The 144,179-nt window shown below is 40.9% G+C and overlaps 6 protein-coding genes and 1 long non-coding RNA gene across 21 annotated transcripts; 3 read left to right on the forward strand and 4 right to left on the reverse strand.

The window, feature by feature from the left end:
* Positions 1-3,011: 3,011 nt before the first annotated feature.
* Positions 3,012-33,329, reverse strand: si:dkey-191g9.5 (rap1 GTPase-GDP dissociation stimulator 1). Of its 3 annotated transcripts, none has more exons than XM_034609461.1 (15): positions 33,198-33,305; positions 33,040-33,161; positions 30,304-30,408; positions 19,949-20,071; positions 19,176-19,301; positions 18,747-18,875; positions 18,107-18,232; positions 17,328-17,471; positions 16,922-17,053; positions 16,419-16,553; positions 10,851-10,976; positions 8,806-8,945; positions 8,540-8,666; positions 5,050-5,178; positions 3,012-4,769 (listed from the first exon to the last, which is right to left on the reverse strand). In XM_034609461.1, the coding sequence occupies exons 2-15, from the start codon at positions 33,050-33,052 to the stop codon at positions 4,642-4,644; spliced, it is 1,683 nt and encodes a 560-aa protein (XP_034465352.1). In that variant the 5' UTR covers positions 33,053-33,161; positions 33,198-33,305; the 3' UTR covers positions 3,012-4,641. The 3 variants fall into 3 exon arrangements, with proteins under 3 accessions (XP_034465352.1, XP_034465349.1, XP_034465351.1); XM_034609458.1 differs by having other exon boundaries at positions 18,107-18,253; XM_034609460.1 differs by having other exon boundaries at positions 18,107-18,253; positions 33,040-33,329.
* Positions 33,330-41,863: 8,534 nt separating this feature from the next.
* ctu2 (cytosolic thiouridylase subunit 2 homolog (S. pombe)) lies at positions 41,864-57,814 on the reverse strand. Its single transcript, XM_034609506.1, is given in 17 exon segments — positions 41,864-42,244; positions 42,659-42,717; positions 43,472-43,538; positions 44,029-44,134; positions 44,462-44,554; positions 46,612-46,709; positions 46,940-47,031; positions 49,302-49,436; positions 49,672-49,725; positions 49,727-49,811; positions 50,266-50,507; positions 50,755-50,864; positions 51,072-51,132; positions 52,154-52,213; positions 54,110-54,188; positions 56,611-56,685; positions 57,593-57,814. Coding segments are annotated over 17 exon segments (1,533 nt in total). The 5' UTR covers positions 57,649-57,814; the 3' UTR covers positions 41,864-42,183.
* A 5,978-nt stretch (positions 57,815-63,792) lies between these two features.
* On the forward strand, positions 63,793-73,582 carry LOC117775919 (E3 ubiquitin-protein ligase RNF166). Its single transcript, XM_034609499.1, has 7 exons — positions 63,793-64,317; positions 66,495-66,651; positions 67,818-67,930; positions 68,233-68,347; positions 69,438-69,545; positions 72,046-72,302; positions 72,606-73,582. Exons 1-6 carry the CDS (start codon positions 64,130-64,132, stop codon positions 72,109-72,111), a joined length of 747 nt encoding a protein of 248 aa, XP_034465390.1. The 5' UTR covers positions 63,793-64,129; the 3' UTR covers positions 72,112-72,302; positions 72,606-73,582.
* Positions 73,583-73,595: 13 nt separating this feature from the next.
* Positions 73,596-78,286, forward strand: LOC117775930. The gene is made up of 3 exons (XR_004616357.1): positions 73,596-73,818; positions 77,775-77,781; positions 78,274-78,286. It is a non-coding gene; the product is annotated as an uncharacterized LOC117775930 (long non-coding RNA).
* A 2,618-nt stretch (positions 78,287-80,904) lies between these two features.
* On the reverse strand, positions 80,905-89,040 carry LOC117775903 (steroid 17-alpha-hydroxylase/17,20 lyase). Of its 5 annotated transcripts, none has more exons than XM_034609474.1 (9): positions 88,918-89,040; positions 87,139-87,357; positions 86,905-87,043; positions 85,867-86,102; positions 85,317-85,403; positions 84,352-84,570; positions 83,436-83,605; positions 82,114-82,217; positions 80,905-81,322 (listed from the first exon to the last, which is right to left on the reverse strand). In XM_034609474.1, the coding sequence occupies exons 2-9, from the start codon at positions 87,313-87,315 to the stop codon at positions 81,042-81,044; spliced, it is 1,413 nt and encodes a 470-aa protein (XP_034465365.1). In that variant the 5' UTR covers positions 87,316-87,357; positions 88,918-89,040; the 3' UTR covers positions 80,905-81,041. The 5 variants fall into 5 exon arrangements, with proteins under 5 accessions (XP_034465365.1, XP_034465367.1, XP_034465366.1 ...); XM_034609476.1 differs by having other exon boundaries at positions 87,139-87,272; positions 88,918-89,004; XM_034609475.1 differs by lacking the exon at positions 88,918-89,040 and adding an exon at positions 87,838-88,090.
* borcs7 (BLOC-1 related complex subunit 7) lies at positions 88,923-90,331 on the forward strand. Of its 2 annotated transcripts, XM_034609504.1 has the most exons (5): positions 88,923-89,078; positions 89,539-89,601; positions 89,735-89,778; positions 89,883-89,903; positions 90,032-90,331. In XM_034609504.1, the coding sequence occupies exons 1-5, from the start codon at positions 88,947-88,949 to the stop codon at positions 90,081-90,083; spliced, it is 312 nt and encodes a 103-aa protein (XP_034465395.1). In that variant the 5' UTR covers positions 88,923-88,946; the 3' UTR covers positions 90,084-90,331. The 2 variants fall into 2 exon arrangements, with proteins under 2 accessions (XP_034465395.1, XP_034465396.1); XM_034609505.1 differs by lacking the exon at positions 89,883-89,903.
* Positions 90,332-96,806: 6,475 nt separating this feature from the next.
* On the reverse strand, positions 96,807-124,407 carry nt5c2a (5'-nucleotidase, cytosolic IIa). Of its 8 annotated transcripts, none has more exons than XM_034609463.1 (18): positions 124,350-124,407; positions 122,531-122,647; positions 114,149-114,222; positions 112,983-113,100; positions 112,750-112,845; positions 111,784-111,875; positions 110,847-110,904; positions 110,575-110,668; positions 110,413-110,466; positions 110,184-110,267; positions 109,933-109,974; positions 108,253-108,360; positions 107,857-107,923; positions 107,057-107,227; positions 106,835-106,886; positions 98,565-98,625; positions 97,123-97,299; positions 96,807-97,017 (listed from the first exon to the last, which is right to left on the reverse strand). In XM_034609463.1, the coding sequence occupies exons 2-18, from the start codon at positions 122,632-122,634 to the stop codon at positions 96,808-96,810; spliced, it is 1,662 nt and encodes a 553-aa protein (XP_034465354.1). In that variant the 5' UTR covers positions 122,635-122,647; positions 124,350-124,407; the 3' UTR covers position 96,807. The 8 variants fall into 8 exon arrangements, with proteins under 8 accessions (XP_034465354.1, XP_034465356.1, XP_034465355.1 ...); XM_034609465.1 differs by lacking the exon at positions 124,350-124,407 and adding an exon at positions 116,591-116,628 and having other exon boundaries at positions 122,531-122,648; XM_034609464.1 differs by lacking the exon at positions 124,350-124,407 and having other exon boundaries at positions 112,983-113,055; positions 122,531-122,669.
* Between the last annotated feature and the right edge of the window lie 19,772 nt (positions 124,408-144,179).

The following is a 144,179-nucleotide window of genomic DNA, read 5'->3' on the forward strand; positions in this document are numbered from 1 at the left end:
TTTGGACAAGAAAGGCAGTTTAGAAATGGGCCTAAAGTTAGAAAGAAAAGAAGGATCGAGATTTTCTTTCTTTAACAAGAGCTGCACAACAGCATGTTTAAAGGCAGCTGGGACACAACCAAAGAGGAGACAGGTATTTATCAATGACAGAATACATTGTCCAACAGTGTCAAAGACTTCCTTAAGAAGACGAGCATGAATGCTATCTGAGGGGCAATTTGTGGGCCGCAGATGGTGGACCACCTCGGATAGGGTGGAGATTGATATTGGCTCAAACTGATCCAAGACAGCTGGGTGCATCTAAGGATAGGGGGGGGGGGGTCAGTGCTCATAGTTAAAGAAGATCTAAGAATAGACATTTTTTCAACAAAGAATTTAAGAAAAGAATCACAGAGGACAGATGTAGGTAGAATAGGAGTAGAATTACGGGGGTTTGTGAGAGTATTACAAATATTTAAAAGAACCATTAATAAAGTCTCTTTTTTTCTAATTATTTAAATTTTTATATTTCTAATCTAATCTTAACCGGTCAGTTGTATGTTTTATACATTTTATTGCCACACATGAAGAAACTTTCAACAAACTTTACCCACACTTGCTGGAATAAAATTAGGGTATGAAAATCATTCTGGTTATTGTCTTTATTGAGAAAACAAAGTAGGCCTATGAATCATGATCAGTTGGTATAATATGCTGCACAGTATGCTCGTCTGTTTTACTTGTGAGGAGTCAATCCTCCCATTCAGATTCCTAAACCTTCAAAATTCCCCCTGAAAATACTGACGACATGACATTATTGTCCTCATAAAGTAATGGCAGTGTTTGATTTTTAAACACGCTTTCGCTGTTTCAAATAAAATGTTCACCAAAATAATAAAATCTGAATATTGATAAACACCTCTGCATAGCACTGGAGATTTTTTTTTATTCTGTTTAAACTAACAACTGAATTCACACACCATGCTTTAAGAACCATGAGTAAGAAATCGGTGTTACTTTGGATGAATGTTCTCATTGTGTGACTCAATGGTCGTCCTCCTTTAAAGGTTTTTAAATCTAATCAGAATCAGTTCGAGTCAGAGGGAAACTTATTTAAATCTGTAAATGGAGATTTTAGAATGGAAGAAAACACACCATTTTGGGGAAGGCATTGCTTAACTTTATTCTGCTTTCTCAAGAACAAAGCTCTGAAACTGACAAAATGCCCTTCCTGAAAAAAAATACAAATTTGTTCACAAATATATGACATCTCCTTATGTATACAGAATACATCTCAATAAAGATATTACACAAAACATTACAGTAAACCTCTTGCCTTATATGTTAATTGACAGAATTTTCACTTCGTACTTTATAGAACACATGCTTAGCCATTCCTTATGAGTAAACGAACAACACACACTGAAATTATTGGGGCACTGTTGTACAGATACTGTACTATAATTATTCTATACTCTATATATAATTACATTTGGGTGTGGTTTCTTCACATTGTGCTTCTGTAGGATTCCCTTAACAAATGTAAAACTTGCTTTTCCCCATTATAGTTGCTGTGGGCCATAACATATAACACTAATGCAGCCTAACACTGTTTGGTTGTATCACATTATCTCTGTGTTCAGCTTCTCAATTATTGCGTCTGTGGCATGTTTTTTCCCCTGTTGACTGTGCAGCTGACACTTCATACTTGTTGATTTTGACCTTGAGCTGCATTGACGTTTATGAGAGCAGCCAGTGGCTCAAGGCCACCTGTTTGGAGATTGAAGATATAAGTTAAATAAAAGATTAAGGCCAAATCAGACAGAAAAGTAGTGTTTGGTTGTTCTTTTTGTGCTCTGTTGCATCTGTAACCAGAACCAAACATATATCATAATTTTGGCTCCTTTTCATCATTCAGCTTCAAAGAAATTGAAACACCACAGCTACACCTTATTTTTATGGTCTATGGGCTACAAACAGCTCGGCATGGCTATGCTAATTATGCTAATTAGCTGCTAGCCACTTTGCAGACCCTCTGAGAGTGTGCTGCGATCAGGGCTGCAAGAGTGAGTACATTATTAAATCATGAAGATTTAAAAACAGACCTGTCACGGATGAGACATGACAGATCCATTTTACCTGTCTGCACAGCAGCTAGCTATATTTTTTTGTTGGATCTCTTGTACATAGAGTAACTTTATTCAGTGTGTAGTTGGGTAGGGGGTCTAGTTATGGTATCTTTTGAGGAATGACGCATTTTCTTTGGACTGAGATAGTGGTTCTACTGTGACATGTAGTAGCAGTGAATATTATATAGCCTCTAACCTGATCAAAGAAATGTACAAATCAAAATAAAACCCATGGAAATATATACCAATTTGAGTGTATCCATTCATTGTAATGTATTCAAACATAATATATTCCTACATTCTGGTGTGATAAAACCTTTAATTGGTATTCTTGTCATGCACAAATACTGCATGTAAATATTATTCCCATAATCAACATAATTACATCCAGCATACTGGATTTTCCTATCTGACTTCTCACTTAATAATACTCAAGGCCTGAGAGGGCAGATAACTTAGGACTTTTCATGTCATGATGTTTACAGAAACATGATTCAAGCATTCATATAGACATCCTCAACCTATGTACAGTACAAGTTGTACTGGATGAGCTCAGGACCCTTTGAGATAGAAAACATCCATTTAAATTGACATATTTGACTGACGCTTTTATCTAAAGAGAATTAAAACTTGGAGACAACACTAAAGCTTCGCTATAGAAGAAGAGTTTGAAATAAGTAATAAATCTGTTCAATAAGACAAAGTGTTGGATATCCAATTTACCAAAAAGGTTCAAGGACTACAGCAGAACATACTATGTAGATTTATTGCTTGTTAATGAGTTTTGTTTGACTCTATTCCTCAGGATGTCAGAAGTGATTTACCTTCTGGACTGTGTGTTTTAAAGTGCTTCGATGATATTCGGTGAGTTGATAATGTGTATATTAGATTCTGGTATTGCAAGTCTTTGGTAATCTTGATCAGCCTGGCCTGTCAAAATTGCCTCTTGTTAAAGCAAGCCCACGGCACTGTGCGAGCACTTTTATACAAACAAGTTTATCCAGTGATTTTATTGGTAAGTCGAGTCAATGAAATAAAAATTACAAAGTCTAAATATGTTAAGTCAAACAATATTGTTGGACTTGTTCATTCCAGTATTGCAACTTTAAAGTTCCTTATGTGATGAAAAACCAAAGACCCGCCATCACAATATTTCAACTCCATTCACTGCAATAGGCCATGAGATGTAGATGAAAGCTTTGAATGAACAGTATAAATGCGGAAAACCCCCCCACATTTTTAGTAAGTAAATTACTGAATCCTGTAAGAGATATTTTTTGTGATATACTTCAGCCAAGTGGCAACCCACCATGACACAGCCATTGGTTTGTGAACTACTGTTTTGAAGCCATGAGTTTGGCATTTTCCCCAACAAATCTTTGTTTTTTGAAACTATATGTAACCATATTTAGAGGAACAGGGGGTGGAGCCTGATTGAGAGCTGAAGACACTGCACCAATCTACAACCTGCACCCATTGGACTGCACTTTCTGTCTGACCTTGTACTCGCTGTATACACGCTTTATCATCTATTTCATTCTAAATAGAACAGTTTAAAAAATGAATATCATGTTGTATTGGAGAGGACTTGAAACAAGAAATTAAGATCATAAACCTCTTAGGTTTACTGACGTTAAATATCAAGTGGGAAGTGACTTATTTTAGCAACCAGTGGAGTCGCCCTCTGCTGGTAATGCAAGAGAATACACATTTCAGGTACTTCCCATTGGGATCACTCTGCAAACCCCGAGTCTTCATCCACAGTATAGTCTATGAGCTATACCTTTACTATACCACAATTCAAAATTTGATAAATGCTTTGAAGTTTTAAACCATTGCAAACTTCTATGAATGCCATAGTTATTATTATATTATTATTATTATAAGTATTATTGACCTATAGCAGCAAAGCCCAAGCAGGTGATGTCAGTCCATCCAGTCCCATCCCTCCACCACATTGGTTCAAATCAAGGTATCATGACAACTGCAGGCCAAATTACTAGAATTTTTTTTGTTTGCTTTTTTGACCTTCCTGTTGAGAACCATCATCATTTCCCGTTTATCATCATCTTTTAGTTATATGACAAGAAAAACTTTCTACTAATAGCCTGCAAAATGTGAATCTCTGTAGATTACATGACCTTTTGTCTGCTGCCACCACCAATGCAACATTGACTGTACATTGGTATACAGGAAATGGTAATGATGAGGAACAGGTTACTGTGAAATTCACAGAGTACATTTATGCTCCTGATTGAATTAACAACTTTGGTATTAATGACCTCATTGAGCCTGCGTTTGTTTAGAGTTTAAGAACTGGAAATGTATCTGTATGTTGTTTATTCCTCCTGTGAACAGGGCAGCCTCAGAGGGCTACTAGTGAGGACACGTGATTACCAGAAAGCCAAAGCCATAGCCAAATTAATAGTTAGCAAAACTTCTGCAAAAAGCTCAGTTGAATTACAGTATGTCATTGAATAACAGGATAAATCCATACAACAGATGAGATCCTTTGTTGCTGTAATGTGCTGGTTTAGCTGGTGTCACTGAGAATGGCCACTAGGGAACTGGCTTGTGAGGCAAGTTTACTGCTGCTATGATTTGTCAGTTTAGATAGGCTTTCCTTCATATTCACAGAGTTCAACTCCTCCTTCATCACACCTAGAGCAGACAAAGATTGAAAGAAGAAGAAAGACAAGCGTGAGATGGGTTGACCGGACAGAGGAAAAATATGCAGTTAAACTCTGTTTAAGCCCATAATACTATCTGAACCATTGTGTTAGTAATAATCTAAGAGTTGAGAAAATGTTCAGATGTTCCAGTTGTTTTAGGCTGTGATCTTATTCCAGTGGCTTTCTCATTTACAGTTTTTCTAAAACATCTTGACAGTTGCAGTGCAAAAGGATTTATGTGAATGTGTGTTATAAAATCAAACACATACTGGAGTTAGCCAGGCTGCAGATGAGACCTAAAGCACTGAACTTGACTTCGACCGCCCCTTCAGGATCCTCCAACATCTTCTTAAGCAGGGGCAACAGCTCTGCCTCCCATAATGGATCCTTCATAGACTCTGCAGTAATCAAATAAACCCATACACACACACACACACACACACACACACACACAACTGAGTTATTATAACCTCCACCGGGGGGGGGGGTTGGGGTTTCAACCATTTTGTTGGTTGGTTGCTTTGATTGTCAGCAGGAAACATAAAAACTACTGAATTGATTTTCCAAAAAAATAGAAGGATGGGACATGGGCCAAGAAAAAATCTATACAATTTTGGCCCAGATCTAGACAAAGGGGTGGATCCAGGCATTTTTCCTCACTTTCTTTAACACAGTCTTAGCATCTTTTTTTTGTTGTTGACATTTTCACAGATTTCCCAGGATATATTGATGAAAAATCAGGCATGTTTAGGGGACCAATATCTTTGAATGTGTGCAATTTGGTGTGGCTTGATTGGATGTAAGGGGACTGTTGGGCTTTAGGGGAGATATGTTTTGGAGGCTGTCTTTGGAAGCATTAAACAAAAAGGTGGGTCTGTTAGCCTCCCATCAATAACTTGAATTGGTTTGTGAGGGATCTGGAAAGCATCCCCCTCACTGAGATGGAAAACATACTCACATACACATTGACTGTAAAGTCTGACAACACTGACTAAGACAATAAATATTTTTTTGTTATATTGTGCTTTTATTTTGTAACCCCTACTCACCACTCTCTCTTTGAGGTCTACTTCAGACAGGGTTTTTTTCATGGGGCACACACATGAGCAGATGCTAATTACCTTGTTAGGTTAATCAAGGTAAAGAGGTGGGAGTAGTTGGGACTTTTTTGCATTTCTTCAGTTAATTACGCATTTTCTTTCATGTGTATCTGTCAGTGGTCATTTACAATGTGTATAAAGAACAGGGAGTAATGTTAGACTAAATATATGTTTTAAAGTCATATGGGACTGTCACTATGTGGGGCAGGGCTGAGGCAATGATAGAAAAAGCCAGGGGAGAGGTCGGTGAGAGAGAGAGAAGGAGGCAGTCAGGTTGAACGTCTGCTCTTCTCTGCTCTACTGCTAAGTAAGTCTCCTGCACGTATGTGAGCTCTTTGTTGTCCAGCAGTCTATTGTCCTTGTGGAGAGACATGTGGGTGTTTATTGTATGCTTTTATTCATATTAGTTCAATTCAGAGCTCTGGAATCAAAGATCCTGGCTTGTCTGATGCTCCTCATTTTTACCACCATTCTTAACACCTCAAGGCCGCTTGCTTCATCCTGTTGTAGAGTTTAACCACCATCAAAACCCTACATGGTTGAAAAATAACAATAATAAGGAATAATAATGCAACACACCTTAACAGTTCCAAAACCTGCATTCTCCAAAATGACCACCAACACCTCTTTTAACACAGTTTCACTTAAAGGGGACATAGCATGCAAATTCCACTTTGTTAGTGCTTCTACAGGTTAATGTGGGTATCTGGCATGTCTACCAACCCAAAAACTCTGGGAAAAAAACACTTGCGCGTTTTGTTATAGTTCCTCTAAGTCAGAAACATCATGCTTGAGCGACTCGATTGCGCTTCCTGGGTTTTGTGTCGTAACAAGGAACTGGAAGTCTCCCTACATGGTCTTGGCCCCCCTCCCGTCCCCCCACACTCGCTACGCCGGGTTTACACCGGAGGCAGCGAGGCTGCGAGGCAGCGCAGCGCCATTCCCAAGCGCGCAGCCGGGCTGTTCACACGGGACGAGCATTTCTCCGCTGGTCAGCCCGCGATTCACTCACATGTGGCATTTGTCTGGATCGTTGGGACTGGGAGGCTGCAGCAGCTGCTCGGGCGCGACTGCTCGCTCTCCCGTGCGTGAGCTGGAATTTGTGTCAGCGCCACACAGCCAGCAGTGTGGAAGACTTCCGCAGTGTTCAGCACTACTGTAACCCCCGAACCCCGACATTCAACGGGTACAACAACAAGCGGAGAAAGCAGAATCGCGGGCTGACCTTATATATACAGTCTATGGGGCTGACCAGCGGAGAAATGCTCGTCCCGTGTGAACAGCCAGGCGGCTGCGTGCTTGAGAACGGCGCTGCGCTGCCTCGCAGCGGTCTTCCACACTGCCAGCTGTGTGGAAGACTTCCGCAGTGTTCAGCTCTACTGTACGCCGGGGTACAGTAGTTACGCCGGGGTACACCGGATGCGGAAGCGCCGCTGCGAGGCAGCGCAGCACTGGTCAGCCCCATAGACTGTATATATAAGGTCAGCCCGCGATTCTGCTTTCTCCGCTTGTTGTTGTTGTACCCGTTGAATGTCGGGGTTCGGGGGTAAATGATGGTCTTCATAGCCCCCCCCCCCCCCCACCCCTCTCTTTCTCTCTCTGTCTGTCTGCTTGTGTGCTTGTAGTGGATGGGCAGAGGGGGACATTTAATTATGTGATTGGGAAAATTAAAACTCCAGGACAACAGAAGGGGAATACAAAGTATGGGATGCATATTTGATAATTTATATCATATAAAATATGTAATTTATATCGTTTAAAATCAAGGGGGGAGAGGGGGGGGGGGGAGCTGGCTCATTAGCATTTAAAGGAACAGGCACTCAAAACAGGTCACTCTGTGGAGGGCTGTTTTAGACAGGGTAAAAAGGGTGCTGTTTTATATGATCCTTGTGGTATTTTGACCAAAGTATGTTACAGACATTTCATTAAGACCCCAAGGAACCATATCAACTTGTGGTAAAATGGGCATGCTATGTCCCCTTTAACATTAAAAACCTCATGATGGACGATTTATTGCAGGCCTGCAATAGCTTTAGCTAGATGCTGCAATAATTTTAGTTTCTATGCTCCTACCTGATACCTGAGGTCTACAAACCTGTCAGTTTATTTCAATATCCTAAAAGGTTCAGTGTATATAATTTAGTTCCATCTAGTGGTGAAGTTGCATGTTCCAGCTGAATACCCCTCACCTCCCCCTCCCCTTCCAAACATGAAAGAGACCCTGTGGTAGCCTTCAGTTGTCATAAACACTCAAAAGGTGTTTAGTTTGTCCAGTTTGTATGACTGGAAAAAACATGGCGGCCTCCGTAGCGAGGACTCGCTCCCGATGACATATTTAAATATAAAGGGACCATTCAAGGGTAAAGCATTCGTACAATTTAGATGAATACACAATGGTGAAAGCATCATTTCTGCCAATAGATAATAAAATAAATAAGAATAAATTGCGTATGTTACTTATTTTAAATATTAAATTTTGATTATTATTTTTTAAAAGTTTTTATTATTTCTGCATTTGTTTTTTGTTTTAAATACATTTGTATGCCTTAATATTATTTTAAAAATAAATGGCCTTATGTCTTAATGGTGCTTTGCCTTTCATATAAATACAGGGACATTGCAGCCATGTTTATGTGCATAGTTACTGAAATTGCTTTACCAAGGTCAATGGCAGATGCTATTGCCAGGGCAACCAGGGCCTCATTCTGCATGATGACATGCTCACTCGTTGCCATGGACGTAAGGTGCCGAACCCCATCTGCTTTGGCTACAGCAAGAACAACTTCCTGTCAGAGAGAGGAAATCAGCCAATTACAGAAAGTGAGTGTGTGTTGTATTTGTGCAAATACATATTCTGCCATCACATTTTCAAATCATGTTTTAATGAGTACAACATTGTGCTAACTTTCCGATTGCACGACTCACAGGACTGCGGCTGTGTCTGATGAGGGCAGCCAACAGGCGGCTGGCTTCTCCTCGGACTCCTGCATGATCTTTGGCTTCACACCATTCCATGACCCGAGCCAGCAGTACAGCATCTCTCCCCAGCACCAAGGCTGCCTCATCTGACACATGCAGCACAGCAGAGTAATGGAAAATACTTTTCAGAGAACCACAACAAAATGAGGAAATATCACCAAGATGCCTCTGAGTTGTTCAGGGCAAAAAAATTACAAAAATTAAGATCTAAAGTCAAATAAACAGCCCCCTGATGTTCCAATGCTATGTACATTACACTAAGAATATGAGAGAGGTGCATGAAGTTCACTTTATCCTTAATAAAACCTCCATTTCAGAAAGGAAACCAAGAACAAGGGTTTCTTTTTATTCAAAGTTACTGCTTTTAATCTGAAAAAACAGCCACATGACTGGCAGTCTGTATTGTTCAGATAGAAATGGCCAAAGGGGGTCAGCAGGTCATTAACTTTAGTTGCTCTGCCTCCCCTTTCTCAGAGAGAGAGAGGTGCCTCCCCTTCTGAAGATATCACAGATAAAGACCATAAAACCAACATTTCACTCTAAACTGAATACCAGCTCATTTCATTAAATGTCGGAAGCAATTTGAGAATAATATTCAAACTTTATGTTATTTGTTTCATATTGTTTTCTAATTGATTTCAGGATATTTGATAAGCTTCCTGTAGAATTGAAACACTTGATGAATGAAAGCTCGATTGAGAATTTAAAGGTTTTAGATATTCATCCCACATGCAACTATACATTTACCATATAAATACACTACAGCTATGTTATTATATTTCATTTATCATATAGCTGCATGCATTTATTAATGATAGTTAGTAATCTTTGCCTATGTTATCATAGTTTATTACACTGAGGTGGAATTCAATTTTAATCAAATTCACAGTCTGCCTTATGCTTTATGTTGATTGGTCATGTTGGAGATAGAATATGCAACCTTTGCCTTTAAACATTAGGTTACACAATCAAACAATACCAAATCATTATTTCATTACTATTTCACTTTCACTTTTTACTTAACTTTTTACTCTTCTTTCTCCTATATTTAATATAACGTATTTTCTTCAAAGTTTATCCTCTGTCAAGTTTTTGGGTTGAATTACTTTCTATTATGTGCATTTAAGTTACTTCCTTGCGCAATATTACATTTTCTTTAAGCCAAATCAATAGGCAGCTGACTACAGAATACTGCATTAATTGCTCTTTTTGTGTATCTTTTGAAATGACATCATTACCACTGTTTAAATATGCCTGCAGAAGAGGCCTCACAGCTGAGACCACTGGCAGAACTCCCTGCTGAACAAATGATATAATCTGTTGGTAAACCATCTGTTCCCAACATGATGTTCGCAGCCACGGTCTGAGTTCCAACTAAGAGGGTCCATAGCACTGCCGCACTTTATAAAATATGTTTCCGTTTTAACATATTATCTTCCACCATCACCCAAATTACCACCTTTCAATTCCATTGCTATAAATCCAGATGGTTCATTTATTCCATTTTGCATATTCTCTGAATTAACATCCTTGTAAATGTTCCCTTCCTCTAAGACATTAGTCAATAAGTCTCATATTTTTATATTTGTTGCTGCATTGTGTGTTCTTTAGGAGTAGAGGAATGAGATACATTGAATTGAGAATTAATGACTTAATGATTTCAGACTGATTATTAATTAAATTCCATAGATTTGTTGGTTCCCCTTTTCCATAATGAGTGCAAACAGTACACAGCGATGTGTCATCTCATAATGACACTTGTTTTTGTTTTTATAATTATCTCAGTATTTGTATGTCGTGATATTATAACCTGCTTTTTATTTTATTATGTTTATTTAATTGTGGAAATGTGCCTTTCAGACAGTGCTCAAGTTGACATTTTGGCCAAAGTGTTAAAACTAAGGGGGGCAGGGTCAAGGTCTGTCTTAGATTCTACTATGATGTACTGAATGCCATGAGTTTCATACGTACTTTTAAACAGTTAAACTCACCTTGTCCATCCACCATCATGCGTAGTGTACCCAGCAGTTTGAACTGAACAGGTGGCATGTCTGAGCGTAGCAGGGTCTTTATCCTCTCAGTCACCCCATCCTCAAGCATTCGCACTTTGTTAGTGGCTGAAAGACACAGATGATATACTGACCCACTTATTTCCAGTGTTGAGTGTGTTTGCATGTATGGCTTGTATAGTTTATAAGGCCAAAACACAATTTAGGTCATTTTAAATATAATTTCACTGTGAGAATTAATTAACACTATTTTAACCTCTTCATTACTCGGTTAATTTCTCAGACCCAAGCTCAAATATGATGCAACTGAAATTAATAGTGTATACCTTTGCAACCACAGAGTTCAAGTGAATAATGTTGGTATTAATCACAGGGATCCTCAGCCAAATGTTATTCACCTTATATATGCTCCATTAGGAACCATTATCAGCACAAACTCTTTAAATTCTCAATGTTATGCAGACGACATCCAGTTATAGCTTTCAATAAAACCTGAACAATGTAATCAATTAACTAAACTCCAAGCATGTCTTAAGGACATAAAAACCTGGATAAACCGCAATTTTCTCTTATTAAACTCAGATAAAACAGAGGTTCTAATACTTGGCCCTAAACACCTTAGAGATACATTATCTAATGATATAGCTGCGCTAGACGACATTGCCCTTGCTTCCAATGAAACAGTCAGGAACTTGGGAGTGATCTTTGATCCTCGATTTGTCCTTTGATTCTCATTTAAAACAAATTTCTAGGACCGCCTTCTTTCACTAACGTAACATCTCAAAAATCAGACATGTCCTTTCTCAAAAAGATGCAGAAAAACTAATCCACGCCTTTGTAACATCCAGACTTGATTATTATAATTCCTTATTATCAGGCTCCAGCAGTAAGTCGTTAAAGACTCTGCAGCTTGTCCAAAATGCTGCAGCACGTGTCCTGACAAGAACCAGGAAAAGAGAGCACATTTCTCCTGTATTAGCTTCGCTACACTGGCTTCCGGTTAAATCTAGAATATAATTTAAAATTCTCCTCCTCACCTTCAAGGGCCTTAATAATATGGCACCATTATACCTCAAAGAGCTGATAGTACCTTATCAACCCACTAGAGCACTGCGCTCCCAGAATTCAGGCTTACTTGTCGTCCCTAAAGTCTTTAAAAGTAGAGGAGGAGCCAGAGCTTTCAGCTATCAAGCTCCTCTCCTGTGGAATCATCTCCCACTTTCAGTTCGGGAGGCAGACACCATCTGTACGTTTAAGAGTAGGCTTAAGACCTTCCTTTTTGATAAAGCTTATAGTATAGGGTTAGGGGTTAGGGTTAGACTATGATTACAAGTCTGCTTGATATACAATATGCCTACTCACAGGGACGTGCACAGACATGTTGGGGGGCAGAGCCTCAAGTGAGAAAAAGGGCACTTCTCATAATTGTTTATAAAAAAAAAATGCGTTAATAATATTACCCTTAATACCCTCACACAATTGTTAAATACTCAAGAGTAGTAGAATGAATAGTGTAATGGAAAATTTTACCATTATACCACACTAAATATTATCTCTGCTTATGCATACTATTTCTGCTTGTGAAACTGTTAAGATGACATTAGAGCCACAAATCTGACGAGGTTTGTCTCCCACCACCAAGAGCTCGAAGACCTGTGTCTGGGTCTTGGCTAGGAGGCCTTCAGCATGTGTTTGTGTCTTATCTCCTGGGATGTTACTATTCACTCAGTTCACATACAGTAGGTCTCACACACAGATTTCTCACAACACATTGACACACACACACACACACACACACACACACACACACACACACACACACACACACACACAGTTCTATTGCATCTGCATAAAAAGCATACGCCTGCAACGGTAACTTTGTCATTCACTCTGCAGAATGCTCATCGCACACTGTATGACTGTCTGACCTTCCTTGCAAGGAATAAAGTATACTTAAAAGTAGTGGTGCACCGATGTATCGGCCGTATATCGGTAGCGGCCGATATTCGCCTCGTTTACTGCCATCGGCGTATCGGTAATAAACTTGACTTTCACTGATAACATTGGCCGATGTTCATTGGTATGTTTTCTGCAGCCTGCCAATCTGGCATCCAGATTATGGTACACTGACGCCGGGTTTAAACCGGGCGCTGAAGCGCCGCGCCGCGCAGCGCCAAGGAAAGCCAGGCGCCTCCCATCCCCCCCCCCCTGTTAAACCTTTGTGCGGTTCACATGGGCTGCGATGCGCCGCGCTGCGCCAGCGCCCTTCACCGATGGTTTCGGCGTGCGAGCGAGCGTATCGCGCCAGGAAACAGACTGAAAAATGATTTTAAACGATATAAATGACATATTTTATATGATATAAATGATCAAATATGCATCCCATACTTTGTATTCCCCTTCTGTTGTCCTGGAGTTTTAATTTTCCCAATTTTCCCAATCACATAATTAAATGTCCCCCTCTGCCCATCCACTACAGCCACACAAGCAGTCATATAGATAAAAAGAGAGAGGGGGGGGGGGGGGGGGGGGGGGGTGCGCTAAAGGCTTGCTTGGAGAATACGTCATTTACCCCCGACACCCGACATTGAACGGGTTACATACAACAACAAGCGGAGAATCGCGGGCTGACCGGCGCGGAGTCAGCCCGCTAGGGTAGCACTGCATCTTGACTTGAATTTATATGGCATTCCCTAAGGGTTTATGCTAGTGTTTTGTAAGGCTGCATTGCAAGCATCTGTTTACAGTTGAGATGATGTCTTGAGTAGGCCTGGTGATACTGTTAAATGTTTGGCTGAATAGGTGTCTATGTCCATCCATGGCATCTAAAGTTACACTTGTCACTTTTTCTGTTTTTCATATTATTCAAGTAATAAACAAATATCGGTATCGGTATCGGCTAGATTGTTGTTTTAAATATCGGTATCGGTATCGGCCAAGAATTTCCATATCGTTGCATCCCTACTTAAAAGACTGTGATTCTCTAGCCTCTTTATTTCAGAAGTCTCACCAGGTCAAATTTCCATCACAATAGTTATTAGATAAGGAGCCTACAATCAAAATTATGTTTTGTCGTGTAATCGTCAATTTTGAGAATTTGGTCTATTTTGCTTCCATCTCTTCTTTAACTCTAATGGAAAGAAAACTTCCAAAAATATACATTAAGATGGTGTTTGTTTTACTTCCCTCTGTCTCTTTGCTAGCAAGACACAAGTTAACGATATTTGCTTTTGTCTTCAGGCTAATTAGCTGTAAACTGGAGGTACTGGTAACTTAGTCCTTTGATTATCACACAAGCAAAGAAAAAAAACCACAACTTGAACAGGAGCTGGGAGTTGGGAGGTGCTGCCTGTCTGACATGAATGTGATGACTGTGTGCTCACTTGTGCACCTTCACTAGCCTCACGATTCGATTATGATTCAGCAGTCAACGATTCGAATGTACAACAATGCATCTCGATGCATTTCAATATATCACATCCACAATTTCCTATATTACTGCACATGGCTGCTGTTAATATCAGTTAATAAAATCAGTCGGACAAATAGAAACTCCCTTATTATTTAGAAAGTGCTTTAAAAAGTATTATAGACTGTTACTGTTATTACAAGTTTGTTGTAATTTACTAAATATGGTTTTCAATTCAAAAATCAGACTACAACAGTAAGTCTATGAGAGTGGTCAGTGCTCTCCACACGGATTTGACATTTATTCAGTTTAGACTTGTGTGCTGCACCTCAAGCTTAAAAAGACAAACTCTGATTACAGCCTTGATACTGTATCAAGCTGGCCCCACCTGGCCCCGCCTGGCCCCGCCTGGCCCCGCCTGGCCCCCCTTAGCAGCTCCACTGCACTGAGGAGCATTACTCAGCTGGTCACAAGAGACTCTGCTCCTCTGACGTTTTCTAATCATCAAACTTAGACCTGATCTTTATAAAAAACCTGCTGAATTCATATTTATGTTCCTGGATAAACGGGACAACGCTTCTTTTGCAACAAAGAAGTTAAAACACGCTAATGGGACATAGCTAAAAACAACATGAATCGATTATGTTCTGTCTCTGCATTGATGCAGAGTCGTCGACGTCGCAATGCATCTAAGAAATTATCAAGAAATGTCCAAAGCTCTAGTGCTCACCACTGTGCAGGAGACGTGGAGGGACGGAGGGTAGAGACTATTCTGATCTCCCGACCTGATATTTTGATCATTTATTCAATCAATATATTTGTTTGACAGGGAAGCTGTACACAAACAGAAGTATAAAATTCATTTATAAAAAATTATCAGAAAAAGTGCACTTTCTCTAAAGGAAGAAAAAGGGCAGGGGCTCAAGCCCCCTTTCATGTCTATGTGTGCAAGTGCAAGCCTACTCACATATTCTACCATTACTGGCAATAACTCCTCCATTAAAATTTTCATTGCTGCTCCCTTCATTTCTATCAAACATTTTTTTATGTATAAATACTTGAAGGGATAGTTCACCAAAAAATTTAAATTCAGGTAAATAGCGTTGCATTCCAAATCCAATACAATTGAAGTAACTGGGGATCAATTCTTCAAACGTAAAAAAAACCCATAAAATGTCTCCATACTGCTCCTGTGGTGTCATCCAAGTGTCTGTAAGCCCTACATTCAAATTTGACTCGAAATGGCGTCATTTACTAATTTATTTATAAGGTGTTTTGTGGACTCACCACTCCATCGGCATAGTGGTGAGTAGATAATGAGTGAATTTTCATTGTTGGTGACCTATACATTCACAACATTAACACACATTTCCATCATGTTAAAAACTGTTTCTTCTAATAAATGTTGTAAATATTGTAATTTTGTTGATGTTCTCAGTTACACTTGACATCTATTGCACTTCTGTCCGTCCTGGGAGAGGGATCCCTCACATGTGGCTCTCTCTGAGGTTTCTACGTTCTTTTCCCTGTTAAAAGGGTTTTTTTGGTAGTTTTTCCTTGATCTTGTTGAGGGTTAAGGACAGAGGATGACGCACTTTGTTAAGCCCTATGAGACAAATTGTGATTTGTGAATGTGGGCTATGCAAATAAAATGTGATTGAGTAATTGATTGATCTATAAAAAGGGTAAGAGTAATGAGATTTCTTCAGAGGTGAAAGCATCAGCATACACTTTACTGGGTCAGAGTAAATGCCTACCCAATTTCACAATCTTAGAGTGACTATCTCCTATGTAATCATGCAGTTATTAGTAATTGGGTTTGGTGTATTTGAAAATGTTTGTTATGTGCATGTGCATGTGCAACATATCTATGTTGCTTTACGCTTAACATGCTCTTATATTATAAGTAGGTAAGAAGATACTGTGCTGCACCTAGTACCAGGGGGACTCAGGTGTAGCCTCAAGCAAGTTGAAGTGATTTTGAAGATGACAGCATGTGTATGTTGTGTTCATATTGACTTTGTCCTTTAAAAGATAGGTCACAGTGTTTAAGTAAGTACGTTAGTAGTAGTAGTAGTAGTAGTAGATAGTATAATTTAGTTCCTGGAACCAAATCTCTACTGTTTTACTTTAATCCGTACCAGGAATAGCCAGGTTCCTGAGCGCACTCAGTCCAGCATGCTGAACAGACACATCTCCCTCGTCAACATGTTGCTCCAACAAGGTCAGGATGTGAGGAACCACCCCAAGGTCCAGCATCTTCACACAGTTACTGTCTGACAGAAACACAACAGGCAAAAAGACAATCAGTTCTTTGCTTTAGTTGTCAGTCCAAGGCATGTGTGTTCATGTTAAACAGAAAAAATTCTCAGAGCAATTCCTGGAGGGGACACCAAAGGGGTCCATCAGCATCAACTTTGACACAATCCAGTAACCCCCTCTACTGTCTCCCCCAACCATCTACCGCTCCCGCCCTCCCTCACATCCATCCCTCAAACCCTACCCTCCTCTCACTTTCCCTCCCTCCCATCCCCTCCTCAACCTTTATACAGTTTTGCTTCTGACTGTATTTAGGGGCCATTTTTACTGGGTCCCGCCACACACATAGACTGTAGAGGCGACACCTTGCTGAGAAATATCTTACCGTTCCTGGCGAAGTTGGCGATGGCCAAGGCCCCAGACAGCTGCAGCTGAGTGTTGGAGCTCTGGAGCCAGGACAGAACATCCTGATATACCAGACCTGATCCCTCACCAAAGCACTTCTGCATAGACTCATCTAATCCACACACACACACAAGACAAAAAGAATAAGACTGTAGTCTTAGTCTAAACTCTAAATTGAATGTGCATTCAGACAGATTATAGAGATGCAGTTATAAAGGACAAGACAGGATAGCCAGTGTTATTTACAGTAAATTACATGTGCAGAATTTTTAGATTCCCTATATCACACATGCCATAGCTCATTCTGCAGATTTAGGTGGGGTCGGGTGCAGGACAATTTCTTTGGCTGTCTCTTTCATTCTTTTTCTGCTGTGTACATCACTCACCTCCTAAAAGCAGAGACACTATGAGGTTGGAGGCGATCTTGATGCTGCAGAGGTCATGGGGGTCAGAACCTCCTTGCAGGCACTGAATCATCTCTGATAGAGCCTCTGGTACTCCTGACTCTGCAAACTGCAGCTTAAGTGTATCTGTTGGTATATTACAACCAGGTAAGTTTTACTCCTGTCAATAAATGTTGTCTTCAAATAAATATACGACAAACTGAAAAAAAGAAGAACAAGAAAATCAGAAAACAAATGTTTTTACTTCTCTCAGACTGTTTGTAGAACATGATGGTACGTTATTATTACATTTTCCCAATTGGGGCAGCACATTTGTGCCGTGGTTAGCACGTGGTTAGCAAATCCAGGTCAGTCAGGTGCGTTTCTGTCTGGAATTTCCATGTGCTCCCTGTGTCTGCGTGGGTTTTCTCTGAGTACTCTGGCTTCCCCTTACAGTCCAAAAACATGCAGAATGGGATGAGGTTGATTGGAGACTCTATACTGATCATAGGAATGACAGTGAATTATTGTTTTTTCATTATGTTGGCCCAGCAATACACTGGTGACCTGTCCTGGGTGTGCCCTGCCTCTTGCTCAATGTCAGCTGGGGTTGGCTCCCACAACCCCCACCGCAACCCTTGCAGGATAAGTATATATAATGAATGGATGGATTGATGGGTTCCCAAATTGGTCCGTCATGAAATATCAAGTCATGCTTGATGAAACTAGATTTTCATCAGTAAGTCCCCCCTTTCCTTGCCTCCTCCCTTAAACACTCTTACCACTCTCGCCCAGTGCACCCAGTATTTCCAGGATGACATGTCGGCGTTCGGCATCAGGTGCCCGTTTCAACTGAAATGTTAGTACATCTGCCACGTCCAGCTCTGACAGGGCCTCCCTCGCGGAGTCTGCAACACAAGGGTCTGTAACTATAGACAATATTGGAGGTAACTAATGATCCTGACTACCATCTGACATCTACTGTTAGTTTAACACATAACATAATTTTGACACTTTTGAAAAAACAAAAATAAAACATTGTTGCAGTGTATGCTGTAACTTGAGCTCATAGACATTTTCCATTATGAATTGAGTTTGGGAAGTATTGAAGAATGAATTTGTCCATTTGTCTCCCCACTGATTTCTCTTGGCACTGTACACAAAGACAGGCATGGTGGGGCTGCTACAATAGTGAGTGATAGACAGTATGTGCCAGTACTTACTGTATCTTTGTACGTGTGAGCAATTTAGAGTCTGTGCTTAATGAGCCATGAAGGAAACTTGTGAGAGCAAATGTAGAACACTTAAACATAAGACAGATGACCAAGATGTTCAAGGGCATTGCGGTAGCTGTGAATGTGGCTCAAATTAGATCTAATTAATAATCAATGACTATAATAAATACAACTGCCAAATAATCACCCATGTCAGCCAGGTTACAAAGGGCCAGCAGGCAAACGTTAACCAGTGGGTCGTTGTCTGAATACTCCTTCATTATGGACACCAGTCTGGGTATTACGCCACTCTGGACTAACATGTCCTGTTGGTATGCTGGTGGGAGGATAGAGAGGGACAATGGAAGTGATCAAAGTGAGAGAAAAATCAGCTTTGAATTATTGTTCATGCTTTTGTTTCATTGCTTTGCTTGTTTACAGTAATTGTCATCAATGGTAATTGAATACAAATTAACACATTTAATTGAGTTGTAATAAAAATGATTTTGTATTTGAAAAACATAAACCATTAACATTTCACCTATTTACACCTGAAGACTGACTTCTCTGTGAGCATCAATAGAACAGACTCTGCCTCATCAGCACACTTCTCATCATCAGCAATTTGCCAACTCACAGTTGTCAAAGCAGATGCGTCCAATGGCTCTGCCAGTGTTCAGCAGCATCTCCTGGTTGTTGCTGTTCAGATGAGGAAGCAGTACCTTCACCAGGCCTGCCTCAATGCACGACTCCCTGACTGCAGCTACAACACACAAAAAGACAAGATTTTACCTCTTCAATTTCCTCTTCTATTTCTTTGATAGTAAATTAACTCTTTTACCACATGCAACTGTAATGTGCCATGGTACTACAGAACTTCACAATATCAGTCTGTGGAAATGTAATCAAAAATATTCTTCGTGTTGGTAAAGACAAAGTGATTCTGTGAATGTAGTTGCCATGATGGAGATCAGAACCTGCAACACAAATGATTTAGCTATCAAAATGATCTGGCAGGACAGATATTAATGCTGAAGAGGCAGTTTTGGCCCTCAGGCTGCCAGTTGGAGATTGTCCGAGGACATAAAAGAAGACATGTTCAATTGGTCCACAGACTTCCTGTTAAGATATGATGCCCGCCCATGACTGCATGGTGTAGTTTGCCTGGATTTTCTAATTTTATTGATATTGAACTTATTGGCGAGTCAAAATTGCACCAAATTAGACACTGCACCAAAATAATACACATGACAAGTGTGACACCGCTCAGATGAACAGTTCTCGAGATATGCATTCCACATACAGACAGACAGAGGTAAGAGGTTTCTGGAATTAGTAGATACATTTATGAATAACATGATCTGTGAATAAAATATTACAACTGATAAGTGTAGCAGTATCCTACTGTACCTTCACGGGCCATCTCTGCCACCACCAGAGCCACCTGGCAGCACAGGCTGCTTTTACTTTGTAAAGCCTGAGCCAATGTGGGTAGAATCCCACTATTCACAATCGCAACAGCAGAATCTTTCTCTGTGGACACACAAATCAATTTTTTAAGAAAAAAACTGTTTCAGGATATTCATCAGCATATAATAGACTACTGCCACCATGGTTTGGCATGTTTGGTATGTATGAGTGTGTATGGCAGGTTTGGCATGGGCATGGTTTCCCTCTGCAGGTTCCTGGCACGCCTGCAGCTGATTTCGACTAATCACCTGATGCAGTATAAGATCCCTGGTCTTTTTTCCCCTCATCGCTAGATTATATAGTTGGACTACGCCTTAGTATTGACCCAGTATTGGCTCTGATGAACTCTGTCTCAGCACTTTGCCACCTTGCTTACACTCTGCCTTTTTGCCTGCCTCAGGTTACTACCTGTCTGCCAGTTAGTTTGCCTGCCTGTCTGCCCTGCCTGAAATCCTGTCTGCCTGTTACCTGTTATTGAATTTTCGGAGACACGTTCTCCTCTCCTCTCTCTGGGGCGTAGTGCAGCTATCTGTCGTGTTTGGGGAAGTGCGAGAGCTTGGCGAAGGTCAAAGGCTTCACTCCATAGACACCACAGATATGAGACTGCGTAAGCAGGCGATACTGTCTCCAGAACTAGAAAATACATTTGATTGTTTAGGAACTAGCAGACCCATAGATTAAATGATCTGTAGGGGGTTTAAAGTGTGACTGCAGGAAAGCAGACTTCAGAATATGAGAGGACATCATGCACAGTTGTTGTATTGATGGATTCAGATTTTCTCCTTGCCAAGCTTCAATAAATATTTCAGCATAAGACATCAAAGGCTCCTGAACACTTTCGTCACTTATGAGTTGACCATTTACCAGCAGATTTTCCACAACATTACCTGCCTGGTAAATTGTTTGCTCTGCCGGTCTGTTTATCGGGGTATCTGCCCTGACTGAAGACCAGCTTCCCGTTCTCTAGCAGTAACCGGCTGATCCTTCAGTGAGCCAACCGGGTGGGCTTCATCAACAGAAATGCTACCATCCTCTATGCAGCACGCCACGCCAAACACAACCACTGTACCTTAACCATCAACAGTAAACCTGGCAATAACGATTAATTTAAAACTTTTATTATACATTCAATTATTGTCGTACTGTGACAGTACTGGAACTAGCTCCCACTCACGGATCGGGAGGCAGACACCATCTCTACATTTAAGGTTAGACTTAAAACATTCCTTTTTGATAAAGCCTATAGTTAGGGCTGGATCAGGTGAGTCCTGAACCATCCCTTATTAATGCTGCTATAGGTCTAGATTGCTGGGGGAATTCCCATCATGCACTGAGCACTTCTCCCCTTGAACGGGTTATATTTGCACATTTGGCCTTATCCAATTTTCTATTGATAGCGAAGCATTTTAACACTTTTTGTCATGTTTTTTTGTGGTCTTGTTTTCTGTCAGTGTGTTATAATTTTGAAAAAATCAGAAATCAGAAATCAGAAAATTAAATCAGAGCTGAAACCTGATGCTGTTCCTGGTCTCTCTCTCCCCTATCCTCCCCCTCCCCTCTATCTCTCTCTGCTCTCTTCCCCATTTTTCCCTGCTCACCCCAACCGGTCGAGGCAGATGGCTGCTCGCATTGAATCTGGTTCTGCTAGAGGTTTCTTCCAGTTAATGAGGGAGTTTTTTTATCTCCACAGTCGGCCAAATGCTTGCTCATTGTTGGAACTGTTGGGTTTCTCTATCATTTTTTAGGTCTATGTAAAGTGCCATGAGATAATGCAAATTATGATTTGGCTCTGTACAAATAAAACATTTAATTTAATAAGGTGCATATGACATGCATTTCCCTATCAGAGGGTTTATATGAAGCTCTGGTTAGACCTTAATGTGCCCATAGCCCTAAATACATAGTTGCCTCATTGGCACATTTGGTCCATTGCTGTGATACGTCAATTGAACCAGGCAAGACTAACCTGAAAACACATACTCCTAAACAGTGGAGCTGTGTTTTTTCTGGACTAAAAGCACTATATTGTTGCGAGATGTTTTTTTCAGGGTTTATGATCTACATGGAGTGCAAAAAAGTTTTGTAGGCATTAATTTGTGCAGTAGAACATACAAGGGATATTTTCCATCTTGTCCTATGTTCTAAAACAAGACAGTGTTTAGATTAAAAGGCAGAGAGGCAATGATGTCTGATCTACTGAGCGGGCCAAATGGCTTTCATAGTACTGCCATACTAGTCAGATTTACCTTCAGCCTATTTTTGTTGTGGCAACAGAGGAGATTCTCATAAGACTTGACAAAGACGACTTCACTGAAAAGATGTCAGAGGGCAGTAAGTTACTGCGCCACCTACTTACTAGTCTGGTAATCGTTACATCAACAAATAGGGTTAGCCTACAAAATAAGAGTTCTGGTGCTTTGCATGAAAGGTGGCCTGGAAAGGAGTCAAATCACGGCCTGAATTATTGTCGCATTCAACCGCTGGGCGTTAGTATGTGTGAAATGCCACTCAATGCATTATTATGAACCGGTTTTGCTAACAATGGCTGGCTGGCTAACATAAACACTGTTCCTGTGCAACTGGAATGCTATCAACTCGGATTATTCGGGTGTGATGTCATTCTGACTGCCGAACTCCGAGATGTAATGGAATGGAGCATAAGATCCTGCAAAACTTCAAGTTCCAGACTGACGACTGCTGGCTAACTAACCAGATATAGTGATAACTGACAAGGAGCAGAAGAGGGCAGTAGTGATAGATGTGGCAATCCCAGTTGACAGTAACATCAGGAAGAAGGACCTCAAGAAGATTGACAACCACGAGGGCTGAAAGAGAGACTGGAACAGATATGGAGGGTGAAGTTCAAATCCTATGGTACTAGGAAGGTTAGGTAGGGGCTGTGACCCCTGAACTGGGAGCCTGGCTCCAGCAGACCATGAAGGTTTCCTGACCCATGATGATGGCTGACTAATCAGCTGATTTAGATTACCTAGAGCAGTTCTCTTGGATGTATATGCCAAACTGTGTTAAGTAGAATTAGAGAGGTCGAACCTAGAGAACCGCACCATCCCAGTACATACACAGGTACCCTTGACTCCAGCGTTTTTGGTAACCGGCTGTGTTGCCAGGTATGTGTTTGATATGATTAACATTATGTTTACCATCTGCCTAAAGCATCTTTTGGGAATAATATACTTCTGTCAAACACTGTAGGCCGGAAATATTGCAATGCGTGCCATTTTGGATGAGATCATGAAATAATTAAATTGTTGCCCTGACTGCATTAACTGCAGCAGCAGCACATTACCACTGAACATTTTCTTTAATTACTGATACCACTGCTGTGGTCACCAAATAATATGTATTTCTTCACCTCCACCTCACTCACAAGCAGCTTGATTTTGGTGACAAAAGAGTTGGTCTGCTCGCTTGATCTCATGATTCACCATAGAAACCCATTCATCAGCAGGGTCTTTCCACATTCGTGAGATTCTTTGTATTGACCAATTATGGTTAAATGTGGTTGTGTAGGGGTGGGATATGAGGTAGATCCACGTATGCACGTACCAGTTGTACTTTGATGTATAAAGGGAACATTGCATGTTTTTATAAATCAGTTTATTTTCTGGACATGCCATTTTCTGCTTTTGTGTGCATGTACACTTTTAGTATGTATCCTAGGCACTGTTTTATACATAGGGTCCCAGGGCTGTCAAATTTTTGGTGAGAATGACTCACCATGTATCCAGCTAAATCCCTACTATATGTGTTTATCACACTGTTTGTTGGAACATCACCAGCTCGGCAGCACCACCGGCGCCTGTGGGCAATGGAAAACAAAATGATCAGCAACCTTCTGGTGGAGGTACCGCTGGTCTCTCTTTATCACCGCAACCAGCTCCACACCCATTATCTTATATTACTGCTGCCGCAAACGATAATGAGAATGTCCTGACAGTTCTTCCCTCAAGGCCTGGTAGAAGTAGTGATGTAAAGTGCACCATAGCTAAACTATTGGTCACTGTTATCTGGGACAAAGTTGGAGCCACAGAAACCTAAGGTCTCTCCTGCCAGCGTCAGACAAAGCTAGCAATGTGACGCAATATCACAAAATCAATATATCTTGATAAGTGAAAAAAAAAAAATTGCCGTCATTTATTCAATTTTTGCATATGATAGAGCTATAGCTTTTACCTCGCAAAGTGCTTTATACATGAGACACACGATGAGTACACATAGAGTGCTCCAACACAGCTATGATGTCAGTTAGAAGTAAAAATATTTTTCTTGGCTTTGGAAAAATTTTAGAGAAGATTAAAACTGCATGGCTTGAAAATATACAATACAAAAAGTCATGATAGGCTATGTTTAGATTTTAGGGTTTCCTTTCAACAATTTTACAGGTATTTGTTTTACAATGAGGGCCTATGATGAAAATCCTTTTTGGGCCACAGGAGATTTGTTGCTGCAATACCACTACAGGTAAACATTTGCAGTCTAATTATATTCTCTAGGTCTAATTTTGCAGCAATGCCCAAACTTCACATTTGATCTCTTCCTTAACCCTCGTGTTGTTCCTGGGTCGGATTGACCCAGAGTGTGTGTGTGTCTGTGTGTGTGTGTGTGTGTGCGTGCGTGCGTGCGTGAGTGCGTGCGTGTGATCATACGCAAGCCCTGGCCTTTCAGGGTTAGGGTTAGGGTTAGGGTGACCCAAGGATTGTCATTATCCAATTCTCCTGGGGTAATTGAGACCAATGGTTTGTCATTCTCGATTCTCCTGGGGGGGTATATTAGACCCACATAGAATTCTCCGTGTGCCACTCTCCCGGACCATGGTACGATGTCGCGTCAGGAGCGTTTCACCAGAGAACAGGTTTTCCAACAGCTATTCTCCCAGCAACCATCCTCTGAACCCGAAGAGGACGCGAAAGAGCCAGACCGAGAAGCGGACGGACAAGGAGATGGAGAAGCAGACCGAGAAGCAGACAGAAAAGCAGACCGAGAAGAAGACAGAGAGGACGGCGACGATGGCGACTACGAAGACGGCGACGGCGACGAAGACTACGACCCAGTGGGTGATGCTTCTGCAGATTCGTCATCCTTGGACGAAGAAGAAGAAGAAGGACAAGACCACGGCGACACCACCACCACCACCGGACTCATGGAAAGAGAGACCTTCCTGTCAAGAAACGGGGAAATAACATGGTCCTCGAGGGCGTACGGCCTCCTCCTCCTCCTTCTCTTCCTCCTCCTCTGCTGTGGCTCAAAGCGGGGTCCCCCGGGGCCCCACGATCCACGCGACGTCCCGCACCGGTGACCTAGCCTCGACGTTCCGCCTGTTCATCACGCCGATGGTAGAGAACATCATCCTGGAGATGACGAATCGGGAGGGTCGTCGAAAATACGGCGACGAATGGAAAGGGATGGACGAGACCGACCTGCGCGCCTACGTAGGGCTGCTGATCTTAGCGGGCGTGTACAGGTCCCGGGGCAAGGCCGCCGCCAGCCTGTGGGACGCCGAGAGCGGCCGGGCGATATTCCGTGCCACGATGCCCCTAAAACTCTTCGACACGTACTCCAGACGAGACGCACGAGACGAGCCACGGACAAATTGGCGGCCGTGCGAGAGGTCTGGGACGCGTGGGTGTCGCGGCTACCGCACCTCTACAACCCAGGGCCCGAAGTGACCATGGACGAGCAACTGGTTCCATTCAGAGGTTAGTCTTTTTTTTCGTTTTAAAAAAAAAATATTATTATGTTGTAGTGGACACGTGATAGGACAGAATTCACCAAAGGCTGTGACATTGGTTTACACTAATTGATTGCACTATGTGGTTTGCACGCTGTGGGGTTACCAAGGTAACAAGGGCACTGGGAGTGGTTAAAAGCAGATGTTGGGTGACACCCGGAAGTGCTCTGTATTGTGGAAATGTTTATGAAATAAAACGCACGCCGAGAGGTGCATAAAAACGAGAGATCTCCGGACTACTTCATCCCATCGACTCCTACATTGGTGACCTTGACATTCTCTGGACGTATCCAGAGACGGACATGGCGACGCACGCAGTATCGCTTAAACTCCCGGAGTTTTTGGGCATGGTGAACTTTTACCACCGCTTTCTTCCGCAGGTAGCACAGCTAATGCGACCCCTTTATGAGGCCCTGAAGGGTAAAGCGGCCAGGCACGCAGTGATTTGGACTGAGGATAGGAATAAAGCATTTGATGATGCCAAGGCAGCTTTGGCTAATGTGACGATGCTGGCACACCCCGCACCCAATGTTCCGATATCCATCACTAGTGATGCTTCTGACTATGCAGTTGGAGCGGTGCATGAGCAGTGGGTCAATGGGGCCTGGCAGCCGCTCGCCTTTTTCAGCAGACAGCTGCGCCCCAATGAGCGGATTTACAGTACCTTCGATAGGGAGCTGCTAGGCCTCTATCTCGCCATCCGACACTTTCGTTTCCTGTTAGAGGGCCGAAGTTTCACAGCGTACGTGGACCACAAGCCGTTGACTTTCGCCATGGTTAAAGTGGCAGAGCCGTGGTCTGCTCGCCAGCAGCGCCAGCTTTCCTTCATATCGGAGTTCACCACAGATATACAACATGTGGCAGGCAAGCACAACCCGGTGGCTGACTGCCTCTCCCGAGCGGTTGCTGGAGCCGTCCAATTTGGTGTGGACGATGAGGGCATGGCAGCAGATCAAATTTCTGATCCAGACGTTCAGGCGCTGAGGACGGCTGAGACAGGACTGAGGTTGTGTTATGTTATGTTATGTTATGTTATGTTATGTTATGTTATGTTATGTTATGTTATGTTATGTTATTATGTAGATAGCGGCTGCTAGTCCTCGTCCTCATCTCATCTCCTCTCATCTCTTCTCCTCCTGTTTTTCTCCCTAGGCCGGTGTCCATTCTGTCAGTACATGCCCAGCAAGCCGGCAAAATACGGGATCAAGTCGTGGGTGGCCTGCGATGCGAAATCAAGCTACGCTTTGAAGATGCAAGTGTACACCGGAAAGCCGAGCGGCGGACGCCCAGAACAGAACCAGGGGTTGCGGGTAGTGCTCGATGTAACGGAGGGAATGCACGGTCGTAACGTCACGTGCGACAATTACTTCACCTCCTACGAACTCGCGTGGCAGCTCCTGGAGAGGAAGCTCACCGTGGTCAGCACGGTTTGGAAGAACAAGCCTTAGCTCCCGACCGGGCTGCTCGCGGTCAAGGGAAGAGGTGTTCTCATCCAAGTTCGCATTCACGCCCACCGCCACTCTTGTGTCCTACATCCCAAAGACAAACAGGAACGTGGTGCTCCTGAGCACACGGCACGCCGAGGCCGACATCAGCGACCGCGAGGACGGGGAACCAGTCATCGTCCTGGACTAAAACCGCAACAAAGGTGGCGTGGACAACCTAGACAAGGTGATCGGAATGTACAGCTGCAGGAGGATGACTGCGCGCTGGCCCCTGGTCGTCTTTCACAACATTCTCGACGTCTCTTCCTACAACGCCTTTGTGATATGGAGAGAGATCAACCCAGACTGGATGCCGGGCAAGCTGAATAAGCGGAGGGTGTTCCTATAGCAGCTGGGAAAGGCTCTCGTGACTCCGTTCATCGCACGAAGGGAGCGCATCCCCCGCACGGAAGCGTCCACCGCGGTTGTGAAGGCTGTAAAAGCCGCCGCCGCACAGAGAGCTCTTGACTACGATGCTCGACCCGAGCGTCGGGCCTCCTCCATAGCCCTAGCAGCAGCCCCGCTCGGGGCGTGTAAGAGGAAGAGGTGTCAGATATGCCTCAGGAAAAAGGACTGTAAAACTCACACCGTGTGCCGCGGGTGTAACAAATACATCTGCAAGGGCTGCTCACTTGTCTATTGCCCTACGTGTGCGTCCTAATATGGGGTGGGCTATGTGAGGGGGCCAACAGCCGGGGGAAGCAGGGACAACACAAGGGTTATGGCATTTATATGCCAATCTTCAGTCATAATTATAAGGCCACCTACTGGAATTAGGAAATGACATGATGAATGTATTTGAACATACTCCTCCTATTTGGTTAAGTCGGTCAGAAGAGCCAGAAGATATTGATGATGCTTTTCATGAAGACTTTCTTTTGATAAAATGCCACTGCCCTGGTGGTGGGAAAATATTGATGCTTCTCGATGGCACAGGAGGCAATTGTTACTCAAAAATACATTGTCTGATCTGTCCCAAAACTCATGTTTGAAGGGGTCCCAGACTGAAAGAATCTGCACACCAATATTCTGGAATAAGCATGGCACTATGTACTGGCAACAGGTGACATGTTTTAGGGATTGTGGGCTTTTTGCGGTGATCTACAAAAAAATATTTTTTTGCGTGCATTACTGGTTTCCGCCATGGAGCATTACGGAGAGCAGAGTTACCGCAAGCGCAAAGCGAAATTTAATGCCATGGAATTGGAGGTGTTAGTGGAAGAGGCAAACAAACACTACATCAAAGGAATATTAATATAACTCAAAGAAACCCGATATGGGAGAGTATCTGCGAGAAAGTAAATGCTGTGGTTAAAACAAAAAGAACAACCGATGAAATAAGAGAAGATAGCAGGACATAAAAAGAAGAACAAAAGAAAAAATTGCTCATAATAAAACCTTGGCAAATAAAACAGGTGAGGGGGGGGGGGGTGGAAGAGATGCCTCTGACCAATATTGAGCAACAGGTGCAGTTCACTTTCTGTGGCACGAGTGCTTAGGCAATGTCTGAATGTCTGAATGTCGGGGCTTGCGGACACTTGGTTGACACCACACGAGCAATATGGAGGCATGTTATGTTTTTTCTGTTTTATTACATCTGAAGCTTTGGTCACCAGTTACTTGTATTGGATTCTGCTCTAACACTGTTTAACCCTGGGACTCCTAAAGTGTTGTGTGGACTCAAACACTTTACCCAACCCTCCATCGGCCAGAGGTGGGAAGTAACGAAATACTTTGTTACTGTATTTATATCTGTAATTTACTTGAGTGTTTATTTTCCTGACGACTTTTTACTTTACTCAATACATTTGAACGCACATTTCTGTTTGCATTTGAACGCAAATTCCAAATTTACGGCTCACCTCTCTCTCGCTCACTCGCGTGCCCCCTGCCTCGGGAGATGCGCAGGCCCGGCGGCGTGTTTGCCATCAGGGGGGGGCAGCGCGAGACCCTAAGCGTCTGGAGGTTGGTCGGGCTGCCTTGGTCGACCAATCCCTCTGCAGGTTCACCTTCAGAAACTTTGTTACGAGTTTAACTTCCTCTAGATAGTCAAGTTTGATCGTCTTCTTCTCGGGACTCCGCCAGGGCCGTGACCAACTCTGGCAGGGCCGATCCGAGGACCTCACTAAACCATCCAATGGGTAGTAGCGATGTGTGTACAAAGGGCAGGGACTTAATCAAGGCGAGCACATTCCCCATCCATTTATTCCCTTTAGAATTATCCAGGTGCTCATGCAGGAGCTAGTTTCAGTTCTGTCTTTATTATTCTGTCTGAAATTTGGCCTCCAGCAAATCACTGTGTCCAGTGATTTTTTCTTCTCTGTACTAGCACTGTCCAGGTTGTTAACAAAAGAGGAAAACTATCCTATTTTGTGTGCCTACAACTTGTTTCCTTTTGCTGAGTTATCATAAGAGGCATTGTGTATCATTCCTGCTACTGATTAGAAAGTGAAAGGTCCATGTTTATTGATATTTACAGAATTTTTTAGTGGTTATACTCTGGTCTCTTAGTGTTCTTAGGCAGACACAAGAGGCACTTGTTTATTCTGTTGTGTTGGTTCTTTGTTGTCCCTAGAAGTTCAGATGCACTAGTCCAATACTATTTGAACCTCAGCATCTGGGGTTCAAAATTTGTAAAATTATACAGTATATGTATATTTTTGTTATAATTTTTCAGTCAGTTGAAATAAATCCTGAAGAGAACAATTTTGGGTTGTTTTGTGTCTGTATAGGCCTACTATAAAAAGCACTTTGCATTTTTTATTTTGTACTTGTACTTTTACTTTTGATACTTAAGTACATTTCAACACCAGATACTTTTGATACATTTAATATGAGCTACTTTAAGACTTTGACTCAAGTCATTTTCTTACGGGTGACTTTAACTTTTACCGGAGTCACTTTCAGGTAAGATATCTGTACTTTTACTCAAGTATGGCTTTCAAGTACTTTATACACTACTGCCATCGACATAGTGGTGAGTAGATAATGAGTGAATTTTCATTTCTGGATGAACTATCCCTTTAAGTAAGTGTGTGCTGTGTGCGTGTGGCATGACTTACTCTTTTCCAGCAAAGAAGATAGTACTGTGTCCAAATGAGGCTTGAGCTCCTCTTCAATTAGCTCTGTACTCACACTGATAGCCTGTAGTGCTTCACTTAGAGAATCTGAAACAAACACAAACATACAACACCACAAAATATTGACAGTAAAGGTTAGCAACATGTCAGCTTCAAAGGACTTCCTTATCCCCTCAAATACATACATATAAACTCTAAATCTTGGAAAAATTATAAATACCAAAAAGTAAATCACAATAGATGTATGTACACTAGGTAGAGTAAATGGCCAGAGTTTCTGCAAGTAATATCTAAAAGCATAATGTTGTAATTGGCCGTGCGACACATCTGTGTATGATGGGGCATGGCTAGTCACACACAGAGCTGTGAATCAGCCAGTGAATGTCATAGAAGAATCAAACAGGTGATTTAGCAACTGCACCTTGTGCTCTGCATAAACTAATGCTCAGTTTCTCAAACTCTGGCTGCTGAGGTGGTTCCCGATACTGGCAGTATTTATTGCCAGTTCATCTTCAGACCCTGTTTTCACTCTGACTTGTCTATCTCTACACTCGGTCACATTGTCCAATAATCTTACTCACACGATCAAAATGCTAAATGTCCTCTTTTTGGGGTAGTCACTTTGCTCCCAAATAAAAGGGTTGGAGCCTTCAGATGGAAGCATAAGTCATATAGACGTCGATCTTCCAAGCTACCAAAGACCACTGAGACTCACATTCCCACTGGCGATAAGCCTCTTTTCCCACTTCTAGCCTGAACCAAATTACCAGGTTCCCAGCAGTTAAGGTAGCTAGAAGGCAGCCCAAGCCTCAGCTACCAATCTATCCGAACTACTGCTGCCAAGCTATCCAGAGCCTCAGTTTCCCAGGCATACTAAGCCCCAGCTGCTCAGCCCAGCGAATGACACCCTGCCAGACCCTGAGTAGGTCATCCCCACCAAAGTTCCTTCTCATTGGGGGTCCTGGAAGACGACCACTCTGTTCCTACATCAAGGGTCCCAGTCAACGTTAGTGCAACCCTGCATGAGGGTTCTCAAGCCAATGTCCACTCGGCTCCTGTGTTTGGGGTCCTTGCAGAAGTCATATCCCATGTGTCAACCAACACTAAGCCTGCTCTGTGTGTGATGGCGGCACCAACAGCCACACACTGAACCTCAGCAACATGGTGGGAACTTTTCTTTAATCTGTTTAATTTGTTTAGTTTAAGTTTCTTTTTGCAAACACTTAAACATCTGCTCCCGATCTCCAGACTGATTTCCAGTCCACATTGACTTCAGCTGCTGGTCTCCAGTCAGTGGTCGCCTGCTACTCCCTGCTACTACCTCTGCATACATCCTGCCTTCATCCCTGCCTTTTCCAACACCCTTCAGAATGGCTGGGTGGTGCCTTGGTAAAGGGTGCACGTGATGGTTGACGGTGCTCTTGCTCTCCTCAGCTTCTAGGGGAAGTAGAGGTGCATAATGGCTCTCTTGGCCAGTGATGCCATGTTGCTTGATGTTCAATCCCAGGAAATGCTTCACACGCATTCCACAGCAAAGCCATTGATGTCCATTGTCTCTTGAATCCTATCGTCTTTCCAAGTTAACATTTTTGTCAGTGTCTTCAACGTGTGTGGCTCCTCTTTTTCATCCTTAAATACTGTATTTGTATTCTTTTTGTGTTTTTCAGTTTTGCATTTGTCATGTATTAGTGGGAAAAACCTGGCGAATATCGAGAGCAACCAAGCCTACTTTATTTTACATAAAATGCACGTTGTTTTGACAATACCCTTTTTGCCATTGGCAGAAAAAAGAAAATGAGCATAATTTTGCTGGTAAATGCAATCTGGGGTTTTGTAGAATTGTTCAGGGTTGACATTCTGGTTTCCTGGTAAGGTTAAATCCCAGTATCATCAATCTCAGTAACTTTAACATTACCTAATGCATATTCAACTTTCTTCCAATACTAGCAAAGAATAAAACTCAGGACCAAGCTAAAAGAACTGCTTAAACAAACAGATTTACAAAACAATGCATACATACAAACAAACGCACAGTGAGGTGAGACCTGCAGGTTGTAATCACCCCAGCTAATCCCCTGTAAGTCGAATGAAAATAGCCTGAGTGGAAAGGGCTATCAGGCTAATACACAGCCTGTGAGGTCAGGATCTAACACCCATGTCTTGTGTGTGTGTGTCTGCTTGTCTTTCTATGGTTTTGAGGGTCAAATTATGTGTGTGTGTGTGTGTGTGTCTGTGTGTGTAAAATGTATGATGCTTCAAGCAAGATGCATTCCTCACATCAGCAGTTACTCAGCAGCAGCAGTGGCTTCTGATGAGGCTGGGTGTGTCTTCAGCGTGTAATGCATGACGACCACTGGCTACTGAGTTGCTGTCCCTCCACTCTCATGCTAAATAGTGCATGCTTACTGGCCACTGAGACACACAGCTTGGTGTTGCAGGGTTTGTCTGGACAGAGCATGACACTTAAGCATGGTGCAATTCCATGCCTTATACCCTAAAAGATTAAGCTATTTACACATTTTCCAATGTCTATCTATCTATCTATCTATCTATCTATCTATCTATCTATCTATCTATCTATCTCATACACACATTGAAACATTCACATTCCATGGTGTGATGCCTGATATTACACAACCACAGCTCGTATTGTATAGCATCATGCAAAAATAAAACACACACACAGAGCAGAAGGATGTTAAATATGAAGCTACTCACCAGTGTCTGTCATGGCTGCTGGTCGACAGTCTCTCTGTTAGCTCGCTCACTGCCTCTGCCTGCTGGCACTGCTTCTCTCTGTGTGTGTGTGTGTGTGTGTGTGTGTGTGTGTGTGTGTGTGTGTGTGTGTGTGTGTGTGTGTGTGTGTGTGTGTGTGTACAGAGGAGCTCCCCTCCCTTCTTAAGGTCAGGTGTACCCCAACTATGTCTCTCACTCCGTCTCTCTTCTCCTCACTCGTTCCCTCAATCCCATTATCCAGCGTCTTTTTCTCTCCCTGCCCCCATTGCGTGTCTCTCTCTCTCTCTCTCTCTCTCTCTCTCTCTCTCTCTCTCTCTCTCTCTCTCTCGCCTAGAGTGTATACCCTAGCCTATACTTTCAAATTAAGCAAAAAGAAACACATTTGAAATGTTTTTTAAATAAAAATTATTGATTGCGATGCAAATATAAAATATGTCACTTCATCATTATTATATCTTAAAACACCATAAGTTTTAGAGACAGATTTAATGGAACATTATTTAGCTATAGAAAAGATAGTGTCTGAAGAGGACTACAATCCATTCAAAGGTATCTCTGATTCCAAGCAACAGGATCCAGATTTGACACTACTCAACTATTATAACTGTGATTTCTCTATTATTTACTGTCTGCTGTATTAGTATGGGTGCCTAGTGGTAGGCACCCCTAGGTAATGCATTGCAGGGCGAAGATATCTATTTGCTCATCAAAGTCTTGTGATTCTCACTGTGTTTTCATCTCAGATAGGAGTTATAGATTTAGAATTAGAGCATTTAGTTCATGACGTTCTCCCGAGGTCCAATCTGTCCCTCACTCTCTGTCACAGGTGCAGTCGTTAGTGAAATACACACGCAGAGGGGGGGGGGGCAGAGGGGGAAAGGGGGACAGTGGGGTCTTTATATTAACTACTGCAGAGGTGTTGATCAGTACTATGTGTAGTGTGGTGGGTAGAGCAGAGGGACAGTGACTCAGAGGTCGTGAGGGTGGAACTTCAGTGTTGTTATTTTCTTTGTCTGATGATTTGAACAACAATGTGATTGACTCAGTGGTTGAGATGCTGACTCAGTGATCCACTGGTCGTGAGTTCAAAACCAACTGAAGCCAAAAATATATTTTTTTTCTTACATGTCCAGTTGCACTCAACTTCAATATTGACTCATCGTTATAGCGCCACCTACTGGTCAGTGTGAAAATGAAGTGTGAGCAATCGACCCCAAAATTGTCACATGATCAGAGTCAAGGCCTGATCAAGTCAAGGCTATCACTATCACTGCATACACACTAATAGTGATAGCGCCACCTAGTGGTCAGTGTGAAAATGAAGTTTGAGCAATCGGTCCCAAATTGCACACACTTCGTCAGATTCCTGACCTGAACAGATATATTAGTGTGTATGCAGTGATAGTGATAGCGCCACCTACTGATCAAGTCTGTCTCTCTCTCTTAAACCAGCCAGTCTGTCCTCTCTCTTAAACCAGCCAGCCAGTATCTCTCTCTCTCGCTCTCTCTCTCGCTCTCTCTCTCTCTCTCTCTCTCAAACTGGTACATTTTCTCTCTCTCTCTTAAAGCAGCCAGTCTGTGTCTCTCTCTCTCTCTTCCCCCCAAAAAAACAAAGAGTCTCTGTTGCGCCAGCAGCAAGCAAGGCACCCATTTGAAATTTCTCGGCAGGAGGAATTTTCTAGTTCTTCTTACAACCCCAGTTAAATCTGATGTGTGGTGTGTTTCTGTTAGAGCCGTGAAGATGATACAACTTTTGGCTAGTGTTATTTTATCACGATAATCATAACCAGCTTGTTGTCGTTGTAGTTACTAAGTGTGAATCTCTATAAACATGTGAATCTGCAGAATCTTTAGATCAGGGTCCTTCTGGTTATATGTGAAGTGTCAGGGATGTGAGGGAAGAAGAATGAGAAGAGAAGAGAGGAAAAGAATGAAGGAAATGAGACATGAAAAGTTGCTGAGTCAGCAGGAGAAGAGGAGGATGAAAAAGTGGACAATAAAAGGAGTGAAGAGCAGAGGAGGAGAAACAAGTAGAGGTTTGGAGGAATTTAATATTATAAACACCTTAAGAAGTCTTAATACATCTTTTAATTTATATTCTCCTCTTTCAGTGGAGGTGATTTCCAGGAATAAACGAGAGGAGTTGTGGAGAAAGCAGGAGAAGAAGAAGAGGAACAAGAGGATGATAAAGAAATGAAGAGGAGGAGAGGAGAGCAGAGGTATGTAAAAGATGTCATTCCAAAGCCCAGAGGGAGAAGCAGGGCTGAACAAAATAGAAGATGTTGCACACGTTTGTATCATGGCAGCAAGAAAACCGCCAAAGCTCGGGAGCTAGAAACGCAGGAGTCGGAGAAACTGACAATAACATGATCTCCTAAAAGAGAGAGAGGAGGACGAGAAGAAACTAGTAAAAGATAAAATGATATAAACTAATGACGTGATCAGAGAGGAGGGTTGTATTTGCTCAATGCACTTTCTTTCCAGAAAAGTTCAAGGTTTGAAACTGAAATGTTCCAGCACAAAAACCCCTTCGTTTCTACTCAGCATGATTGTGAGTCAATTAAAGAAACTTTGTCACCGTGCACTCTGAGTTTTACTCTGTTTAAGGTTGGTGTGATTCCATTTATACGGTGACGCATAAAAGCAAAGTTAGAAGAAGAAGGTGAGAACTTTTGTCTCATTAAAGCAACAAAGGAAAAACAGCTGCAGGGTTTTTTTTACACATACGATCAGATAAAAGGTGCAACGAGCTGCCGAAGCGTTTATCTGATCCGAGATCAGTTCAACCACTCAGTGTGTCTGTGCGTGACACAGTATTATATTTGTTATTATATGTCATTTTTTACATATACATGTTCAGTTTTCATCATTGAGATTGATGTACACTAACCAGCATCTGGAATAAAAGAGCAAACTGGGATAAGATTATTTTTTATTTTGTATTTTCCAAAAATATGTATGTAATACAGGTGTGAGGAGGGAGGGGAGGGTAAGGAGGGGAGGGGGGGGGGGGGGGGGGGGAGTCAGGATGAGGGGACGGTTGAGGAAGAGGAGGACCTCGTTTAAAAGAGATGCTCCTCAGCTTCTCCTCACAGTCCAGTCTAACCCACACTGCAGCTTTCTCAGCAGGCAGGAGGGACTGAGTTTTTTCATCAGAGCGTATTAGTCCAGGTGACTGAAAGATACAAATATACATATACCAGGTAAATACACAGTCCCATCCTAACTTCAGATATATTCAAAGGGACAGAGCTGAATGGACTTTAGTCATTTACACACGTCTGCTTTTAAAGTATGTAAAACTAGAGTAAAGTAAGAAAAGACAGTCGTGTTTTGAAGGTGTTAAAACTAAAAACTGTTTAACCTGAAGTCTCTCCTGCTTAGAACAGAACTTACTGTGTCTCCAGAGCAGTTGATCGTCTCCATGTTGGATGAACGCAGGTGATCCATTGTCGTCTACTAATGGTGGTAGAGTCTGATTCTGCTGAGAAAGGTTGCTCCTTTATATGTGACTACATTGGCTTTGATATCAAAGCCAATAAAGAGTTCTAAATGTGACATCTAAGGATCATAGGACTGTTGTTTTTGTCATTTGACCTTTACTGAAACATCAATGCACAAACTGTTTGAAGTGATTTGAATGATCTGAATTTCAATTGAACAGTATTACTTATATATACAGTATATATATATATATATTATGAATATAAATATAATATAAATAATAATAACAATAATAAATATATAAATATTACGTATAATTACTCTGATGTTAATATGTAACATCTCTCTTTGTGCTTTAACTGACTTAATTTTAAATGTATTTCCCTTCAAATGTATATAAATGTATCTATAACCTCAGAATTCAATAACAGTCATTGGTGTCTACAGACGCCCTCAATAAATTGGCTGAATTAAATACACTACTAATTAATCATAATGTGTTCATTCTTGGTGATCTTAATTTATGTACTTTCAGATAGGGGTGGAGAATCTCACGTTACGTTTATCTTTTGTGTAGTTCGCATAATCCTGCTAACAAACAGAGATGAAACTAAAAACAGTAGTGAGAGTGCATGCCTCCGACAAGACTAATGCCCAGTCTCAAACTTTTGCTCTGTTGCTGCATACACAGTATAGCTTTTGTTGTTGCCATACATGTGGACAGTTACAGTTGTACAGTTACCCGCAAGTGGCATGGTTCTCTCTGTCACACAAGAACGTCTTGCTGTGTGAGAGTGACCTCTATCTGTGTGCACCCCCGAGACCGCCATAGATTGAATTAACTTCAAGAAATAAATGCTGCAAACAAAGTGAAAAGAATTGCTGGGATCCAGCCCCTGATACAGATCAGCACTAAAATGTATTGGGTTCTTCCCTGACACATCCTTCCGCCAAGTTTTGTGGTAATCCATCCTGTTATATTTGCGTAACCCAGCTAAGGAACAAACATACAACAAACCATTTAATTCAAAGCGCTTTTAGAAAATGATGACTACAGAGTTGAGTGATCTCTGACTAAATAAGGTCCTCTTTAGTGAAACGATTAAAAGGGAACTGTAAATGTTAAAATATTCTGCTGGCTTATTCAAATAAACAAAGGACTTTATCCCATTTTAGATAGCAAACTTGGGAGGTTAGCAAGATAGTTAATCCTCTTTGGTTGTATACATTAGGTTTAACCATATGGTCTAAATGGTAAATGGGCTGTATTTATATAGCGCTGTTCTAGTCTTGATGACCACTCAAAACACTTTACAGTACAGTTTTGGCCATTCACACATTCACACACACATTCATACAGTGCATCTTTGTTCAGTACTTCCTCTATGAGAAGGGGGGTTCAGTATCTTGCCCAAGGACACTTCGGCATGTGGAATCGTGACAAGTGGCATCAAACAGCCGAAGTTCTGGTTAGAGGACAACCCCTTTATCCCCCAACACATACAAAACCATCATGCAACCACTATGCACACTATCAAAAATTGCAGATGTTCAGCTCCCACTTCAGGTCCTGGGTGATGAAAGTGCCCAGGAAGCGGAATGACTCCACGGTGTCCACTGGAGAGTAACAAAGGGTGATGGGGGCGGGCAGGACTTGGCTCTTCCTGAAGTCCACAGTCATCTCCACTGTTTTGAGAGCATTGAGCTCCAAGTTGTTGTCACTGCACCAGGTCACCAGGTGGTCAATCTCCCACCTGTAAGCAGACTCGTGCCTGCCAGAGATGAGTCAGATGAGGGTGGGGTCATCCGCGAATAGGGGGGAAGAAATTATAATAATAATTATTGTGCATCTTCACACTAATACTGCCAAGTTCAGAGCCTTGTCAATCCTCATGTGTCCAAAAAGCTTAATTTTCACAGCACAATCTATATGACTTTTTGATTTGCCATGCAGCCCGTGTAAGATTGGCAAGATCGATGAATCCTGTAGTGGCCCAAGGATTGTTCAGTGAGCACGAATCCTTGTCAAACGGACGACACGGCCAGCAAAATAGCTGTTGAATTTTAGTGCTGCCAGCTAGCAAGTCAGTGCAGAGGTAATTTTCCTCATTGAAATCAGAATCATAATCAAGTTTATGGTCAACTCCATGTCACACAATGAGGGCCTGATCTACTAAGATCCCAGATAAAGAGTGCTAAATTTCATGTGCATTAAAACAGATTGCACGTTTGGTTGGTGGGCGTTTTGTGGGTGAACTACTAAAAATGATTGCGCAAATGATAACAGGTGCAAACATGGTAGAGGCAGCAGTATTTAAATGAGTGTTTTGCGTGCGTTACAGGTTTCCGCCATGGAGCGTTACGGAGAGCAGAGTTACCGCAAGCGCAAAGCGAAATATAATGCCATGGAATTGGAAGTGTTAGTGGAAGAGGCAAAGAAATATATTGTTGAGCTTGCAAAGAAATATTAATATAACTCAAAGAAACGCGATATGGGAGAGTATCTGCGAGAAAGTAAATGCTGTGGGTAAAACAAGAACCGATGAAATTAATAAAAGATGGCAGGACATAAGAAATTTAGTTTCCGTACCAGACATTAATTTAGAAAATGTATCTATTTGTGTAAATCTACATCGCCTATAGTGTGAAGAAAATAAGGGACATGTACACTTTCAACTGGGAATTTCATAATTTCTACAATGAGCACACCAACAAGTTTCTTTACTTAGTGGCCTATAATACACTTCAGAACAGCCAGAATTATTTGTATGTATGCTTTTGTGACAATTTATATGCTGATTTATTGATGTGACAGACCTGACACCACTTCTTTCCTAATTTCCTAATTTAGGGTCCATTTGGCCTTTTGCGTAACAAAATTATTGGGGTACAAATGCCACATGCCAAGACACAAAGGCCATTGAGGGAAATAAAAAATTGTGCGGTGATAATGTAATGTAATAAAGGAAAACTACTGTGTGCGTAAATGAGTGAGTAAATTCATATATCTATAAAAAATATATACATTTATTCTTTCAATGAGACAGCCGATGTTTTTCTGGCAGTAAATGTCAGAACCGGCTCCTGGTACTGTACATTGACCAGAAGCTAAATGTTGTGCTTAATCATAACAAATTACAAATCAACGCCAACTGTCACTGTTTATCACATAGGCGCTTAAAGATGGACAATGCGTTTTCACTTCATTCTACTATACAGATATGAAGTAACATTTTCCAGATAGGAATGGTAGCATCTCAATCATCTTGAGTCAGTCTGCTAAGGATCGATCAGGGCTGGAGCAACTGTATCGAGGTGATGCTGCTACACTCGATCGACCAACTGTGCACCAGTCTGTTTTCAATTAAATTCAATAGCACGAGAAACATTAATGTAATAAGAACTACCTAAAATGACAAAAACTATCTTTGAGAAAAATCTTTTTCACATGTACTTTTCATTTGGTTTATGTCCCATCCACTTACATAGATGGGGTGGGATTTACAACCTATATTGCAACCAGCCACCAGGGGCGATTGGCTTCAGTTTTAGTGAGCGGTCATCTCGTCCATCCCAATAAACAACCTATTGTATAGCAGTAAAAACCGAAGCTTAACACACACAAACAGTATAAATCATTTGATGTTTTACTGCACCAAGCATAGACTGATGTATTTGCTGTGCAGTACAGAAAGGTTTTGAGAAGACACTTCATTAGTGCAATCAGGCTGAGCCACAGGATGGCCTTCCACTGAGAGGAGGAGACTGAACTTCTTGAAGCCAATTCAGGTACTCTTAAAGTAAGCTCAGATACCAGGGCACCTCATGGTGCATTCTTGCAGGTGTGGCTCAAGGGATAGAGCGGGTTGTCCACTAACCATCAAGTTGGAGGTTCAATCCCAATAAGCCAAAGTGTCCTTGGGCAACATACTGAAGATACCAGATGGCTGTGCCGGCAGTATAACAGTGTATCTGTGTATGATGGAGAAAGTGCAGCACACAGATGCATTGTATAAATGTGTGTGTGAATGGCAAAACTGTACTGTATAACGCTTTGAGTGGTCATGTAAAAGCACAATATTTACTTAAAAAATCCGAAAACTTTCAGTAAAACATTTAATTATATGACAATGACAACCCTTTATAATTTTAAGTTGTCTGTGCAGCACTTCCATACTAGTACCAAGGACCTTTATTTTTGAAGCACTTGTGCATAGCATGGCAAAAAAAGTGCAGAAACAATAAGAATTACAATAACAGGAAGAATAAGTCATCACATCAACAACCTTTTTTTGTAACCTGGGATAATGAGGAAATGGACAGGGGCATTGATCCTTATTCACCAACCATTCTTAAGATTCAATTTCTTCTTAAAACCCACTTATGCCATTTTTACAAAGATTCTGACATTCACCAATATTTTCTTATGGGGGATTTGTTCTTCTGTAGTAATACAATATATGCACACCGCACCCAGGACTGTGGTGCTCCCTGTTAGCACACAGAGCGGGACCTGAACCCGAATATTATCCAAAACATTTTCTCTGAACCTTTTCCAGCTTGTCCTGTCCCAATGGGTCCCGTGAGGCTCAGATCAAGTAGCCACAGATGCTAAGCTAAGGGTTCACCTGCTGTGCTGTTTCCAATGATGCGCAGCTCCAGCTTGGATAACTCTGTGCACCTTCCTTTTCCCTTCCTCTCTTCTGTGTTTGACAATATTTAATTTGACTTCAAATCTGAGATCAAACTATTTAAATTTTTTATTTACTTGCTCCAAAATAAGGGAAGTAAGATATATTTTCTCAGGATTCAAGTTTTGCTGGTTCCTGAAGAAAACACACTACAAATAAAGCAACTACTTTATACATCATGGAGCATTTTCTGTGTCTCATGGCCAGGTCCAGTAAGGTAACAAAGGGGGATATATAGATTCAAGATGATAATATAACCCAACTGTTTTAGATGATGCATAGCTCCTCCTGCTAAATGTTTAATCAATGAATGATTTACCAATATCTCTTCACTCATATATCACCACACTCTCTCTCTCAAAGTAGCAGTTCTGCATTTGCAAGGGAAACTCAACAACCAGTTGTTTTGTCAACCAGCTCCTCACTTTCTGCCCAAGGCAAAATCATCACGTGTGCTTCCACTTACAGTATAATCTGTACATGATGCCATACAGATCAATGAGGCAGATGATATTACAATAACTAGAGCTACCATTGAAGAAGCTGCATAACCTATCCTTATTGGAGTCTCTGAGGAATATCACCACCATGGATGGACAGAACCAATGGGTCAAGTCTGCCTTAAGTTTTTATGTGGAAGGACGGACAAAAGAAGCCTTACAACACTAAGCAATGGACTGGAGTATATTTTTGTCCCACAGTTTAGCTTTAATAGTAACTACTAGTAATGGTATTCTGTTTAAAGCCTTCACTCACTCACTCACATACACAAGTTAATAAAACAAATATATGTATGAATGGACAAATAAGACTTAACATCATGGGGAAAAAACTGGTACTTTAATTTTTTATGCATTTAAAATGTCAAACCAAAAGTTGAAAATTGTAATATTTATATTTTAAAGACATTGACTGCCTGAAGGTTGAAAAGATGTAAATTTGTCAGAGTGCACTGCTGGATGTGAACATTCAGCATCAGAACCTCCTCCTGCTAATGGCCTCCCTCACCGTCATCCAGCAGGAACTCGCTGATCTCCTCCCTCATCTTAGACCTGCACATAATAGCATAGCAACTTAGTTCCAAGCATGACAGAAGGGTTAGATTCCTGAACTTTTCACTGAAATTCAGCTTTTAGTTTAGTTAAATTATCCAAGAAAAATGTATCCAAGGGCATCTGGATTTGGTTGTAGATATATAAAACGTTTCTTGACCTGGATGATTATCAACCTTCACAGACTTAACAGCACTCAAAATCTTTATCATTCAATAAATGTACAGAATTTCTCAATGATCACAAGAGCAGTAATTGTGAGAATGTGGGTTTCAGACAAATTGTATTTCCCAAAGCAAAAAGCAAGTTGCCTAAAGAAAGTTATTTTTGGCTTCAGTAAACGACAAGTGGAGTCAAGGATGAAGAGTAATCTTATAAAACAAAATTGAAAATAAACCAAAATATTCTCCTCACCTCCTTTTCCTCCTTTGCGCCTCTAACAGGATGTACTGAGGGAGATGCTCCACTGATGACTGTTAAAGGAAAAGCAATAGCAGGAGGAGTCAGCTGGGAAATGCCTGAATTTGATATTGTTGAGTAGAGATGTGCATGTTGACCCAAAGCCTGCAGGGTCCGTGAATAGACTCGCACATCTTGGAGGGGAGCAGGTTGGCTGGCCCAAAAGTGGCAAACAGCTTTCACACTATTATAAATATCTTACAGAAACATTGACTGCAATACTAGCCTGAGGTGACTAGGACTGCTCCCTCTCCCTTATACACATTCATGCACTGGAGGGTAAGGGTGCTGTTATGCCCTGGCTGTCAATGACCTGCATGACTTAAATATAAAATATCATAAACATCAACCATACATCTCTCTATATCTTAACCATAATATCTAATTATCCTGGCCTGTCCTCGCTTATCAGTAGCAATGTCATCAGCTTATCACTGAACTAAAAGTTTTATAAAGTTCAATACATGTGTTTTAGAGTTGATAATAGAGTTCACCTATGAGTTTTTTGTGGTATCTGGAGCATTTATACTTCAGGGCCAAAATAATTAGCATTTTTGTCATGCAGAAGAGGCTACCACTAATAACATGAAAGGCTTCATCAGCAAAAACTTCAAAAACAGTAATAAAGAGACAACATGCAGTACAAGACAAAACTAGTTTTTCCAATAAAAAAATGTTACACTCATGAACGAAAACGAAAAGAACAATTGTTGGATTACAAGTGGAAATGATAACACCCATTCAGTATGTCCAGATGTTTTAACTCACCATATCTTTGATGGTCAGGTGACAGCTGTAACACAACAGGGTCTTCAGATTGGTTTTCTCTGGTTCCCTGTAATGAAAGATCAGAACAAAAATACAACAAGTGATGGTCATAGAGGTAGAGTGTAAAGAAGAAGATGACTTGATGAGTTTAATGGTCTGACTTAAAGTAGATAGTAGGATTTATCTGGTCACTGAAACAATGGAAGTCCGCTTGCTGTTGCTACAACACATTGTTTGCTGTTGCACCCCAGAAATTAAATGACTGGATGGGAACCAATTAGGAGCATGACTTTACAAAACTCATGACATTCTCATGAGCCTGAACTAAGCAAGGGGCTAATTTACAAATGTGTTAGCATTGTTGTTAATCCTGGTCTCATCAGTTGTGTATTCGATTCCTAAAGTATTAGTCAGGGCAGGGCTTTAAGAAGCGACCAGGTGCACAGCAGCAAAGATTTTAAAAGACTTCCTGTAAAGGTCCTGATTAGAACCATGTTTGTAATTTGCTTGATGACAATCACTGCCCAACTAAGATACATAAATCCCTAAAGACTTACTTGGCAGAACAGCAGCCTTCACCACTCTCTGCTCCCCCACAATCCTCTCCTCCTCCAGAGGAACAGCACGGTCCAGAGGGAACACTTGACTCGAGCTCCACTGCAGCTTTAATGGAAACACAGGAAACCAATTTTTAACGACTGACAACTGTGGGTCGAAATTCAGCTGTGGACTTTTACTGTACTGCCTTCATACCCTGCATTTGCCCTCTGCATGACTCAGAAGGCTGAAACACAGAAAACTGCTGCAGTACATCATATAACTTCAGCTGGAGAGGGTTCTAATTCAAATGAAAATGACACTGTATTCTCTACCCTACCGATGACGTCTGCTCATATATCTAAACTTTGTCAGTATTCTGTTTGAAGGATTTATTAAGAATTTTGAAAATGACTGTACCACGGAAGACAAAAGCAGAAATGTATACTGTACCAGGGTGAAGTCGATCGCTCTTATTCCTGGCAGGATATTTAGTCTGGGAGAGCTGCTCTGAGGTCAGTGTGGCCTGAAAGGATGAAGCATTCTCTGAAAGAAATGAGGGAAACAAAGGGGAGAAAAGAAGGGAGAGGACAAACAAATGAATGCCAAACAAGTCTTCACTGCTGAGGGTGCCACTACCCGGTTTAAAAATAGCTTGTTAAGAGAATCTGTGACAGTCCTTTCTCTGCACACTAGTGATCAACACGTCTGTGTACACCCACTCCGTTTGTCTTTTGCAGGCTCACAGATGTTTTATATACAGTCTGCACATATTGCATCCTGTTTAGTGAACAATAACAAATGGCCTTTTGGGAAGTATTTCTGTGTGGTTGAGTGATTACTCTGTAGATGTCTGACATAAACTTATTATAGGTGAATAAATGGGGAAATTATTAAGTTATGTTTACTATACATGACTGTGAATGTTAATTGATTGCATGTAGCTTAGAGACGATCTACATAAGGGGGGTAAACCTGTTCACACAGGAATAACCCTCTGAAAGTTTAACTGCAGTTGTCAATGTTTAAATGTGCCTGTACAATCATCAGAACCTGCAGCTTCACAGTGGGAAAAATAAAGATCTGAAAATAGACTTCAAGGGAGGGAAGGCGCAGAACAAGTTCAAAATAGCATCATCATCTCTGCTAACCTTAAAAATGGGACAGCAATGTTTACTAAATTTGATGGTAGGCTTATTACTAGGATGTTCAAAATTAAAGCGGCATGATGAATTTGTGGGATTAACGTGTTAATTTTTTTAACGCATTAACGCATCTGCAGAATGACCCGCTCCATGTACCGATACCCGCCCCGACTCACTCGCTCAGAGCGACACACGCAGTGAGATCAGAGCTCGTTCACGTGAAGCAGCCGGTCAGTGACTTTGTAGAAGAACAGTGAAACACAGAGTTTCTCTGGTCACAGCTGCTCAGTGATCAGCTGCGTCATGATCAGAGCAGAAGCTGCAGTTGGTTTGTACCGAGCTGGAGTTTCTGTGTCCTCCTCCACTCTGCTCTCACTTGAACTAATAAACACTCATCACTAGTTATCAGGACCTGATCAGCACATGAAGTAACTTAGTGTTTGTTTGATTCACTCCAGACTTTATGAGGCTGCATTTAAACATCATGAAAATGACTCGTCAACATGCTGTGCTCAGTACAACACGAGACGTGACGCTCACAGTCAGGAATGAGCGGAGCAAAACGCACACTTGATCAGACACCATTGATTCATAACCAAACACATGATAGTACGTTTGTCACCTTAATCATCCCAATCAAAAATGAACTATGAATGTGAACTGGTTCATTTTCATCTGCATGAAGTGAACTTGGAACTCGTTCTTTTTAAGTGTGAACTGGCTCAACACTGCTTCTACAGATGGGCTCACATTCAGATTTCACATTCACATTTAATTGTGTAAAGGTTTGGTTGTTTGTTTGATTTAAAAAAGAAAAGAAAAAAGTTTTATTCAACCATCCTATATTCACAAAAAAAAAGAAAAGAGCAAAGGCTAAGATGCCCCAATTGTTTAGGACTAAAAAAGTTCTAAATAACATCATCCTATGTTTGCTCAGAGGCATAGCAAAGACACAGCCAAATATTAATTATGGTGTGATATGTTTTAGTTTGATTTTATTTATTTTTTTCAATCTTAATAACTATCATTTGGACTTGTCATCAATAAATAATTTTTTTTTATATATTTGTCATTTATCTTTCTGTTGCCACAAAAATATACAGAGAAAATTGGGATTTTTAGGGCATTTAGAAATGGTGATTAATCGTAATTAATCACAGCTATCCTGTGATTAATCTGATTAAAAATTGTAATCGTTTGACAGCCCTACTTATTACACATTATTTTTATGGAAACAGACAAGCCATAGAGATTCAGGAAGAAGCTACACAATTTTAAAAGCTAAAAAAGCATTTCATGAACTCACCATGTGCAGTTACCAACAATGTTTACTGGAAGAGCAATGAAATTAACTTAACTCCTTCTTCTAAAGCCATATACATGTACATACAGTAGTCACTGCATGCTTGCTGTTATTGTCCTTACAGCAGATGATGAGATGTTTCAGAACAAACTCACCAACAGAAGTATCCAGAGCGCACACACAGAGCAGACACCTGTCAGAGCGGTCGGCTGTGGAGGAGCTCTTACATGCCGTCTGCAGCTTCTCACTGGTCCTACGAGACAAACAGCCAGTTTGTAATGACCTCATGCTTCCAAAGCTGATTTGTATGTATAGAAATTTGTACATTAACTGCATCCTAATAATAAAATAATAAGCAGTGGTTCATACTGTATACTGTTTCCAAAATACCAAGAATCCAATATCTAGTGATTATGATTATGTCCAACCACTTACACTGAGTAATTTCTGCAGAATACATGATGTTTAGAGTTTCCCACTGACCTATAGATGGTGCTGACAGTAGAGGGGAAGTCTACCTGTAGTTTAGTGACAAAGCTCTCCGTCAGTCGCTGTATACTGGCTTTTTCTGTTGTCTATAAGACACACACACAGATGCACAGAGAACACAACAGTTAGGGGATATACATATGTTCGCGAATTTATGGAATCACAGTGATTTGTTCCTTTATAGTCAGAACCTTTGCTGTGGGCATTTGCTTCAAATTGTGGTTAGGGGCTTTTTCTGTGCTTTTAATATCCTTGAGTTGTGTGTCGAACTTGACTGGACTTCACATGTAGCAAGGCTGACAGAGGCTGAAAGCTGTGGGGCAAGAAGGGCCTTGGTCAGGGAGGTGACCAAGAATCAAACTAACAGGGCTTCAGCGGTCCTCTGCAGAGGTGGGAGAGTCTGATAAAAAGGAAGACCATCTCAATAGCCGCCACCAAAAAGGACTTTGTAGTAACAAGTTTAGATGGAAGCCACTTTCAGCCACTGTCATATGACAGCCTGCTGTTCCCCATACAGTATTTAGAAGGATCAGGGATCCTGAAGAAAATTATTGTCTTGTCTGAAGAAACAAAATTTGAATCCTTTAGGTAAAGATCCAAACACTGAGTGCACTCCTCATCACCTTACTAATAACGAGGTAGAGAAGGCCTTCAAGAAAACCTTGCACCAGATTGCAGGCAACCTAAAGACTGGGTAGTAGCCTAGTTATCTTAAACACAACAATGACAGAGCAAGTAAGTGTCTTCAGGACAAGACTTAACACCACATAAACACCAGTGCAAAGACCTAGAAGTGTCAGTTCACTGATATTTCCCATATCAGAACAAAATGACGGTCAATGGAAACTAAACTCACCAACCCATTCAGGGCTGGACTCTTCACACCTGTCACATGCGTCTCAGATCTGAACCTGCTCTTAACTGGTGAAGAGAATTGTAAGCCAGTGTTGGACCTGCCAATTCAGGTGTGGTCTGGCGAATGCCAATCGGGCTGTACGGTGCTGGGTTGTGAGCAAGGTTCCCTCCAGAGGACATAAAGCAGTACAGGAACATCTGTGCCAAGTATGGATTAGAGGTGCCCAAGTCCCGATGGGAAATACCAGCTAAAATCCTGTGGGACTTTCAGATGCCAGATTACTGGCGAACCATAGTGATGGTGGACAAAGACCAGAAGAGGGGCAGGATGATAGAGTGTGGCAATCCCTGCGAACAGTTACATTGGGAAAAAGGAGCCCGAGAAGATGGAGAAGTACCAAAAGATGAAAGAACAGCTAGAACAGATATGGAAGGTGAAATGCAATGTGATCCCTGTGGTAATTGGAGTATTAGGGGTTGTGACCCCCAACTACTGGGAGAGTGGTTCAAGCAGATCCCAGTAGAACATCTGAAGCCTCTGTCCAGAAAAGCTAGTAGATACTGCACAGAACCCTGAAACTCCCAGGCCTCTGGTAGATACGAACAGAGTTTGAGGAAGACAATTAGTTGGTCAGTGTATTAATCTGTGCATTTACACATGGTCACTTAAGTTTTAATTTTGCTGAAGAAACTCAATTTCTTGTCAATTGTTCTCTTCTTGCAAAAACACAGGGATTTACAAAGCATCTGTTTTATCTGCAACAAACAACAAAGCTGCGAGATCGGCCATTGTGTCTCAGCTAACTGATGGTACGGAAGGTAAAAAGTGTCCGACTTAACATCTGTATTTTTGTACTCCTTCCCTGCAGTGGCTGGCAGATCACATCGGCCAAGTCCAACCCGAAATCACCTAAATAAAAACTAATTCATCATTCATAGAGGATCCCAGTTTGGACCAAATACTACATTTACATTCAAACTAAAAGTTAAATGATTGAACGATATAAGAATGTATCACTGGATGGCTCAGCATAGGCGGTGAATGTCTTTCATACTGTTGTATTGCACATACACAGTTCTTGCTGGTAAATGTGTTGCTATGTCTGAATAACACCAAACCCTGTCTTAATGGCAGAATCACTACCAGAAATAAGACCAGATATTGGAATGAATTATATATCTTTTCAATTGTCTTTTAAACTTGAATTAAAAGTTTTTAAGTGTCAGCCCTCCATTGACATTATAGACTACAGTCTGTTGATGTGCATGATTTTTTAATAAGGAATAATACCAGTCATCCAAATGAAAGTGGTTCCCTGAGAGCAGATGGAAGTGGTCATATAAAAATGGTGTCAGAGAGATGGTATGAATTGTTAGTAGGCTTATGGCTCTACAATGCCACTGACATTCCACCATTTAAGAAATGACCTTGCCTATAGTCAGTGTACAGAGCACTGACATTACTGTTAGGGTAATATCACCTGCCCTTGGCTGATCTTACCTTAGTGTCCAGGCTTGGTATGAAAACAGAGGCCCACGTTGAACAAATGGTTGTAGTAAAGCGATTTCTTTGGCTGAAGTAGTCCCTCATTGGCCTCACTAATATTATGTCACCATACCTGGAGTCTGAGAAACCCTGTTAAAACCACACACACACACACACACACACACACACACACACACACACACACACACACACACACACACACACACACCACACACCACACACACACACACACACACACACACACACACACACACACACACACACACACACCACATCTGTTTAACACATCATTACTAGAAGTGACTGTGATTAACAGTCAATAAAATTTTCATTTTCTCACAATCTGTCACCTAAACACATACACACCGGTGTCCTGAGCCAGCTGTGCTCCTCTGCCTAGTGATATACTGGTGAGGATGTTTAATTGCCAGTCTGGTGCAGTTGTCTCCGAGCATCACTTTTCTGTAGCCCTCAGTACGAGCTGTGTGCACCAGCAAATGCTGCCTTTGAAAAGAACATTGTGGGGTTAGAGTGGTTTGACAAAGAGCTATTAAAAAGCACTGACTGAGCTTTCATTTTGTGTTTCTACTACATCATTTTTACTAGTAAGGATAAATGCAAAATATGCACCATATTTTTTCTGCCAATACTACTTCTCTTGGCCTCTTTTGTGTCAGAGAACTTAGTTTTGACTGTGTTTTTATTTCAGTAAAGTGGTTAATAATGTTCCCATGGGGAAAAAGAATAAGCGACTTGGATAATTGGGTAAAGTCAGTACAAAATAAACAAGAGTCTGTGTTTAATTTTCTTCAGTTGTTTTTACAAACATGACAAAAAAAATAGCCAAGACTGGTGCATTATCCCAGATGAACATCTTTGGTTTAACCTGAAACTAAACACAGAAGCCCCATCTAGAATGTCTGGAGTCAAGTCCTGTAGGAGCTCATAACTGTCTGACCTTAATGTGTTCAGCAGGTCATGTCTGGCCGTCAGTGTCTTAGCTGATACAATCAGCTGCTGCAGTAACTGTGTGTGGGCCTCTGGAACCACTCGCAGTGATGTTGGGTCCTGGTCTTTTGGATTCAAACAGCTGCCACTGTTACTTTTAAGGAACTGATCCACAGCTTCTTTGTAGGCACTGGCTGGTTGTTCTGATAATGATGGGGCCATCACAACGACTGAACTGGGAAGGTCTAGAACCTAAGTGGACGTAGGAGGACACATTCAACAGTGAATTTGTATAGCATTTTTTCATCTTTTTGTTAATGTTTACAGCATAAGTATTGTGTTAAAAGGTTCAACCTCAGATTGTCCTTGTGACTTTAATGCAGTTAGGTCACAAATTGCATGTGAGAAGGGGCTTTAGATTCATCATGAATTTAATGACTGTCATCCTGAGGGGTGTAACAGACTGTGAGAAGTCAAACCTTCCTGTGCCTTCACGTACCTGTTCCAGGGGCACCACATAAAAGGGGAAACCAGTAGCTCTGAACACAGCTTGCAGCTCAGCCACCGTCCTCAGTCTCTCATCAACAGACTGACCTACAACACCACCCTCTAGGAATAACACCACACACACACACACACACACACACACACACACACACACACACACACACACACACACACACACACACACACACACACACACACACACACACACACACACACACACACACACACACACACACACACACACACTTCAGAAATGACAAGTCATAAAAATAATAACAGTTAGAGAATGATGCTCCTAATTTCATTTACCATCAATGTAGACAATGCCAGGTAAGAATCTCAACTTCTTGTGAGCATTTTGACTCAGTCCCTAGAAGGAAAAATTAAGTTTCAGTTGAATTAATATTGAAATAAAGACAAAGGGTAGACAAAAAAAGGAATGAATCTAAGATTTAAGCAACACAAATATATAATAAATAAAGGACAAGTGTTTTATAATTACATTTTAAACTTCAGGCCCACACAATATTCAAAGTTTAGGTCTAGAAAGCAATCAAAACTGGATCACAGCTTAGCAACAAGCAGTGGAGAGGAAATGGATCAAGTTATTAAAAACAACAGAATCAAATGGACTAGATGAGAAATATTAAATGGATAAATTTTAAAAGTGGTTTGCAATGGCACCTCACAGCAGGGATCTTTCTGTGCATGTTCTCCTGTGTCTGTGTGGGTTTTCTCTGGGTATTACTTCATCCCACAGTCCCAAGACATGCTGATTGGAGTTAGGTTAATTGGAGTCTTCAGTGAATTTAGGTGTGAATGATTGTTAAAGTCTGTATGTTGGCCCAGTGACATACAGACCTGTCTAGGGTGTACCTCGCACAAAGTCAGCTGGGATTGGCTCTAGCTCCCCCTGCAACCCTCAAGAAAATAAGCAGAATAGTGTTTAATGGATGTATGGATTTTTTTGTGAACCCGTTAACCTGTATGTATTAGCCAACTTCAACAATTGAGTCAGAAGCTATGGCAGAAAAAAGCATGTCCCAGCCACGTTCATCACTTTTTAGTGTCCCTTAGAATCACCTTGTGTTTTGATTATTTAGTTGTGCTGTGAGCATTTGGTTGTGAGAAATTGCAACTCATTTTAAATGCCATGCATGGGTCAAATAATTAAGATATTTTCACCATTTGCATATGTTTTGTTTAGTTGCAGAGATGTCTGCAGGCCAGTATCCAGCATCGACATCTATAGACATGTGAATTACTGGGGTTTCAAAGTTCTTTTCAAAAAGGAAAATCTACCACAACTATTAAAAATCATTTATTTTATAGTAACACCTGTGCACTGTCAAGTTCACACAAAAAGATGGACAGAGAGAAAATAGATTAACCTCTAGGACTTGACTGAGCATTGAACAGGACGAAGAACCTCCAGATACAGCCAACAGCACCTACAAGCAGAGGACACACAGTTATGGAGCTGTCCCACAGTTGTTGCCTTAGTCTATGAAAATAATTGTGTGTAACAAATTCAGAAGTTTAATTGCAGGCAGTGAACTTTGTCATGTTGTGTCAGCAGAGAACAGAGTTGAGGATTAAGTATTAAAGTCTACAAATAAAGCACAAACACACAACGATATAGAAAAGCCAGCAAGAGGGGTCCAGCAGCAAATAAAAACTTTGCATTCAAATAATCATATAGACTGATCTAAATATATTGTACATTTTAGTTTAAAGGGGACATATCATGCAAATTCCACTTTGTTAGTGCTTCTACAGGTTAATGTGGGTATCTGGCATGTCTACCAACCCAAAAACTCTGGGAAAAAAACACTTGCGCGTTTTGTTATGGTTCCTCTAAGTCAGAAACGTCATGCTTGAGCGACTCGATTGAGCTTCCTGGGTTTTGTGTCGTAACAAGGTACTGGAAGTCTCCCTACATGGTCTTGGCCCACCCCCCACCTCACGCCGGGTTTACACCGGAGGCAGCGAGGCTGCGAGGCAGCGTAGCGCCGTTCCCGAGCGCGCAGCCGCCTGGCTGTTCACACAGGACGAGCATTTCTCCGCTGGTCAGCCCGCGATTCACTCACATGTGGCATTTGTCTGGATCGTTGGGACTGGGAGGCTGCAGCAGCTGCTCGGGCGCGACCGCTCGCTCTCCCGTGCGTGAGCTGGAATTTGTGTCAGTGCCACACAGCCAGCAGTGTGGAAGACTTCCGCAGTGTTCAGCTCTACTGTACGCCGGGTTACAGTAGTTACGCCGGGTTAACACCGGATGCGGAAGCGCCGCTGCGAGGCAGCGCAGCGCCGTTCTCCAGCACGCAGCCGCCTGGCTGTTCACACGGGACGAGCATTTCTCCGCTGGTCAGCCCCATAGACTGTATATATAAGGTCAGCCCGCGATTCTGCTTTCTCCGCTTGTTGTTGTACCCGTTGAATGTCGGGGTTCGGGGGTAAATGATGGTCTTCATAGCCCCCCCCCACCCCTCTCTTTCTCTCTCTGTCTGTCTGCTTGTGTGCTTGTAGTGGATGGGCAGAGGGGGACATTTAATTATGTGATTGGGAAAATTAAAACTCCAGGACAACAGAAGGGGAATACAAAGTATGGGATGCATATTTGATAATTTATATCATATAAAATATGTAATTTATATCGTTTAAAATCATGGGGGGAGAGGGGGGAGGGGGGAGCTGGCTCATTAGCATTTAAAGGAACAGGCACTCAAAACAGGTCACTCTGTGGAGGGCTGTTTTAGACAGGGTAAAAAGGGTGCTGTTTGAAATGATCCTTGTGGTATTTTGACCAAAGTATGTTACAGACATTTCATTAAGACCCCAAGGAACCATATCAACTTGTGGTAAAATGGGCATGCTATGTCCCCTTTAATACTTTATCTACCTGACTGGTAACGTGTACTAAATTATTGTAAAGGTGAATTAGGAATTAAAAATTTAGATTGAACTGTTACTTCAACAGTTCCCTTTCTTTGTTTTACAGATATGCACCTAAAAACTCTCTCTCACTCCCAGCCCATGGGGGAGGTGAATACATATCCCGAGTTAAAGCTTCTGTCCTGTATCACAGGTGTGGAAGTTTGAGGGTTCTGCTCAGTATCTTGAGCAGTATCTTAGCTATTCCTATACTGCACTCTTCTGGACAGAGACTTCACAAGAAAGGGAAAGTAGTATAGCAACCTTTGTGGCCATTAAAGTACAGATTTCTGAGTTTACAGGGGTGCACTTGAATGGACCATGAAGTCCCTGTCAGCACCTGCATGCCTTACCATACAAAGCAATGTAAATGTAAATTTCCAAGCGTAGATCAGTGGAGTCTCTTTTTTGCTTACCTTGTCTCCAGGGAAAATTATCCTATTTTTTCCCAGCATGGCCCTGAACTTGTGAATGAAGTATTCTTTGAAACAGCCCCTAACACAAACAGAGAAATGATTTGAGTCAGGTAAACACAGTAACATCTTCAAAAGCCATGTTAAGGTTGTAAAATAATCTCTTTCAGCAATGCCCCAGCTCCAACAACACAGCTGGGAAATTCTAGCAATACCCGAGTTCAAACCAGTCCTCCCACACACCCTGTCACTACATTTTTGTTGCGTGAACACTGGTATTACTAGAACTGCTTGCAGACCTGAACTCCGGACATCCTCCTCATTTCCTCCGGAGGAGGAGATGTGTCAACGCAAATGTCTGTTTGAGAGCCTCGGCAGTTTCTAGACTTTCTTTGCCTGGCCCCCTAGTAGAAAGTCTGCAGAAAGTTAGCAGAAATGGATGTGAGAAGACAGCAGGGCATCCCCTGCTGGATTCACTTTGAGCAAGTGGGGTGTTGAAGAAGTTTCCGGCATGTGACAGACCCAAAAATATAGAAGACACCGTCGAAGATGTCAACAAAGTTTGTGGTGATAAGAGCCCGTGTCGATAAACAAATTCAAATGATCTCCGCAGCAAAATAAATAAGTTATGTCGTGCCTCTGCCTGCTGCACCACCCCTCATCTGAATTCTGAGGAGGATTTGTTGCTGTTGTGAACATGTCTGAGCAGTGCACCTGCGTTGTGAAAGGCAAACTGCAGAGAAAGTCCGGACCAAATTCTCTGGAGATCCTCCGCAGGACATGTCTAAAAATGTTTTACAATGTAAGATATTGGGTGAATTCAAACCATTGACTAGTAACGACTAAAGAACTGTAAATTCTCTTCAATTCAGTCTACTGCAGCAAAACAAAATTGTATTTGAGACAGCCTGTTATTCATAATCTGCCCTCTGTTACAATTAGGGCCCAGAGTTCAGACATGGAGGGTATTCTATCAAAGTAGCTAAATTAACCCTGGCTTAACTGAAAAGGTCCCGCTTGAATCAGCTTCAACTTCAGGTTTAAGCCGTTCAACTAACACAATTCAGCCAGGTCTAATCAAGGCTAATTTTAGCCAGGCAAGTCTTGTGTTGGGCATGTGCATGCAGCCCTGAATAATTGATTGTAGAAAAGAGGATGCTATGTCCCCAAAAGACACAAAAACCTGTACGGTGTATTTTCCTGCAGCAGAGCAACTGGTGATCAAGAATTCAAACTCATACACTACTCAAATGAAGGGAACACTTAATCGTTACAGTTTAACACCAAGTCAGTTAAACCTCAGGGATATCAATCTGTCCACATAGGAAGCACAAGTCATAATGAATCAGTTTCACCAACAGGAGCAATGGAGAGGCAAAAGCAAGACAACCCCCAAAGAGGGAATGGCTCTGCATGTTGTGGCTACAGACAGCTGCTCTCTCCTTATCCTTAATAATAATGATAATAACTTGAATTTATATAGCACCTTTCAAGAGACCCAAGGACGCTTTACATGTCAGTAGGGAGGAACAAGAATAAATTAAAGTATTTTAACAAAACAGGCAAGAAATAGACTGAGCACTATAGCTTCTTGACTGATTCTTCTCTAGGTTTGTGTTCTGCTAGTGTCCTTGACTGGTAGCATGAGGCGGTATCTGCAGCCCGATCAGGTTGCACAGGTAGTCCAGCTCCTGCAGGAAGGCACATCCATACATGTGGTTGCAAGAAGGTTTGCTGTGTCTCCCAGCACAGTCTCAAGAGCATGGAGGAGATACCAGGAGACCGGCAGTTACACAAGGAGAGCTGGACCGGGCTGCAGAAGGGCATCAACCCAGCAGCAGGACCGGTATCTGCTCCTTTGTGCGAGGAGGAACAGGAGGAGCACTGCCAGAGCCCTACAAAATGACCTCCAGCAGGCTACTGGTGTGCATTTTACAGATGATGCCTGTCACATGTGACAGGCATGAAAGCGTCGTGGTGAACGTCATGCTGCCTGTAAAATCATCCAGCATGACCGGTTTGGCGGTGGGTCAGTGATGGTCTGGGGAGGCATATCCTTGGAGGGTTACACAAACCTCCATGTCAAGCCAACGGTACCTTGACTGCTGTTAGGTACCAGGATGAAATCCTCAGAGAGATTGTCAGACCTTCGCTGGTGCAGTGGGCCCTGGGTTCCTCCTGGTGCAGGACAATGCCCGGCCTCATGTGGCCAGAGTGTGTAGGCAGTTCCTGGATGACGAAGGAATTGATGCCATTGATTGGCCCTCATGTTCCCTTGACCTAAATCGAATTGAGCACCTATGGACGTTATGTTTCCTTAACCCACAGATACTTAAAATAGCACTTTACTAATCTACACAGATTGACACAGTGCTTTTGGCCGTTTGCAGTCAGTTTACTCACAGCCTCCAAAACTGCATCCTGAGTTTGTGTCACATGAACTAACAATTGTTAGTTGTTACTTTACACAGCAGGTGAACAGTGCAGAGTGCTGGATGCCTTACCTGCAGAAGGTATCTCCTGCTCGGATGACCACAGCTGCACTCGCCTCTTTGCATTTAACACATTTCTTGAAAACACTGAATAAATGGAAGAAGAACAGACATCTTAATCATGAATTCATATGTTATGACATGTTTTTGCTGACATTTATAAACAAACATGAAAATGTAGGTGTAACTGACAAGGATGCCCCAGTAGCTACACAACAGCAGTAATGGGAAGCATCTACAATGAGCATTTCATCTCATGGTTTAGATTGCTTTTACTTTTAATGCTGTAGGTCTTTCTTTTTAGTCATTATCTTATTGTCTTTTTTATGTTTTGTTTAAACCAAGATAGGACGTGACATTTAGCCACAGCCAGATTTATAGCACACATGTATTGAGCCTCTATTATTTCCAGATTGTTATTGAGTCTTGTGCATACATGTGATTACACATGACAGCTTTATCATTGGTCCAGAGTTCTTGTGACTAAAGTAAGCGAACATGTTTTTTGTTGGATGCGGGGAGCTTTCATGTATCCTCCACTCATTGCTTCTATATTAAATAAAGGTGGATGTTCCCGATGATCAGTAGGGTTGAGTCATCTGAGAATGGAAACAGTGAAAGTAAAGTGGCCCATAATGTGTTATCATGAACTGGTTTAGCTAACAATGGCTGGCTGGATAACGTATACATTGTTCCTGTGTAACTGGAATGCTATCAACTCTGGTAATTCGGGGGTGACGTCCTTACGAGCTCGAAGGTGTAACGGAGCGCGGCATAAACAGCGCTCACCAGTTATACTGGAGCAGCGTCAGTGAGGACTGTATGAATGTAAGTGAGAATGGTCAAACTGTGCTGCAAAGCGCTTTGAGTGGTTATCCAGACGAGACACGAGACCAGTCCCGTATAAATACAGACCACTTGCTACTACCAACACAAGTGAACGGGACACATGACGAGCACAGCGGATCAGTGGTCCCCCAATGTAGTTCCCTACCTGGGCACCTCCGCGCGGTCCAGCCCATCATGATAGTCTTCATCCACCTGGCACATTGTGAAGCACGTGATCTGCTGCTCGTACACGAAAATTGTTGTTGTAAAAAGGTGGTGGTCATTACACTAAATTCACTTTTGGTTGTCAAGCGCCAACGTCACGTGCCTGCAACGCGGCACTTGTTGATGACGTAAATGAAGAACTTTATCTTCTTCTTCTTCTTTTTCTTTTTCTTCTTCGTCTTCTTCTTCTTCTTCTTCGTCTTCTTGTTTGACGGCGGTTGGCCAATAGCTTTTAGGTGTATTACCCCCACCTTCTGGATTGGAGTATATACCAGACATTCCGTCGTTTACTAAAAATCTGATAATTGCCCTGTACCCTACAACTAAATGCTCCACTGTTTCTAGTGACTTGAATTGCTGTCCTCTGTTTGTAGCATGTTCAGCATGGTTGTTCATAACTTTTTATGTACTATTCAGACCACTATGGTCAAGTCTTGTTCTCTCGTTCCCTATGTTTCTTTAAATAGGCTACTATAATAATATTGGCCCTTCTTTTCTCTGTCCCACTCTTCCTGCCATTTCTTTTTTCATTTCTGACTTGATTATACTTTTAACCTCAGTCTTGCAATGTTTTGCAATATTATCATATTTACATCTCTTATCTTAGTTGCTCCTTATGTGTATTTATCTGCCAGCTCATTTCCAGTAAAAACTGAAAACTTCACTGAAAGTTAAATGAAGTTTGTTTTTTACCCTCTTAATTCCAACTAGCATTCGGGCTAATGCTAAATGTAAAGGACTATGCCTAGTCCACAATGCATGACATTTGCTCAGGAGGTAGAGCACTGACCAGAAGGTGCGAACCCCAGCTCCTCCAGTTTGCATGACGAAGTTTAACTGCATGAAAAGTGCTCTATGAATGTATGTGTGAATGGGTGAATGTGAGTTGTACTCGAAAGTGCTTTGAGTGGTTGATAAGATTAGAAAAGCATTATATAAAAAAATCCATTTAGCATGATGTTTTTTGATGTCAATTCATACATACACAATCAAGAACTGACCTGATCAGAACAATGTAAATAGTTTTCAGAGCAAACCTATTTGGTTCCCACTCTGCCCCTTAAACATCTGATAATATTCATGTCTCATAATATTCAATATCTTTTTACATTTCCCTGTCATTCTTACAATGTGTATTTTCCATGTAAGCTTCTTGTTGAACCAAATACCCAAGAAATATAAATAAGTTCTCTGCATGTAGTTTTGTATTGATTTCAATATCTACTTTGTTTTTTGTAAAAAAATACGACCTTTGTCATTTCACCTCAAAATTTAAAACCCATTCAAGTGTCCATGCCCCACTTTTGTCATTTGCCTGCTCCAACTTCTTTGTTATATACTTCTCTTTTCCACATCACCTCATCACCTGCTAATAATGACATGCCAGTAGTCTGATCTACATTTCATATATCATAATTCATTTATTAAATAAGTTATGGAAATATATATTGAGAACAATATTGGACTTAATATGCTACGTTAAGGGGTTCCATTTTCTACCAAGTAATTATTACTAAAATCTTTACCTACGCTTGCTGAAATCATCATATCATTTAAAACCCTGTGTGGAGGTGAGGGGGCTGGGAGAGCACCCTCACCTGCTCATAGAGGATCAATCAGCGCAGGTGAGAGCTGTTAGCTGATTGGTCCTCGTGCTTAAAAGGCAGCGTCTGCGCTGCCTCATGGAGGACCGCGGAACTCAGAGACTCAGAGACGCGAGGAGACAGAGACGCCCGGACAGACGCCCGGACAGACGCCCGGACTGAGCTTATGTTTGATTTCAGTTTATGTTTGGTGCTTTAATAAAAGATGCTTAAAAGCAACCCGTGTGTCTCTGGCTGTGTGTGGGAGAGCCCCGTGGCAAGGAGCATTGTCACACCCTGTTAATCCATAATTTTAAGTAAGTACATTTTATTTATAAAGCACTGAAGAATTTAAAATCAATATTACATTGTATGGGTAACCAATGAAGATTGGCCAATGGTTGCAGCTGAGACACCGAAGAGCGATTTTTAAATTTGTGAATAACAAATAACAATAATCAAGACAAGAAGAAACTAAATTAATGATTTTCTCCAGATCTCGGAAGAATAAGACACTTTTTATTTTAGCAGTGTTTTTTAATTGGAAGAAACTGGACTGAACCACTTTCTTTATGTGACCCTTAAACTTAATATGTTGGTCAAATGAAACACCTATGTTTTTAGAGGCAGGCTGAACATTTCCAGCTAAAGGGCCGAAACATTGTTTACTTTTGTCAGACACACACTCAGGGCCTATGATGAGGACTTCTATTTTATCCTGGTTAAGTTGGACGAAATTGTGAGACATCAGTCTTTGAAAGCTATCGGGGAATCTAGAATGGTGGAGAGCTTACAGAGTTCGTTGGGTTTGAAGGAAAAGTACAGCTGTGTATCATCTGCATAACAATGATAAGAATATACTTGAATTGACTGATTAAGTGACAGAGGGGGAGCATGTGCAGGGGGGAAATAAAGGGCCAAGGATTGAGCTCTGAGGTACACCGCACGTCAGCCTAGCTGATGAGGACACAAAATTATTACACCAGCCCATTGCTGAAGCCTAGTAAGGGGGGATAGAGTGGTCTAGTGTCTAAGATGCACTAAGATCAAGCAGCAACAGAAGTGGACATTCCCCAGCATCGGAATGCATCAAAAAATCATTTGTAACCCTTGGCAGTTTCAATGCTATGTCTCAAACAAAAACCACACTGGAATATATTGAAGATTTTGTTGCTGTCCAAGACCTGTACGAGTTGCTTATAACCACTTTTTCTAAACTTGGAAATAAATGTTTGGAAATAGGTCTGTAGTTACTGCGAAGCACGGGGTCGAGGCTTGGTTTTTTTGGTTGGATTATTGCATGTTTAAAATAATTAGGCATATAGCCAGATCTTAGAGTAATTTATGATGGAGAGTAAAACGGGTCCAAAGGAGCTAAACACATCTTTAAAAAGAGAGGTGGGAACAATGTCAACCGGACACAAGGAGGATGCATTTGGGAGGAATATTGCTGCCAGTTGACGTTGGTGTGTGCATCCTTGTATGTGTTTGTTTTGTGACTACAGCCAAGTTTGATCAACACAAGTTAGGTTAAGCTAACAGTTATATATCTTGTCAAAAAGCACTTATCATTTAGATGTCCAGGTACACACATAATTCCCCCCTTTTGGGATCCTTAGACCCCAAAACTATCTGTCAACAAATCACTCCACAATACTTTCAATACTTTCAACAAAATCTCACCAACATATTTTATTGTTTACTTAAACTTTAAACTAATTTATGATAGGCGACTACACAAAACATATTATCAAATCAATGTAGTTGGTTAAAGTTTAAATTTGCGTATTAAGTATACATGATTCACCTAATCCGAAACTATTTTATATCATAGACATCAATCAAAGGCATGAAACAAAAGATGGGAAGATACACCAGTCCAACCCAGAATGGGCCGTCGTAACCGGGTACCCACGTTTTACCCTGTCTCCTATCATGTCTGGAGAGTCTAAAAATAGAAATCAAATACAAAACCAGGACCACCGGACCCACCAGATTGGCAAACTAAGCTAAAAAACCCACAGAATATCACATTTGGCCACTTTACCACTGCTGCCAAGTCTGTCATGGATTCACTTCTCTGAGTCCATTGAGTCAGTATCCGAGTCCGTCAGATATCAGCAGTGGTGTATAAAGTACTTGAAAGCCATACTTGAGTAAAAGTACAGATATCTTACCTGAAAGTGACTCCGGTAAAAGTTAAAGTCACCCGTAAGAAAATGACTTGAGTCAAAGTCTTAAAGTAGCTCATATTAAATGTACTTAAGTATCAAAAGTATCTGGTGTTGAAATGTACTTAAGTATCAAAAGTAAAAGTACAAGTACCAAAATAAAAAATGCAAAGTGCTTTTTATAGTAGGCCTATACAGACACAAAACAACCCAAAATTGTTCTCTTCAGGATTTATTTCAACTGACTGAAAAATTATAACAAAAATATACATATACTGTATAAATTTTACAAATTTGAACCCCAGATGCTGAGGTTCAAATAGTATTGGACTAGTGCATCTGAACTTCTAGGGACAACAAAGAACCAACACAACAGAATAAACAAGTGCCTCTTGTGTCTGCCTAAGAACACTAAGACCAGAGTATAACCACTAAAAAATTCTGTAAATATCAATAAACATGGACCTTTCACTTTCTAATCAGTAGCAGGAATGATACACAATGCCTCTTATGATAACTCAGCAAAAGGAAACAAGTTGTAGGATAGTTTTCCTCTTTTGTTAACAACCTGGACAGTGCTAGTACAGAGAAGACACAGTCTAGTTTTGCTGCAGGTTTTAGGTCTTGCACCCCTGTCGTTGACCACAGTACCCCTGTGCCGACATCTTTTTTTTTTATTGTTGGGTTTTTTTTTGTAAAGAAATTACCAGATTTGCCACAGTTCCACTTAAAGTCGCCATATATTTGCCAGTCAGATCGCAGCGGAAGTTAACTCAAGTAACTTATTTACGAAAGTAAAGTTTTGATGTTTTAGTCAAAACTTTGAAAGGCTTATTTCCACTCTGTACACTTTTTTTCACCACAGTACCAACATTTCCTTTTTACTACCACTTCTCATTAGGTTTGAGTCTTTTGCTGCTACTATTTTTACTGATTCCAGTGTCCAAGTCATCAGACTGGCTGATTCAAATTTATATTTTTTAATTTCCCCTCACTTTTTACTTTAAACTTGCTACCAAATTTCCCTCTGCCTTCTCTTTCCTCTTGTTCCATTTCACTTTATATTGATTAACACTGGATAGTAATCACTACCCACAGTGCTACCTTTAAACACCTTCCAACTTCTTCCAGCTAGGTTCCCCAATTTGTGCTGTGTACATCTCGCTGTCCAATTTTAAAATGTTCATTCTAATTTATTTTTCTCTAATTAATTACGTGGGTTATAGAAATTAATTATTTTCCTTCTTTGGTCCGTACTTCGATAACTATTAGTTCTAACTCGTGTACTGTTGTTAGTTGTCTGTACTTCAGTCCTTGTTTGATAAATATTTCACACCTGCCACCATTTAGTTTTATAAGAAAACAGGAATATCCTTCAAAAGTAAAATTTAGAGCTAGTTTAAGCCACTTTTCTCGTATACATGCATGTGGTTTTGTTTTTAATGTATGTATTTAACTCTTGAGCATTTGCCATTCCATTGAAGTATCAACATAATGCCACAAACTCTCGCAAACATTAATCTAATTTCGGTTTCACATTGTGCATGTCCATTGTGAATTGCCAGAGAAAGTGCAATGGTGAGTTTGGTGCGATTTGGACACGCAGTACCATCAATATTAATAAGAATTGAATAAACAGGTGACCAGCGCTCTGCAGCAGTCAGTGGGGGGCGGGGCAGTGTGCTTACACTCACACACAGACCAATTTGAACATGGCTTCTTCTACATCCTCAGATAAACTACTGCAGTGGTCGAACTGGGTCAAAATCACTGTGAGATCATTTTCATATTATGTTTATTATTTTTATTTAAATAAAAGTAATTACCTCCGGTGGATGTATGGAGAATTGGGTCGAGAATTGGGTCAAGACTTTCTCTGGAGTTTGCCTTTCACACATACACAATGCAGCAGGAGATCCTCTGCTCAGACGCATTCACAACAACACAGAAATCTACCAACTGTGTGGTGAGGGGTGGAGCAGCAGGCAGAGGCAAGACGTAACAAAATAACTTCACTGCGGAGATCATGTTTTTTATTTAAAGCATATCGACTTCGACATTGGCCCTTGTCACCAAAAGCTCTCTTGAAATGTTCTACATGTATTGCACAGCTGATCCATCTAGCATTTGAGTATTGGGCTTTAATTTGTTATCAAGACTTTAACAGTGTTCTCTACTGGTCCTGTTTTGCGTAGTTGTTGCATCCTTTCTTTCCTCTTCACCTGATACCTGAGAAGTGGACTCTGGAATTGAAGTTTTGTAGTTCAAGGTAGAGTCCTGAGGAATATTTGGACTACAATCCCCATAAAGCTAAGCGCGTAGGGGGATTTTGTTGTAGCCTCTCGTGCTATTTGTAAGTGTTCACTGGCGTTTTCATACGCGCTAATCTGACAACCAAGTGGATGTGGCCTCACATGCTCTGCATGAGTTTATAAATCGATGCTTTTATTCAGGTCACCGTCGTAGCACCAAGCTGACACTCGTCAACAAGCCTGCGCCCAATGTTTACTTCTCCGGCATGTCTTCCAGGGGAGGGTATCCTAACGCTTTGTTGTAGTGAAAATGGTTTAATAGTGAGTACACTGAGTAGCCATCATGTTTATTCGACATATATTGAAAATGGTTTGCGAATAATGCACCAGCTACCTGCAGTTTGAACAGTTGGACAGCTTCTTCTCTCGGGAAACGAGCTGTTATCGACAGCTGCGGGTCCTCTCCGGCTCCATGATGGCGATGTTTCGGAGCTTTGTCTCAGCGAGCACCCAGCTCCGCCAGCAGCAGCAGCAGCAGCCGCCCACCAGCGGCTCCTGCTCACCGGCATCCCCGGCTGAGGGCATCGAGAGCCAGTTCTCATGTCCCATCTGCCTCGAGGTCTACCATAAACCCGTCAGCATCGCCAGCTGTGCTCACACGTAAAGTAGCTACTTGTTTGTATGTGTTACTGTGTGCAGACATGCAGCAGGGGTTTCCTTTCATCAAGATCTACGATGTGCTGTGTGTAAGAGCCACGCTGTTTGTTATTGCTATAGAACCTGTAGCACTGCTGTCATACAGCTGTGACTGTACTTCACTCACGTATATTCTCTGGTTATAAGCACGTAGTAAGTTTTCTGAAGCAGCAGTAGACTCCTGTATTCAGATGTTCAGTGACATCTAACATGTAAGTTTAATAATTAAATCATAATATAATAATTGAATTAAATCATATTAACAGTACTGTAGATGTATCTGATGTAATTTAGAAACGGTGTCTAACAGTGTACAGTAGATTTTTACGTGGAATTTAAATCAGTAATGTTGTGTTGATGCCAGTTATAATCTTGACCTTTAAATGTCTGAAGTCAGATTTACCTGTGGATTTCTTTACATTATCTTTCAGCTAGAGCTCTCAACAAGTACCAGTTACTGCAGCTTTTATGAACTGATATAGAATTTTAAAGGGGAAACTCATGAAAGTATTCTGTATCAAAAAATATGTGGCAGTGTAAAGGTGAAAAAAAGTAATGTAAGTCCTTCATGATGCTTGGATTGTTCAGAAAACAATAGTTAATAATAAAATACAAAAACATACATGGTGACAGTGAGTCTTACTTAATCAATGTAAACTTCATATTTATCTACCTACTAATTCCACAAATGTCTTTCTATTTGTCTGTCTGTATGTGGAACGCATATTTTGCAAACCATTCAACTTATCGGCTTGGTATATGTATTCTTTGGGGCGTAGGGAAATGCAGTGTCAAATATGGTTTGGTTTGGGCATGCAATACGTTCAATATGAATAAAAATGTAATAAACCGGTGGCCAGCGCTCTGTAGCAGTCAGTGGGAGTGGTGCAGCGTGCTAATGAAAATGAGAGAGCGAGTGAAGTATTTAATTATTTCTATTACTGATAATTCAAAATACTCAGTTGTCCAAACAGTTTGTCATTTACTGGGTATGAGACAAACATTTAGTCAGACACAGATTTGGTGGAGTGCTGGGGTAAAGATGCCACCCACATACACAGAGACCTGGGCTCCATCCTTACTCCTGGTGTTTATACCAATAGTGAGAAGGTCCTCACGGATCATGACATCATGTGTTGAGGAGGTGGTCTGTCTGTGTGGCCCTCCACAAGTCTCCCCAGTCAACCCAAGGGCACAGTTCTGCAAAAGTGTCCAAAAAACAAGCTGACAGTCAGCACACAGATCAAAACTCTTCATGTTCCTATGGCAGACATCAGGCTACAATACCAAAAACCGAGGTCATCTTTGACCATTTACAATCAAGTTAGTGGTGACTTGTGAAATATGTAACTATCGATTGTAAATGGCAGAGTAGTGACATTATCAACTGAGCCCTGTTGCTTAATCTCTAATGTGTCAGAGAGGTGTATTTCTTATCTTTCTCATTCTGGAATTGAAGACAAGGAAAAGGAAACCAGATCTCAGGAAGCCTTAGTTCTATTTCTGGTTAAAGGGAAAATGCAGCTATTTCTTCTCTTCTGCTGCATATGCGCTGAGATGAAACCATAATGAAACTTGTGTGTCAAATGCTTTCTTGATGCCAGCCCATACATTTGGTTTACACACAACTGTACAGGCTATTGACAGTCTCACCTCTATTGTGTGTGTGTGTGTGTGTGTGTGTGTGTGTGTGTGTGTGTGTGTGTGTTTAATCGACCCATAGAATAGATCATTTTCTGTGTGTGTTGTCTCTTCTTTGTAAATGATAGCCATAAAATAACCTATCACCATTTAGTGCCCAGATTATAAAACTATTCAACCATTAATTAACAGCAAGAAACACCATTTAATATTTCACAACTGATTAATTGTTAATTATTCAACATAAAGACCTAAACATTTGTCAGTAACAGCATCTCCAAAGTTTGTTATTGTTGTTTGTTTTGCTCCTGTGTTTTTCGCTCTTGAACTTTTTTTTTTATTGTGGATGAGATAGCGAAATACATCTTTAGGCTACTGGTAACTTTTGATGGAATGGAACTTTTGAAGGGGGTCTCAGATGTCCAACCATCCAACAAGCTGCATTTGTGGAGTAATGACTTAACATTTCCTCCCCTGCTGTCTGTTGTCTGCCCTTCCAGGTTTTGTGGGGAGTGTCTGCAGCCATGTCTTCAGGTGACCTCACCCCTCTGCCCTCTGTGTCGTGTGCCCTTTGATCCCAAGAAAGTGGAGCGCTCCTCCAGTGTGGAGAAGCAGCTGGCCTCATACAAAGCACCCTGCAGGGGTTGTAACAAGAAGGTAGACGATTAATTACTTACCTATAAGTAAATCATCATGTTGTCACTGACTTTGCTCCAAAATATTAGAAGGTACAAGAAGAAACATTTTATTTTCCATTATATACAGTAAAAAAAAATGGTACTGTACATAATGTTCAGGAGAATTAGGTACTCGCTTCATCCGGACATTGCCTTTTACACATGCACAACACAGAGGAAGGGTCTCTGCACAGACGCGTTCACAACAGCAACAAATCCTCCATTATTCAGGCGAGATGGGGAGCAGCCGGTGCAGCAGACAGAGGCAGGTAGTAACGTATTAAAGGGATAGTTCACCCAAAAAGGAAAATTCCCTCATTATCTACTCACCACTATGCAGATGGAGGGGTGGGTGAAGTGTCGATTAAACACTTTAGGTGTCTCAGGGGTAAACAGTTTTGCATCCAAATCCAATACAATTTAAGTAAATGGAGACCATTTCTTCAAGTGTGAAAAACCAACAGGAAAAAAAACATAAAATGCCTCCATACTGCTCCTGTGGTGTCATCCAAGTGTCTGTATGTTTTTAGCCTAAATATCCACTGTTATCCTCCTAGCCCGGAACTACGATCATGTTCGCGAGCACACACTGCACAAGCTTCAACTTCATTTGTATTGAATTTGTCTGCAACACTGTTTACCCCTGAACCTCTGGACTCAAACTCCACCTCAAAACATCCCTTTTATCTGCTGTGGAGATCATGTGATATTTACAGCACCCCAACACAGTTGTCAACTCTTATCACCACAAACTCTCTTAATGTCTTCGTCGTTGTCTTCTACGTATGTGTCACCGCTTTTTCACCGGGAGATGTTTGTTTTCTTTTAGTTTTATTCAGTTTTGCATCTGTTGCCTGTTAGAACTGTCATCCCCCCCCTCAGATCGACTTCCGGCTACTCCATAATAATGCCTTCACATGCACCTCGAAAATACGGAGGATCTGTCGAGTTCAGTGCATGTCTGAAAGCAGCTTAGGTGACTTCTTTGTTTTGTTGTTTATGTTTGCTGAGAGATAGGAATCTTTTTATACGCTTTTTTATGAACACTAGTACAATTCTGAGTGCTGGAATGAAAGATCTTGCTAAAAACTACTAACTGTTATTTTTCAATAATTGTTATTGAAATACAGTCATAACTTTTCTCAGGTGGCTCTGGTAAAGATGAGGTCCCATATTGCTTCCTGTTCCAAAGTACAGGAGCAGATAGCCAATTGTCCCAAGTTTGTCCCTGTGGTACCCACCTCCCAGCCTATACCAAGGTACACTGCAAAACAAGACATGTTCACATTTGAAACTACACCTTCTTTGAGTCCCAGCCATAAGGAGTGCTATTACATCCTCCTTTATCTTTTATCTTATCTGGACAGAAAGGCTCATGTTATTGTGAGAAACCTACAGTACATACCACATGCAGTGCACACAGGCTGTTACTACCCTGTGTAGAACAATGATATAAACCCATTATAGATGATAAAACATTTCATATTTTCACATATACATGTGTTCAAAGTGTACAGTATGAGTCTCTAGGGGTGTGATAATTCTCTCTTCCCTTATGTAGCAATATTCCAAATCGATCAACATTTGTGTGTCCATTCTGTGGGGCCAGAAACCTGGATCAGCAGGAACTGGTGAAGCACTGTATGGACAACCACCGTAATGACCCTAATAAAGTGGTAAGAGACTTCTCACTCATTTAGTATATCTGGAGTAATTTAGGTGGGTCCTCGTCTGAAGTGTCCTTGGCTGAAGCCACTGATTGTCAAGATCAATTTCACACGGTGTGAATCAATCAATCTGATTGCTGTAAAAATAAATACTTCGATGACACTGTGCGTAATGCTGCATGATGGATGCACTGGCACGAATAGAGGCCTATCCGAATGGAAGGATTAGGAGGGAACGAGTGTTCAGGGACCATGGAGATTTTCTGGCCCATAATAATGACCCACTCATTACCCAATTTAGATTCCCCAGAGCTGTGATCTTGGATCTATGTGTTGAACCGAGTTCAGTATTAGATAGATCAACCCGACGGAAACACGCCTTACACAAGTGCTCACACACTTGCATACTTACAGTTAAAGGTGGTGTATTTAATCCCGAAATCAGTGGCTGACTTGTTGAAAAGGACTATTGCAGTGTAGTTAAGCGTTATCATTGATTAGCGTGTTGACCCTCATCTTCTCACTTAAACCCTCTCGTTCTGCCATGGACTGCAGTTCAGTTTCCTCAGGTCTGTGACCATGTATGAGTGTACACTATGACTGAAAGAAAGACAGATGCTACTTCTACTTTAAACACCCAGATTTGGATCCTTGACGAACAGAACCAAACTATAATGACATTCAGTGGAGCATATACCTCACCCAAGGCCACAGTCTCCTCAAATTCAATCAAGCTGGACCAAATTTCACAAACTCGTATATTATTTCCCTATCTGTGCCCATGTATTTCATCAAGATCCAAGCAGTATTCCCTGGGGAAATGTTGAAAAAACGCCCATCTCATAATGTACACAATCCGCCCCCTCAACTGGATCTGCATCAAAAGTTCTTTCATTACCCATACCACATCCTTCCATCAAGTTTACTGGAAATTCATTCAGTTGGTTTTGTGTAATCTTGCTTTCAAACAAACAAACAAAAATCCAACAAACAAATGGACATGTGTGATGTTTAGTACACTGTCTAATACACTTGCACGTGAGGATATGAGGCAGTAACTTGACATTAAATGAGCTAAGCTCAGTGTTTCTATCTACAGGTGTGTCCGGTGTGTTCAGCCATGCCGTGGGGAGACCCCAGCTATAAGAGCTCCAACTTCCTCCAGCATCTCCTCCACAGACACAAGTTCTCCTATGACACCTTTGTTGTAAGTCCCTGGCTGTTGTGATTTTTCTTAGTATCGCATCTCGAGCTGTATCTCTCCATGTCTACTTTTAGTTGTCACCACTGACAAGTCCCTGTCTCTCTCTCTCTCTCTCTCTCTCACACACACACACACACACACACACACACACACACACACACACACACACACACACACACACACACACACACACACACACACACACACACACTCTCTTCTGGTGCTTCAATATATAGGCTAGTGCTTCTCTATCCCTCAAACATGTCATTTTTACACTTTTGTCAATTTTGGGTGCATTGTCTCGACACTTCAAAACGTAGACTAAAGGAGCAGGGGATCAAACCACTGACCTTCCGAAAACTCCCTTTCAACTTGAAGGAGCTTCCTACAGAACTAGACTCAGGGTGGGTTGGTGAGTAGCGGGGCCAATTGAGGCATGTCTGTCTTGATTGGTTGGGTTGAGCGGAGAGAAATGGGGGAGAACTCTTCAGGTAACCTTTCAGTAATTATTTATGCATTTTATAAAATCAACACTCAATCTTTTAAAATGATCATGATGCCAATAATATACAGCCATAAAGTGGCTAATTATATGCTCCCATATACAGTAATTTGAAAACCTGATAAAGCATCAGGTTCCATGTAGGAGCATCACGATAGAAGATCTTTACTCAAACTTTTATTTTACTACTATGTACACGGTTAATGTAACTAAGATAATCAACTTTTCCTCTTCTACTTGTCTCCCCCTCTCGCTCCTTGGCCTTTCCTTGCCTCCCTGTGTGGCATCTCATGCAGAACAAGAAATGAGGATGTTAGATGAGTGAAGAAGATACACAATTATTTACACAAAACATAGATATTGATGTTTTGATATAGAGTCAAAGCAAATTCTCATGTTAATATCAGGATCTATGATATATGATATATCATCTATCTATTTATCTATCTATAAATGAAATGATAATCAATGACATATATCATGTTAAATTCTGAAGCAGAACAAAGCTTTGAAAGGTTGAAAGACTGACATCTATTAAAATGGGCTGTTAAAATGTCATAACCAAAAAAGAACACAAATAAATAAATATAGGAATTCACACTTATTACTTCCTTTACATAGCCTCTCTACTTGTGAGCCTTTCCAGCATGAAATATTGCCAAATTGCTGACATTATTAGCGCTGGCTAATGCTATGCTACTGGAAATCACTTCGTTTTCACTGCTCAAAAACCAGTTATTGCCAGTGGTAGTACAGCACAACTGCTTTTTTGGAGCTGGAAGATTTCTGCAAAAAGAAAAGTGCAGTTCTATCTGTGTGAAATAAATATACTTTAAAGATGTGTGAACAGATCGGTACTTGCATACTCACAGAGTAATTGTGTAGGCATTTCCAGTCTGGTATCGAACATCTGTCTTTCCTTGCACTGAGGGCATCACTGGGGGAGCCACAGTTTCACATCTTCCAAAGTCTTGAGGCAATGACATGACATGTGCAAAATATGTTGTTTTTTATTGAATTTCATTTGTATTTGTCAATTCTCAAACATTCAAAATGTTATTGATAAAATGTAAAAAAAAAAAAAGACATCATTCTGCTGGCTTCTTTTGTATTGTCAAATAGTTTGATCAAAAATTGGTGAAATAGAAAATGCTAGGCATACAATACAAAATACATTTAAATGTCACCACCGTCATTGTTTGACACATCTGAACATTATTTGAAACATGTGATCAAATATCCAAATCTGTGTTAATTTTGGTAGCATTTGAATGAAGACTTGTCTTGTTATGGCAGGTAACTGATTTATCATATTTAAAAATACATAATGAGAGACAGGGGATTTATTTCCATTTTTGAAATATGGAATGTGAGGTCTATAACTTTAGATTTGTTGTAAATATAATTACCACATCAAGCAACCATTACCTACTTTTATGCATTGACTAAGGAATTACCGTTAAAAAAATATATATAAAAGCCCCTCGTTGCAGAATATCTCAAGATGTTGTAGTGAACTTGAATTTTAACTCCTGTACCAAGTTTGGTTAAGTTTGCTTAAGCTGATTTTGTTTTATGAACATTATGAGTTAGTTCTGCCCCTTCAGGGCTTGAAGTCTGTAAACTGACAAAAGAACAGTGGGGTACCACCTCTCATGAATAACAAGTTGTTGGCAATATTCCAACACAAGTTGATATGTGAAGTTTAACATTTCACTTAAAAGACAGATAAGTTTCACTTTTTCAAAGAAACTATTGGGACTTTGAATTAGGGAATCAGAGAATCAGGGCATTTATCTTTGATTAATGTAAATGTAAGATTTGGATCACCTGGGCTTCACTGACTATAATAAAGCATATTAGATTGTTTACACAATTATTCACACAAACTGACGGTGAGCAGCCTCCTTAAATAATGGATTATATATACGAGTGTATTAGATGAAGGTTGCATCATATGGTTTGCATTGACTTGCAGATTTTCTTTTTGCCTTTCATCAGGACTACAGCATTGATGAAGAGGCAGCACTGCGGGCAGCTCTGGCACTGTCACTGGCTGAAAACTGACATGTCACACCACCACTATCCCGTCACTGTTATCACAAACTCCACCATAACAGCTCTGTACCTGATCCCACCTCACGGCTGCTGTTCCTCCCTGGCTTTCAAGGTATCATCGACCCAACGTGACCCAGCCAAGTTCACACACTGTCTGCAGGGATCCACACAACATAGAAGTCCAGCCAGCATGAGATTATGTTCTTTTTACTCAAAGACTGGCTCTATTCTTTATTCTAGTTTGCTTTGTTAGAGAACTTAGGCAGTTTGGCTTCATTTGGATCTGATCATTGAAGAAAAAAATAACTGTTGGGTTTGCAATGGATTCAGTGACTATCAACATAAGTTATGTTTACTTGTTTGGACCTAAACAAAACCCATCATCCACTGGCTATAAAAATGGCGACCTGCTTGGAATCAGTCCATCCTCTCCGAGCCTCTGTTCTCTTGTCAACTATCATCTGGATCTCCACCGCATGGTAGGCTACCTTCATGGAAATTAGTTTTAAACTACCTGAAACTCTCAGGAGTGATTCAGGTCCCTGACCACTAGTATCTTGCTCCAAAGTCCAGACTGACTGCTGCTACTCACTCTGAGTGACTTTGTTTATGTTCAGTCTGAGAAACATTGAGCAGGAGCGCAGGCTCCAGTTTCTTCTACTGAGAAGTCTGCAGTGATAAAGTTTGGACATGCAAATTTTCTTTAAGACAGAAAAAGAACATTTCATAATTTCAAAATCATACTGTCTTCTCCTCCCATACTCTTGCCTCAAAGTATCTGGTAGAACAGACAAACGAAGGGAATTTCCCTGTTTGTGCTTGCCAGCTTTGCATGTACTGCTGTACCACACTGTTGTGTTACTGAAGGCCTCTGTCTCTGTTGTTTCTCTTGCTTGCTCCCTCTCCCTTCAAAATAATATTTCACTACTGAATAAAAAATAATGATCTGAAAATCAATTAAATTACGTAATATTGCCAGTTAGGGCAGACTCAAGCCCAGTTTATACTTCCTACATCTGCCTGATAGAAAGTCAAAGAGGGTCTGCATGTACAGTCTGTGCCAACGTACATATTCACTCAGCTGGCAATTTATTAGGAACACCAGCTAAACTTAAGTCCAGTCTAAATCAGAAGAACAGTAATAACTCCTTCTTAATGAAGATTTAAATGTTCAATTTGTTAAGAAACTGTTTTTAGAGAGGTGTTGATTGAACTGTGGATAAACACCTCTCCGTTTTACACAATATCATTTGACAACACCACAAACTCCATCTTCCAACAACACATTGGAGGATTAAACATTAGTTCTAGCTAGTTCCTCCCAATAAATGTCGAACTGTGTATGCAGACACTAAATGTAGTTCAAAGTAGTAAGAGAAATGCATCCACGTCCACGTCTGTTTTTGACTATATTAAATCTTTTAGTCTTGTAGTGCTGAGTGTAGTGTAGTCATCTCTGCTTTAACTGGAAGCTTATGCATATATGTAGAAAAAAGAAGTAAAAAATGCCTTATATCAGTGTAGAGAGTTCACTTGTCACATTCATGTGATTGGTCAGTCTTGATGTTATTTGCTAAAGGCAGGTTAGCAAACTTGGAAAGATAAAATTAAAATCTAATTTTATTTGTATGGCCCATATTCACAAATTATAATTTGTCTTATAGGGCTTAACAATGTGCCCTTCTCTGCCCTTAAACCTCAGCAACTGGAAAAAAAGTTAACCCCCCTAACCCTAACCCATAAATGGAGAAGTGGTTGTTAAAGTATTTATACAAAAGAGAGAAAAAGAAAAGCTTTTCCAAACGGACCAGCACTGTCAGACTAATCAGGTTTTCTATAATCATTTATTACTGTGATTAAAAACTGAATTCATTACAACATTCATTACAACACACTTAAGTCTCTTTGACAGTGAACTGCAGCAGTTGGCATCAAGAGCTTTAAGAAATGTAAGGGTCCTCTAACTAGAACCAAGAAAAGTAAAGTAACCCCAAGAGCAAAATATGGGAGTGTTGAATTTAGCAGTTTTTTTGTTCTGGATTTGTACCCTCATGGTTGAATGCACTTATTGTAAGTCGCTTTGGATAAAAGCGTCAGCTAAATGAAATGTAATGTTGAGCTTGTTTGAAAGTTTTTCCATTATAAATTGATATTTATTTTATTCACAATTCTGACACAGCAAAACCTAAATGAAGTTTCACAGGTCATCTGATACAAATCCTGGAAGCTGAGCCTTAGTTTATCCATTACTGCCCATCCCAGCTTCACTGAGGACAACGGGCGAATTGACAGACTGCATGTGTAGCTTGAACACATTACGCTGCACTGATGAAGGAAATATAACTTGTCATATTCCTAACAGCTCAGAATGAAAATACCATCATCATAGTAGGTTAAAGCTTTCAATAACAGATATAAGCAGCCCATTCATGTCACACATTTTTTTTCTAACAGACTGATCTGTAGATATTATCTGGAAAAAATCTGAAAAGATGGATTGAGGTCTAACTTCCATTTCAATGTTACCTGCTTCTTCAACTCTTGCTGAAAGGAATATTTTTATGACGCAGCTGCCAAGATAGATGAGTGTAGGAAGATATATTTTTTGAAAATATTTGCAGACTAATGTAAGACGTGTGTCAGATATGTCTATAAACTTTGTGGGACTCTGCAGTAAATTTACAAATCTGAATTGCTGTTAATGCACGCACGCGCACACACACACATAATTAGATAGAAAAGGACGAGTTGAACAGAGATGTTTCCTGAAGTTTAACCAACAGATGTCATTCCTTCTCCAGACCCACAGAGCATGCTGAGCTACATTGAAGCTGACACACATGTTGATGTGGCTCTTTTCTTATAGAGCCAGGTTGTGGACAAAATGGAAAGGCGAAATTTGGGTAATGTTTCCACAGAAGGATGCATTCATCATTTGCACTTTAATTCATTCAGTTTTTAAATAATATTTTTGTATAATATTGACCCTTGTTTGATGTTTTTACTATAAAATGTAACTGCAGAATTGTTTTGTTTAAAAAAAGTTGACAACGATCTTTTAAATTTAAAAAAGCATCAGGGGTTAGTTTGGATGATAGAAAATGTACCATTGTTTTTATGTATGATAACATTTTCAAATATTTCTTGAATTTAAATTGGCAGCATGTGCCATTTTTTTTTTCCAATAATGTTTTTGTGATCAAAATAGTTAGAAATTACTGGGAATGCTCACTATGCATCAACAGAGCTGACATGCACCAACACTAAAAACAGGACAAGTTCTGCAATGGAGGCTATGTGAAGAATCCCTGTTTTCCCACATTCACGTCCTTCTATGTTGAAGGTGGGGAAGATTCCAATGTTGTGAGCATTCAACTGATGAATGAGTTTGTGTGACAACATAGATTCCTGTTCTTTAAAATTGGATTTCATTTCTTTGAACTTGGCTGACAACAGGGGTCTATCTGCATGGTTAATTAATGGGACAAACATATCACGTGCGAAAGATCCAAACTTCAAAAATAGTTAAAACAATTTCTAAGTTGTAATGTTACCTTCAGTGTTGACGTGAATGCCACATCTGAAACTAAACTAATATAACATGATTGCAGCATTATCTCTATTATTCTATATAAATGCAAGGATTACGGTATAACTGACTTGTCTTCAGACTGAACATGAAGCTGATACTCTTTTCATTATTGATGCAAACTGTTTTTTTTCACCCCAAAAAGATGAAAATGTACACACATACTTCCCTCAGTTTCTCATCTCTGTAAGTGCATGGATAATAAAATAAGAATAATATTATCAAAGATAATGTGGGGATAAGCCAGAAAATATCATCTGTTAAAGTTTTTATTCACATGGATGCATTTTTTTCACTTGAATTTCAGCCACCAGGACAAATCTGTGAATTATCACATCTTTGCTAAAAAACAAAAAAACAACAACTTCATGTTCAGCCTGAACACACATTTAAATATTGAAGAATTCTGGTGAAAAAAGTCATAATTACGGGATCTGATTAGGTTTTATTTATTTATTGACTTAAAATCTGACCTTTTCTCTTCAAAATTAAAACCATCATACGGTTCAGATAAAGAAACTCATACTTTTAGCACATACAGTACACAGTGAAAACATTCACTGTACACTACTCGTTAGTATTCCTCTTCCATAAACTGCATAAAATTGAATAATCGAGTAGGTCTCAAAACACTATTATTTCTTCCATTCATTTTTTTACATTCATGCTATAAAAGCAATCTTTTCTAAATGTTTGTTACCTAATGCTTGTTCACAGCACTCTTACCTCTATAGAAGAACTCTTGCATTCTTATTTTGTTCTGTTTGTGTACTATTTACCAGTGTCTTTCTCAACTCCCCAGTTAAATATTTTTCCCGGAGAAATGTCAGCAATCTGTTTTTGTGAACTTGCATTTTATATCTTGTGAAACTGGTTCTACTGACGTTTAAAGGCACCTGGACTGCTCAGCCATCACATATGCAGAGGAAAACTGAAGGACAAGAGCTAAGTGTAATAGTGGGTGTTTTGCACAAGGATTGCAAAGATTTTCTCAACCATATAAAATACAAACAGAGAATAACATGAAATCTGTAAAGGAGTGGTTGAAATTTACTTTCAAAACAATACTCACATACTTGTAGCAGTAACAATTTGCTACATCGCTGACATGCATTTCAAGGTCAATTAAAGGTAAGAGGTTCCAACAGTCTGTGTTAACCAAATAAAGTGGGCATCTTTGTTCTGGTGATTCACTTGTTGGTTTATTATCTAGGTTTCCTCAACAAGGAAACACTGCCTGTGGACACATACAAAAAAAAGACTTTGGAAGATCCCTACATTAGTTGGCGAACTTAAACCCAAGCTTCATATTAGTTTTAAGAGGCATGGGAAATGGAAAAAGCTCTGTTGGATATTATCAAATGTTCTTAGTGGATGCTACATGTCTACTATAGAGAAGAGCCTTACAGTGATCACAGCGACCACAAACTGTGTGTACATGTATATATGACATGTGAGTATATTATTTTGTGATAGAAAAAATCCAAAACTAACCCTAGAAAATGACTAACTCTACAGTAGGCTCTTTAGCACCAACATGCTAGTTACATTATTTAAACCGCTGTTGCCCAAAGCCTGTCACTAGCTTAGAGCCTCCTTGATAAACTGTAGCCTACTTGAAGTCACCAGATAACAGATTGTCACTGACGGACTGGACCAAAATCAAGTAAATTCATAGTAAGATGGTACAAAACTATTAGGAAAGTAATTGTTTCTGCAATAGAACATAAATACTTAATTTTATACATAACAAAACAGTCCACTAACATGTCATTCAAGGCGGTCCATTTTAGCTGTATGCAGGTAATATCAAGACAAATGGACAAACAATTGAAGACAAGCCTGAGTCAAGCTGTGGATCTTTACAGCTGGAAACATTCAGCTAAACTGGATGAAGAACAAACACAAATGCCCTTGTATAAAGTGAATGCTCTTTATTAAAGATTGGTGCCCAACAAGCAACTTTTTACACTGGCAACTTGTAGGGGTGAGTGGGATAATAGCTAAAAAGCTGAAATCTTATTTACAAGGAGAACTTGTGAATGAGCATTGTTGCTGCAGTGGAGCTGATAGAACCAGACAGAGTAAAAGTGTCTCAAAGAGCTGTAATAATAATAATAATATAACATTTTATTTATAGGTACCTTTAAAGGCACTCAAGGTCGAGATAAAAACAAGAAATGTTTTCACACACACACAAACTGAAGATGATTTCCGTGTTACCAGCTCTTCTGTCTTGGTCCTATTCTGATGGTTATTGAAGTCAATACAGACGGAGGGGGAGGCTCAAGCTTGCTTTAAAAAGTTATATGGAAACAAATACAAAGGTTGAAGGAAGGGTTTGACGTTGGTTGCCACCCGCCAATGAACTAAATGAAGAAGAGGGATTTGGTGAGAGGAGCATTGAGGACAACTACAGAGCCACTTGGAGCTGTTTGATGGGGCCTCTCTGGTCTCTTCAGGACCTGGGGACAAAATAAAAATCCTTTGTGCAGCATTCATTTGTTTATGTTATCTGCAAAGAGCAGAAGAAAATAGCCATATTAAACTATGTGCTGATTTATAACATGAGGCAGAATGAGTAAAGAACTCTTCCAAAGACTTCTACTACTACTTCCAAAGTGTGCTCAAACTGTGGCATTTTTATCTCCATGAAACAATATTTGTAATTGCCTGTGAGCCACAGAGTATTTAGAACAAAAAGTGCCTCTATATTACATTACATTTCATTTAGCTGACGCTTTTATCCAAAGCGACTTACAATAAGTGCATTCAACCATGAGGGTACAAACCCAGAACAACAAGAATAGAGAAAGTACAATTTCTTCAAAAAAGCAAAACTACAAAGTGCTATAAGTAAGTGCCATTTTAAGTGCTACTAAATTGTTAGTTTTAAAAATGTTATTCAAGGTATAGTCGGAAGAGGTGTGTTTTTAGTTTGATGTGTAAACTTTCTGATGTCCTGATGTCATTGGGGAGCTCATTCCACCTTTTAGGAGCCAGGACAGCAAACAGTCGTGATTTTGATGAGTGTTTAGCTCGCAGTGAGGGAGCAACAAGCCGATTGGCCGAAGCAGAGCGGAGTGAACGGGCTGGGGTGTAACGTTTGACCATGTCCTGGATGTAGACTGGACCCGATCCGTACGCAGCACGGTACGCAAGTACTAATGTTTTGAAACGGTTGTGGGCAGCCACTGGTAACCAGTGAAGGGAGCGGAGGAGCGGAGTAGTGTGAGTGAATTTAGGTTAAAGACCAGTCGAGCTGCTGCATTCTGGATGAGCTGCAGAGGTCGGATGGCACTAGCAGGTAGACCTGCCAGGAGGGAGTTACAATAGTCTAGGCGTGAGATGACCAGGGCCTGGTCTACCCTATATCAAATCTATATAGGGTAGAAATGTGATTATTACAATTTAACAATTTTAACATTATAAATATAGGGAGACATTTTACTTATACACTGAGAAAAGTTATTTTTTTGGCCCTGTAATGTTTATGTGGCTTGTTTGTTTAAATTCTACAATAACATATTATTTAAGTGCTTTTACCTCAAAATGCTGTGTGATATTTAATCTGCTACTTGAAGTTTGTTAGTAATTATGAATCATCATTTTGATAAGTAATTTTATCATTCACGCCAGAAATATTAACTACCCTTCTGTATTGACTGCACGACCCGACACAATGAAGTAAAGTTTACTTGGGTAACGGGAGTGAAATTCGAAACCCTCTTCCTGCTCAGCCAGTGACGTCAGAGGACAGTTTGCGCTCCTTTCACACAATAGGTTAGACCAGGGGTCAGCAACCTTAAACACGCATGCCACTATTGGCACGCGCGCCATAATCATTGGCACACAGGCGATTTCTTATATATATATATATATATATATATATATATACATTAGATAATTAGATACAAATTTAGTTTAAGTACAATTTACTAGCAAAATGTGAATATATTTTATACCTACTGGTTAAAATTGCCAGTAAAATCTACTTAAGTATTCTTTATCTACCAAGTCTTACTAGTAAGTAAACTTTACTTGAGGATTTCCCAAGTAAAAATTACAAAGAATTTCTGCGTGAGAATTGTTACCAAGCTTCTGTCAAGTAAATGTCACTCCAAATCTTTTTCAGTGTAAGTTTAAATCCTACAGTCACTCTTTTAAATAGTAAAATTGATTGATTGATTATTTGATACTGTTTGTATTTAGCAGGGGTAATTGGTTTGTTGTCGAATACAATAACAATGTATCAGTTTCTATATTCGCATGTGGGACTGAGTTAGTTATCAGCTTTTATAATATTAGCTCTGCAGAGCAATGAAAAGTACTCACTTCAGGCTGTTATTGTTTCTTGTTTCTATTTTCAATGTCGAACCAATTACAATGAGGCGAGCTCTGTGTGTCAGTCAAGACAAGGTGTTTGAATGGATAGAGCTATAGAGGCACAGAAACACAGCTAAAGCTGGAGAATCACACAACCCAGACTGATAAGTTCTTCACATGACCCAGTACAAATAGCCTCCATCTTAATTGTGTGGTGAGCTTGCTTTCTGCCCCCCCCAAAAAATACATAAATAACTGATTTAATACATTAAAAGAATAACTAACATGATTTGATTCTAAAAGATGTTACAGGAGGTGGAACTTTATAAAAAGGAAATGATTCTGTAGACTGAATGTTTGTTGACATATTGAAAACAGAGGGTCTTAAATGTGAATATTAACTTTTGCCAAAGAGGTAAACTGGACAATTCACAACATGTTTTCTTTTTAATAGTTGCATATATGAGTTATATTATTAAGTATATGGTGAAAAAATATGTTTCTCCAAACAGCCACGCCAGTCATGCAACAGCTCTTTTATTATGATCGTAATTTCTCAAGGTAGATCTACAATGTCATTTTAATGGATAAACAGAAAGAAATATATTTTAAGAATAGGTACAGATGTCATACCTTGCTGTGGAGGTGGAGTGAATAATGTCAGTACATCATACTGTATATATGTGGCTGCTTAGAATCAGTGCTGCTTAATGGACACTGGTCATATGACTCTTACCTGCAGAATCAATATATTTAGTTTTCGACTCTAGAATTGAAAGACTGTGGTGTTCTGTTAAATGTTGATAAGTAGGCCCTTGTCTAGCCAATATTTCAGGTTTCTCGCAGCATCAGACAGAACCGTATGTATAAATAATTTTGGGAACAGTTAGTTGACACATAATAAATTTCATGCATTACAAAGAGATGTTCTGATATGTCAAGTTCACCATTGCATGATTGATGTACTGTGTGATGTTCATTTCGCAACTGAGAGCAATTGCTGTCCAGAACATGAAGCCATGTCTTAACATGCCTGGCACTTGTTTGTCTCCGACCCTGCTCTAGGTGTGGCGTTCACCTTGAACTTGGCTGGCTGGAGGACCACACCAAACTTGCCTTCCAGACTGGGCAGAGAGTGGCCTGATGGGACAGAGAGGGTGAAGTGCTGTAGGATCCAAGACAGGAAGAGGAAGAGCTCCATCTTGGCCAAGGCCTCGCCCAGACAGACTCTGACCCCTGCACCAAATGGCAGGTAGCTGGACGACGGAATGATCAGACTTGTGCCTTCATTGTTTAAGAACCGACCTGCAAAGGGAGAATTCTGGGGTTAGAATCAACATACCTCATAGGCAGGGTTTAACTGATGCTACCAACAGCAGTGTTGATGTTCTTGGGTGATCATATTTTGGGTATGTGTAAGAAATACTTAATTGTCTAAGAATCATGCAACCGTGCCATCTTGCAGGGCCAGTTATTAAAGGCATCTAGGTATTCATAGTTGGTTTTATTTGTCCAGGATTTGACATCTGCCTTCACCCCAACAGTCCAGATGAATGGAACTAAGACCTCAACTTGTTTTTCCAGAGACAATGGCTCCAGTAGGTAAGGTTTGGATTGTCTTGAGAAATTACGATTTTTTGTTTATAAAGACACATGGCTATTGCTGTTTTTCAGCGTTGTGAGCATCACAGATAAAATGTCATTCTCTTAAACACTATCAAACTTAACTCAACTTTTAGTTAAGTTTGAGGGGTCCTCAACATATTCTGCTTTTCACCCAGAATTTTAATCTTCTCAGGATTCATATATGTTTTACTGCATTTAGACCATAATCCCAGTATAATAAAAAATATCTCAGGAGGGTCATAAGGATGACAGCATGTCCTTAACATCAATAACAGTGGATATTGCTTCTTTGTTTGTGTCACCATTAATTTGATTCTTTATTGACTTCCGTAAAACACCAAACAGACTAAATTATCTGTCAAAGGTCAGAATAGCAAGAGCTACTGGCTCCAAATATGACAGTTGACTTAAGTTCATCATATTGCAGGGTAAAAAAAAATATGGCATAGTACACAGAAGATTCCTCTCACCAGGGTCAAAGAGCTCAGGGTTTTTCCATTCCTTCTCATCATGGTGCAGAGACCACAGGTTGATGATGACTCGAGTTCCTTTCCTCACAGTGAAGTCCCCAATGCTACAGAGCAGCACAGAGATAGAGGACAAGCTAATATGAACAGAGTTCTCTCAGAATGAATGTCAACATTTTTGAAAAAAAATGTTCATGGGAACAAGGTCATGGGCAAAATCTTCCAGAATCGGCCTCATGTCACTACAACATAACATTTCATGCTGTATTAATTGGTTTATGATCAGGGGCCTCATTTATGACTATAGCCTGCACACCTTTCAGACCCTATTTGTATCTACACCACACGCAAAAGTTGGGATCTATAAAAACTAACTTGATGAGGGAATGTGTGCACTTGTTCATAAACTCAACATTAAACCAGCAGTGTTATTTGTGCTCCTGCAACATAAGTGTTCCATAAAGAAAAAAGAGATTAGTAGTTTTTAATATCGTCTACTACTTTGTATCAACATGTACGGCTTAAGTTTTCATAAAGTGAGTGTGTGTGTGTAAAATCACTGCAGTGAACTCGACTGTGCTGTCAGGAATACAGAGCACACTGGAGACCACACAAAAAATAAATAAACTGTGTTCACCTTCAAATTTCAATTTCCAAACGAGGGTGGAGGTTAGGATACCACTGTGTGAAGAAATCAGTGCAATTGCTGTAAACATAAATACTTCAGTGTGTAATGCTGCGTGCTGGATGCACTGCTGGAGGAGTATAAGCAGATAGAAGATTAGGAGAAAACAAGTGTAAAGTGACCACAAAGATTTATTGTCCCATGACAATGACTGACTCATCAGCTGATTTAGATTATCTTTGTTTATCTTTGATTTATCTTTGTGCTGAACTGAGTCCAGTATTACACAGACTGTCAAAAACAAACCATCCCAGTACAAACACAAGCACTGACCACTCTGGTTGACTTAGCCGACAGGTATTTGTGTGATATGATTAACACTGATAGCCACTCTCCTTAGAGCTCCTTTTGGGAATACAATAATTGTATTAAATCTCATAGATTGGGAATATTGTAGCTGTCTCTGAATTTAATAATGCATGCCATTTTAAGAGGATTATTGAAATGCATATAGGCATACAACAAGTTCCCTGACACACCAATGTTACCACTAAGTGCATTTTTTTTAAATTAGTGATACCACTGCTGTGGCCACCAAGTCATCCTACTTTCTTCACCTCATCGCTTGATGCCATGATTCACTATTGAAACACATCTGTCACCCAGATCATTTATTATTCATTGGCAGTGTTAAGTGTACCTGGTGTCACTGAGGGCCACATGGGGGATGAGAAGAGGGGCCACAGGGCGGATGCGTAACACCTCCCTTATGGTGGCCTCCAGGTAGGGTAGACTGCCTCTGTCACTGAGCTGGGGTGACCGCCCCCGTCCCACCTTACTGTCCAGCTCCTCCTGGATACGTCTCTGCACCTACACTCACAGAAACACAGTCAGAAGGATCCATAGCCCTAAGTCATGGTTTTGAAAAGCTTTGGTTCATAGAATGTTACACTTAAAAAACAAACAAATATGCTTTGTTATTTTCAACCTTTAATGGATAGTGGCTATTAAAAGGGGAGACGGAGTGCTGTGACATGTAGTGAAGATTCAGGCAGCCCTGCATGAATTTCACACTTCATTTACTCAAATGTCAATCTTTCCTGTAGCTGTGTCTCTCTAACAAAAGTTAATGATCACTTTCATGAAATATATCAGCTTGAACATCTTGTGAGTTACTATGCTGAGTTTTAGCATCTGTGAGTTCACCCACAGGTTTCTGAAGTCTAGATTACCATCCACTGATTTGGGGATGGCAACCACAATGGCTAAATGTGATAGATTGAAGTATCTGTCACTCAGATAAAATACCTCTCTTTTAGCTTTATTATCTCTTAAAGATATTACTTCATATTACATCAACTATAAAATCAAAATCCTCAATTGTGGAAATTAAACCTTCGTCCCTTAACTATAGTAGAGTTAGAGGGCCATCTAGTGGATTTCAGAGGAACTACAACTTAAATCACTCGACAGTTTTCTCCAATTTGTAAAGTAAAAAAAAGGAATCTGAAAACAAAAACAAAAAAACATTTACAATATACCAAACTCCGACTGAATGAGTTTATTTACATAGATCATCATAAGTGGATGGCACCTTGCTGCTGATTAAACCTTACTTGTGGGTGATGGATGAGGTAGGTGACAGCCCATTTGAGTACAGTGGTTGTGGTTTCCACTCCGGCTCCAAAGATGTCTCCCACAGTCATGAGGAGGTGGTCTTCACTGAGGCCCACAGATTCTGCACTGACCTCTGCTGTGTTGTTGTTCTCAGCGCTGCGTTTGGCTCTTAGCAGAGCGTCCAGTAGGTCTCTCTGCACATGGTCACTGTAATTTGCCTGAAGGGGTCACCATGTATTGTCTCGTTGTTAATTGTATTTCATTTAACAGATACATTGACTTGATACTGCTACGGTGAGTTATATCACTATCCACAGTATTTTTCACAATAACAATCATTTGGAGCAAAAACATGTCAAATAGATGTTAGAGTATGTTGAGTTAGATTGGTTGAATGGGTTACTGATGGCCTATACATAATATTACAAGTTCCTATCCAGTATTTTTCTGCCTTAAAAAAGAACCAGGTAATGACACATAACAATTACACAGCTGTTGATTTATAGAGAAACATCCTGATAAAACTTCTATAACCTTACAAATCACAAACTACAAAGACCCATTTAAACCCAAGTTAATATAATAAAATGTACTTATTGCTAACCTTATTCTTCATATCTTTTGAATTGTGTAGTCGGCTGGCCTGTGACTGACTTGATACACAAAGACAAGTATCTAAGTTGTTTTTAAAAAGTAAGTTTTATATGTTCGCTAGTTGTGCTGCACATATTTTTTTTCTATCTCAGATAGAAGAGGCATGTACTGCCAAGTAAACAGAATTAATTGAACACTTCTTCCACTTTCCCTTCTGTCACTGACAAATTACATCCCAGTAGTAATTTCTAGAGCATATTGTGTGCATTTATTGCTCTTTGCCTACTGTAGTATATCATCCATAAACCATCTCCATGTGGTTAGTGATAACACAGATAATACGGTATCATTTTAAAATGGGATACTTTACTTTATGTTCATCATATTTCTTCTGTAGAAGTTTGTCTCGGATTGAAACACACTGCTTTAGAAGGCACAGGTCTGCATTGGGAAACATCTGTGACAGACAAAGAGACCGACATGGACTAGGTTTTACATACATTATGATATAGTATATGATTAGTGTGTGTGTATTATTGTAGATATTTTAATGTAAATATGACTAAAATCTCAAGAAACTGGGTATTCTTCCATCCTTCATCTTTGAAATTAGTGTTGCTTCAGTGTTGAAGCAGTAAGGAACATTTTATTCAACATGAACAAATAACTACATTAATTTGAATCAGTATAACTGCTGTAAAAAACATACAATTTGACACAACTGTGTACCCACAAGTCCACATTAAGAGAAGTTCTTACTCGCATACTGATGGTGAAACACACTGATGTCTAAAAATACTTAGAAAGCACCTTTAATCATGTATCTGTTTTTCTCCTGTATGTCCCTATGTATACTCTAATTTATATCCCTATATTAATATTGTGTGCCAAAGTTTTTCCTCAGTGTTCATGTTGACTACCTGTAACCACGGGAAGATGTCAACTAGGCTGTCCTTTGCCACAGTGTCAACAATGCCCTGGCTGTAGTCCAGCATGGCCTCAAACTCTGGGTCTCCACGGTGGTAGGAGGAGTTGAAGCAGAGCGAACAGATGACGTTGGTGACAGCACGAGTCAGTTCAGGAGACAGATCCAGAGCTAGTCCAGCAGCTGCTGCCTCAGACAGGACAGAGCACAAAGACTGGGCCTCTGCACAGACTGAGGCAGGATGCAGTGGGTGAAGGGGACAGAGCGTCTTTATTTACTGACATGTTCACAATGCTTAGTTTAAAAAAAATCGTATAGAAATGTTCACTTATTTTTACAACACATTTATCCCGATGTAATGTTGCTCGATATACAGAGCACCGTTGTTGTACAAAAACTACTAACTGAAAATATGGGTGTAGGCGCATGTGTGTGTGTGTGATTGAGAGGTGTTTGACAGTTTTATGAACTTGTGAATACATAAATGATAAAAAAATCTGTAGCATATTTCCTACTGTTTTAAGCAAACCCATTAGAGATTGAAATTCTGTAATTTTTTATGCAGCCACCTTCCAATGCTGTCAACCATGGTGGAATACATACTCAGATCATTTACTTAAGTAAATTTAAAAATACAACATGGTAATTCAAACCCCCTACAAAAAGTGCTTTAAATGTCAAAAGTAAAAGTACACATTATGTAGAATGACTCTACACTCTCAGGGTAACATCAGTAGATTATGAGAGAGAGAAATGACTGTGCATGCACTATTTGATGTTGGGGCTGGTGTAATTACTTTGTTTACTGTTGGATAGTTTATAGTAAAACAATGCATCATATTTGTGATATGTCTAAACTGATTGTTTTTTTAATGAAAAATAACCAATGTTAACCTAATCTTCAAATGAACCAGTAACTAAAGCTTTTACATGAATGCAGGTCAGTAAAATAATATTAAATAAATATTAATTTAAATTAACTTGATGTTGAGTGAGAGGAATTTGAAAGGAGTGTAGAGGGAAGTGTACTCACTGATCTTCTCAATGGATGCAGAGCCCTCTCCAAACATGCAGAGAGCTCCGTGGACTATTTTCCTGTGGAACCTCCAAGTAGCACTGTAGTCTCCAAATGCAATATCTTTCCCATCTCTGGTCAGAACATCAGTGGTCACCTTCATCACACAGGGCAAAGATAGAGAAGGAAAAAACATAAATGACAACTGCTGACTAGCACAAGAAGAAGACGTTAAAGAGGAGGTATACCCACAGTTCTGGGTCTCCCTGCAAATGTCTTTCCCTTCTTCAACAGGACTTCTCTAGCGTGTCTGTGCTGGTTGACAACAATGACACTCTGGGAGCCCATCTTTAGAGAGTACGTCTGTCCATATTTCCCTTGAAGTCCTTTGAAAAGCACATGAGGAGGTTGTGGGCTTCGCAGGCTCATCAAACTGCCGATCAGGGGTAGTGTGGGAAGGTGGGGGGGCTCCTGGGGGCCATGCATGGACAATCTGAGTTTTAAGTGCACTGCTAACAAAGCCAGAGCCAAAAATGCACACAGACACAGAAACCAAGCCATATGCGTAGATAAAGGCCCTGACAGAGGGGTCTGGTTCAGCGGCGACCAAGCATCACAGAGGAGCTGTGCAGGACGGCTGAGCCACATTTTTATGCAGTTACTTCAATGCCAAATCCTTGACTCTGAATATGTAACACTGTGCCAATTTAAACAAGATAAGACAACACTTGATTTATTCAATCCTTGCAGAAAACAATGAATAAAACTTATCCACATAAAACTGTGAAAGTGTGTTCAACAGTGGTGGAAAGTAACCACACTGCTGTAATTGGAGTACAATTTTAGGAACTTTAGTGGACTATTCAATTTCGACAAGTTAGCTACTTCTGACTAACAGCTGTTATTAAAGAACTCCTTAAATCTTGACACAAGAATATGTCACACTATTACCTGGGCAGTTTTCCTTGAGTACTTTTAAGTGTCTCTAATATCAAGCACATTGGAGTGGTTAGTTGCCTAACTGTCACCCCACAGCAAGAGGGCTGTTGGTGGGTATGACTTGGCGCCTTTCTGTGTGGGGTTTGCATGTTCTCCCTGTGTTCTTCCATGATTTGCCTGTTCCTCACAGCACAGTAGGTTGAAGGTGAGCTCCATGTCAGCCATTTGATAGATTGGGTATACGCCCTTTACCTTCAAAGGATTAGTTGTACAATTTATGGTGGAGTATTTGTTACACTGTGTTTTTACTTTAACTGAGGTAAAGGATCTCCCACTCTGAGTTCAGGAGGCAGACACCATCTCTAAGGTCACACTTCAAACATTCCTTTTTGATAAAGCTGATGGTTAGCACTTCTCTCTCTGCCTCTCTCTGTGCACCCCCCCCCCCCCCATTTATTTGACTACATGTCACTAACTTTGTGTTTTTTCTGTCCCATACTTTCCGCGCTCTCGCTCATATTCTGCTCATATTCACTGACTGCTGCTGAATCTAGAACTGAAACTACTCAATAACAAAAACAATAATAATAATAATAATAATAATAATAATAATTATTATTATTATTATTAGTAGTAGTAGTATTATAAATAACTGGTGCTGCTATCATTAATAACATATTTACATCTATAAATATCACTCTTATTATTTCAACCAGTCGGACAGAGCTTAAATATGTTGTTCACACAACTGTTCCAGGTCTCTTTCTTCTCTCCCCTCTTCCCCAGTTGTCTCCCCTCACCCCAGCCGGCGGGGCAGATGGCTGCCCTCATTGAGTCTGGTTTTGTGAGAGGTTTTTTCCTGTTAAAAAGTGGCCAGTATTTGCTCTCTGAGGAAACGGCTGGATTTCTCTATCATTTTGTAAGATCTCAACCTTACATGCATGTGATAATGAATAACAATAGACAATGATTGTTTTTAATTTATGAATCATTTTACATTCAAAAAGACAATTTTACTAAAACAATATGAGACTATACTGAAACTGCTTAGTTTTTTCATTTGCTTCTTGAACCCGAGTATTTTGGACCTGCCTGCGCACCGTCGCTAACAACAACTTAAAATGGCGTCAGCTGAGTCGCAGCCGCGGTTCGGGCAGTCTGTCAAAGGTTTATTATCCGACAAGGTGGGCTCCTGTAGCGGTGATGTGATAGCGCTGACCCGCCAGGTGCTGAAAGGATCCCGAAGTCAGGAGGTAAAGTGAAACCAATGATTTGATCACAAGCTTCATCAGGACGTAGCTAAATGGAGAGAGCAACCGGAAACACCACCAGAGCTGCGAGTGTGTACAAAATAAAAGCACCGCAACTACACCCAGTACCGAGCCCAGCGGCGTGAATTCTATTTTGAAAGCTGCATTAAAGGTTTTGTGTCCGTAAACTTGTTAAAGTGATTGAAGGCTACTATGAACTAAATTAATAATGCAAATAAACACCATTGATAAAAAACATAACGATTAGTTGTGCTGTTAAAATGCATCTGACTGTCAGCGTTTGTATAATACAAAGACAAAGCCCATTCTGAAGTTGGAGTGCCTTTCTGTAACTTGTGTCTTGGACATGTTTGTCTGACGAAACAACAAAAATACTGAATAACTGTTAACTTGTACATTTTTAGTCCTACACACACCTGATTGTTGTTGGTGTGTCTTTCAGCTTCTTGGTCAAGCAGCAAGAAATATGGTGATTCAGGAGGACGCCATTCTTCACGCTGAGGATGTGAGTATCGAACCTACACTCAACTGAACAGAGATGAAAGAACACAGGAGTTTCTCAGTGTTAGTCTTCAACGAGTGCTTGTGACAACTCAGTGAAGTAACAAGAGGTAAAGTGATTTATTCTTGTCTTCCAGAGTCTGAGAAAAATGTCCATCATTACCACACATTTACAGTACCAGTGAGTATCAGTCACAAACTTGAAGCTTACTGACTTTTGTTCAAACTGAATATTGAATAATGTGTGTGTGTGTGTGTGTGATTGTATGTCTGTCTGTCGTTAAGGCAGGAGGCTATCCAGAAGAAGTAAGTCTTAACACCACCCTGTTTATGCTTTAGTGGCTCAAGCTGACGTCATTGTCTCCTTCGTGAGCCATAACATAAATTGATGACATGAACTCTCTCTTCTGTGCACGCTTATTTCTGTCCTCCAGTGTCGAGCACTCTAAAAACCTGCAAGACCAGCTGAGACACCTGCTGAAGTGACAATGACGCAGGCCAACCTCAACCCAAGTCAACACTGTCTGAGCAGGACTGAAACATCCACAGGATTTATTACCATATTTATACCTTAAAACTGTGGGCTGACTGGTTCAGCAGGGAGTGGGACTCACCAATAAGTATGGCTCTGTATCAGATACAGTACTGTGTTGTAAGAATTGCTCTGCAAAGCAACAGCCATTGATCATTTGTAAAATATTTTCAACAGTTGTATTAAAGTATTGTTTTGATACAGACCTATTCTGTATCATCTTTGCTTGTCCAAATGACACACACTGCATCAAACTCTATAAAATGGGCAAGGATCAAATACACACCTGTTAAAAAGAACAGCTATATATCTTTAATAAGACTTGTCTTTCCTTTAATTGTATGAGTCTAACACTTAACTCCAGTGGTGGAGGTTAAGACTGTCTTCTTGCTGCATCTAAAGCTTCGGTGGAACAAGTATATGAAATTCTTACTATAATTGTGACCATGTTCAATATTTCTTTTCATTACACTAGAGTTTGATTCACACATGGGAAAATCGTTTTTTCTTTTTAGGTTCTAAGAAAATCCAATTGAACAAGAGGAAATTTCTCTTTTTGAATGAGGTGAAAAATGATTAATTGTACAAAGTTTTGGTAGGGACAAATCAAATGTTCTTGTGGTTCAAAGATATAGCAGATCCTGGTGAACTGCACTGCTGGAGTTCATCACTATCCAAACTGCAAATGTGTTCAACACACTGCTTCAGAACTGTGTGGTGACATCACCTAATAGGGTCTCCGCAGGTCAACACATCCCCTGTTCAGAGATGCAAAAGATGCTTTGATCCAAATATCCATGCTTGCCAAAGTAGTTTGATTTAAATTTAAATGAGGCATTAAAAGATTGTTGTTTTAACAGTTACAGTTTTCATTTTGTAAGTAGTTGAAAAGGAAGACAGTCTCGCATGGCCTTACAATGAAGAGTCCTTCTCGTGCAGCCAGTATTTGGATGCAGCATCACCTCAGACTCATGATAAGGAGCAAAGGGACAAACTTATCTGCAGTCTGAAGGCTGAACAGCTGCTTGACCCTGACAATATCCCTGATTCTGTGCTGCTGACTCTTGTAACCTAATCCTGCACGTGTTCCACACCAAGACATGGAGAGTTTGCAGCTGATGAGCTGGCTGAGAGCTCCAGGGCTGTTATTGAGTTCCAACAATCCACAGATAAGACACATGGCGGTTTCTTTTTACCATATTTGTTCCAAGTTACTTTAGACAACACATCTGATCTGGTTTGTATCATCCTTAAATCAGGTAGGGTTAGGGTTACATGAAAGGTACATGGAAACATTGAACTGAATGGGGAATGGACTGAGATTTATGTCATCATTAAACACTTAAATTGAACATTTCTCTGGTGCTTTTGATAATTTAACATAAGCACTTGTCATGCAGGTTAGCTTAACCTGGGAATCTGTTTTGACTTTGAAGTTGTTTTTGCTCAGTTCACACAATGGTGCTTCTCCTTGCCTCCACAGACTTTCATTTAAATCTCATGAAAACTGTGTTCTCCCGGCAGGAGACTGCTGAAAGGAAAATAGAGCTTTAAATTAGTTGATCCTCCATGAGCCTCTTTATCTACTGCTTCAGTCTTAATAGAATATATCATATTATCTGATGCAATTCTCAGCACATTATCGAGTAACATAATAGAACAACAACGATACCACGGATATAAATGGTAAAACAGAATATGGGATTTTCTAAGTAACATTTACTGAAAAATCTAGATTAAAATATCAGGCCAGCAAAAATTACAAACATCTAGCTTGACTCAAATCATCTTTCCAACATTTTTCAACAAAAAGGCAACATCTTTAAGAAAACATGTATGAACTGCTGTTGGCAAAAAAAACCTGCAACTGATATATCTGATAATTACAGGTGAAGCTAGCTTACAAATCCCCTTTTCAAGCTTTTCAACAGTAGCAGCATAATAACGTCTTCTATTGTTCCCGTACTCAAATAACAAGATAATGGACCTCATTCACAAACAGTGCGTATACGCACAAATCTGTGATTAAGCCGTGCGCACGAACATTTGATGCACAAATCTGGGATTCATCAATAGATATATAGATAGATATATAGATGGATAGATGTACTTTATTGATCCCAATTTGGGAAATGATTGTGTCACAGCAGCATGTCAAGGGCATTGCACAAAGAGCAAAAAACAAAAGACTAAATACAAAGACGACAAAACAGACAAGCGTGAAAAAAAAATTCCAATAGTTGTTTGAAAATTCAGTAGTTGTTTGAAAGGTAAAGTTATGAACATTACTCAAATAAATAAATATTATTATACGATGTGCAGTAAAATATGAATATTATTTTATAATATGTGCAAAAAAATAACTTCAGTTATTACAGGAGTAAGCAGAGAGTTTTGGTGTGAACAGAAACTATACGGCTCAGGGTTGTGAGAGTTTATCTTTTGGCAGAGGTGAGGAGTTGTACAGTGTTATTGCTGTGTGCAGGAAAGACTTCCTGTATCTGTCCTTGCAGACAGCTGAACCAGTCTGTTGGAGAAAGTGCTACGCTGTCTGTCCACTAGGTGGTGGAGAGGGTGATTGTCCATGATTGATAACAGTTTGTTCAAAGCCCTCCTCTCCACCACAGTTGGTGTCACTGGCTCCAATGCTGCTCCCCCAGTAGACCACAGCAAAGTACAGTGAACTGGCTACAACAGACTGATAGAGATTTCCAACATCTTGCTGCACATGTTGAAAGATCTCAGCTTCCTCAGGAAATAGAGTCTGCTCATCCCTTCCTTGTACACAGCGTCAGTGTTGGTTTTCCACTTCATTCCATTGTCGATGTGGACGCCCAGGAACTTATAATCCTTCACTGTGACAACATCCTCTTCCAGGATACACAGTGGCTGTGAAACCGTCCTCTTCCTCCTGAAGTCAATCACCAGCATCATGGACTTGGCCACATTCAGATGCAGATGATTTCTACCAGCTCACTCCACAAAACCGTCCACCAGTGCTCTGTACTCACCCTCCCTCTCATCACTTATACACCCAACCACTGCAGAGTCATCAGAGAACTTCTGCAAGTGGCATGACTCTGAGTTGTACTGGAAGTCAGAGGTGTACAGTGTGAAGAGGAAGGGCGACAGTAAAGTCCTCTGCGGAGCTCCTATAGTACTCACCACCACCACCACCAACACTGCCCAGTTGGACAAACTTTGGTCTGCCTGTCAGATAGTCAGTAATCCAGGAGACGGTGGATGTGTCCACCCCCATCGTTTGCAGCTTCTCTGTCATAAGAACTGGCTGGATGGTGTTGAACGCACTGGAAAAATCAAAGAATGTGATTCTCACCGTGTGACCAGCCTGATCCAGATGAGAGTGGGCTCTCTGCAGCAGGTAGATAATTGCATCAATCCACTCCCAGATGAGGCTGGTAGGCAAACTGTAGAGGGTCCAGTGATGATTTCTTATCTAAATTTGTTCATACTGTAGAAACAAATTTAGAACTTCCTCAGACCATGCGTACGCACAAGTGATGAAGGCCCGCCTGTCCTAGAAAATATAAACAAACACCCTTTTAACTAAATGCATAGTACATTAAATTAAATCTCAATTTATTTAAATTAAAAAAAAACGTTAATAGACAACAATAATTTAATTTACTAATGCATTGACCAAATGTATTAAATAACCATGAAATTGACACCCTTTCATCCTCATAATTTTCCGTCATAATTTAAATCCTCAATATACCAGTTGAGATAGTTGACTTACTTTACAAAAGAGTATATGAGAATGTACATATTGAAATGTAACAGTTTGGGCTTTTGTTAAATTGTTTATTGGCCTATAATTGATCGGTCACTCCCAACAATTTCTAGTGCCACGAAATTGTGCATCTGTTATCGATTTTAACGGATTAATTGGTCACAAAAAAAGAAAGATATGAGAGCTTATAAAATGCGCTGTTATTGGATTGCAGTGCCTTAAAGATGCAGGGTGTTGGGGTGGGGGATCTGGATTGGCAAATGCCCATTCACCTTTTTCCGCCCTTGTGAGTGACTGAGGGAAGGCTTAGAGCCTAGGCTGTGTGCTGTAACTTATGAAATTGTATCAATGAAATTTATTTTCTTGTTACCCTCTGCATTTCCTCCTCTTTACCGTACAGTTGAAATATTTCATTCTTACACCTTAAAACCAATTGAAGTCTGAAGGCCCGCCCGCTGATGCGACATATCTTTGGAAAGCTACGATTCTTGTGATTCGATTGAAGCAAATCATTCAAGATACGATCACCACAGCAGGTACAATCAACGCCTCTGTCAGACCACCAACAAAAACGAAACAATAACAAAATGTGCCTGCGCCTCTTCTGTCGTGTAAAGACTGAGCCAATTGCAACCGATTGTTCTGATGACTGGCACTTCGTATAGCCAATGAAATTTCGAACACGCACATATGACGCTTCAGGGGATAAAGTTAAAGCCACAGCGAGGAAATCACTGCAAAGACGAACAGCTGTGCGTAAAAGGCAAAAAAGTGTTTGTTTTTTGTTGTTTTTGTGTATGGCCCTCTGTTTCACTGTGTGTGTCTCTTTAGGTGTTACTTCTGATCTGGGGTGTGTGTGTGTGTGTGTGTGAGTGTGTGTGTGTGTGTGTGTGTGTGTGAGTGCCCCTTTTCTTTCACTGTGTATGTGTGTGACCATGGTTACCAAGGGTCCTTTGGAGTCTCCAAATGGCCTTTTTTGGAAAACGCCTAGACATACCCTTAGAAAAACATGTGTAAAATATTCATTTTATGTGGTATTGTTATCAAATTTGAACTTGGGCTAGGTAAGGCTTCATGCTGTGGTCCCATTGTGTTTTCCAGCTCATAAGTCCCAGCTAGAGTCATCTGCAGGCATCTGTTTACCAAAAAATATTCAGGCGGAAATAAATGTTGGGGGACAAAATTCAGAGTGTTACCTTTCAAAAAAGACCAAAACCATGCATGTACTCCAAATGGTTCAAGAACAGCTTTCAATTTACTTTGGGTATGCCTTTTAGGCGAATTTCACCAGAATGAAGTGCTTCACAAGAGCCAGATTATAAATCCACTTCATCATTAACATTAAATCAGTAGTCAACTGTTCCATAAGACCCTTCAATTGTAAAATATATAAAACAACTTAAAGCAAATCACGCAAAGATACAATAAATTGGCTGAGTTGCAGAACCAAGTGATTAATTGTTTTAAACAATATCTTCTAACAGTGCCTGTATCACCAAGTACGTATACGACTTTAACATTCATATAGTTTGTGTGTGTGTGAAATTGGTGCAGTAAAGTCGACACTGCTGTCAGGCACACAGAGTGCACATAATAAACTTATATACATATAAAAAAAAAAAAAAAGTGTTTGCCTTCAAACTTCCATTTCAGGATCTGACTCAACCCAGACAAATTTCCGCGTGGACTGTGATTTATAAAGGGAACATTGCGTTCAGGTGTGCTTGCGTAGTTTTATAAATCCAACAGCACACGCCACGTTCTGCTTTAGTGTGCACATACTCTAGCTGCGACTGTGGCTGAGGAGTAGAGTGTTCGTCCTCTAACGAGAAAGTCGGCGGTTCAATCCCAGACTTCCCCATCTGTATGCTGAAGAAGCCTCCTTGGGCGAATGGCCCCTTGGGGTAAACTGTAGAGTGGTCACCAAGACTAGAAGAATGCTATATAAATACAGACCATTTACCATTGTCTTATAGTATGAAACGTTTTATAAATGATGCCCCTGATCAGCAATAGGTTCAAGTTTTTATTCAAACTTATCAGATAGTGTGCAACATTTATAACAGACCATAAGAAAAAACTAATTGATCAGAATTAATTCTTTAACAAACATTCTCATTCACACTCACTGTATCAGCTGAAAGTGGGGTGAATAAGACCGTAACCGTTTAACAGTGCATTGTGGAAATATGGACAGGTGAAACTATAATCTCCTTGAAAGAAGTAATAACTTATTATTTATTCTGTTGAACTCTACTTGAGCTTAAATACCTTATCATATCATCACATCACTACATTGGACGAGTAGTCTTTGGAAGAACAAAAGTATTTTTGTCCCAAATATGCGTGTGTGACAGTGTGTGACAAATCTCATTCATTTAAATTAGGTTGGGTTAGCATCTTAACCTCAGGCACATTTTTAGGTTACAGGTATGATGCAGGAGTAAGAAACAGGGCAGTGAACTATTTACACTGAAAATGCAAATGAACAAATGAAGAGTGGATTCTCTCTCCTGATGAACTGAATGAAGCAGAAAATTGAACAAACCAAGCAGAACCAGGAGGATCCAGTTACCAACAGCTGCTCTACCCAAATAAGGTATAGATATTCTCTTTCACTCTGTCAGTTTGTCTCACTATCTTGATCTTATAATACTCTATACACTTTATTATTGTGAATTACCTGGATCAAGTACAGTTACCAGTAAGGTAGTAAGTCCATTTGAATCTATATGTAGACCAGATCCAGATTGTTACGTTGGTTTTGTTGGTTGTTGTGTTCTACTACATGTAAAAATGGATCAACAAATTAACATGTGGATCTGACAGTCAGACTCAGCCCTATAGATATAGAAAAAGATGAACTTCGAACATTCAAAGCAGATGAACTAAAGTGAGACAAAGACTCCTTTGCACTTCTTAATTTACTCCTCATCGTCATCCTCGTCATGGCAGTGTGTGATCTCCTGTGGAACCTGAGGGAAGAAATGGGGAGGCTGGACCTCCCTAATTGATCTGGTCAGCTGGTGCCGTTTGCACTTGAAGTCGATGTCGTGGCGGTTTCGTGTGGCAAGTGGAGACTCTGTATCAATGACTTTGACGTGGGTGTGCTCCACCGTTGACTCGTGAGGCATCTGGAAGGGAAAAACTTTAATTTAATGCTGTGAATCAAAAATACCTGAAGTAAAGAAGAGTGACACACACATTGGAGGCCGAGTAGCAGCTATTGTGATTCTCACCAGTACATGTGCAGCCCTGAACAGATAGCTGAAAGGATAGTAGAGCAGGTTGATGAAGGAGGCAGCATACAGGTCAGCATAGCGCATCACTTGGGAGGCAAACAGTGTTTGACGGGAGCCACTGCGAAACAGACTTCCCATCATGCCATAGCACATGTCCATGTCATGAGTCACTTTCTGGAAGGACAAAGAGTAATGCATGAAATAATTTCACATAGTGATATTTGTCCTGGCAGCCATAATCTTTTTGATCTGCAAGAAAAATATTTTTCTTCGTATAGAGGTGATTCAAGAAATGGTTCTACATATTGTGTGTGGACATACAACTTTGGATAAATGAAGTTGTACTGAAATAAATTGTGGTCACAGTATTGATAGAAGATTGGAAAAATGTCTCTATTTTAGTTGTGACAGCAACATGCACATTTGATGGTGCTCTGCAGTCCTGTACCTCCTTCAGCTTCTACACCAAAGGACTATGCCTTATCACTACATTGAGGCTCGGTAATATTTATTGGGCTGTGACCAGGGACACTGACACAGGTACTCATCATCTGTCATTTTATAGTATGAGCTCGTTTTCCGACATGACCTCTGGGAAATATCCGGACAATTGGCTACAGAGTTTACCCAGAGTCTGCCTTTCACACATGTACAACACAGCAGGTTTTCTGCACAGACGTGTTCACAACAGCAACAAATCCTCTGCATTAATCAGGCGAGAGGTGGAGCAGCCGGGTGCAGCAGATAGAGGCAGGAAGTGACATATTAAGTGATTTTGTTTATAGCACCCCGACACCGTCGTCGGCTCTCATCAACACAAACTCTCCTGACATCTTAGTCTGTGTTTTCTATTTGTGTGAAACCACTTTTTCAAGATATTTCTTGTTTTCTTGTTTTTTAATTTTGCGTTAGTTAGAAAACACTCCCCGCCACTCGCTCACGGTGAATCCAGTAGGGGATTTTTTTTTTTTAGATTCAACTTTATTGTCATTGCACAGAGTACAAGTACTGAGACAACGAAATGCAGTTTAGCATCTAACCAGAAGTGCAAAAAAAAGCAGGAAAAGTGCAGAGTATGTGCATATGAAAAGTGGAATATGTAAATAAATAAGATATGTACAGTAAGAAATAGATATGGAATATGAACAGTATAGATACAAGACTAGCAGCAATAGAGGTAGGTAGTGTAGATATGATAAGTGTATATAAAGTGCAGGTGTAAGTATAAGTGGTGGTAGTAAGTGAGATACAAATGAGAAATTAAGTGAATGAGGTAGTAGTAATATTGTATAGAGTAAGTTAAAGGTATGGTATAATATAATTACGATGAATACACTATGAGCAAGAAGTATATAAGTAGATTCTCCGGAGAAAATATGGAGTACTGCGGAGTCCAGTGCATGTCTGGAAGCAGCTGAGTGAAACACAGGAATTTGTACCTTAATCTGTCTCTGCAGGGAGCTGATGTCAGGCCTTTCGTTGCTGCTGCTGTCCAGATGTCTGAGGACAAAACAAAGTGTACTGTGATCTAAGAACACAATTCTGTTAAAATGTAGTTTCCACATGAGCTTGATGCCTTACTAGCTGGAGTGCAAGATTAAAAAACATGCTGCCAGCTCCTCTGGAACCGCCTTCACGTTCGCACGTGTTGTGTATGAGCCACACCAGTCGTGGCTGTAGTTGCTGCAGTAAGCACGACAGCTTTACGACAAGCTGCCGGAAAAGGTTTTGTTGTTGTGAGAGAGCTGTTGAACTAATGTGCAGCCACAATAAAGTTAACTGTGTGAAATGAAGTCGCAGCCCGCGAGTCATTAGACATAACATTGGCAGTGACGATTGAGTTTCCGTTCCCAACTCTTTCTCAGTTCCTTGCTCTGCCGGGTGAGCAGCCGGTTGCATGGACTCACTGGCATGAATCCTTTGAAACATTCATAGCGGCCATCGGATTAATGGATGCTAGTGACGACTGGCAGAGAGCCATGCTAATCCACAACCTGGGCAGCGAGGGACAGCGGATTTTTCGGACTCTCAGACCAGCTACTACCTACGCTGAATGAGTCACACGGCTGTCTGGACATTTCGCTGCCCCACAGAACAATATGCTCCGGCGGATCGTTTTTTCCGTCAACAGGAGGTTGAGTTAGTCCACCATTATGTAGCCAATCTGAGGGGCTTGGCTAGCCTCTGTAAATTTGTGGCACTGGAGGATGAACTGCTAGCTGAACACACTAACAACCTGAAAGTCAGGGAGAAACTCCTGATGTCCCCTGATGATTTAACACTGACAAAGGCTGTGGAAATAGCATTCCAGCTTGAATCTGCAGCTGGTTTAGCATCACAGCGGGCAACCTCCAACCTCTCTCTCTCTCAGCCCATGCTACTGATGCAGATGGTGGGGCCACCCATGGGTTCTCCTAGTCTTGGGTCTCCTCAGGACATCCCCGAGGTTAACTTTACCAGATGCCAGGGTGCAGCAGTGCACCAGACCTGTGGTAATTGCGGCTCCTCATCACACCCCACTCGAGCCAGCACCAACGACCATTCACTCAGTGAGCTCCACCTCCCAGGCATTTAAGTGGTGCACATTGGAACTAGATGGGGTGTTCCTGCCAATATTGCTGGATACGGGGGCTTCGCGGTCACTCCTAAATGTTTCTACTGTCCAGCGGCTATGGACACTCTACAATTGGCATGGTAGGCACAATCACCTTCTGTGTGCGCTAGGGGACCAAGGCTCTCCCATCATTCACCTTCCAAATGTCTCGCCACGGGGCCAACCTCATGGGCATGGGCATGGACTTGTTTTCTGACCTGGGTTTCTCCCTCCTAGACAACACCGGGTCAGCCATATTGACTGTTAGTTTGCCTTGGGTGCAGCGCTGGCCTTCCTTGTTGAACTGTCTGGGCTGCCTCACTGCTCTTGACAACCAGCCCCTTTTCAACCCTGAGGTGCGTCCTGTCATTCAGCCCCTGCGCCACATGCCCCTTGCCCTGCGTGACGACGTAACTGCTGAACTACAAAAGCTGCTGGAGGGATGTATTATCGAGCGGGTGGACACGTCCCCTTGGATTTCCAACTTAGTGGCGGTGAGATAAAAGTCAGGAGGCCTGCGCCCATGCATTGACCTCAGGTCAATGAACAAGGCTGTGATCCCGGACAAGTATCCACTACCAACAGTGGAGGAACTGACGGCCAAGTTCTAAGGCTCCTCCACATTCTCCAAACTCGACCATTGCCAGGGCTACCTGCAGGTGCCACAGCATCCTAGCAGCCGCAACCTCACAGCTTTTGTGTCCCACGTTGGGGTATTTCACTACACCTGCATGCCTTTTGGTCTCAGCTCCGCCCTCAGCTGCTTTCACAAAATCATGGCGACCATCTTCGCTGGCATTCCAGGTGTAGTCATCTACCTGGATTACATAGTGGTACATTGTGCGACACTGGCCATCCATGACGAGCGCCTCACTAGGGTGCTTGATGTCCTCACCAGCAACAACCTCACACTGAAGGGGGAAAAGTGCATCTTTGCTGTGCCCGCCATCGAGTTTGTTGGGTTTCGCCTGACCGCTGACGGCCTCAGCCCACTTCACTCGAATGTGGAGGCCGTGCAGCATCTCCCTGAACCATCTTGCCAAGCCCAGCTAGCATTATTCCTGGGGATGACAGCTTACTACCTGCGCTTCCTTCCCCAATACTCCACAATCACTGCCCGCTGCAAGAGCGTCTAAAAAAGGATGCCATTTGGACGTGGACTCCTACCTTCTCTGCCGCTTTTCGCCAACTCAAGGCACAGCTCACCTCGCCGCCTGTACTTGCACACTTTGACCTGGAGAGCCCCACGATCCTGACCCGTGATGCCTCAAATACCGCGATCGGTGCTGTGCTGTCCCAACTCCAACGTGGCACTGAACGCCCTCTGGCGTTTGCCTCTCGGTCCCTCACCTCAGCTGAACAAACGTACTCAGTGGGGGAGCTGGAAGCGCAGGCCTGTGTCTGGGCACGTGAGCGGTGGCACATGTACGTGTATGGACAGCACTTTACACTGTGGACAGACAACCAGGCTTGGTGTGGTGGCCAGGTATCGACAGAGTCTATGGTAAAAGACTGGTGGTAGAGTAGAGTAGAGCTGTTGAAGTAATGTGCAGCCACAATTGTGTGAACAAACTGTGTGAACTGAAGTCATTAGACATAACAGCACGCACACACTGCACACACTGCACACACTGCACACACTGCACACAAGCTCTTGGCGAAGGGTACATGCAGGGTGCACGGTAGCATCGCTACTTCCGGTAGCAGACATTAAGCCTAAAAACATTGTGTAAATTACGCTGTTTTGAGACGAATTTGAATGTCAGGGCTTACGGACACTTGGATGACACCACAGGTGCAGTATGAAGGCATTTTGAGTTTTTTTTTGTAAAACATGTAACAATAAAATGAATGTTCACTGTTGTGATTAATTGCAGCCTCCCTACTGGAACCCATCACATGCATGTGTGCTTTCGCGCAGGCATAAAAAAGTTCAGTGTCACTAGTCTGTGTGTGGCACGTGTACAAAAATTATAATTAAATAATAATTATTATTATTACTGTTATTAATATACCACGGCTTGGTTGAATTTCGAATTAAGTGTAAAATCTTGCACAAAAAACCTAAAAATGTTGCAGAAAATCGTATTTTAATCCAGTAGCAAATAAAACTGCAATTGAATCGCTGTGACAAGCGTTTCAGGAAAGTCGCAATCTACACAGTCAAAACAAACAAGTGAACAGTCTAGGTGAGGGTTAGAGCTCATCAAGTCACAAATGAGGTTAGTCTCTGTCCTTGTCTTGTTACACCTTAGTGTAGCATTTGACAGTATTGATCATCACATACTTCTACAGAGACCAAAACAGTTAACTGGCTTTAAAGGACCCTTCCTAAGCTGGTATAAGTCTTTTTTTTAGGGTTTGTACAAGTTTGTACAAACTAACGATGAGTCATCTATGTACACTAAAGTTAATCATGGAGTTCCACAGGGTTCTGTGTTTGGCCCAATTATATTAATCTCATATAAACTTCCTTTCGGAGACATTATTAGGAAATACTTGTACTTATACTAGTTATGCCCAGTTATACCAATAAGCTAGTTTTTAAACCAAAGTTATCTTTGACCTTGACTTTTCCTTTAAATTAAATTTTTTCACCTACGTTGTGTCTCAAGAAAAAGCCACACCTTTGTTACCTCCAGACTTGACTATTGTAATTCCTCATTATCAGGACCACCAGCAGGGCTGGATCATGGTCCTGTGAGGCCCCTGTGCACATGTCTTGTGGAGGCCCCCCTTTCCTATATTGGTGTCTTTCTTGCCTTCCTGCTTGCAAAACTATCCGCTAGATTGAAAATCTAGCTGTCTGACAAGGTCTGACTCTATTGACATAAGTGACAATGAGCTGAGACGTGTTTGGCACATGCTCAAGATACCGACAGTGACAAACTTGGATGATTGTAGCTAAAATCAAGGGAGAAATTATATACTAAAGATAGACCAAATTGTGTTTTTGACGTTCGTTCTTGTCTGAGTTGGAAGTGCTTTAAGAGCGCGAAATGCTAGCATAACGGTATCAGCCAAGCTTGAGCGTGAACAGCCAGTGACGTAATTTATATGCACTCCATTGTTAGCTTGCTGTAGTAGAATAATTATGTCACAATGAATACGGCTTCAGAATTCAGCAGTTATAGTGTGACCTGGGAAGGAATGCATGTAGGCAAGGTCAGCCTAATGAAGTTTATATTTCCACAGCCAAACCATGTTATGAACTTATAGTAGTTATGAACCAATAGCACTAATAATTAGCTAGCTAGTAGCTTTGATTAAAGCATCATGACTATAGCATGCTGTTTAAACCATAATTATGTGATTATGACTTTAATATTTTAACAGCATTTAAGTGCCATTTCAATAACAATATTGCCCAATGATATTTCACTGAGGATATGTTACAACAATGTCAGTTACAGCACCTATAATACTACTGTATCAAAGTCACAAATTTCATGTCAAGTATGAAAGCCATTCACAAACAAATTCATACAGTGCAAATATGTGTAGCACCGATAGCACATCAATCACACACTGTTGACACAGCAGTTGGGGCAATTAGGTACTTGACATGTGGAATGGACTGGGATTAAACCACTGAACCTCTGGTTAGAGGATGAGCCGCTTTACCTCCTTAAGTGCCACTTAGGAAGTGTAGAATAATAAAAACAATTGTTTTGATATATGGCATATATAATGGCAAATATGATATTTCCCCAAAACACTCTTCTGTCTGACCATTTCTTAATTACAATTATAACTACACTGATTTTGGACAAAAGGTTTATTATAGTCAGTGTTTATCAGACAATACTGTAAACAAATTTAAGGAAATAATTCCTCTGATATATGCTGCACAGACATGGACATACAATAAAGGAAAGTTATCAAAACTTCACTCCCACATTAGTTGTAAATAGTTCAGCAGCCTCATTACGTACAACCATTGACATTGTCACCCCTCTGAAAAAGAAGGTAGTAAATCACTAATTGACAGTTCCAAATTAAATCAGATTAATATGTCTCTATTAACTGGCTACATACCACAGGCTTTCAAGGTAGCCGTAATTAAACCTCTGGTTGGATAGCCAACTCCTGACCCAGATGTTTTGGCTAATTATAGACCCATACCATACCTTTATTTCCCCAAAAAACTGTTAGTAACCAGTTATGCAATCACTTGTAAACACTTCAGAGAAACATTGTCTGATCAGAGTCAACTTGGATGGCATTATGAGGGCTCCTCACATACAAGGGCATCAACAATCAAGCCCCATCCTATATTAAAGACCTCAAAGCACCACATTATCCCGTATTATTAAGCTACCAGGCTCTCCATTGGAACAAGCTCCCACCCTGGTTCAGGAGGCAAACACCGCCTCTACATTTAAGGTCTCTGGCTCTCTTCTCTCCCCTCTTTTTTACCCACCTTTCCTCTCTTCCTCATTTTTCTCCACTGACCCCAACCAGTCGAGGCATATGGCTGCCCACATTGAGTCTCGTTCTACTGGAGGTTTCTTCCAGTTAATGAGGGAAGTTTTCCCCTCACAGTCACAAGTGCTTGCTCATTGTAGGAACTGTTGGCTTTCTCTATAATTTTTAAGGTCTTGACCTTACTATGTAAAGTGCCTTGAGATGATGTATATTATGATTTGGCGCTATACAAATAAGTTAAATTGAACTGTACTCACGCTCTTAATAAAGCTGAAGTGGCCTTCTCTTCATAAGTTTCTCTTTCCACTCATTTCTGAATCAGGTTCTGTCATACAACTGTCGTGACCTGCATATGGGCTAGAGCGCATGGGACAAAGCTCACTGCATAGTGGTTTACAAACTTTTGAAGAACTCTGATATTCTATGTGTGCTAGAGACATTTTAGCAAGACAAAATTGCAAAATTAAACTCTCTCATTGATAACTTTCATGGGGCTGGGGAGTCCACAACTCACTTTTACATGGGTTAAGTCAGAGGAAGGATAACAGGGCGTGTAGCTATTCTGTGAAACAAGAAGCTTGACACATTGATACATGTGGTGGGCTAGGTGTATTGCAATACAGTTTAATCACAATTTATTGTGATAAATATGCATACACCCTATGAGTACTGTTGGATTTGGGATGTACTATTGTAGAACAATAGACAGGCCTACATGTGTACCTAAAGCCTGACCATATGTCTCCTTTGTCCTGAGGACAAAAGGAGAGCATCAAGAGATATCACATCTTGCAGCCACCATTGGTAATTCTGACCCCTGGCTTTGATGTCACCAGGTCATATAAAAAGGGCAGGTGCCCCTCTGCTCTTTCCCTTTTCTACTCTTCTGCTTTGTCCACTCCCAGCGAGGGAGACATCCTCTCTATCCAAGCTCTTCTGACCTCCATGTAGGCCTGCCTCAAGGACTAAGGACTAAGAATTCAGCACCAGTGACCATGACACAGTCTCGCAAGCTAACTCTGCAAGAACAAAAGAGCTTTCCTAACCTCAATACAATTTCATGGAGGTAGGTATCCAACACAGCAAGAACTGCAGTATTAAACATATAGAGTCACAACGTTTTCCCAGCCTGGCCCATCTCCCCCAAACTTTACACACACAGGTGACCTAATCCACATGGTCTGACCATCCCACGCTGACCTCCTGACCTCCAGTCTATACATCATTGGGTATATGAATGTGGATACCAATCATATGGCACAGTTCTGCCAAGATAAGTGCTTCTGCCTACAGAGTTACACATAGATTAGTGAGGCCTCGGACACCAAGTCGTGGTTAGACCATTGAATTAGTACAGCTGATGAACATGTTTTGTTGAGGTGTATGAGCATTCTGTATGGGGCTGCAACAACTGATCATATCCCTTTTGCCATCTTCCTACTACTTACACAAACGTCTGTCTGTCTTTCTATCTGCCTGTATGTGGAACAAATATCTCATGAACCATTCATCTTAACAGCTTCACACTCGACATGTGTATTCTTAGTAGCTGTAGTGGAAAATTCCACTGACCAGGTGTCTGACTGCTGTGATACTGTCTACCTGACAGGATGGAACCCTTATTTGTCTCACTGCTATAACATTGACAAACAGGGTGTATGCCCTTATTCGGTGATGTTTTCTTCTAACTGCTACAGCGGACGGACACAGCAGATAGACACAGATGATGATTTCATGTCTTTTTTTCATATTATGTTTTATGAAACGCCTCTTTGTATAAGTTCTGGCTTTTGTGAACTTGGGGCCAGTTCCATTTTGAGCACCCGTGCTTGTTGTGTAACCTCTGCAGTGCTTACTATTAAAAAGACTCAAAGGCAACTCCAGTCGGAGAATTTCATTATTTCAAATCTCAAGATGAATTTCCATCACATAGCCAAGGGAAGTGCAGTGTCAAATTTGGACATGCAATGCGTTCAATATCAATAACATTTACATAAACAGACAATCAGTCTCTATCATGGCAGCCACATTCATAAAATCTCTTCCTCTTGTATCCGCAAAGGAAAATCACGCTGTTTGCTTTGTTTCTGCAGTGCTTAATATCACTCTGAATTGCAGAGCTTATATTTTGAAAAGTTGTGCACTTGGATTTGAAGATTTTGTTGATTGCTTAACAGACCTCTGAAATAGCCAACTATAAACTAACATTGACTGTACTGTGAAGCGGTTTGAATGGTCATCAAGTCTTGAAAAGCGCTATATAAATACAGACCATTTACCATTTACTAACTAACTAACTAACTGACTAGGATAAACACCAAGTTTTCTAACTTTACTCTGCACTATAGACTATATACATCTGCATGTCCAGCATGCAAAAAAGAAAGTGACCGTATATTGAATGCCTGTTTGAGGAGGTGTCACTAATGCCAAGGAATAAGTCTAAAGTAGCTCCAGGGAATTGCCATAGGCCAAGCAAACAGCCCATTCCAAACAGGAATGTTTAAAACAGACACTTCACTGGTATTGACAGTAAAAGTAAAGTAAAAACATGTTTTTAGAATCTTTGCAAAGGTCTTACAAATCTTAAACTGACATCTTTCCTCACCATCTAAAAGGTACACTAAGAATTTTCTCGGAAATTAAATAAAACACAACAAACAGCTGCTTTAACAAAGAGGAGCTCACTTGTAAAGCTCTGCCAGGAAGCAGTCCAGAGACTGAAGCTCCTCAAATATGGCTGAAAAACAAACATTGGCAATTACATTGGTACATTAGATTGTATTCCTGATAGTTTTAAAAACCAGGCAGAGCCAACATATGAAAATACATACAACAGAGTGGGCCTGGTACTAATCTGGGCTAAAATGAATGATGTGCATATACGTATTAGTGTGTATGTTTTCTCACAGCTTTTGTCAGTCCACACTTGCAGCTCCTGTGCCAGCTCAGGTATCACCAGGAAAGTCCTCCACCCCTGACGCTTCTTGGATTTGAGAATATCACCAAAAATGTGGTCTCCAATGTAGATGATTTCCTTTCCTTTGGCACCCAGCAAGTCACACACAATGTCTGAAGATCCTGTGAGTAGAGACATGCAATTTTGGGCACTTTTATCCCCATTGTCCATCCTCTTTAAAGCTGAGATTCAGCCTCTGCGAGGTTTATTTTACATTTGCTGTTGTAAACATAAGGTTGCTCATGCCTTAGGTAATCCTTTGGAGAAAAGGGTGTTTAGCAACAAGTTTCCAGTAGCAGCAACAGGGAAGTGTTTGGGGCAAAGTTTTTCCTGTGTTGCACATGGAAGTTATCAATGGAATGTTCACTTTTCTGTCATAAAACATTTCTTATCATTGTAACATGCCATATATAATATCCAGATATATTCACATATTCACAAATCAGAAGAACTACAAATGAATATTAAAATGTTATATTCCTGATGTAAATACATTTTTAGCTTGTGTCTAGCTTTATTCTTTGATCAACCATTTGTGTTGTGCGTAAAACCCCATAATGCAATTTAGTAAATCAGATATTAGGTATAAATCCAATCTGCTTCCAATACTCTGAAACAAGAAGTGATTAGATTAACGAGAAATAAGAAATATCACTTCCAGACATATATGGACAAACTTTGATGGTTGTTTCTATGACCATTACATTGTAAAGCAAATTAAATTAGAAGAAAATAATCAACAAGCTTTTACCTCCGGAATAAACAATACCACGCTGGAGTGGTCCAGTGTATGTGCCAATCTTCAGCTGACCTGTGGTCTGAAAAAAACAAGGTTCAAGCACACACTCATACACAGAAGTACTGTATCTTACAGAGTTTGTCTCCCATCTTTATTCATGACTGTGTTCTTAAAGTAAATTTGCACACAAGCAGGGACTTTTTAAGATAGAGAGAGGGCAGGGTTTTCAGGTAAAGTGCTGACGAAATAATGTGAAATGACACTAAAGTATCTTTACAGTAATGTGAAATTAAACAATAGTATCTTGACACAGCATAGATGTTGTTGATTCTAAACCAGAAATTAAATGCCATTGAATAAACGCAGAGTATGATATTGTCCACAATGGCTTCCACAGTACACACTCACAGTGTCGACCTGCCGCAGCACTGTTCCTTCTCCAAAGAACACAGGCTTCCGGGCATCCACCAGGATCAGGTCAAAGTAAGACTGCCAGGGCTGGTGGGGTGTGCCCGGCTGCGATAAACAGACACACACAGGCATGCACACACATTAACCCATCAGCGCTCATTCAGAGATGTAGGGCATATTATCTGCCACCATCACCCAAATTACCACCTTTTCATTCCATTGCTTTAAATCCAAATGATGAATTAATTATCATCGATGTATATATTCCCTTCTTAGCAGATATTAATCAATAAATCTCATATTAGCCACCTTGTTGTTACTTTGCTGAAGAGAACAGTAATTCATGACTTCATAATCTGAGACTGAATTAATAAATTTGATAAATTTGCTCTGATAGGAGCTGGTGCTCGTTTTTCACAACTAGTGCAAATTCATCATAACTCTACACATGTCCCAATTCAGTTTATAAAAAGCCCTTTAATGTACTGTATGTAAGCTACAAGTTTTAATACCCGTAAATCACCTGCAAATCATCAAAACCACACTCATATGTAAAGGTATGGTTGGCAGTATCCAATGCCTGATACCTTTGGACTTACCCTACAGTTTATCTTGGTTTATTTAGTCATGCTAGTGGCATTAATCTTGTTTTACACTCCTGTATAAATAATTTTTCTTCCTTTCAATGTTTTTTAATTCAATCCTGCATGTACAGATGAATGGCAGGTGAGACAATTTGTATCGTACAGCAGACACTAATAAAACTCAAATTATTACAAAACCCTGATAAAAAAAATGGATGCTATTCTCTAGAAAATTGATAGACAGTCATTCAGAACTAAAGATTTCTACTCTGAATGGGACATTTATTGAACGAGTAGATTTGTATAAATAGCTGTGCTTTAAAAAAGATCTGAAAGAACTAACTAAATACCTAAAAGCAAAGCTGGCTTTCCTTTACAGAAATAAAGCATGTTTTTCCCAGGACAGCAGGAAAAAAGTTTTACAGTCACTTTTTATCTGTTATGGACTACGGCGATGTAATATACTGTATATGCACTCTCGGGCCTTCACCCTTAAACCCCTCAATGCCGTCTATCACTCTGCTCTCAGGTTCATAACAGGCGATGGCTCTAGAATGCATCACTGTGTACTAAACAGTTTGGTGGCAGTCGCTGGCTGTAAGAAGGGAACAACACTGCATTTTATTTATTTACAAAGCACGTTTTGGTAAACTTCCTGATTATCTTACGTGTATTTTCAACTACAGATCAATATCACACTGCACTAGGTCTTAAGAATATTTTGGTCCTTAAAAATCTAAATGTGAGATTGGGAAATTGGCTTTTAAATACTTCCCCACACACACGTGGCACAACTTACAGAAACTTACAAAACTAGACAAGCTGATCCCTTTTAGTTAATTTAAATCAATTTTAGCTGACAGGGCAGTATGAATGTATGTGTTTTCTATAAATTCTTGTTGCTCTCCCGATGTTGATGTCCTGAGCTTGTTTCTTGTTGTATTGTCTGTTGCCAAATGTTGTCAAACTTACTGACGTAAAGTGAATTAATCAAAAGTGAGCTTGCTCTCAATGGTCTTTCCCTGTTTAAATCAAATGAATGAGGCACCATGTCTACTGAGATTGGTCATCATTATTTTGTCATCAGTGTTACCTTTGGGCCATGAGAAAAGTCAAACAGGTAGGTCATAATTTTCTGTAAAACAACCGGAGAGGATTTTTGTTAACACTGGTCCAGAACAAGACATAAATCATTAACATGATATGGCATTATTAGCACAGTCTAAATGTATAAGTAAGTAATGCATTTTCTTAGATAATATAAATAATAAAAGGCAAAACAAGACAGTAGGTTCTGGTTTGCTTTAATCACTCTTAACATGTTAGACTGAACTGTCACCTCACCTCTGTGTATTTGTAATCACTGTTGGTGGCCAAAAACACTTTGGCAACTTCATTCATGCGACTGAGGAGGAGAGGAAGCTTTGGCTTGAAGGAGGAATAAATCAATATCATCAGACAACTTAAACAGCAAGAAAATAAGACTGAGCTAGAATGTTTTGTTACCACTGGACTACAGAGTGATGCAGTATTTGTTGACCAAAACTGGTACATGGTTGCTGTATGTACTCACATCCTTTACCACATACTTCTCCAGGTTTTCAACAGTTTTTTCTTTTAAGGACCCCTGTGAAAATAAAGAAAACAATAAGGCTGAGGATGGACTGAGCATTGACTAGAGATGGCCAACAGTTGCCTGGACACAGGTTTCATGTGGAAAGTGAAAAGTATCTACCTGGAAATGAACCCAATCCACAGCATCTCGGACATCATGGAGAATGCTCTTGTAGGACATGAAAAGGTCACCATCTTTGAAGCCAGTCTCACAACTATAGAGACAATTAAAATCAGGTGAACATTACACTCTGCATTACAAGGATTCAGAGTTTCCCCTTGCAGAGCTTCTGAGATAGCATTCTGACTAGGATACTGACATTTTACTGATACTGAAAAAGTTCACATTAGATTCCAGACAGTATTCTGTATGTAACAGTGAATGTTGAGTACCTTGAGTATCTGGGGCAGTTAGTGAAGAAGTCAACCAGGCAAGCAAACAGGTAGGTTTCTGAGGAACCAGACAGTGAGACCGATTTATGCATCCAATATGACAAATCATTTATTACTTTCATTTTTTTGGATATACAGCCAAAAACACACTACCACTGCTTTCTTTGGTCATAAAAAATTCCAACTAAAGTTTTAATTCTTTTCATGTTTTGAGTAAGAAGATATTAAGTATCATACTATGGTATTACAGTTAGTGTGCATATTTTTGAAATAAAAAAATGTCAAAGCTTTGAACGTGTTAGTTATCAACAAATAACTGATAGTTGTTACTGATAGTAACAGTTTGTTCTCCCCTTTTTCAAGACATCTACAAAGATGGGGCAAATGAAGTCTCCAAGTTACTTTGGATGAATGGTACAGATGAGAATGATTCTTGTGTTATTGACCTATCATTGAGACTGAATTAATAGCTGCAAGAGGGAGTGGGGGGGGGTGATAACACTTCTAACACAGGATAGACTCAAAAATTAAAAACAAATATTTCCACATGAAGGCAAACTGCGGAGAAAGTCCAGACCCAATTTTTCGGAGTTCCTCCAAAGCTCATGCCTGAAAATGGCTATACTGTAACTTTCTATTTTTAGCACCCACTCACACAGACACTACAACACTGACACCCTCAGTCAGAAGTAACAATTCACACCCACTGAAGATCTGACAGAAACACAAGAGACACTCATTGGAGGGTAATTGTTTAGAGAATAAATTATTATTTGAACAAATGATCACAAGCTTGATCAAGCCTGTTGATAAAAATGCCCACCATAATTGTTCTCTAATGATACATGTTGAATACCCTAAAATCTTACAATAATAATCAATGTAACATTTCTATTTCTAGGATAATAAAAGTTGTTGTGTTGGTGTCTTCTCTTACCAGGCAGGTTGAAGAGTGTGTTGAGGATGTAAAACCGGTCTGTGTCTCCACGTTGAATAAATTTGTTGGGGTACATCTCTCTTATGTCAGGTCTGTGCAGAATGAGTACATATACATCCATACAGGAGGTCAAACCAGCAACCAGTAGCCTACTATACACATAGTTAATATTGTCCATTGCATGTCTGTGCTTGTTACATGCATCAGTGTTTTTTGTCACCCATGTACTATTAGAACATAAGATAGACCACCTACACATGAAGAGACTGCTCTGCAGTGGCAAAACCTTATTTGATTACTTTAAATTTAGTTTAAGAAGTTCCCTTAGTTATACTGTATGTATTGTAGATGTTTTCATAAAGCTATGTTTTCATCTGCAACTTAACAAAGTCACACTCGTATGTAACAGTACAACTATGATTGGCAGTATATGATACCTTTAGACTTTTCTTATAGTTAATTTTTGCTAGTGACATGACTGAGACTAAGGGCTAGGTCACAAATACGTGAATGCAAAGTAAATATTGCGGGTCAAAGTTCACCAAAGTTGAACTCAGAGATTCAGAATAGATTTGCTTTGCCACAGGAAGGGAATATTTTATTTGCCTTATAGATTGGAATTTAATGGGGGGACGAAGGTTCTCAACTACTAAATCTAAAACTCAAATTCTCCAAAGAAGAACTGTAATAGCTCTGGTGATCCTTTCACCTTTACTCTAGCATCACCACCAGGACAAAATGTCAATCACATCCATGTGTCCAAGTTTGTTTTATTACAAAAAACTGCAACATTAAGGACTTTCCCAACCTAATTGACACTCAATGATGCTACTTTGGCTCTAGGTTCTTAGTTTGTAAGTGATACATTTTAAAGAATACTGAGGGAGGGTTTATGTGGAACACTGCCTGGTTTTTTAAAGGTCTGGTTGACAATTAGGTCAGATCAGTGGGAGTAATGGACCTCACCCCCTTAAGAAGTTGAACCCATGCACACACACCAGGATGTTCCCATAGGCATCCACTTTGAGCAGATTGCCGTACACTGTGTCAAACACCAGCCCTCTGAGAAGAACAGAGACAGGTCAGTTAGGACAGAAAAGCAGACAAAAAGCACATTAGTGATCATTTGTTTCAATGCCATCCAAATATCAAGTAGGTTTCAATACTGTTTTCAAAAAGGCAGGGCTCTGTGAACAAACCTGGTGGGGAAGGAAGGGTCATAGACAAAGTTGAGCAGCTCTTGTGGATATCCAATGGACAACAGGCGCTCCACTGTCAAGTCAAATCCCAGCGACTCATACTCAGGAGATTTATACACTACACAGACAGGGGGACAGTCTCATGATCACAACACACAAATCATCCTGATGAAGGCAGTGCACAAAAAACACTGAAGAATGACACACAGAGTTCAGACGACATTTTATGACCTGCACCTTGCTGCAAAGTCTTCCATCAATTATAACTTTCATGTCTACCTGGAAACACTGTTGTTAAAGCAGATTCTTTACAGCCAGATTAACTGTTGCATTCGAATACTGTCTCCTTTTATAAAGAGTATTTTGGATTCTGTTGTTTTGGTTTTATATGGACTCCTTTGTTTATGGTATTTTCCTTTGTCTCCCTGTGTTTAGGTCTGTGTTTGGATTTGTGTTCTACCTAAGTTTTCAGTTTCCTGTTTTATTTTGAAGTGTTGCTCCTTGTGTGTTTCCACCCTTACTTCATGTCTTTGTCCTGTTTCCCGCCCTTGTGATTGTCTGCACCAGTTCCTCATATGTTTCACCTGTGTCCAATTACCCCTGCCTCAACTGTGTATATAAGTTTCTGTGCTTCTCTTTATCAGTTCATCATCGTCTACATGGCCTTCCCACGTCTGTTGTTTTTTCAGTTCAGCCTTTTTGAGCAGCAGCGGTGGCACAGCTTCAGGGTTCTGTGGACTGAGTCCCGCAGCCAGTTTTTACTATATTTACTTTCTTTATTGGTTATTTTATTTCTAATACAGACAAATTAATTAGCAGGCAACATGTAACTCAAGATACAAAATAAGGGGGTTTATGATGAAGTTAGAAACCTCTGCTTTACAACTGCTTTTACCTTTGTATTTCCTAGTTATGAACTGGATTATTTTTATTTTGTTTTTAATTGCAGGATTTTGAATATGCTATATAAATATAGAAAATATTGCCATGAATTCCAGTAGGGACTGAGCAAATAAAACTGATGAACAAACGTCACTTTTTTCTTTAGATCCATCAGAAAAATGAAATCAATGGCAGAGTCATGCAGATGGTGCAAGATCTAGCCACAGCAGCTAAACTTATACATGTCATCAAGGCTGATACCACGAGGCTCAAACTGCACTTACCTGCCAGAGTGTAATCCATATCAAAACCAAAACACTTCATCTTCTCCATGGCTAAGCTTCGGTTGACAAACACTCTGGTGGACAAGAACAGTGTATAGTCAATGAATGCATTACAGTTGGCAGTTCAAGCTGAATGCTGCACTTCTTATATGTCCTAAGCCACATAAATCCATAGTGATATCACAAATAAAAGAATATGCACTGAGTGGTAATGTGTTGCTGCTGCGGTTAATGCAGTAGGTAAGAGTAAGTTCGACAGAGGGGAGAGTGCCTGAAATAAAAAAGGTGGTCAGATTTAAAGGTTGAGGCAAAAAAGAATTGTTTCTCATCATCAGAAGGTGAGGTGACTTGTATCGCCTGTGTGTATTTTAATCATCCAAATTGTATTAAATTCAGAGACTGCCCAATCTATAAAATAGAATATATATTAATCCCAAAGGGAGCTTTAAGCAGAAAGGAAAATAAAATGCAATGCTATTTATATCACACACCTGTAACCCTAGTAAGTACTTTTTTTTTTGTAGTGGGATGGTTCAGTTATGTCAAGTAGGTCTGCATAGTACTGGACTCAGCACAAAGATCACAGATCACAGATCTATAGAATCCATATCAGCTGATGGATGAGTAAGTCATCATTATATGCCAGAAATTCCTCAGTTGCTGAACACTCGTTTCAAACTAATCCTTCCATTCGCATACTCCTAATCAGTGCCAGTATATCCATCACGCAGCATTACGAACAAGTGTCACATAAGTGGTATCCTACCTTCCATTGTGGAACATTGTTTGGAAATTGAAGTTTGATGGAGAACACAGTTACATTTCTTTTTGTAAGTGGTCTCCAGTGAGCTCTGTGCGCCTGACAGCCCAGTCTTGTTCAGTGCAACGATTTTACACAAACACACACACACACACACAATATATGAAGTTGCATCGTTAGGCTATATATAGAAGATATTAGGCTATTAAAAAAAAAACATAATCACTTGGTTCTGTAACTTATTTTATGCCATCTCACCTTAATTATTATTAAGTTGTTCTATACAGTATATTTTTCAATTGAGGGTTCTTAGTCGTGTGAGCACAAATAATGCTGTTGGGTTTAATGTTGATGATAAAGTGGATCGATAATCTGGTTTCAATTCACCACCTCACGTCTGCATGGCCACTTTCCAGTATCCAAAATGTTTGTTTAAATGGGTCAGAGTTTGTGCACAAGTGTACACATTCTCCCATCATGTTTGCTTTTATTCATCCCAACGTTTGGGTCAGAAGTGGCGTACGTTACAAAATGGGGTTTGAAAGATGCATTCGCAATAATTATAAATGAGGCCCCAGAGCAGCGTTTATCAGACTGACTGACCTATCAGCCCAGAAATGTGGAAAAACAAAAAAAACTAAATGATAATTAATGTTAAACACACAACATACTGTACATTCAGCTGGTAGTTTGTTAGCTCCATCCACCTGAAACCAATGAAGTCTAAACAGTCCTGTAATAAATCATCCTTCTTGAAGGTTACAATGTTCAGGTTGTGTTGATTCAACTTTAAATCCTTTTTAAAGTCTGCAGTTAAATTGCATTATGTCAAACCGAGAGGTGGTTCTAGTGTTTGGTCAACCCTCACTGACAAAAATAACTATACCGTTAATAACTTGTGGCCCATCAGTTTGATAATGATCCAAGTAAATTTAAATGTTTTACTTTTATTTTAAAAATATGAAATATCTCTAAAATAGTATTTTGCACCACTGCTTTATTGTAGAGAAAGACAAAGTCATAGTGGTCATTGTTTGTCTACCATCAGGAGCACTGGGAGAAACTCTGTAGAGTTGTTAGGCCAGTGGACCTTCAAATCATCTATATTTTTTACCATCCATGGAAGGCAAGCAGAACTTGGCAGAACATCGGTCTTCTCTGTGAAGGTTACCTATCATTGAAACTGCACATGACATCATGCTGTGTATGCGTGCCGAGTATGGGCTCAAAAAAGAATCACAACTACAACTAAATAATGGCACTCAGTACAGGCCCAACAGTCCCTTTTAAAATGAACCAGGCTGATTTCCCCTGGGAAATCTGTGATGATGTCATAAAAAACACCCATCTCACAATGTAAAAGAAAATACAAAAAAAACAGATTTTTGGAAATCTGTATCCTGTTGACAAAAAAACAAAAGAGAAAACAACAAACAGGGGCGAAAACAAAACCTCCTTGGCAGAGTTAATAATCAACCCTTGCAAACCTGACCCAACACATATACAAATAAAAAAATATACTTGCACACAAATATTTGCTGAATGGCACCTTCTTGCTTATCTGACTAGAATGACAGCTTGTATGCAGAAATACAGATTATACAGTTCAAACATTTAATCTGTTACTGATCGAACTGCACACTGGCCTTGATTTGCACTTTGTTTTAACAACAATGGCATACTTCATTGCAGGATGGTTTTAAGCCATTCCCCTGGAAAGCTTTGCAATAGAGAATACATGTAGTATTACCATTGAACTTATGGCTGCTGGTCATACCTCTCATATCATGCTATACAGCTCTGGTGCACTGTCTCTGTCATGGAATGATCTATATTCTCTTGTAATTGTTGAGCAAAAATGGTAACATACCTGTTATCAATTTTATAATAGTCTCAGTCATACACATGCAAAAATAAGAACACATCTGGCATTTCATAGCAGATTTTTCGATACATTTAAGGGCTCTATTCTTTTGTTGCAATCTTACTAATTTAGGTCCATAGGATATTACAGTGATGTGGATCCTCTACATTCTAATTAAGCGTCCCTGCTCCTTTGAAGATAAACTAAGGATTGGTCAATATTGGGAGAAGTAGGTGATGATAAATGTTTGCTATTTTGAAATTAAGTGTAAATGGGGAGGAATTTACTATATTCTACCCATTTGAATTTGAATCTCATTAAGTGATCAAGCTCTCATTCTTGACTTGGGGAATAGCAGCGAACCATCAGTCACGACTCAAAATCCATTAGAACAAGTAACTAGTGAATAAACTACATGATTCATTATGCACAGCTGGGTATTATTTGAACATTTTAAATCAATACTGATCAAGAATATCATACTCAGAATGCAAGAAATGGTCCTCAAATCAAATTATTTGCCTCTACCAACCAGGCAAGTTGCAGAAAACATGGTCAAATCTCTTCTCCAGGAACAGTCCCTTCTGTTCATAAGTAGTTATGGTGCAGAATAATGTCTGGAAGTGGAAAAGTCTTATGTCACAGTAAATTTTGACTCTTTGGATATGTCAACACTACATCATGTCATCCTATTCGACATTTGTCTAAACATTTGTCATATTTAGCTTATGAATGAATTATTGAAAAAACTGAGTGAACTCTCACCTTAGATCACCAAAATATAATTTATTTCTTGATTCCAATTGAATGTTTAAGCTACATTTTGAGAGATTGCCTCAAGGTGCTCCTGATTTATCAATTTCAAAATAATATGACAGACAGATGGACTACCTGAAAACATGCCTCCAGCCATAGGTGTCAGGGGTGCAGAGGCATAACTAGATGAGGCATCTGAACAAATGAGACATATGTCAGCTTTCTGTAAAAGTACAATTTTATTCACAGTGAAAACAATAATTTAACAACTGAAGAGTCCGGTTAGATTCATATCTGCTCAGAAAAATTAAGGGAACACTTAAATCACACATCAGATCTTGATGAACAAATTATTGAAGTTGAAAATCTTTACTGATGTTCATTCTATAATTTGTTGAGAACAAAATTATGTAGCAACGGTCAATGGAAACCAAAAGCATTAACCAACTGAGGGCTGGAATCAAAATCATACCGAAAATCAAAGAAGAAAACTGAAAGCACAGGGTGATCGAACTTGCCTAACTTTTATCACAGCAACTCATGTTACTCAGTACTGTGTATGGCCCCCACGAGCCTGTATGCACACCCGACAACATCTGGGCATGCTCCTGATGGTGGATGGTGTCCTGGGGGATCTCCTCCCAGACCTGGATCAGGGCACCAGTGAGCTCCTGCACAGTCTGTTGCAGTACTTGGCGGTGTTGGATGCACCGATGCATAACTTCCCATTGGATTTAGGTCAGGGGAACATGAGGGCCAGTCAATGGCATCAATGCCTCTGTCATCCAGAAACTGCCTACACACTCTGGCCACAGGAGGAACCCGGGGCCCACTGCACCAGCGAAGGTCTGACAATCTCTCTGAGGATTTCATCCTGGTACCTAACAGCAGTCAAGGTACCGTTGGCTTGACATGGAGGTTTGTGCAAACCTCCAAGGATATGCCTCCCCAGACCATCACTGACCCACCGCCAAACCGGTCATGCTGGATGATGTTACAGGCAGCATAAGGTTCACCACGACGCCTGTCACATGTGCTCAGTGTGAACCGGCTCTCATCTGTGAAGAGAACGGAGTGCCAATGGCGAACCTGCCAATTCTGGTGTTATCTGGAAAATGCCAATCGAGCTGCACGTGCTGGGCTGTGAGCACAGGTCCCACTAGAGGATGTTGGGACCTAATGCCACCCTCATGTTTCTGTCAGTTTGGTCAGAAACATGCACACCTGTAGCCTGCTGGAGGTCATTTTGTAGGGCTCTGGCAGTGCTCCTCCTGTTCCTCCTCGCACAAAGGAGCAGATACCGATCCTGCTGCTGGGTTGATGCCCTTCTGCAGCCTGGTCCAGCTCTCCTTGTGTAACTGCCGGTCTCCTGGTATCTCCTCCATGCTCTTGAGACTGTGCTGGGAGACACAGCAAACCTTCTTGCGACCACACGTATGGATGTGCCTTCCTGGAGGAGCTGGACTACCTGTGCAACCTGATCGGGCTGCAGATACCGCCTCATGCTACCAGTAGTGACAAGGAGACTAGCAGAACAAAGGGGGGGTTGTCTTGATTTTGCCTCTCCATTGCACCTGTTGTCACTTTTATTTGCACCAAAGCAGGTGAAACTGATTCATTATGACTTGTGCTTCCTAAATGGACAGATTGATATCCCTGAAGTTTAACTGACTTGCTGTTATACTGTGACAATTAAGTGTTCCCTTCATTTTTTTGAGCAGTTATAACAGCAGAAATCAAGTCAATGGCAGAAGAGCAGGAAATAATACATACACTGCTGATATGAAAGTTCTGTGGTATCATCATTTGAACGATAGACTGTATGTAAAGAAGGACAACATGACAACAACATAAGCTGGGATAATTGGATAATTAGATATGCTCTCAAAATCTGAAGTATACCTTATGGTGAGTTATGTTGTACTGTCATATTGAGTGTGAGATATTACTTCTGTCTCAATCCATTTCTGGCCGCTTCATGTAGGCCTTTAAATAGTCTAATACTGATTACTGTATCACACCACTTCATGATTATGCAATGCTTAGTGTGTTGCTATAATTTATAATTCTGCTATGCTATGAAAGGTGAATTGCTGAGTGCGATGGTCTATGTTACTGCTTTAATGTGCAGTAACTGCTGCTTGTTGCAAAATATTTTCTGCACAGTTTTGTTTTATTAATTTATTTGAACTATTAACACATCCTGAAGGACAATTTCTTTAAATTAAATTAACACAGTGCATAATACTTATTATGTATATTACTTATTAAATCTTTAATACTTTTACATTCAAATTTTATTTTAATTTAAATGAACTCTTTTTTTTTTTTACATTGACTAAATACCTGCCATTACATTTAAACATGCTTTAAAGGGATAGTGCACAGAAAAAGGAAAATTCACTATCTACTCACCACTATGCCGATGGAGGGGTGGGTGAAGTGTTTAAGTCTCAAGGGTAAACAGCGTTGCAGCCGAACCCAATACAATTCAAGTCAATTGTGACCACTAATTCAGACGTAATAAAACAACAGAAAAAACATAAAATGCCTCCATACTGCTCGTGTGGTGTCATCCAAGTGTCCGCAAGCCTCGACATTCATATTCGACTCAAAATGGCGTAACTTATACCTTGTTTTAAGCCTAAGTGTTCTCTGATAGCCTCCTTGGGGGCACGTTCATGTACCCTCGGGCACATGGAACACCGCACACACTCTCGCCCAAGGGAGCACGTTCGTTTGGCTATGTCCACTAGTACACACTCTCGCCCAAGGGCGCGCGTTTGTGTGGCTATGTCCACTAGCTTCGCTACTTTAAGACCCCCATAGTCTATGGTTAACACAGGTTACCAGCCCGGCAGATCAGGCACTGTTAGCATAACCAACGGTAAGTCATAGAGTAATGAGAGGGCTAGCAAGCTTGGTTAGCAGCCGGCATCTATAATTAGTATAATGAACTGGAATTCAAATGTCTCCCCTTACTAAGAGATGGACAAAATAAAACAGCAACTTTTGGAATTATTCATAGTTAAAGGTAAAACTGCATGTGAAGCAAACCATTCAGAAAATAAACATTTACTTACCGGAAAAGCTGGATATCAAAAACAATGGATATCAAAAATCCCTCAAAGGTCTTTTAACACAACTTAGTACAACCAACCGGAGAACGCACGGTAAACTGAACTTATAACAAGACGTTAAACTATAATTGCGTGGAATATTCCCACTCCATCAACATGTTGAGAAAATAACATCAATTGCATAACAATTGAGTAAAAAGATGCATTTGAGCCAAACAGCTTGTCAGTCTCACCTGGCCAGGCACACGATGACTCTCAAACCAGGCTTGAAAAAATGCCATGAGAACGCATGGGTGCTGGGAAGCAGGGCTATTTAGGATGTGCTGATTGATTGATTATATTGTTTGCATAATATTAACACAACGACCAGGCCCAACAGTCCCCTTACGAAATGACGTTGAAATTCAATAGATTTAGATTTTTATTTGGTTCTGCACCAAATTGCACAGACTGATAAATATCAGTCCCCCTAAGCATGCCTCATCAAGATTCATGAATTACACTCAGAAATCATCGAAAATGATCTGCAACTAAATGTAATGTGCTCTTTCCTGACCCATACCCCATCCTTCTAGAAAGTTTGCTGGTAATCCCTCCAGCTATGTTTGCAAAATCTTGCTAACAGACTAATAAACATACAAACTAAAAGGGTGGTCTGAGAGCGCATATCTCCGCAAAGTCTAATGCTCTAACTTGCTATGTCAAAGCTGCGTTTCCCATTAATTATCTAGGCATATTATAAATTGTTCTCCCAGTTTCATAAAGAACTAATTTTTTTTCACTTCTCATAATAACACAAGAGATCTGTAACTTGTGTACAGTGGTATTTGCCATGTGCTCACTCTCGCTATTGTCCATTAACTTTTTACTGTCCATGCAGACAGTCAGATCACATAGGGAACCCACAAGTGCAATTCAGTTCTCTCTCTCTCACAAGAACTTATCTTTCACTCTTTAGTTTACTCTTTAGTGAGCCTGTCACTTGGAATCTGTTGCACGTGAGAGCGACATTTGTGCATGTGCTCATGCATGGAAACGTTTTGTGGTAATCTGTCTGTCTGTAGTTCTTGATTAATCCTGTTAAATAAGACTGACAAAAAAATTAATAAAAACATTACCTCCTTAGCTTAAGTAAATATTTCTTCTGTTTTAATATTATGATGTCAATATCAGGTATTACAACAGCCCTATTCAGCTGAGAAATTTTGAGGTTTGTTATTACTACGATTCCTAAAATTCCAGGTTAATAAAACATTGGCAACAAATATTACTTATCCATATACAAAGTAATTTGTGGGAAAATATATCTACTGTAAGTCAATCAATCAATCAAATTTTATTTGTACAGCCCATATCCACAAATCACAATTTGTCTCATAGGGCTTTAACAGGGTGTGACATCCTCTGCCCTTAACCCTCAACAAGAGTAAGGAAAAACTACTAAAAAACCCTTTTAACAGGGAAAAAAGAAGGTAGAACCCTCAGAGAGAGCCACATGTGAGGGATCCCTCTCCAAGGACGGACAGAAGTGCAATAGATGTCAAGTGTAAAGGAGAACATCATCAAGATAAGGGTATTTACAGCATTGATTAGAATAAACACTTTGTAGCATAATGGAAGGTAAATGAATTGATGGATTATTGTCAGTAATGGTCGAGTATCTGAGGAGAAATATTGTATATCAAGCAGTCTTGTTGTAAGTGTATCTTCAAGCTGCTGCATTGCTTAAAAACTGCGTAAATGAATGTCAACTTGTTTTTAATCAGTAATTTAGCATTTCTAATGCTGAGAAAATAACCGATACTACACAGAACTCAAACAAAGACATCAGAAACTGGAGAATGGACTATGACATTGGTGTAACTAGAGGTTTTGTGTCAGGAACAAGAGAACTGGTCCATGTCAGTCTGACAAACAAGTACCTGTGATGTGCTTCACGTCGATACTTCTTCATGGCTACACCGTCCATGTTGGCTGGTAGGTCGGCATAATTCTGCAGATGGTCGCTCCATGAGGTAGTCATCATGCTCAGTAAACCTGGAGCCACAAAAACTTTTAAGATTTTACACACAAAACACACAAATTGAAAATACAACTGCTGGAGAATCAGTTAAAGGTGGTTAAGGTGCTACAGATGGATTATTTTACTTAATTGAAAATAAAAAATAACTACTATACTCCATTTGCACCTGCCGGCAATAAAGAAAACTAGAAACAGAGGAATATTGTCTTTCTGTGAGGTGATGGGTAAATCAGAAATGATAGCATATTGTGTCTCTGTCTGAAAAGACACCATGTCTGGTATCTCCTTCAGTCTGAAGAACATCTAGAACATGCTAGTTAGACAAATACCCTGAATTTTGTTTAATAGAGAGGACTTTGGAATTGAATTACTTCACAGGAAAAGTACTTCATAGTGTTTGTATGACTAGCTTAAGATGATCTCAATTCACAAACTACTTATGTAAGAAATTATTTTAATACCACATCAACGTTAATTGAATAGGCTGAATTTTGTTCTCTAGTTGGTACTTTGGCAAAGAATAAGTCAAAAACTACACAGCAAAAGAACTTCATAGAATTTGTATGTATGGAAAATAACATTATTATTTCACATGGGTTAGACAAATAGTAGCAAGTGGATTACTCCAAAACTACACAGTAAGAAGTACTTTATAATATTTGTTCAAGGAGTTTAAGATGCACATGTTGCAAAAAAATAAGATTTTTTTTTTTTTTTATCCCACATCAAATTTAGAAAGTGTGAATTTTTGTTTGATAAAAGGGAGTTTGGCACTGGATTATTTTAAAACCTAACAGTAAAAGTGCTTCATATGTAGGGATTGTTTAAGATGTACCTGTTGCAAAAACATGAGGCATTTTAGTATCAGCTATCAGAGTATAATATTATTAATTAAATCACATTAAGTTACAGGTGTGGGACTTCTGAGTTGAAATTTCTCTAAATTGATAACAGCTTAAGTTTAGTGGGTGTTTTACTGGTTGAAAATATGCTTCATGAGAATATAGTCCGTTCTTATCGCCTTATGTATTTTGTCTCTAATTATATTTTGATAACCGTCACCTGTCGCGTTCTTATTATTATATTGTTAGCGGGGACCATTAAGATTTCATCGCCTCTTTCAGATAACTCTCATACTGCAACACTTATATTGAGACCGATAAAGTCGCTCTTGTCAGCTGCTCTGGGCCGTTTCAACATGTGCCATCAATGTCAGAATACAGGCCATATTTAGGGGCTGCTTACTTAACCGCAGTGCCCTGACTTAAAGTAGAACACTGGCTGAGTTTTCGTCAACTGAGGGAACTAACTCTAAGGTTTGACAAAAACTTATTTCTGAAATAAGCCCCAGTGGTCCACCGTTACTGCTGCAAGGAATTGAGACAAAGCTTTAGTTAGCTCGGTGTCCTGTAACGGCAGTGAAAGCTAACATTAGCAGCTCAGTGTAGGGACGTTGTGTATCTGTTTTCAGTATGAAATAATGGCGTTCCGAGGATAATTAAATCCTATAATGCGACGTCTACATGGTAGCTGACGTCCCTTCACCTCGCCAATCGCTAATTATGTAACAGTATTGTGACTAAGCGCTAACTGACCAAGACGGGTCACAAACAACTACAACATCAAACAACAAAAACACGCACCCTGTCGTCTTCTTCTTCTTCTTCGTTTTCGTCTTCTTCTTCTTCTTCTACTACTACTACTTCTACTTCTACTACTACTTCTTCTTCTTCTTCTTCTTCTTCTTCTTCTTCTTCTTCTTCTTCTATGGTGGGCTACAAAACAACACCATTAGTGCATGACGCCACCTATTGTATAGGAATGTGTAATATCATGACCTCATGAGTTATATTCTTTTATACCCGAGAAATTCAATCTGTATGATACGGAAGCGTATTGTATCCACTCGAGAAAGAAAAATCTGCTTAGTTTTTCTGAGCAGATTTTTCTTTTAGGAAAATTGTCTTGTTAAATCAGAAAAACAGCCCTGTTTTCCTAAAAAATATATAAATTCTGCTTGGTGTTGCTTCACATAAACGAGCTCTGGTCTCACTGCATGTGTCTCTCTGAGTCTGTGTGTGTGTGCGCACATGTAAGAATGGAAATATAGAGACAGTGAACCAGGTATAATAAGGATAAGGTTTGAGTTAACGACAATACGCTCATCACTCTAACTGCATTCAACAACATACAATACCTTCGCAGCTTAGAGCCTATGAGAGTATTAATATGTATTCATTAATAATGAATAATAGGATAATGTATACATCAGCTTGCCAGGCGTTCTTCCACTCATGAACATCGCTGGCCAATGCTTTCCTTTTGCCCTGAGCAATTGTCCATCCTGCCTATGAATGCACCGTCACTGTCTACACAATCGGCAACACCATGGATAGAGGACAGGTCAGGTAAAACAACTTTGGAAGAGCCTGCGGTATAAATCATTCAGCACCATGGACAGCGGCATGCACACGCAGACACCTGAAGTGCGTTTACAATGTAGTTGCTAGTGTACTTTGATTTTATTGCTTTTGTTTCTTCTAACACTAGGAGCGCGCAAACCGCCGACAGGCACACCTAGTCACATTTAGAAATGAATTACATGTAGTTACTAACAAGTTACATCATCCACCTTTTACTAGAAATGTGTTCTTTTAATGCCAGTTGCAAGAATTTCAAAATCACGTTTGGAAAAGAAGTTGAAACGTTTTTCTCCCCTCCGTGAGTGTCATTCATGCGTTATTGCGTCTCGCTCATCTTCTGACCAACGATTCAGCTTTCCTTCACCACACCAGCTGACGGAAGGATTCCCCTATAGGCTAAATATTTACACATAGCATAGTCAGTTTTACAAAATGGCTTCATTAGCAAAATAATTATTATAATAGTAATAACAGTTAAGAGTAATAATAACTAGAATGGCACTCAAACACAAGCAACACTTGCACATGAGCATGCTCAAAATTTAAATATATATTCATAATCTGCAAGTCCTCTTGGCCTAAGTAAAATTTTCTGCGGAATTCCGAAAAAAGTATGAATGGAACCGCGTGCACATCCGGGGTCCGCGTGCACTACACTGCCCGTAGTGCTGTCCAAGGTGCTGATGCACGCTACAGATTTACACCTTGGCCACACTGCCTATATCTCTACCTGTGCGTTGGCTACCTCGCTGAACTGCTGCGGCTCGCATGCGCGTGTGGTGTCCACACAGACAGCGCTGCTGCCAGCCCTATCTTTGAACATCGATTTTGTCTTTGATAAAGTCCATCAATAAAAGTATTGTTAATGTGGTGGGAAAGAATCCTCATTGTGGGAGAACATAGTGTGCAGCAGTGCTGGACGCAGCCCCAGCCCTGACTCCTCCTCTAATCAGTCAGGCTATATAAAGCACCTGTGAGCCTCTGTCTCTCTGCTGTGATTGCTTGTTATACAGGTATGTGGATCTACCCTGCCAGGCTCATTTGCTGTGGCATGCAAACTAAATTTACTGCCTCCATTACAGCCTGCATGTGCCCTGTTGTCCTGGCTGTGAGAGACACATGCCAAGGGACCATACTGAAGGTGGTGAGTAGGGGTGGCCCCCATATTTAATGTGTTTTTATGCAGCATGTCTTATAGGTTCACCTGCTACTGTTTTGCTTGGTTCTATTTTGCTTTCTTTGGCTTTGGTTAATACTGGTTTTATTCCTTTTTGGCAGCATTTACTTTATGGTTTAGTTGTTTGAATTGTTATCTTTGGTTGTTTGAACAATTGTGTTCAATCATTATTGTTTATATTGTTTACAGATGTTTATGGTTATATTCCTAATTTCTATATTAGTTTTTGTTTCAGTGTAGCTGAGTGCCACACTGCTGGGAGGCTAGGCACTCTTGGTGAGATCCCCACATAACACATGTAAGTGAGCACAGGGATAAGAGTGTGTGTGCACCATTTTTGCTGTGAGGCACCCGAGGTGAGTAACTGGTGGCACCCCTTGGCACTCCTTTGGTTAGACTGCCTCTCCACATGTGGCCTGAGCTCACATCCCCCATTCTTACTTTTGTTTTGTAGGCTGGCTTTTATAGTTTTAAGAGATTTATTATCGATTTTAGAGTAATGTAATAAAGTTAGATCTTAGTCCTGTTTGCAGCAAAGAATATATTTGCTTATTAATCTTGTTTCTCCCTTTCAGCTTTTTTAATTGTTAATAAATGTCTCTGCCTCTTATCAGTAAAAACCTGTGTAATTGATGGTGTCCATAAAAGGACGTTGGATCGATCTATTCTGGGCTGCCAATCCCCCAGGTGGCGTTGTACTGCAAACCAAATGAACCCATTTAGTGCCCCCCACCACATTAACAAATGAAGGGATTCCATCCACAGAAACGCTATAGGGCTTTTAATTTGAAAAGGATACAGGAGGTGTTGAGTATAATAATAACAAATAAATTATTATTTTTAATTTCAGTTCTGTGATATATTCTACAGATAGATATTGAAACTGTAGCAAAAATAGACAGTGGAAATAATGTTTGGACATCATAGCAACATTACACATTTCATTACAGTTGTAACTCTTCAGACTTTTAGGTTGTTAAGCTTGTGAAATTGTGTGCTGATGATCAAGCTGCACAGTCACAAAAAGATCTCTAGCTCCAATTCCCCTGCTTAATCGTGTTAGACAAATCATTACATTTTTTCCAGGGTGCAAGTTGTTATGTATTTATACTAGTCCAGGGAGCTTTAGATGCTCAGCTATTTGAAACAAATTTAGTTAGGCAAATAACATGCATTTGTAAGCACAACAGCCTGTGATGGCTGAAAGTGGTTTTCAGTGTCCCTTTCACTGGTACAATATGTGTAAGAAGCTGCTATAAGGCTATATAGACATGGGGCAACAAACATCAGTTAATAACTTTAATAAAATGTTCATGTGCCTGTATTTCAGATGGCATGTACAATAAACAATTCAGGACATATTTGTATACAATGGTGGGCCTAGCTGACACTGTTTCTCATAGCACATACTTCATTCCCCTAAAGGTCTGTAATTTCATTCACATCATCATTGATATTGACGACATTGCAAGGTTGTGCAGAGCCATAAGTTCCATACCTAAGTGAAACATCCTCATCACAAGGATAGTCCTTAAAACAACAGTCCTCTTGGCATATCTCTATTCTATATTGATCAGCTGGCTGCAAGAAATTCTGAGTCCCATAAAGTTTGGGAACAGCATACATTATGGACGGGCGACCATTAGGACCCCGAGGATTGTTTGTTATTCTTATGTGATGTTCATTCCAGGCAGTTACAACTTCATCAAGCTCCTCCTATATAAAGGACAGAAATAGTGAAAATGTTTGTTAGAAAATAATTTGCGTTTTATGCCCTTATCTCTCATAGTTAGGGGAGACCAGGGATAGTTTTATCAAAGGTATGGTTTTAACAGCACCACTTTCACCAAGAAGGGATGACCTAAGAGTCATGTGATCAATTTAATTTATGACTACTTCTTTCCTGACCTTGCATATGAAATTTCATATCTGTGTGAAGACGTATGCAGATATTACAGCCAAAACAGATTTTCAGGTAAGACAGTTTCTTGGATGTGACATGAAGTCTATATTTTGATTAGTACTGATACTGTTGAAGTTAAAATAGTTTAAGATTAGAGAATAGTCACTTAGGTAAAATGTGACACTTTTCATCCATGCTTATTTCAAACCACCATGCTGCTACAGCTAGCTATACATGGCAGACAGCGGTGGGGATGGATGTAACACTCTTTTAATCAAATTAACCCTGATATGACAACTATACACACACACATTTTTAGTTCACTACATAGCTGATGTTCTCTTCTAAATTTAAAAGTATCAGCACCACCATAAAAGGCAAATACAAACACAATGTGCCTTATTTATGTGTGCAGAAATGTTCTTAACCTCGCAGAAAATAAGTGCGTGTGCAAAATCACCGCCGGATTCATGACATGTGTGAACCAGCCAAATTTTTTCTCACCAACATGCATATGCTTGTGAATCAGAATCATCCTAAATTGACAGGCGCGTGTCCGCTCTCTGCAATTAGCATACTGCCACACCTCTATTTCTCCATCTAAGGACATCCATTGGTCATGAAGAGAGCGGTGTGCTGAACAGTTGAAGTTATAATAGACGCCCCCAAAAGGTAAAAAAACACAAGAATCTCACAAAAGCAGAAATAGAAGGCGTCGGAGGTGGAAGACACAAATTACCCACTTTTCTGTAGCGTGTCCTCCCGAGTGACGATGTTTAAAAATAATTACACCTGGGCTGTAATAACTGAGGTGCTGAATGCTGTGTCCTGCACAGAGCTGAGCACTAGAGCTATGGACATGTCTCTAAGATGTATCGCAACGTGGACTCAGTTGAAAAATTATAATAACGCCGCTGCTTCAGTATCAGGACAGACGCACATTAAAGGTCCAGCCATCCTGTATCTCTGTCGGAGTCTGTTTCCTCCTCACCCCTCTGACCTGCGCTCACTTTGCACTAACAATAAACACTGATCACAAGTTATAGGACACGTACAGGACTGACGTTTACTTTGTTTGATTCGCTCTAGATTCACATCCTCCCTTTTTCTTCTGACACCACATGTAAGGTTGGCCCAAGCAGTTATGGCACAAACAGTCAGGAAACAGGTGACAAACAATTCAGCCTTTGTAAAACACTTTATCAATAAATCAAATGTTTAATGTGACTAATGTACTCTGTATATAAACCAGAAATATTTCTTGATGAACATCAGATCATCCCTCAAGCCAGTACTTACACCATCACTGTAGTGCAAATTGTCAGCCATAGGGTGGCTATGGCTCAGGAGGTAAAGCGTGTGTCCAAAAATGCACTGTAATGCTCTTTGACTTAAAAAAATCACTATATAAATACAGGCCATTTTTTTTATGTCAGACTGACTGCAATATCACAGTTACGTGACATATACTCTAGTGAGTGCAAATGGTACAGTAAATGCTACTGTCCTACTTTTGTTGGGTTTTGTGTATGCTGTTGTTGGCAGAGGAGGAATATTTTCTACTGTCCTTTATTTACTTGGAATTTGGGAATACCTTTTATTGTGTTAATTTTCATTGTCGATAAAGAATTTAATGTAGTCTTTAGTTCTATTTGTAACATTATCTAATTAAAAAAAATCATAGAATATGTGTTACGAGTAGCTCTGCAGAATAGATACAGAGTAGGCTACGTTCTGTCAACTGCACGAGGGAAACACAGACTATATACACATGAAGACAATCAAGCACAGGTGAAGCACATTAGGACACACAGGAGGGAGACACAGGTTACCAAAAATGAAACAGGAAACACGGAATTAAATGATAATACGTAACGTAAACATAACTTGAGTAATCAGGCGAGATGTGACAATATGTTCAAAAGAGTCAGTCTCTGTGTTTCAATGTCGACACACACACACACACACACACACACACACACACACACACACACACACACACACACACACTTCAGTTTAGACAGTTTCCTGAACTTCGGTCCTAGTCTGCCCCATCTGCATGTCCAAGTGTCCCTGGGAAAGACACTGAACCCCGAATTGCCCCTCATAGAAAAAAGTGCTGCCCATAGATGCACTGTATGAATGTGTGTGTGAATGGGTGAATGGCAATAAACTGTACTGTTAAGCGTACACTAGAAAACACTAGAAAATCGCTATATAAATACAGACCATTTACCATGTTTTTTCCAGATTCATATAAGGTCACTGTGAACTTTAACCACTGAAACGTGATCACTTTATATTTGCGTCCAAGTGACAATTGATCAAAAGTTGAAGAAATTCCCTCAAGCTGAAGATATCACACTCAAGAAAAACATAAGCATACTGTGTGAGGCCACAGTAACCTTGACCTTTGGCTACCAAAATCAAGTGATGTATGAATTACTGTCAAGGATTGACAGTAATTCAGTTGCAGTTCCTTCTTATTTTCTCCGGAATAGGTGCATGTGTGAAAGCAAATGTCAGAGTGAGACGGACTTTACAAAATGAGGTAAGGCGGATAATCCAGTAAAAGTCGATGTGTGAACACAGCAGGGGATCCCCCGCTGGATTCACCACGAAGATGTCAAGAGAGTTTGTGAGGATAACAGCTGACGACGATGTCGGGGTGCTCTAAAACAAAATCCTGTGATCTCTGCAACGGAGTTAATATGTCACTTCCTGCCTCTGCCTGCTGCTCCTTGCTGCTCCAACTCTCGCCTGAATAATGCAGAGGATTTGTTGTTGTTGTGAACAAGTCTGTGCAGAGAACCTCCCACTGTGTTGTACATGTGTGAAAGGCAAACTCTGGGTAAACTCTGTAGCCAAATCTCCGGATTTTACCCGGAGGTCATGTCTGAAAACGCCTCAAGTTAATATTTGTGCCCTCAAGGCATTGAGATACCGCATTTACAAGAATGGGATCGACGGACAGACAAAGAACCCATAAACTTAATGCCTCTGGTCACTGGCTGTCACCTGCGCAGGGACATAACAATAGCCAGCTCCTGGCTTTGCTGCCACACAGGTTAAAAAAATCACCACCTTCCTTTAAAGTGGCACATTCTAGGCTCTAAGCATGGACCTAATTGAAATTGAATGTTCAAAGAAATGTCACTAATTTCACTAGAATTTAGTCTTAGCCTGATTCATCTTCCTACCAAATTTCATAAATCTAGGTAAAACTGCCACCAGATCTAATTTGTTAAAATTTGAGGGGTATGTTGCAATGCATCTTACAACACCAGGGCCAAACAACCCCATTAGATTAATACACGTTTAGATTTGAATTGTGATGACAACATGAAGTAGGCTGTAGTAAGCCTCAGTTTATTTTTACTTTTAAATTCTTTTTTTTTGTCTATTGTCCTTTTTTATATTTCTTTATTCTCTTGTCTACCTCTTTCTGACATGCCTGCTGCTGTAACAAGTGAATTTCCCCGATGTGTGGATAAATAAAGCCAGGCCTTTGAAACTTTCAGACCAGTTGGACAGAACAAAAGCAGACAAAACACATCGTCCTCCTGTTTCTGCCCTTCAGTCTGGTTCTGCCAGTTATTTGCCTTGAAAATGGCCAAAAATGAGAAAAAGCGAGAGAGACAGAGAGAGAGAAAAAGTCTACTGCCCATCACCTGAAGTTCTTTATGTTTACTTTTAGTACAACTACAGCCAGTGTGAGGTTTCCGGTATGACTACTGTATTTCCTTGTAAAAGGTAGTACTATGTAAATGGTAAATGGTCTAGTCTTGATGACCAATGAAAGCGCTTTACAGTACAGTTTATTGCCATTCACCCATTCACACACACACATTCATACAGTACATCTATGGGCAGCCCTTTTTCTATGAGGGGCAATTCGGGGTTCAGTTTCTTGTCCAAACACACTTCGGCATGCAGATGGGGAAGACTGGGATAGAACCGCCAACCTTTTAGTTAGAGCACCACCCTTAACAAAATAAATACTCAAATAAATACCAGTACTATATAGTATGAAGCCGTGCATCTTCTACTCCGGCAAATATTTCACAATAAAAAAAACTTTAAAAAAACTAATTAATGGATTCAGTCAATAGAAATGCTTAAGTGCTTTTATTTTGAAACAGGTAGGCTATAGGAAGTGTTGCAAACATTTATGTTTGTGACATATTCAACAGATAAGCATTGAAACTCTGGAGAAAGATCATTTTCACTTTATATTCTGCTCTGAACTGCGCGCAGAACACAAAAAATTGGTGAGACCTTTATTCTCTAGAAGAGCAGCACGGCTGAACCGCAGCCGGTGTGGCTGGTCAATCTGTTAACATGGGCGCGGAAATGAAAAGCAAATCGTTCTTTGGCTATTCCGTGGCGCAACTGCAGCCAGTTTGGCCTGGGTGTTACTATACAGCTTTGAGGAATACCTGGCTTGTATAATTTGCAGCACATGAAGACTAGATGGACAGAGAGACAGATAGAACTCATGAACTGGAATGGCACCCAGAGAGCGCATACCTCTGTGAAGGCCCAAAAATTCCCTTAAGAAACCAAATTCACTAGATCCGTATTTCTATTTGGAATAGCACCAATATTTTATTTTATTTGGAATAGCATGAACATGCTTGATTTTATCATCAAGATTAATTCATTATCTACAAACATTTAAAAAACATCCTATCTCACAATGTTAAAGGAAGTGAGAAAAAACAAAATCTGGATGCACCCCCTTAGCATTTCTATGTAATCTTGCTTAAAAAAAACACATCAGGGACAAGGGTGAAAACATTACCTCCTTGGAGGAGGTAATACAAATGTCTCCACCTTATGAACACCAGATGGCACCATTGGTACAAATATGTCTTCAGCAGGACTTCATAAAAGAGGCCTTTATCGCATAACCGAATATCTTAAGGTCAGAAAATGGTGCCTCTGATACACACTTGTCTGTCTCTTCCAATGGTCTAGCCAGCTCCATGCTCAGAGCTTCAGGAAATAAGCTTCATATTCAGCCAAAATAGAAGCTGTCCACTCCATTCAGGTCCAGTGAATGTAACTAAAGAAAACAGCAGTTGATTCTTCAGTTACAGCGAGACTGCTCGATTGTTTTCCACTGTGCCTGTACAGAGACGAAAACCAAAGTCTTTGCTTACTGACTGTGAATGGTTTGTATTTATATAGAACTTTTCTAGTCTTGATGACCGCTTGATGACCACAGACTTTTCTAATCTTGATGATCAGCCCTTGACAGTACAGTTTTGCTATTGTCCTGGGACAGCCAAAACATCCCTGCTATGTGAGTAGTATTTTCATACAAAAAACAACAACAAAAATCTAAAGCACCAGCCCATTGTGCAGAACCTAGTTAATGTCTTTTCACAGATCTGAAGTTAATACTTTTCACTAACTGTAAATGTTTACTTTAACAATACTAATAGTTACAGAATAACCCCTAACCCTTGCATTAACCTGATGCAGATTATGTTGTCAGAAATGTCATTAAATGTAATTAAAAGAATTGTAACCAGTCTTTCCTTATAAAAGTTGATGGGTAAAAAATGTATTTATAAAACGTGATTTGTTTCATTAAGCTTGCGCTTGACACTCAACTAAAAGGAGAGAGCTCAAAGGTTAAGTCATGTGCTTGACGATGTTCCACTGAACATAAAACATCTACAGTTTTTGGAAAATAGAGAAAGTCCAGGCTAGACATTCACATGTGGCTTTCTGTCCCATGGTGTTTCAAGTTTCAAGTGCTTGTTGTCATGTGCACACCAATTACATTTAGCAGTCGCTGGCAATGAAATGCTTGGGTCACAGGCTCTCTTTTAGCAATGCTCAAAATATTACACAAGCAAAAAAAAACATGAATAAAAATAATATAGAATAGAATATCCAAAAATAAAATAAAATATATTTATATATATCTATACACCTAAAAAAAGTAGTGCAACATGTAAGGCAAATATGGCAAGGTGCAGAGTTTAGAGGAATTTATGGCAGATTGGAGGAGTTTAAAAGTCTTGTGGCCTGGGGGATGAAACTGTCTCTGAGCCTGGTGGTGCGGCCCGGATGCTGCGGTACCGTCGGCCAGACGGCAGCAGGCAGAACAGTTTATGGCTGGGGTGATAGGGATCTTTAATGATCCAGTTGGCCTTCTTCCTATACTGCTGGGTGTAGAGGTCCTCCATGGATGGCAGCTCCGTCCTGGTGATGTGTTGGGCAGACTTCACCACCCTCTGTAAAGCCTTACGGTTGAGGGCGGTGCAGCTGCCGTACCAGGCGGTGATGCAGCCAGTCAGGATGCTCTCTATGGTGCACCTGTAGAAATTGCAGAGAATCATGGCATCCATGTTGAGCCTCCGCATCCTGCTGAGGAAGAAGAGCCGCTGTCAGGCCATCTTCCTGATGGAGTCTGTGTGGTGAGTCCAGGTCAGGTCATCACTGATGTGAACCCAGAGGAACCTGAAGCTGCTGACTCTCTCCACCGTAGTCCTGTTGATGGAAAGGGGGTCATGTTCTACTCCTTGTCTCTTCCTGTAGTCCACGATCAACTCCTTTGTTTTGCGGACGTTGAGATGGAGGTTGTTGTCCTGGCACCAAGATGTCCTTCTCTCTGACGGCCTACAGAGAGATGTCCTTCTCTCTGACGGCCTACAGAGAGAAGGACATCTCTCTGTAGGCCGTCTCATCGTCGCCGGTGATCAGGCCTATGACGGTTGTGTCATCAGCAAATTTGATGATGGTGTTGGAGCTGTGGGTGGCCACGCAGTCATGCATGAACAGGGAGTACAGGAGAGTGTTGAGAGGGTGGAGGATGTGGTGCTGCCTATCCGCACAGCCTGGGGTCTGCCCGTCAAGAAGTTCAGGATCCAATCACAGAGGGCGATGTTGAGCCCAAGGTCTCTGAGCATGGTGACGAGCTTCAGTGGCATGATGGTATTTAACGCTGAACTGTAGTCAATGAACAGCATTCTCACATATGTGTCCCTCTGATCCAGGTGGGAGAGGCAGTGTGGGGGGATAGGGAAATAGCATCTGCACTCAACCTATTTGGCCTGGAGGCAAACTGAAGTGGCTCCAGTGAGTCAGGGAAGGATTTGACTAACCGCTCAAAACACTTCATGATGGTGGAGGTGAGTGCTACTGTCTCTTGGCACTGCTAATAGCACTCCGGAGCGCGTACCTGGACTTCCTGTACTCCTCCAGATCACCTGAGTTGTAGGCGTTGGTCACCATTAATCCAGGGCTTCTGGTTTGGTATTGTTCGTACAGCAATCCTCGGTACGACGTCATCGATGCATTTGCTGATGTAGCAGATGACCGCGTCCGTGTATGTGTTGATGTTGTCCTTTAACACACACCACTCCGTAGTGCTGAAGCAGTCCCGTAGAGCTGAGTCCGATTGGTCGGACCACCGCTGAATGGTCCAAGTCACCAGTCTGTCACGTTTGAGTTTCTGCCTATAGGAAGGCAGCAGCAGAAGTGAGACGTGATCTGATTTGCCGAATGGGGGGCGAGGGAGGGCCTTATATGCATCCCGGAAGGGAGTGTAAAAATGGTTCAGTGTGTTCTCACCACGCGTAGGACAGCTGATGTGTTGATGGTATCTCGGCAGGACTTTCCTCATCTTGGCGTTGTTAAAATCACCGGCCACAATAAACGCAGCCTCCGGCCGTGAGGTCTCTGTCCTGTCGATAACTGCATACAACTCGTCCAGGGCCTGAATTGTGTCGGTATGTGGCGGAATATACACCGCTGTTATAACGACCGATGTAAACTCCCTCGGGATATAATAAGGTCGGCATCTGATCATGAGGTGCTCCAGGTCCAGAGAACAGTCCGAAGAAATAATCTCCACATCTGAGCACCACAGATTTAGTGTATTCTTACTCGCGTGTTGCACGAGAGTAAGAATACACTAAAAACAACTATACCTATATATCTTCCAACTATACCTTGAATAAAAGTTTAAACTAACAATTTAGTAGCACTTAAATGGCACTTACTTATAGCACTTTGTAGTTTGGCTTTCTTGAAGAAGTAGTACTTTCTTGATTCTTGTTGTTCTGGGTTTGTACCCTTTGGATAAAAGCGTCAGCTAAATGAAATGTAATGTAATGTAATGTGGGTCTATAGCCTAAATGAAGAATGTTCAGCTATTTCTTGCAACTTTTTTAAAATTGATATAATAAGTACGAATTATAATAAAACTATTTTGGAACTTAACGATGCATTTTCAACAATACATATTCATTCATCAAATAACCTATATTTTCACTTGATCATATACAACAGAAGGTTAACATGCCAGAATTAAATCCTGCTTTTAATAAAAGCATTCATGTCAGCTACTAAACTTCAAAATTTAATAGAACATAAGCTCTGATAAACCCATAGCTTGTAGTCTAAGCAAAGCACATCAAGCTGTGAAAAATAAATCAGGCTATAGTAATTGTATTATTCCTTGACCTAAATGTCAAACAAAGAAAACAGTCTGCTTTGATGGAATTCTGTTCTCATTTTATTTTCCTGTGGAGAAGACATCTGTGGTGTGTCTCCCCTCTTTCATACACAACTCCACAAATCTGTGGGCAGGGAAGGATGCTATCGCTTTAAGATGTGTCCAAAATTTGTCTCCTGTGATCTCTTGCAATCAGATCTTACTTCCCAAATCATTTTGTCATGATTCTGGGCCCTGAACTAACACTTTTCATTATGGACATTTTACTTGTGTTTGGTTCTTTTAACCAAGTTTTTTGGACCGTGCTTGCTTTTGTAGTTTTATTTTTGTCTTAATAACCCTTGTGTTGTCCCTGCTTCCCCCGGCTGTTGGCCCCCTCACATAGCCCACCCCATATTAGGACGCACACGTAGGGAAATAGACAAGTGAGCAGCCCTTGCAGATGTATTTGTTACACCCGCGGCACACGGTGTGAGTTTTACAGTCCTTTTTCCTGGGGCATATCTGACACCTCTTCCTCTTACTCGCCCCGAGTGGGGCTGCTGCTAGGGCTATGGAGGAGGCCGGACACTCGGGTCGAGCGTCGTAGTCAAGAGCTCTCTGTGCGGCGGCGGCGGCGGCTTTTACAGCCTTCACAACCGCGGCGGACACGTCCGTGCGGGGGATGCGCTCCCTTCGTGCGATGAACGGAGTCACGAGAGCCTTTCCCAGCTGCTCTAGGAACACCCTCCGCTTGTTCCGCTTGCCCGGCATCCAGTCTGGGTTGATCTCTCTCCATATCACAAAGGCGTTGTAGGAAGAGACGTCGAGAATGTTGTGAAAGACGACCAGGGGCCAGCGCACGGTCATCCTCCTGCAGCTGTACATTCCGATCACCTTGTCTACATTGTCCACGCCACCTTTGTTGTGGTTGTAGTCCAGGACGATGACTGGTTTCCCGTCCTCGCGGTCGCTGATGTCGGCCTCGGGGTGCCGTGTGCTCAGGAGCACCACGTTCCTGTTTTTCTTTGGGATGTAGGACACCAGAGTGGCGGTGGGCGTGAATGCGAACTTGGATGAGAACACCTCTCTTCCCTTGGTCGGGAGCTCGGGCTTGTTCTTCCGAACCGTGCCGACTACGGTGAGCTTCCTCTCCAGGAGCTGCTGGTTTCCCGTCCTCGCGGTCGCTGATGTCGGCCTTGGGGTGCCGTGTGCGCAGGAGCACCAAATTCCTGTTTTTCTTTGGGATGTAGGACACCAGAGTGGCGGTGGGCGTGAATGCGAACTTGGATGAGAACACCTCTCTTCCCTTGGTCGGGAGCTCGGGCTTGTTCTTCCGAACCGTGCCGACCACGGTGAGCTTCCTCTCCAGGAGCTGCCGAGCGAGTTCGTAGGAGGTGAAGTAATTGTCGCACGTGACGTTACGACCGTGCAGTCCTTCCGTTACATCGAGCACTACCCGCAACCCCTGGTTCCGTTCTGGGCGTCCGTCGCTCGGCTTTCCGGTGTACACTTGCATCTTCCAAGCATAGCTTGATTTCGCATTGCAGGCCACCCACGACTTGATCCCGTATTTCGCCGAATTGCTGGGCATGTACTGACGGAACGGACACCGGCCTAGGGAGAAAAACAGGAGGAAGAAGAGATGAGAGGAGATGAGATGAGGACGAGGACTAGCAGCCGCTATCTACATAACATAACATAACATAACATAACATAATAATAATATTTTTGGTCTGGCTCTTTCGCATTCTCTTCGGGTTCAGAGGATGGTTGATGGGAGAATAGCTGTTGGAGAACCTGTTCTCTGGTGAAACGCTCCTGACGTGACATCGTGCCATGGTCCGTGAGAGAGTGGCACACTGAGACTTATATGTGGGTGTAACAGATTCTCTGCATTACCGTGAGTTCCTCGTCATGAACACAAGGGGAATCAGGTAGGTGTCTTTCAATGTCTTTCTTTATTGCGCCACACACGTCAACAAACATAAACTTAAATCATATATCAAGCAACTAGCTGGGTTACTCTGAGGTTATAAGTCCGGGAGTGATCTCCTGGTTCCCGGCCCCCCGCGCGCTACTGCTGATAAAGAGGAGAGAGTCATTAGTTGAACTGGAACACCTGTGTACAATTAGACTCTCTCCCTGGCACCGATCCCAGAACCCCATCCCCACTCCCTCCCTCCTGCAGCCGACGCTGACCATGCCCCACTACCACAGTGGGTCTAATGTACCCCCCTTGATTTCAATTGGAACCAGGTGTGGGTCTAAATGACCCCACAGAGCACCACAGCGCCCTCTCTGGGGGTCTAAATGACCCCCCAGGAGAATCGAGAATGACAAACCATTGGTCTCAATTACCCCAGGAGAATTGGATAATGACAATCCTTGGGTCACCCTAACCCTAACCCTGACCGGCCAGGGCTTGCGTATGATCACACGCACGCACGCACGCACGCACTCACGCACACACACACACACACACACACAGACACACACAAACTCTGGGTCAATCCGACCCAGGAACAACACGAGGGTTAAAGGACCCCTTTTTTTGTGTTGGGTCCTGCTTTTCCCTAATTCTTTGACAGAACAAATTGGCAATTACAGAACCAGCAGAGCATTATTTTTTCAGTTTGCTCAATGGGCTGCTAACCTCCGACCAACCATCCCCGACACAAATCCTTACCACTGGACCCATCTGGCTTTTGGAGGATCCAGCAGCCTCACCTAAGGTTCAGGTTCTCGTGGCAGATGACAGAGAGTCTCCCTGGGCCTCCTTGCCACTATGCCGGTTTGGTCCCAGCATCAACCCATCTACTCTTCGGCCTGCTAACAGCCATTCAGCTCCACTCCCGGCTGGCCCGCAGCCATGTCCAGTCTTTGAGGGTCCTGGCAGACATCACTTCTGTTTCGGCGGTGGGGGGCCCCGGCAGCCAACTCGCCAGTTCCTGCTCCCACGCTCGGCAGTCTTGCCTATTCCAGTTCCTGTCATGTCTTTGGCTGTCATGTTTACAGTCTCTTCTTGTTCCTAGTGTTTCCAATGTTTTTTCAGTTTTATTTTCATTCTTTTAACCAGTTTTTTTGGACTGTGTTTGCTTTAATGAGCGCACCTCTTAGGTTGGTAAAAAGATTTTACCAATTTAAAAAATGTGGGTTATCAATTAGTGTGTGGTGGTTCATGGCACCGAATTTTCATTCACACTCATCTGTTGACACTGAGTGTGGCGACAGTTCTCTTTCTTAGCATTCGTTTCGATGTCTCACTATGGGATACGCCCCCGCGCGTATTCACAGAAGCACTTATACCAACTCGCCAGCCCTGATTGGCTGGCAGTCGTGACGTCCGCGTCAAGGTGCTGCACCTTAAATACGGTGGACGCGGTGTAACACGTCATTCAAACACCTCTTCTCGCTTCACGAACAAGCTACTTTGATCCGCGTCGATGCTAACTAGCTGCTGTCCATAGACCGGAGCTAACACCTCCATCGCCAGATGCTAGTGATAAGAAACGCCGATCCGACTGCGTTCACCATAGGTAGTTTTGTTATTGAAACTAGCCAGCGCGTTAACTTCCTAGCAAGCTAACTGCACCGGGAGCCTGTGGTCACCACACTGCCTGCAACCGGAGCTAGCTAACAGAGAGTATCACTCCAGATAATTCGCTCCCCTTTGGCACACCAAGCTAAATGGACCAAACTGCCAAGCTTCCCTCCACCTCGCAACTAGGCGATACCCATCACCTGTGCACGCATTGCCATACAAATAGTGCCACACAAGCAGAGGCTGGAGGGTTTCTATTCAAGGTATTTCCTGGTCCCAAAGTAAGGGGGGACCTGCTTCCGTCCCATCCTGGACCTTCGCATTTTGAACTCGTATCTCAGGAGATACAAGTTTCGCATGCTAACACATACAACGCTGATACGTTTATACAGCTGGGGGACTGGTTCACACCAATCGATCTGAAAGACTCATATTTTCACATTCCCATTTATCCTCTGCACAGGAAATATCTGAGGTTCGCTTTTCAGGACACAGTGTACGAGTACCTAGTACTCCCATTTGGCCTGTCACTGAGCCCGAGGGTGTTTGTGAAATGTATCGACGCCGCTATAGCCCCCCTCAGGGAGCGGGGTATACACTTGGCCACTTATCTGGACGACTGGCTGCTGCTAGCGCGCTCAGAGCAAGAGGCTGCAGTGCACACGGGCATTGTGCTGACACACCTGGCCGATCTGGGTTTCGTGGTGAACAGGGAAAAGAGCGTGTTAACACCGAGACAGGACATTGCCTTTCTGGGTCTCACATTAAATTCACTGACCTACAAGGCTCGCCTATCAGCCGAGAGAGTGGACACTTTCAGGTCCACTCTCTCTCATTTTGCCATAACACGTTGGGTCACATACGGACTGTGCCTCAGGTTACTGGGACTGATGGCGTTGGGTAGCTTCTCTCAGACTGGATCCTGTGCGCCACAGACGGCGCAGGGTAACGGTGTGCGCGTCGTGCGTCCTCGCGCTGCGACCCTGGCAACAGCTGTCTTTCTTGACAGCGGGGGTGCGCATGAGCGCAATATCTGCCAGAAAAGTAGTGACAACGGACACCAGCCTGTCAGGCTGGGGTGGTGTGTTCGAGGGCAGATCCACGAATGGGGTGTGGAGCACGGATCTCCGACATGCCCATCTAAGAATCTAAACATGGACACTATTTATCCAAGCCTTGAGATTTTTTAGAAAATAAGCTGAGAGAATATCTGAGCCAGCTACGCGGCAACATCACTCCTCTCATTAGGTGAGTTACAGGTAACTTTACGCGATGTGTGATTCAATATCCAGTATATCGATATAAACTGCTTGAGGTTTCAGACTGGAGGAAATCCAGTGTTAATGTCAGTTTACGGACATGTGAGAACGAGCGGGTTTTTTTGGGGGGCCTCAAGTATATTTGGTTACGACGCAAATGTGTCTTTCTTCTTACTGATATTATTGTTGTGAAATGTAATGTGTAAGTGCTCTGTTATACAAACAGCAAGTATATATGTTTAACAATCCACTATTTGCACTTAATGTTTTACATTTGTTGCTTTGCAAATTGTTTTGCTTAAACATGGATGGATTATTACGGACAATTTTTGGATTTTTGAGACAGCGCTTTGGTTTGTCCCGTTATTGGATTTGCACTGCATATGTACTATATATCTAGTCTTGTGTGTGGATCATATAGTTGTGATTAAAAGTGTGGGTGGGCCGCACAAATTTGTCACTTTTCAAATTGGGCCGCGGCATTCTTAAGTTTGGGAATGGCTGCTGTAGAGAATTCATTCTTTCCTGTATTTCGGGTTGGTAATGTGTTTAAAACTCTATTAAACTGACTGATGTGTGTCAATTAATGTTGAGAGACAACTTTAGTTCATGATTAAGAGTAAAATGAGCCTTGAAAGAGTTTATTTTGTGTTTCGCTTCCATTAGTCCAGTTGTTTAAATTGTTGTTTTTATTGAGCTGTATCATCTGAAAGTAACATTTTTGGCCATGTGGACTCAGTGGCCCCCAGACATATTAAATGTGACTATATAGAGCAGGGATTGAGAATTAATTATGAGCACCTATTGTTCAATCTGTCAATATACTGTCAGCTCCTTATGATGATATTTAATAATAGTCATAGTGCCCCCTAGCTGTAACAGGAAATGTCATGTTTTACATTTAACTGTCCTGCACCCAGCCCGTCCACCCGATTTGGTCAAGATTCAAGATTCCTTTATTGGTCCCACACATTGGTCCCACACACATGCACAGACACACTACATGCAAATGGGGGATCTGCTTTTGACCCATCCATGTGAACACAGCAGGACACAAGACACACAGAGCAGTGGGCCACGGCGTCCGGGGAGCAGATGTTGGGGGAGTAAGGTGCCTTGCTCAGGGGCCCTTAGACAGTGGACTTGAACAAATCCAGGTCTGGTCCATATCCAGGTATGTTTTTGTCAGTCCGTGGCCTCGAACAAGTGACCTTCCAGTCTGATGTCCGTCTTTTCTACCACTAGTCCACCGCCACTCCAGGAGAGCCTGATTTGGTGATGCCATAGAATCAAACTTGTGAGTTTTCATCAGGTGGCGTGTCCTTGGCATGGTGGCGAATCTTGATGTCTCGCCAAGAGCCTTCAAGTAGCTGTTTACTGTCAAATTGTGTGATAATGAACCCGCCCCGAAGAGTTCTATATGTAATTATACTTTAATAGTCACAGCGCCCCTTAGCTGTGACAGGTAGTACCATGTATATACTTTGACATTCTACTCCTAGCTTTTTCATTTGATCCACCACAAAATAGGTCAGGTAAGCCTTGAGACGTTGGTGAAGGGATATTGTGAAACTTAAGCCTCTACGTTGATTGACAATGGCGTGCACTTCGACAGAATGCCAACAAAAAGGAAGTGGTTGTAACATCACTGCACATGCTTAAAAACTCACCAAATAATGTAAGCGCGTCAGGTCTGGTGAACATCTACAAATTTTACAGCAACATACGTCCAAAAATGGCTCAATCGCGCCCCCTAGAAATTTTCAATGAGGGTCATCCTACCCCCTTACTTTTGCCTAGAGTAATGAAAATTGGCACACATGTGTACCATGCCCAGACGAACAAAAAATCCTCGACTTACCCTTAGCCACACCCTACAGGAAGGCCACCATTTTGGATCGAGCAGTGATTTAAAGATAGGTAGTGAGTTGGCGAGCCTAATCTCGTCAGGGAGTTCCAGAGCCTCGGTCACCTTGACCAGCCAGTCGATCTCAGGTTGCACCTAGGATTGTAGGGAGTCAACAGCTGTGAAATGTAAGTAGGGGCCAGCCAATGTTGAGCTTTGAAAGTTACTAAAGAATCTTAAAATCAATCCTGAATTTAACTGGCAACCAGTGAAGGGATGCAATGATTGCCGTGATATGAGACCTACAATTTGTTTTAGTTAAACTACGAGCAGTAGCATTTTCAACAAGCTGCAAACAAGTTACTAAGATTTGACTAAGGCATATATAAAGTGCAATAGTCCAGACGGGAAAAGACAAAGGCATGTATTAGGTTTTCTAAGTCAGGGAGAGATAGAACTGATTCAATTTTGAAAATATTTCGGAGATGGAAGTAGCAGGATTTAATGTTTTCATTAATGTGTGTTCAGATGGGAATCCAATGTGACACCTAGATTTGTAGCTCTTGTTTTAATATTGGTTGCCAGGGGGCCAGATATGATAGAAGTTTACCTGCTAGCTGATCGGTACCAAAGACCAAAAATGTCTTCCTCAGACCGAAGGTAAAAACTTCTACATCTAACGTGTGGCCGCGGTAGTTGGACCAGTAACATGTAGGACTACATTAAAATATTCTGCAATGTTTAAGAACTCAGCTGTAAAACCATAGGTTGGGTCATCAATGTGGATAGTAAAATCACCAACAATGATGGCTCTGTCAAAATTTTAAACAATGAAAGATACACATTCAGAAAATTCAAGGGCAAAATTAACATTTGGTTAGATATTTATAGTTGGGTGGACAAAGCTCTATCAACTCGGTGTGGTCACCAGGAGACAACCA

Source organism: Hippoglossus hippoglossus, chromosome 15 (assembly GCF_009819705.1).
Source record: "Hippoglossus hippoglossus isolate fHipHip1 chromosome 15, fHipHip1.pri, whole genome shotgun sequence".
Classification (NCBI taxonomy): Eukaryota; Metazoa; Chordata; class Actinopteri; order Pleuronectiformes; family Pleuronectidae; genus Hippoglossus; species Hippoglossus hippoglossus.

Bases quoted from the DNA above. Each gene is read 5' to 3' on its own strand.
- si:dkey-191g9.5 (XM_034609460.1), bottom strand. The intron at 17,054-17,327 runs GTGAGTGATGTA...TGTGTGGATTAG, and splicing joins AGTGTCTCTGCTTTTAGGAG to ATGAGTCTATGCAGAAGTGC. The intron at 4,770-5,049 runs GTATGTGTTTGA...TGTCTGCTCTAG, and splicing joins CTGCAGCCTGGCTAACTCCA to GTGTGATGAAGGAGGAGTTG.
- LOC117775903 (XM_034609472.1), bottom strand. From the start codon at position 87,534: ATGTGGCTCAGCCGTCCTGCACAGCTCCTCTGTGATGCTTGGTCGCCG. The intron at 87,044-87,138 runs GTGGGTATACCT...TGTGTGATGAAG, and splicing joins TTGCAGGGAGACCCAGAACT to GTGACCACTGATGTTCTGAC. The intron at 82,218-83,435 runs GTACACTTAACA...GCTGCTCTGTAG, and splicing joins GTGGCCCTCAGTGACACCAG to CATTGGGGACTTCACTGTGA.
- borcs7 (XM_034609504.1), top strand. From the start codon at position 88,947: ATGGCGTCAGCTGAGTCGCAGCCGCGGTTCGGGCAGTCTGTCAAAGGT. The intron at 89,602-89,734 runs GTGAGTATCGAA...CTTGTCTTCCAG, and splicing joins CCATTCTTCACGCTGAGGAT to AGTCTGAGAAAAATGTCCAT. The intron at 89,779-89,882 runs GTGAGTATCAGT...TCTGTCGTTAAG, and splicing joins ACCACACATTTACAGTACCA to GCAGGAGGCTATCCAGAAGA.
- LOC117775919 (XM_034609499.1), top strand. From the start codon at position 64,130: ATGATGGCGATGTTTCGGAGCTTTGTCTCAGCGAGCACCCAGCTCCGC. The intron at 64,318-66,494 runs GTAAAGTAGCTA...CTGCCCTTCCAG, and splicing joins ATCGCCAGCTGTGCTCACAC to GTTTTGTGGGGAGTGTCTGC. The intron at 69,546-72,045 runs GTAAGTCCCTGG...GCCTTTCATCAG, and splicing joins TCTCCTATGACACCTTTGTT to GACTACAGCATTGATGAAGA.
- nt5c2a (XM_034609463.1), bottom strand. From the start codon at position 122,634: ATGATGACTACCTCATGGAGCGACCATCTGCAGAATTATGCCGACCTA. The intron at 112,846-112,982 runs GTTTGTTCACAG...TGTTCTTCTCAG, and splicing joins GACCCTTCCTTCCCCACCAG to AGGGCTGGTGTTTGACACAG. The intron at 97,018-97,122 runs GTGAGAATCACA...TTTCCCTTCCAG, and splicing joins TCAGGGCTGCACATGTACTG to ATGCCTCACGAGTCAACGGT.